At 45.5% G+C, this 143,777-nt stretch overlaps 1 protein-coding gene, 22 non-coding genes, 1 pseudogene and 1 gene segment (V, D, J or C); 23 read left to right on the top strand and 2 right to left on the bottom strand.

Annotated features, from left to right (window-relative positions):
• Positions 1–12,576: 12,576 nt before the first annotated feature.
• LOC119959866 lies at positions 12,577–13,215 on the top strand. The segment is given in 2 exon segments: positions 12,577–12,716; positions 12,817–13,215. Coding segments are annotated over 2 exon segments (420 nt in total).
• Positions 13,216–46,372: 33,157 nt separating this feature from the next.
• trnav-uac lies at positions 46,373–46,445 on the top strand. Its single transcript has one exon. It is a non-coding gene; the product is annotated as a tRNA-Val (tRNA).
• Positions 46,446–46,941: 496 nt separating this feature from the next.
• On the top strand, positions 46,942–47,014 carry trnav-aac. Its single transcript has one exon. It is a non-coding gene; the product is annotated as a tRNA-Val (tRNA).
• A 1,628-nt stretch (positions 47,015–48,642) lies between these two features.
• trnav-uac lies at positions 48,643–48,715 on the top strand. The gene has a single exon. It is a non-coding gene; the product is annotated as a tRNA-Val (tRNA).
• A 489-nt stretch (positions 48,716–49,204) lies between these two features.
• On the top strand, positions 49,205–49,277 carry trnav-aac. Its single transcript has one exon. It is a non-coding gene; the product is annotated as a tRNA-Val (tRNA).
• A 1,628-nt stretch (positions 49,278–50,905) lies between these two features.
• On the top strand, positions 50,906–50,978 carry trnav-uac. The gene has a single exon. It is a non-coding gene; the product is annotated as a tRNA-Val (tRNA).
• Positions 50,979–51,072: 94 nt separating this feature from the next.
• On the top strand, positions 51,073–51,145 carry trnar-acg. Its single transcript has one exon. It is a non-coding gene; the product is annotated as a tRNA-Arg (tRNA).
• Positions 51,146–51,631: 486 nt separating this feature from the next.
• trnav-aac lies at positions 51,632–51,704 on the top strand. The gene has a single exon. It is a non-coding gene; the product is annotated as a tRNA-Val (tRNA).
• Positions 51,705–53,751: 2,047 nt separating this feature from the next.
• trnav-uac lies at positions 53,752–53,824 on the top strand. Its single transcript has one exon. It is a non-coding gene; the product is annotated as a tRNA-Val (tRNA).
• Positions 53,825–54,320: 496 nt separating this feature from the next.
• Positions 54,321–54,393, top strand: trnav-aac. Its single transcript has one exon. It is a non-coding gene; the product is annotated as a tRNA-Val (tRNA).
• Positions 54,394–56,015: 1,622 nt separating this feature from the next.
• Positions 56,016–56,088, top strand: trnav-uac. Its single transcript has one exon. It is a non-coding gene; the product is annotated as a tRNA-Val (tRNA).
• Positions 56,089–56,182: 94 nt separating this feature from the next.
• On the top strand, positions 56,183–56,255 carry trnar-acg. The gene has a single exon. It is a non-coding gene; the product is annotated as a tRNA-Arg (tRNA).
• A 329-nt stretch (positions 56,256–56,584) lies between these two features.
• On the top strand, positions 56,585–56,657 carry trnav-aac. Its single transcript has one exon. It is a non-coding gene; the product is annotated as a tRNA-Val (tRNA).
• Positions 56,658–69,017: 12,360 nt separating this feature from the next.
• trnav-cac lies at positions 69,018–69,090 on the top strand. Its single transcript has one exon. It is a non-coding gene; the product is annotated as a tRNA-Val (tRNA).
• A 218-nt stretch (positions 69,091–69,308) lies between these two features.
• On the top strand, positions 69,309–69,381 carry trnav-cac. Its single transcript has one exon. It is a non-coding gene; the product is annotated as a tRNA-Val (tRNA).
• A 2,335-nt stretch (positions 69,382–71,716) lies between these two features.
• Positions 71,717–71,789, top strand: trnav-cac. The gene has a single exon. It is a non-coding gene; the product is annotated as a tRNA-Val (tRNA).
• Positions 71,790–72,007: 218 nt separating this feature from the next.
• On the top strand, positions 72,008–72,080 carry trnav-cac. Its single transcript has one exon. It is a non-coding gene; the product is annotated as a tRNA-Val (tRNA).
• Positions 72,081–73,493: 1,413 nt separating this feature from the next.
• trnan-guu lies at positions 73,494–73,567 on the top strand. The gene has a single exon. It is a non-coding gene; the product is annotated as a tRNA-Asn (tRNA).
• A 4,627-nt stretch (positions 73,568–78,194) lies between these two features.
• On the top strand, positions 78,195–78,267 carry trnav-cac. The gene has a single exon. It is a non-coding gene; the product is annotated as a tRNA-Val (tRNA).
• A 2,214-nt stretch (positions 78,268–80,481) lies between these two features.
• Positions 80,482–80,555, top strand: trnan-guu. The gene has a single exon. It is a non-coding gene; the product is annotated as a tRNA-Asn (tRNA).
• Positions 80,556–86,314: 5,759 nt separating this feature from the next.
• On the top strand, positions 86,315–86,387 carry trnav-cac. Its single transcript has one exon. It is a non-coding gene; the product is annotated as a tRNA-Val (tRNA).
• Positions 86,388–88,714: 2,327 nt separating this feature from the next.
• Positions 88,715–88,788, top strand: trnan-auu. Its single transcript has one exon. It is a non-coding gene; the product is annotated as a tRNA-Asn (tRNA).
• A 22,792-nt stretch (positions 88,789–111,580) lies between these two features.
• Positions 111,581–126,256, top strand: LOC119959868 (annotated as a pseudogene).
• An 11,351-nt stretch (positions 126,257–137,607) lies between these two features.
• Positions 137,608–138,513, bottom strand: LOC119959867 (probable G-protein coupled receptor 139). The gene has a single exon (XM_038787914.1). The coding sequence runs from the start codon at positions 138,511–138,513 to the stop codon at positions 137,608–137,610; it is 906 nt and encodes a 301-aa protein (XP_038643842.1).
• Positions 138,514–143,411: 4,898 nt separating this feature from the next.
• Positions 143,412–143,483, bottom strand: trnae-uuc. The gene has a single exon. It is a non-coding gene; the product is annotated as a tRNA-Glu (tRNA).
• Between the last annotated feature and the right edge of the window lie 294 nt (positions 143,484–143,777).

The following is a 143,777-nucleotide window of genomic DNA, read 5'->3' as shown; positions in this document are numbered from 1 at the left end:
CAGTGCCCTCAGTTCAAAGGTAATAATAAAATCTTTATTAGCTTTTACATTACATCAGCCTTTAAAGGCTTCCGTATCCTCTGGCATCCCAGTAATCTTCTCCACATTGCATCCTTTGCTTTTATGCTGTCCTTGACTTCCCTTGTCAACCATGGATGCCCTGTCCTCCCCTCAGCATGGTTTCTCCTCTTTGGGATTAATTTATGCAGTGCCTCGCGAATAATCCCCAAAACGTCCTGCCACTGCTGTTCCACTGTCTTCCCTGCTCAGCTCCCTGTCCAATCAAATCTGGCCAGCTCTTCCCGTGTATCTCGTCAGTATTTCACAAAATTCCTTTTCTTGGGATCTGCTACCAACCTGACTTTCCCTGTCCTCCTCCATATTGAAGTCCCCCATGATTATTATAATATTTCCTCTCTTATGTGCCTTTTCAATCTGCTGATTGATATTGTGCCCCACATTCTGACTACGGCTAGGGGGCTGTACGTACCTCTCATCAGGGTCTTTTTTCCTTTGAGATTCGTCAACTCTGCCCACAGGGATTCTACACTTTCGGACACTAAATTGCTTCTTGCTATCGAGTTAATTTCATTCCTTACTCGCAATGCAACCCCGCCCCCTTTGTCCACGCATGCCAATTTCAATATGTGCAATGAGTTCATTTACCTTGTTCCGTATACTGCCCACATTTAGGTACAACACCCTCAGTTCTGCGTTGACCATCCCTTCTCATCGTTGTCCCTTTTTCTGCTGTGCCTGAAGTTGCATACACACCTCTATCCATACTCCCTACTCTAGCATGTGTTCAGGAAACTTTACTAACCTCCCCTAAGCCCTCGGCCCGTTTCACTCGGTTAATGTCCTGATCACTAACCTACACTCTCACCTTCTCTTTTAACTTTGGTTTTCTAATTTTTCATACAACCGACCCCCCTCCCCCCAATATTTCGTTTTAAAGCATCACTTCTCAGCATTGAATTTTATCTGCCACCTATCTACCTGTGAACATGAAAAAGCCAGTGACCTGTTGCAGCCTAGGCTGGACGCATCCTTGTTACAACACCAGGGACGGTGGGACTGTCATATGAGGAGAGATTGACTACGTTAGGAATGTTCTCGATGGAGTTCAGAAGAATGAGTGGGAAGCTCATAGAGACTTATAAAACTCCCGCAGGACGAGACAGTGTAGATGCAGGGAAGATGTTCCCGATGATGGGTGTGTCCAGAACCAGGGGTCACTGCCTGAAGATTCAGGATTCATTTCGGACAAAGATAAGGAGACATTTCGTCACCCAAAGAGTGGTGAGCCTGTGGAATTTATTAGCACCGGAAATAGTTGATTCTAAAACATTGAATATGTTCAAGAGGCGGCTATATATAGCACTTGGGGCGAATGGGATCAAAGGCTGTGGGGAGAAAGCAGGATTAGGATATTGAGTTGGATGATCAGCCATGATCGTGACAAATGGCGGAGCAGGCTCGAAGGGCCAAAAGGCCTCCTCCTTCTCCGAACTTCTACATATCTATGTATGTAATCCTCTTCCCTGTTTACTACATTGTCAATTTGGGAGACAAATGAAACATTTCAATTGATATCATGTGAACCCGAGTCCCGGACCCTGTCTATTAATATATAACAGAAAAAGCAGTGCTGCTAATATTACCCACTGGAGAATAACACTGTACCCCACCCAATCTGAAACAATTGTTAAGAACTGTCCCTTAGTCACTGTTGTACACATTCTGCTCCTGCCCCTTTAATCACCTGAGCATCAATTTTCCCCACTTTTCATATATGACACAGACATTAAGATATTTGTCCCAGACCTTTCCATTCCTCGAGTCCCATCAGAATTCCAAGGACAGCTTCAGTAACGCTCTGCTTGTCTAAACTATTCCATCTAATTCTCGCAGGTCAGGTACAGTACGGGGTTGCATACAGAGCAAAGCTTCCTGCACACTGAACCAGCAAACACTCTCAGGCCAAATGCATCACAGGATCAGATAAAGACGAAAGCTTCCTGAAACCTGTCCCATTATACACTCCCAGGGCCCCAACAGTAAACATTTAGTTACTGAGTAAACTTCCCTTAACAATCTCCCCTCAAATACTCGAAGGACAGGTACAGTACAGAGCAAAGCCCCCTCCACAACATCCGCCAACTAACATGTGAAGGACAGGTAAAACACATGTGAGGAACAGAGTAAATTTACCGTACCATCAGATACTTGCAGAGCAGGAAAAACGCAGGGCATGTGGAGAGTTAAGTTCCTGATACTCCATCCCATTAATCGGTATGAAACAGGAATTATTTGTGCAGGGGTTTGGTGTGAAAATGTCCACACACACGCACAAACACTCAGAAAAAAACGGACATGTGTCTTAATGTATATAATCTCAACCGTGTAACGGTGAATCTTGGGCCGACCCTGCAATCGACCCTGTCACGTTTTGTACGAATGTATACCCTGAATCAGTAATCACTGCATTAGATGTTATCTCAGTTTTCGCTAATCTAGATCCTCCATCAATAATTACGGTACTAGAATCTGTCTCACTTTATATTAATCTCGACGCTCTATCAGCAATTAGTGCTCTTGAATCCTGTCTAAATTTATATTACTGAAGACACCCCCCATCAGAAATCACTGCACTCGGTCTTGTCTCAGTTTATATTAATCTAGACCCTGTATCAGGAACTACTGTACTAGACCCTGTTTCAGTTTATGTCTAACTTAGGCTTTGTTGCATTACATAGACACATAGAAGTATAGAAGCATAGACAATAGGTGAAGGAGTAGGCCGTTCGGCCCCTTGAACTTGCTCTTCCATTCATTGTGATCGTGGCTGATCATCCAGACTCTATAGACTCTTCTCGCTTTCCCTCCATATCCTATGATCCCTATAGCCACAAGAACCATATATAATTCCTTCCAGTAAACATACAAAGTTGTGGCCTCAACTGTTTTGTGTGGTAGAGAATTCCACAGATTCACCACTCTAGGTCAATACATTTCTCCACATCTATATCCTTAGACTGTGTCCCTGATTCTGGACTCCCCTCCATTAATCATTGCTGCACACCACCTTGTCTCCGTTATTATGAATATTTACCCTGTAACAGTAACCCCTGCATTAGAACCCTGCACCAGTTATTGTGAATACCGGTCTTTTCAAAGTATCATAGAATCCCGACAGTGCAGAAGGAGGCCAGTCGGCCCATCGAGTCTGCACCCGCCCTCCAAAAAGGCACCCCACTGAGGACCACTCCTCCACCCTATCCCCCTACCCTTTGCACACTCAGGGGAAATCTTTTAGAATGGCCAATCCACCTAACCTGCGCATCTTTGGACTGTGGGAGGAAATTCTCGGTTTCCACTGCACTGCACTGTCTCCACTTGTATTAATCGAGGCCCTGTTTTAGTCATTCCGGGACACCGCTGGCTCTGTTTATTTAATGTCAGTTTATGTACCTGTAAATGATGCGCTTCTCTCTGTTTTAGTTATTAATGTGCGGGACAATACCAATATTAATCGTGATGTGGAGCTGCCTGTTGTTGGACAGGGGTGAGCTCAGGAAGAAGTCTTACAACAATAGGTTAAAGTCCAACAGGTTTGCTTCAAACACTAGCTTTCAGAGCACTGCTCCTTCCTCAGGTGAATGAAGAGGTATGTTCCAGAAAGATATATATCGGCAACTTCAAAGATGCAAACAATGCTTAGAATGCGAGCATTTGCAGGTAATTAAGTCTTTACAGGTCCAGAGTTAGGGGTAACCCCAGGTTAAAAAGGGGTGAATTGTCTTTAGCCAGGACACTTGGTAGGTTTTTGCAAGCCAAGCCAGATGGTGGGGGATGAATGTAATGCGACATGAATCCCAGGCCCCGGTTGAGGCTGTACTCATGTGTGCGGAACTTGGCTATAGGTTTCTGCTCGGTGATTCTGCCTTGTTGCGGGTCACCTCACAATGCTCCACTTCTCCACTTCCACCCTAAACACATTAAGGAAGCCATCCCCGATGGACAAGCCCTCCATATACACAGGATCTGCTCAGACAAGGAGGAGCGTAACAGACATCTACAGACGCTGTAAGATGCCCTCGTCCAAATGGGTATGGCGCTCGACTCATCAATCGACAGTTCCAACACGCCACAGCAAAGAAACGCACCGACCTCCTCAGAAGACAACTATGGGACTCAAACGACAGAGTACCCTTCGTCGTCCAGTACTTTCCCAGAGTGGAGAAACTACGACATCTTCTTCACAGCCTTCAACACGTCATCGATGAAGATGAGCATCTTGCCAAGGTCATCCCCACATCCCCACTACTTGCCCTCAAACAACTGCGCAACCTCAAACAGACCATTGTTTGCAGCAAACTACCCAGCCTTCAGGAGAACAGCGACCATGGCACCACACAACCAGGGCAATCTCTGCAAGATGTGCCAGATGATCGACATCGATACCACCACTACACGAGAGAACACCACCCACCATGTATGGGGTACATACTCGTGTGACTCGGCAAATGTCGTCTACCTCATACCCTGCTGGAAAGGATGTCCTGAAGCGTGGTACATTGGCGAGACCATGCAGACGCTGCAACAACGAATGAATGGACAGTGCACAACAATCACCAGGCAGGAATGTTCCCTACCAGTCGGGGAACACTTTAGCAGTCAAGGGTATTCAGCCTCTGATCCCCGGGTAAGCGTTCTTCAAGGAGACCTTCAGGACACGCGATAACGCAGAATCGCCGAGCTGAAACTTATAGACAAGTTCCGCACACATGGGTACGGCCGCAATCGGGACCTGGGATTCATGTTGCATTATATTCATCCCCCACCGTGTGGCCTGGGCTTGCGAAATCCTACCAACTGTCTGGGCTTGAGATAATTCACACCTCTTTATCCTGGGGCTACCCCTAACGCCGGATCTGTAAAGACTTAATTACCTGCAAATGCTCGCATTCTAAGCATTATCTTGCATCTTTGAATTTGTCTATACATATGTTTCTAGAACCTACCTCTTCATTCACCTGAGGAAGGAGCAGTTCTCCGAAAGCTAGTGTTTGAAACAAACCTGTTGGACTTTAACCTGGTGTTGTAAGATTTCTTACAATATTAATCGTGCAATGGGTTACATCTCATTTATTACCGCACTCCTCCACATCTCTGTTTAAAATAAAATAGGTCCTTTCTCAGTTCTCTCTCAATTAGACTCTCTCAGTGTTTATATCTTTCGATATTATTCCAGTTATTAATACATTAGATCATTCTTCTGTGGCATCTATAAGTTACTTTAGTTGAGTTTTTACTTGTAGTTAGACGATGTGTTTATTAATATTTTACTGCACATTGTGTTTCGTAGTATTACATTTATCCCTGCTTCAGTTATCACTGTTCTTAACCGTGTAACAAGTATTATTACCCTGGGACTTGTCTCTGGAATGATTGAACAGGACCATGTTCCGTTTTATCTTTCCCTCGGCATTGTATCTGTGTATATAATGCTCTCTGCATTTAGACATTTGAATAAGAAGGACCATGTTTCTATACATACCACAATTCACCCTTTCTCAGGTATGACTGCACGAGACTGTTTACTGTTTTAACAAATAGGTGCAGTCACATTCAGAAATGCACTGAGAATCACATCTCTCTACTGCAATAGGGGCTGGTTTAGCTCACTTGGCTAAATCGCTGGCTTTTAAAGCAGGCCAGCAGCCTCCCCAGACAGGCGCCGGAATGTGGCGACTAGGGGCTTTTCACAGTAACTTCATTGGAGCCTACTCGTGACAATAAGCGATTTTTATTTCATTTTTTCATTTCATTTCAATTGGCTCTTTTTTAATCATTGCATTAGACCTTATATCTGTTAATATTACATTATGTGCTGATTAATTAAGTGATGTATGAATGAAACTCTGTTTCATTCGCGGCTGAAGTCTTCCCCCACAGAATAATGCAACAGATGTATTTTCATTGATTACGGCACAATCAACATCCTGGGGGTTGTCATTGGCCGGAAACTGAACTGGACAAGCCAGACGAATGCTGTGGCTGCCAGAGCAGTTCAAAGGATAGAGATCCTGTGGCGAGTAACTCACAGCCCGATTGCCCAAAGCCTGTCCACCATCTTCCAGGCAAAAGTCTGAAGTGTAATGGAATACAAGCTCCACTTGTCTGGAGTGTAGCTTCAACAAATCTCAAGAAGCTTTACACCATCCAGGACAAATCAGTCGCTTGATTGTTGCCATCTGCAGGATTTACTGTTGGAACTAATGAAGGTTTTATATTCAGCACCTACCAGACCCACGGCTACAACCATCAACACGGACCAGAGCAGCAGATACTTTGGAACACCACCAACTGGAGATTCCTCTCCAAGTCACTCAACACTTTGACTTGGAAACATATCGCCGTTCCTTCACCGTGGCTGGGTGAAAATACTGGATTTCTCTCGCTAATACAGTATGGGTGTAACTGCATATCAGGGACTGCAGCGTTTCAAGGTGGCAGCTCACCACCACCTTCTGAATGCCAACTTGGAATGGGCCATAATTGCTGACCAATCAGTGGCGCCATATCGCGCAATTGAATGAAAAAAATAAAGGTTGTCTAAAAGATACACAGATAGATAGATAGATAGATAGATAGATAGATAGATTGATGGATAGATAGATAAATATATGAAAGATAGATAGATAGAGAAAGTAAGATAGATAGATAGAAGAAAGAAAGAAAGAAAGAAAGAAAGAAAGAAAGAAAGAAAGAAAGAAATGTGGAATTTTATTTTGAATATACTAACTGATTTTTGTTCGTTCATGGGATGTGGATGTCGCTGGCTGATCCTGCAGTTCTTAGCCATCCCTGAGGGCATTTAAGAGTCAATCACATTGCTGTGGAGTCATCTGGAGTCATATGTAGGCCAGACTAGTTAAGGGCGACAGGTGTCCTTCCCTGAAGGACGTCAGTGAACCAGATGGGTTTTGATTAGACAGAACAATGGTTTCATGGTCATCATTAAACTTTTAATTCCAGAGTTTTTTTGATTCAAATTTCACCACCTGCCGTGGTGGGAGCCCGGGTCCCCAGAACTTGACTCTGGGTCTCTGGATTACTAATCCAGCGACAATACCACTGCACCACTGCCTTGTGACACTCACTTGTGTTTGGAAGAATACATTTTGTCGTATCAATCAGTATTAGCTGTTATGGAAGTTCGTTGCAAAGGCAAATACATCTTTAAAACTCCTGCCGATCTGTTCTCATCTCTTTGTTTCAGACTACACATCGATTAATTAATATCTCTGTTCTCTCTCAGACTTAATTCACTTACAAAAGCATAATGAATAACTATTTGGTGTTGTGTGATTGGTCTGGTAATGGGTGTGTAATATTTTGCTGAAAGGTTGGAGCGAATCTTGAGATATTCACTTCATCACCAGGCTGAGGAACAGAAACACAGGAGCCATATTGAACTTCACATTGCACAACACTGTCACACACTCCATTGTGTTGGAGATGGCTAATTCAGCCTTGTGTTCATCTGTGGCAATTACCCGCTGTTTCCTTTCATGGTCCGAATTGTCTTTCACCCTTTTTGCTGAATGGATTTCTGTTTGCTTTTGGTGTGGCCACTGATTGTGAGAGACAGAGTCTGAAACTGTGTGTGTATGGAATGAAATGAAAACTGAAAATCGCTTATTGTCACGAGTAGGCTTCAATGAAGTTACTGTGAAAAGCCCCTAGTCGCCACATTCCGGCGCCTGTCTGGGGAGGCTGGTATGGGAATCGAACCGTGCTGCTGGCCTGCTGGAAAAGCCAGCGATTTAGCTCAGTGAGCTAAACCAGCCCCTATATGTCTGTACGTGTGTGTGTGTGTGTGTGCGTATCTGTGTGTGGATAGGTGTGTCTATGTACGCGCCTGTGTGTCTATATGGGCCGATTAGTCTGGAACACATCATTATTCATTGTTTGCAAAATGGCGTTGCCAATAATTGCAATTATGTTTCAGCACAGGACGACATTTTATTGAGATTACCTTCCACATCCTATGCTACACTCAATATGTACTTGTAATGTATTGTCCTGAGTTATCTAGACAGTAATATCAAGCTGTCCATTCAATTGAAAAGGCAAATATATCTTTCAAATTACTTACATATCGGTTCAGCTCGCTTTCTCTGTCTCAGGCTGCACCTAAATCAGTTGAACCCTCTTCTCTCTCTCAGACTTCACTCACTCACACAGGCACACAGCAGCCGAGTCTGGAACCTAGTGTTTAAATGGCACCTTGCGTTTAAATCTTTTTTGCTGAAGGCACTTCTGAAAATAATTAAGCACCAAAACGTCATCAGAGGAAAATTCCGTGCCAAAAAGGCAATGGATCATTCACTTAACTTCTCTCCCTTTCCCCCCTCTCACTCCCCCTCTCCCCCCCCCCCTCTCTCGCTCTGACACCAAGTGACTTCAAACTTTCTACATTAGTATAACCTCTGTTAACAGATTGTTGCTTTAATTTCCCTTCATCTCTCCAGATTATTATTTGTATTATGACCAGTGAAGATCATCTGTTCATCTCCCGATCGGTTACTGTGTTTCTAAACAAATAATATAACTTTTACAAGGGAACGGGAATGGATGTGAATGTAATGCTGAGAGCGGCAGCAATCTGTGTGGGTGTTCTTGATGCTGTCAGAGTGAGTTCACCCTCACAGGCAGGAAGACTGTTCACGGTGATAACATGAAACTGACGCCTGGTGTTTCATTCTCAGGAAACACAACTTCCTGTTTCTCTGCTGCTGGTTCCAAACCGCACATCTCACTTCTGAGCAGAAAATAAATCTAGGGACCACAATCTGGTGGGACCATCTGTCAGTGCGGCCTATATCTGCCCACAGAGTCAGGGCAGAGTCACACAGATCACATTGTGGTGACATTTACAAATGAACCTGTTGTGATCTGTTCAAAGATTCCATTCCAGGACATAACTGGATGGTCAGTGGATCAGTCACTGAGTTTCCCCGGTTCTCTGAAGCCAGGAAATGATATCTTGTTCCATTTCACTATTGTATCATTCTCCCGCTCTGGGTGTAATTTGTTTTTACTGTTTCTCAGTTGTGTCTCTCTTTCTAATTTCTTCGCTCAGTTTCACTTCCTCTCTCTGTATCTTTCTCAATCTTTATGTGTGTCTATTTAATTAAACTGCTAAAACAAAACCATCAAGGTTTAAATCTAGTAATTAAAGAGAGACTATTACAACTGGTAGGAGGGTCTGTAACCAGAGGACACAGATGTACCGTATTGAACAGGAGGATTGTTTTTACACAGCGAGTTGTTATAAACTGGAACACACATCGGGAAAGTATGATGGAATCAGATTTAACAGTAACTTTGGAAAATGATGGATAAATATTTGAAAGTATTAAGATCTGAAGGATGAGAGGGAAGGGAACAGTTAGATGGTTCATCTCTAATCATTGTCCCAGCACCTTTTCTGTATCTCCCTCTGTCATTCATTGAGGCCGAATAAAATACAATGATTGTACAGCTTTGCTCTTGTGCTAATCCTGTCTTTAGGCAGAACCTGGGTGTGTGCAGATAATTGCCACGAATCTTTCAGAGGTTCGTTGCTGTTTACAATCCACTACTTTGGACAAAGTAACAGTGGATAGGGGCTGGTTTAGCTCACTGGGCTAAATCGCTGGCTTACCAAGCAGTCCAGCAGCACGGTTCGATCCCCGGGCAGGCGCCGGAATGCGGCGACTAGGGGCTTTCCACAGTAACTTCATTGAAGCCTACTCGTGACAATAAGTGATTTTCATTTTTCATTTTCGAATAGCACTTGTTTCGAAAAAGAACAATTATCGTTAACATTTGTGGCACTAATTCTTCCTGTGATGAGGCTTTGGCTTTTAGTCTTTGTGTCCGAAACTGATGATTTAAACATATGTGTCCATAAGCTGGGACGGTAGGGTGGCGCAGTGGTTAGCACTGCTGCCTACGCCTCTGAAGACCCGAGTTCGATCCCGGTCCTGGGTCACTGTCCGTGAGAAGTTTGCACCTTCTTCCCGTGACTGTGTGGGTTTCACCCCCACAACCCAAATATGTGAAGGTTAGGTGGATTGGCCGTGCTAAATATAAATAAATGCATACTCTAAATTTACCAAAGAAATATTGGGTTCATAAGCTGCCGGAACCGGCTCTTGCGTGTCTGTGTAAATGGAGAACTGTTGGTAAGAATGAGAAGAAACAGATGCTTTTGTTGTCCCCGACAGATGCACCAGTATAGGTGCCATAATTGTCCTCCCATTGGCTATAAACGATCCTCGGTGGAGTCAATCACACGCGCCTCACTCAATGAAGTTTCCAATCCACTTTTCCCACACACATCCCTGTCACTCAGCATGATAATGAAGCCTGGGCTCGGGCCCAAAGAATCCTTGCTTTCTGATAGTTTCACTTCCTCTTAAAATCAACTGTTCATGTGATCCACTGCCTCCCTTAATCGAAGATTATCACCAGTCTCTGTTATTGATACACTGGAGCCGGTGTCTGTGATTATTATTATACCAGACCCCAGTCTGACCCCGGGCCCGGCAGTCTGTGTTATTGATACACTGGAGCCGGTGTCTGTGATTATTATTATACCAGACCCCAGTCTGACCCCGGGCCGGCAGTCTCTGTTATTGATACACTGGAGCCGGTCTCTGTGATTATTATTATCCCAGACCCCAGTCTGACCCCGGGCCCGGCAGGCTCTGTTATTGATACACTGGAGCCGGTCTCTGTGATTATTATTATACCTGACTCCAGTCTGACCCCAGGCCCGGCAGTCTCTGTTATTGATACACTGGAGCCGGTCCCTGTGATTATTATTAAAACAGACCCCAGTCTGACCCCGGGCCCGGCAGTCCCTGTTACTGATACACTGGAGCCGGTCTCTGTGATTATTATTATACCAGACCCTAGTCTGACCCCGGGCCCGGCAGCCTCTGTTATTGATACACTGGATCCGGTCTCTGTGACTATCATACCGGTGCGGCAGTTGTAAATCACTTCGCAAATCCAAGGAGAAAATATGCTTGTTCTTTTACAAGTGCGGAGTGGGGGGCGGCGGCGGGGGGGGGGGGGGGGGGGTGGAGGAAAGGACGTCAAAACATCATTGATGTGCCAATAACGAAAGGGAAAATGCTGGAAAATCTCAGCAAGTCTGGCAGCATCTGGCTGGAGAGAAAAGAGCTAACGTTTCGAGTCCGATGACTCTTTGTCAAAGCTTAACTGATGTCACTTCCTGCGGAACACATGACAGGAACATCGCCTCCAGAGCTGTGTCTGATTGGCCTGATATTATTTTTGTAAATCACAAGTTTGTGTTTATTGCAGAGGCTGAAAATCTAACCGTACATTTCGCTGATCACTAACAGAACGGTAAAAATCAGAACGGTAAATTTGATCTCTACTTGACCTCTGCGACTGTTTAATCAATAATTGTCCTGAAATCTGTTCCCTGGAAGAATAAAAAATGCTGGATGCAGATGAAGATGTTCTATTGATTTTAGTCTCTGTCATTAATGAAACTGAACTGGCTGCCGGGATGGGTATGGGGAGGGGGAGTTGTTAGGGGTGGTAGTGAAGGGAGTCGAGTTTGATTAAGATTCTACTGTGGCACTCAGGGAAATGGTCTCTGTGTTGTTCGTGGCATGTGCAGAGGACGGGGATATACGCTACTAGTTTGGTATCCGAAACTTGTAATTGAACATACATGCATTTAACATACATTAGACGTTTGCTGCCTTCATTTTATTCTGGCGTCTGAACTGTAGTTATCATCTTGTGTAATTTAAAGTTCCTCCCACCAAAGAGCTCCAGCATCATATTTGTCTGTTGACTGCGGCGGGAGCGGTTACGGGTTCCTTTTTATTACTATTATTAATTCAGGTTAATATACACAGGAATTAATTTTAAATTATGTTTAAATTGCAGTGAAGTAATTTATTTTGACGTGTTGTGTTATATTCAATTGATTATATCATTTTCTCAATTATTTAATATTTAAATAGATTATTATTTATGTCTGATTTTTCTTCCCATTTTGAATTCCTGCATCCACTTCATGCTTTTTTCTCACTATGTTCCTTTGTTTCTCTCTCTGTTTTTGTTGTTATCTGTTCGTTTGTCTCTCTTCGTTTCTCCGACCTTATTGTCTCCATATCACGGCACCGGGTCCCTTCACTGTACCTTGGTGGTTCGTGAATTGGTTGAAACGGGAATTTGAGATGAATTTGATTTTCTACCCTCTGAACTTGAATGCCACGTGAAGGAACGAAAACGAGACAGTGAAAGTGTCTCTGACAGAGAGAGAGAAAGAGAGGCAAGATACCGACAGAGAAGCCGAACAGCAGAGAGAGACAGACACGAAGAGAAAGCTGAGAGACACCAAGGCAGCGAAAATGCTGAAGGAGTTCATTAGCCCAGGAGCAAGAACGATTGGTGCCCGACTCTCACGAGAACTGAGGGACTGGCCAATCCTGACCTTGGGAAACGCCCATCAGAATCACATTGCGTGAAATCTGCAGCTGATTGGAGATTACTCTTTAATATCAGACTAGAACTGCAACTTATTTCAAGCATGATTTTATTTCTTTCCAACTTTAAACCGGGCACCATGTTCTCATATTGCTTTATGGTGATTCTCATCATCCTGCCCAGTGAGTCAATATTTACTATAATATTCAATATCACACATACACATGTTCCATATGTTATGTTCACTCCCAGACGTTTGAAACATTATGTGTCTTGTTACAGGAACAAATGGCGAAGACGCAGTGTTCCAGGATCGATCTGAATTAAAGGTTCTGGAAGGACAGAACGTAACACTGGATTGTAGATACTCGACAGCTGCTCTTCAAACTCTGTTCTGGTACATCCAGTATCCCGGGAAAGCTCCAAAATATTTAATGGCAATATATAGCTCTGGGGATGTAAATATTTCGCCAAATTTACCAGCGAGGTTCTTGGCGGTTTTGCATAAAGAAAACACAACGGTTCCTTTAACTATCACCGGGGCCCTTCTCTCCGACTGTGCCGTGTATTTCTGTGCCATGTTGCCCACACTGCACAGAGATATAGCAGATGCCGTACAATAACCCCACACTGAGAGTTCCAGTTAGTTCCCACCAGAGGGCGTTCTCTCGCCGATAAATATTCAACCTCCACAGTGAAAGCCAACGAGACTTTTCATAATTTCTGAGCAAGACGGGGCACTCAACAAAACCAGGCAAGGGCCACTTAGGGAATTAAAGTAGTCGCTTTCAGCTCACAGTTATAATAAAAATGAGAGTCACAAATAGATTTCTGGTGTCACCTCGTTTTTTCCTTTTGATGTTATTTCTGTGTCTGTCTGATTTATTGTGGACATTTTCCTCCGTCTTCCCGTTAGTATGCCGATCCTTTTGATCACGACCGCGCACAAACTCCATATGAACAGCGTGTTTTAGTTGTCCGGATTGTTTTAATGAAAAGATTAAAATTTTCAAATTAGGAACATCGAGTGTTAAAACACACCCCATGCATCAATCTCCCTCGATGTTCATGGCCTTTTGGAGTGTCTTTTTATATCTATCATATTTTCCACCATCTTTCATAACCCAGGGTTTCTGTCTTAAAGTGTCTAAAGAAAGTTTTTCTTCTCACCCATCTCCTCCAACAGAACCAGCCCCCGAAAAGGACACGGCACTGCAGCCGAGCCCGAGCCCGATATGTTTCTGTTCACTCGCAGTCACTTCACTATTCATCCGTTTCACAACCGCACAGCGAGCAAATGGCAGTGAGGCGATAGAATCCTAAGACCTTACAGCAGATTATTGATGGTAGGATCAGGATCGGTGTCTTCAAATACTCAACACTCCTTTGACAGAGCGGATAGCGAGCAGAATGTGACGTAGCATCAGGATATTGTGGGAATATTTCTGACAGGTAATTGTGGACTAAACACCTTCCGCATTTTCTCCAATTTCCAAAATAGGGTATGAATCAGAATATTAAACACCCGCCGGTCTGATAATTCCTTGTTTGAATATGCTTTTAGATCCAGGTCATGGAGGCTCTGTTTGTCAGTAGCTGTCCTTAGATCTAAAGACAGTTGTAGAAGGGAAAACTGAAAAAGGTATATGCAACATCAGCTTCATTATTTATTCTGGCACAAGAGCACCAGATACACAGCGCGCGAAGTTGCACTGCAGGAATTCTGGGTGGGTAAATGAAAGTTTTGCCAAACCATATTTCTCGGTAGAATTCGAGACCTCAACTCAATTCACCAGTTGAAGCTTCAAGGGGCGGCACCTGACTGTGCCGTCTATTACTGCTTTCTGTCTGTGGGAATTGTGATGGAAAGCAGTCTTACCCCTGTACGTTTACCTTGGACAGTAGCTCATTTCTCCTGTCTGTTTGGGGGTTCTACAGAATCTCGGGCAGATTAACCCGTAATATGAGCAGCGCTGTCAGCCTCTCAAACCAAATACTGCCAACAAACCAATGAAAACGTCAGGATACCGGTTCCAGAAGCGGCTGAAAAAATAAACAAAATAGAATCTTTAAAATGACAGGTAGATGCAGCTCGAAATAAACGTATCGGTTAATTAGTCTTTCCTACGCCTTTTCTTTGTTTATTCTTTTTAAAAACAGGGTTTAATGTTAGGATCAGCTCCATGGAACAGGGTAACTCTGACGTCACAAAGAATCGACAGACTGACGTCACAGATAGTACAGAGTGACGTCACAGAGACTGCAGTCTGACTTTCCTCAGACGGAAGCACTGACGCATGCGCACTCTCCTACTTGTGGTGGAACAGCAATGCTGAAGCTCCCTCATACCTTCACCCTGTTATCCACATTCCCAGGGACACATTTCTGGACGCTACAGTGTATCTGGTGCAGGACTCAGTTTTATGCTCAACAGCGTTGCCTTCTCAGGCAACGCCACTCAGTTTGGGTTCTGCTGACAGCTATTTTACAAATTGGGTTTGATCTGTGATATGAATCTGAGCTTCACTTTCGTGATCCGATTCAGTGAGAGGGGATTAGAGTGCCTTGCCGGTTTTTCTACGGACTGAATGCATCTAGGCTCACAGAGACACGCGGCAGAGTCAGGGACAGAAGCTTAACTAAGATGTAAAGGGACTGTTTCATTGTCCTGGTCGAAATCAGCAAAGAAAAAACCGCTCTTGTTATTCTGGAGAACTAGCCCGCTACCCCTTTCCATACCTCCTCATTAAGGATCCCGGAGCTTCTGTAGAATAGTGAATGTACCAAAGAGGGAGGGATAGCTATCCGATGTATAGTAATTGCAGTTTTGTGTTACGGTCTGTCCTTCCTGAATCATCTCTGGGACATTGAATCCATCCACTAATTCTAAAACAAAGACCAACCTTTGTCAGACATCACAGTAAATGCAAACAATGGAACATAGAAACGACTCAACAATCCACTCACCGGGCAACACGACCATGATTAGCGGGAAAGGACATAGGAGAAATATGGCAGGTGGTTTAGATTTCAGCTAACAAATCAGAATATTTTAAATATTCTGAATGTTATAGACTGACATTGAAGAGTGAACATAGAATTGGGCATGTTTCGCTTATTGTGAATCTAAGGGACAGCTGCCGAGGAAGAGGATTGGCTGCTCTCTCAGAAATGGGACTAACAGTGAACCAATCAGTGATGCTGGTGCCCTATTACTGCATGAACACTCAAAGCTCTTTCTGTGCTAATCCGCTTGAGGTTGGCCTTCCATCGATGCACTTACACACACACCAGACGCACATGCAAACACTTTCGTACAGACACCCAAGCAGAGGCTCACATTTACAGTTAACCAAATGTAATCGTTACCCAGTGAGGCTAAACCTATTTCAGTATCTTTCTCTTTCTTGACCTTCTGCTCAGAGTTTTGCTTCAAATCTTTCTCTCTCTCTCTCACACACTATCCCCCATATGCTCTCCTTCCATGTGCTTGTGATAATCCTGATTATTTTGCTGACAGTCTGGTCTCAATAAAACTCGAGAGGAATCTGTAGGTATAGTATTATTTATTTTTAATCAACTTGCAAGGCTGACCCGCTCTATAGAGATTCAGAACACATACAGTCTCCTGAAGCTCCCAGAACCGACTGAGGACCAAGACAAAGAAATCTCTGCACATATTCAAAAGGCATCACGTTTCACATACAAGATTCCCATAGGTCATCCTATACACCTCCTGACCTGGCCATATATCCTGAATGGTTCACTTCAGATTCCTCAACCATGGGCCTCTTGTTACCCAGCATCCTTTTCACCATCCTCTGCACGAGGCTCCCCTCCACCTTTCTGGCCATGCTTTGCTGAATTCCTTTGTTATTTGTCTGTGAACTCACTACCATCAGACCGGCTCTATCATCTACATTATTCGAACTAATAATCCTACTTTATATCACATTCGTTTGTTCAATTCCTATCCGATGCCACGAATGGGTCATGTGCAGCAATTTCCCCAACAGCACAATCGTTTCAGAATGGAAATGAGAACAGCAAACGGAGGCTGCGCCCCGGGACACCGCAGATTCTAAAGTAGTCAGATTGTGCGGCTGGTATCATCTGCAGGCGGGATTGCCGGAGCGGAAATAGCGACGGTTGAATCTCTGGAGACTTGTGAGCATCCTGCACCTGTTCACTGCTCATGTGAGTGAGAACAATTAGTGGGGGACTGGCATGAATCGCCCAGAAGTATCAAAAATTAGGGAACGGAATGAACATTCGGCACATGCCTATTTGAAAATGCTGTCCCAATCGTCTTTCGCACCCCACATTTTCCATATTGCTTTCCATTCTCAGATTATGACATGATGTGGAGATGCCGGCGTTGGACTGGGGTGAGCACAGTAAGAAGTCTTACAACACCAGGTTAAAGTCCAACAGGTTTGTTTCAAACACGAGCTTTCGGAGCACGGCTCACCTGAAGAAGGAGCCGTGCTCCGAAAGCTCGTGTTTGAAACAAACCTGTTGGACTTTAACCTGGTGTTGTAAGACTTCTTACAGATTATGACAGTCACCTTTTGGCAGTTCTTATTGAATCTTCTTTCATAATTTTCGCGTTGTGTTCTAGATGTTAACAAATCGGAATATTATGAATAAATACATCATTCTCTATCATATTTTTCTATCAAATCGGGATGATTTGTCATTGGATCTGCTGCTAATGGGAACAATTACAGCAAAACGATTTGAGTCTTCCTTCTTCCTCTATTCTTACAAGCAAATGAACCCAGAATTCTCTGGTCTTTGCATAAACGGCCCTCGCCCCTGTTAATATTTAAATATATAACATCTTTCTCCAACGTCCTAATACTACTCCTCATTTGTCGTGCACAGGATTTGGAAAGAAACGGGCAGCAAAGATTTCATCGATTTAATGTCCGTTTCTGACACAAACATCAACAGTAGTAAAAACTGTTTCCTAGCAGATCTAGTTTAGATTTCAGGGAGACATTCATGTCTTCTTGTGTATTTCAATGCACCCTCAATCCATTCAGTGGCTGCATTCAAATAGGAATGAAACTATTCCGGCACCAGAAGGCGCCAACTTCAAACATGGGGATGATGAAGTTCCGTGACGGCACCGTCAAAACCAATAGACGTCGTGGTCTGAGTGATGTCAGAATGGGCCTGGTCCCCTGCAGTGTGTGGGTGGATCAATGAGCTGAACAGAGCGCGGGTTCCCTCTCTCCTCTCAATCTCTGCCTCATCCCAGTCCCATTCACTCAGAGAGGTTCAGTCAGACATGTTTCTGTTCATACTGGCGGCCCTGTTGGACGGTAAATAATGGAAAATGGTCGTCAAGCCAGATTAGCAGTTTCTGAATGCAATTACATTGAATATAATTAACGATCAGAAATATCCACATAGTTGAGTTTCCACAAACTCACAGATATACAAACAAATTTAGGTGAATTCTTTTAACCTATCGATGTTTCATTTATTTCCCTTCGCAGGCGGACTAAGCGCAGATCCAGTAACTCAATCACCGGTGACAAAAACCGTGTCAGAAGGGGTTTCGGTGCGGCTGGATTGTGAATATGCAGACTCGAATATGCAGTACATGCAATGGTATCATAAGAAAGCGGCACAGCCACCAATCCGGATTATTAGCAAATTATTCGATCTGAAGGATGATGCAGTTTCAGGACGATATCTAGCGGCTGCTGACAAGTCTAAACAGAACGGTTACCTCAATATCAGCGATCTCAGTGTGGAGGACGGGGCGGTCTATTACTGTGCAGTGAGGCACAGCGTTAGATAACAGCTGGTGCCCCGTACAAAAACCTCGGCGAGTAGTCACAGCTTCACTAAATCTGCTTTGCTGCTCCTGTCTGTGGGAATTGTTTGATCCTGGATTCAGCAACACAGTCAGGTCTATTCATCATTCAGTTATATTGGTGTCTCTGCTCTTCTGCGGGTGAACAGATGAGCAGTTTGGGAAAATACGCGACTCATTTCCATGCAGCAATGTACATGGTAAATTAAAACTTGGAATACCGGGCTACCAGCAACGGTAATAACAGCTCTCAGATGTGGAGATAATGTAGCTGGAAGTTAAAGATTGTTCTTCCAGAACAGTTAACTCAGATGAGCCCAAGGCCGCTGAGTCTACCCCGTTAGTTCCTGTAACAAAAGAGTGTGTCAATCTCTGCTGTTGTATTTCACACATGGAATTCAGAATAAGAACTTTCACAGACTGACGGAGCAGCACTATTATTGTTATCATGCAGGACCATGGGGTCTGCATTAGGCTTCAGTATAAAATCGATTTTTCGATCGAAAACTCATCTCTTGCCTGTTGCTGGAGAGTCACTTAGATAAGGGACGTGCTTCAGAAGGGTGAGCCCCACGGTGAGGGCTATAAAACTGCCGGAGCTCGAATACATCCACAAGTCATGAAGACCCTGGAACGCTACAGCCTTGTATTTGTATCGTCCTTAGATTTTTTGCTGCACTGTCACGGGGGCCAATATTACTGACGTTGCCTTTCACCCGAGTTTCGCTGGTAATCAGGGGATTGGCCGTCTCTGCGGAAATGAAAAAAACGTCTGATCATCAGTTCCGCGCACCTGCTGCTGCGTTGAGTTGTTTACACTATTGTAGATCCTTCTTGTTCCTACAGTCACACAGCTCAACTGTGCTGTGCCTCGGTCGCTAACAATATCTGGTTGTATACAGTTATTTATCTGTATGTTAGTCACATTAAGATAATTTATACCTTTCTGCTGCAGATTCCCGCCAAACAGCCGAAACATGAACGGTGCAGGCTACCCGGATGCTGACTGTATCTGTCAGGATCTATTGTATCGACTGGCAACTGTCGTGTGACGTCACTGTCTCTTCAACCGGATTTCAGCCTCCCCGCTGTTCCCCAGGGTCCTGGTGGCTCCAGGCTGACATAAACAATCAAAACTAATCAAATAAAATTCAACACCAGCCTCATATTACCCAGCATAGGGGCTGGTTTAGCTCACTGGGCTAAATCGCTGGCTTTTAAAGAAGACCAAGCAGACCAGCAACACGGGTCGATTCCCGTACCAGCCTCCCCGGACAGGCGCCGGAATGTGGCGACTAGGGGCTTTCCACAGTCATTGAAGCCTACTCGTGACAATAAGTGATTTTCATTTCATAACGGCCAGCCCCACCATCATCATTGTTATTCAATTAACAATAATATCAGGTTCCACAATGCGGGGAGAATGGGGTTTCCTCCGTGAGGTGAGATGTTGAGGAGAGCTGAGTGGCGGTTCCCGTGATAGTTCCTGAATTAGTTGCTCTCAGGCAATTATCTGTCAGAGCAGAAATGCCGATTCAGGTCCACTGCTCAAACCAATGACAGGAATCGCCCAGTGACAACAATGTTTAGAATATCACCACGCTGTCAGAGCGGGATCAACAAACGGAAACTATGACCGGGGACACCGCAGACTCAAAGCTGATTAAAAATGTGCGGCGGTCGTCAGCTGCATTCGCAAGTGAGGGAGCGGAAATAGCGAGGGGTAACCTGCACCTGCTCATTGCTCGAGTCACTGAGAACAAAATAGAGGGAAGGCACTTCCATCCAGCGAGAAGGAACCAGATTGAACTGACCCTCCCTGCACCTATTTCATAGACTCATAGAATCCACAGTGTAGAAGCAGGCCACCGGCCCATCGAGTTCGCACCGGTCCCAGGAAAGAGCACTCTACCCAAGCACACACCTCTATCGCATTCCCGAAACGTAACACAACCTTTGTGGGCATTTAGCATGGCCAATGCACCGAACTTGCACATCTTTGGGCTGTGGGAGGAAACCGGAGCAGCCGGAGGAAACCCACGCAGATACGGGGAGAACGTGCAGACTCCGCACAAAAAGTAACCGAAGCCGGGATTCATACCTGGGACCTTAGATCTGTGAAGCAACAGTGCTAACCACTGTGCTACCGTGCTGCCCACATAAATACACGGCGCGGTCGGAAATTATCGTCTTACTTGTTTTTGAAAAACATTTTATTAAGGCATTTATGATTTCAGAACGACAATTACAACTGTAAACATAACTCAGTGAATACCACCCCCCCCCCCCCCCCCCCAACCAACAACTATTCCCAGCCAACATGGCGAACACACACACAGTTCCCCAGTCCATCCTCCTCCACTCGCTGGACTCGCCTGAACGAAATTAAACTGAACTATCTCCCCCAGCCCCCTCTAATTCAGTAACCCTCTCTTATTGTATCTGCTAACAGTTTAATTTTAATCATTGTGCTCCTGATTGTTAGCTCGGTCGTCTTGTCCTTTTAACATTTGACATACCCAGGATTCAGACAGAAGATTCCAGCGATGGTTTAAGACCATAAGACCATAAGACATAGGAGCGGAAGTAAGGCCATTCGGCCCATCGAGTCCACTCCACCATTCAATCATGGTTGATTTCAACTCCATTTACCCGCTCTCTCCCCATAGCCCTTAATTCCTCGAGAAATCAAAAATTTATCCATTTCTGTCTTAAAGACACTCAACGTCCCGGCCTCCACCGCCCTCTGTGGCAATGAATTCCACAGACCTACCACTCTCTGGCTGAAGAAATTTCTCCTCATCTCTGTTCTAAAGTGACTCCCTTTTATTCTAAGGCTGTGCCCCCGCGTCCTAGTCTCCCCTGCTAATGGAAACAACTTCCCTACGTCCATCCTATCCAAGCCATTCATTATCTTGTACGTTTCTATTAGATCTCCCCTCAACCTCCTAAACTCCAATGAATATAATCCCACGATCCTCAGACGTTCATCGTATGTTAGGCCTACCATTCCTGGGATCATCCGTATGAATCTCCGCTGGACCCGCTCCAGTGCCAGTATGTCCTTCCTGAGGTGTGGGGCCCAAAATTGCTCACAGTATTCTAAATGGGGCCTAACTAGTGCTTTATAAAGCCTCAGAAGTACATCCCTGCTTTTATATTCCAAGCCTCTTGAGATAAATGACAACATTACATTTGCTTTCTTAATTACGGACTCAACCTGCAAGTTTACCTTTCGAGAATCCTGGACTAGGACTCCCAAGTCCCTTTGCACTTTAGCATTATGAATTTTGTCACCTTTTAGAAAATAGTCCATGCCTCTATTCTTTTTTCCAAAGTGCAAGACCTCGCACTTGCCCACGTTGAATTTCATCAGCCACTTCTTGGACCATTCTCCTAAACTGTCTAAATCTTTCTGCAGCCTCCCCACCTCCTCAATACTACCTGCCCCTCCACCTATCTTTGTATCATCGGCAAACTTGGCCAGAATGCCCCCAGTCCCGTCATCTAGATCGTTAATATATAAAGAGAACAGCTGTGGCCCCAACACTGAACCCTGTGGGACACCACTTGTCACCGGTTGCCATTCCGAAAAAGAACCTTTTATCCCAACTCTCTGCCTTCTGTCTGACAGCCAATCGTCAATCCATGTTAGTACCTTGCCTCGAATACCATGGGCCCTTATTTTACTCAGCAGTCTCCCGTGAGGCACCTTGTCAAAGGCCTTTTGGAAGTCAAGATAGATAACATCCATTGGCTCTCCTTGGTCTAACCTATTTGTTAACTCTTCAAAGAACTCTAACAGGTTTGTCAGGCACGACCTCCCCTTACTAAATCCATGCTGACTTGTCCTAATCCGACCCTGCACTTCCAAGAATTTAGAAATCTCATCCTTAACGATGGATTCTAGAATTTTGCCAACAACCGAGGTTAGGCTAATTGGCCTATAATTTTCCATCTTTTTTCTTGTTCCCTTCTTGAACAGGGGGGTTACAACAGCGATTTTCCAATCCTCTGGGACTTTCCCTGATTCCAGTGACTTTTGAAAGATCATAACTAACGCCTCCACTATTTCTTCAGCTATCTCCTTTAGAACTCTAGGATGTAGCCCATCTGGGCCCGGAGATTTATCAATTTTCAGACCTTTTAGTTTCTCTAGCACCTTCTCCTTTGTGATGGCAACCATATTCAACTCTGCCCCCTGACTTTCCTGAATTGTTGGGATATTACTCATGTCTTCTACTGTGAAGACTGACGCAAAGTACTTATTAAGTTCCTCAGCTATTTCCTTGTCTCCCATCACTAGATTACCAGCATCATTTTGGAGCGGCCCAATGTCTACTTTTGCCTCCCGTTTGTTTTTAATGTATTTAAAGAAACTTTCACTATCATTCCTAATGTTACTGGCTAGCCTACCTTCATATTTGATCCTCTCCTTCCTTATTTCTCTCTTTGTTATCCTCTGTTTGTTTTTGTAGCCTTCCCAATCTTCTGACTTCCCACTACTCTTTGCCACATTATAGGCTCTCTCTTTTGCCTTGATGCATTCCCTGACTTCCTTTGTCAGCCATGGCTGCCTAATCCTCCCTCTGATAACCTTTCTTTTCATTGGGATGAACCTCTGCACTGTGTCCTCAATTACTCCCAGAAACTCCTGCCATTGCTGTTCTACTGTCTTTCCCACTAGGCTCTGCTTCCAGTCGATTTTCGTCAGTTCCTCCCTCATGCGCCTGTAATTACCTTTATTGAACTGTAAAACCTTTACATCTGATTCTACCTTCCTTCTTTCAAATTGCAGACTGAATTCTACCATATTATGATCACTGCTTCCTAAGTGTTCCCTTACTTTAAGATCTTTTATCAATTCTGGCTCATTACATAACACTAAGTCCAGAATAGCCTGTTCCCTCGTGGGCTCCATCACAAGCTGTTCCAAAAAGCCATCCTGTAAACATTCAATGAATTCCCTTTCTTTGGGTCCACTGGCAACATTATTTACCCAGTCCACCTGCATATTGAAGTCCCCCATGATCACTGTGACCTTGCCTTTCTGACATGCCCTTTCTATTTCGTGGTGCATTTTGTGCCCCTGGTCCTGACCACTGTCAGGAGGCCTGTACATAACTCCCATTATGGTTTTTTTTGCCTTTGTGGTTCCTCAACTCTACCCACACAGACTCCACATCGTCTGACCCTATGTCGTTTAGTGCTATTGATTTAATTTCATTTCTAATTAACAAGGCAACCCCGCCCCCTCTACCCACCTCTCTGTCTTTTCGATAGGTTGTAAATCCCTGGATGTTTAACTGCCAGTCCTGAACCCCCTGCAACCACGTCTCTGTGATGCCTACCACATCATACCTGCCAGTCACAATCTGGGCCACAAGCTCATCTACCTTGTTCCGTACACTGCGGGCATTTAAGTATAGCACCTTTAATTCCCTATTGACTGTCCCTTTTTGTTTTCTTAGTGTGGTGGACCTTGGTTTACTGAGCCTTTCCATACACTGTGTCATATTTTGTGAGATGGGGACTATCGTAACCTCTCCTGAGCTCTGTCTTTTCATGATTTTTTGTAATCCTAAACAGCTACGCTTCCCACTGATTCCTTCACCTCTTGGTTCCCTGACTCCCCCCCCCCCCCCCCAATCTCTAGTTTAAAGTCCTATTGACCACCCTATTTACTCTTTTCGCCAGAACACTGGTCCCAGCTCGGTTCAGGTGGAGACGATCCCAACGGTATAGGTCCCCCCTGTCCCAAAACTGATGCCAGTGTCCCATGAAAAGGAACCCCTCTTTCCCACACCACTCTTTCAGCCACGTGTTAACTTCCCTTGTTCTTGCCTCCCTATGCCAATTTGCACGTGGCTCGGGCAGTAATCCGGAGATTATGACCCTTCAGGACCAGTTTTTTAATTTGAATCCTAGCTCTTTATAATCTCTAAACAGGTCCTCTTTCCTAGACTTGCCTATGTTGTTGGTACCGACATGGACCACAACAACTGGATCCTCCCCCTCCCTCTCCAATATCCTTTCAAGCCGGTCAGAGATGTCCCGCACCCTAGCACCGGGCAGGCAACATACCATGCGGGACCCTCTATCCTGCTCACAAAGGATGCTATCTATCCCTCTGATAATAGAATCCCCTACAACTACAACTTGCCTATTTACTTCCTCCCCTTGAATGGCCTGCTGAACCATGGTTTCCACAGATTTAGCTTAATTTTCTGGCATAAACATTAACAGTAACAAAGACAGTATCTAAATAGCTCCAATTTCTATTGCTGGGTAGCATTTGAATCTTGGTATGTTTTGCAGCAAACCCTGAACCCACTCAACAGGAAAATTCGATTCAACAGAATTTTCCAGCAGAAGGCGTCGAATTCAAGCACGGGCGTCACAAACCACGTAATGTTTTCTCTAAACATGTATGGCTGGGAGACCAGTGAGGTCACAATAACCCCCACCCCTCCCCCGCCTCCCAAACCCCTCCCCCTTGCAATGAGCTGAGCAGAGCCCGGGCTCCCTCTCTCCACAGTCTCTAAGAGAGATTCAGTCTGGCATGTTTCTGATAATACAGTAAGAAGTCTTACAACACCAGGTTAAAGTCCAACAGGTTTGTTTCAAACACGAGCTCTCGGAGCACGGCTCCTTCTTCAGGTGAGCCGTGCTCCGAAAGCTCGTGTTTGAAACAAACCTGTTGGACTTTAACCTGGTGTTGTAAGACTTCTTACTGTGCTCACCCCAGTCCAACGCCGGCATCTCCACATCATCTGATAATACTGGCGGCGCTGTGGCACGGTAAGTACTGGATAATAAACATCGATGCAGATTAACATGTTAATATACAGCGATGGCAATATAATTATGATCGAAAATATCTATATGAAGTGCAATTGGGAGGTTTCACAATCTCACTCAGATACAAGCAAATTTACAGCAGCTCTTGATATTTAATCCTTTCCCTTCACAGGCGGACTGTGCGCAGATCCAGTAACTCAGTTACCGGTGACAATAACCGCATCAGAAGGGGATTCTGCGCAGTTGAATTGTGAATATACAGACAAGGATATGTACTTCATGCTATGGTATCAGCAGAAACCGATACAACAACCGATGTGGATCATCGCTAACAACTTAGCGTCGAAGAAAGTTGAGCTTTCAGGACGATATCTGGCGGTTGCTGACAAGTCTAAACAGAAAGATTCCCTCAATATAAGCGCCCTCAGTGTGGATGACGGGGCGGTCTATTACTGTGCAGTGAGGCACAGCGTTAGAGAGCAGCTGGAGCACCGTACAAAAACCTCAGGGAGTATTTACAGCTCTACTAAGGTCCCTTCTGCGCGAAGAATTTGATTTTCACTTTTCAAACGCTGTCAGGTGGATTTAGCAGGACGTTCTTTTGGTGCTTCCGCCCTTGTGCCGATAAACAATAGAGAAGTTTGGAGAATGTTGAGGCTTCTCATGCTGAGATATTTACAGTAACCTTAATCCCGGAATATCCACCAAGCAGCAGAGGGACGATCTCAGATGTGGAGTTAGTATAACCAGAAAGTACGGACTGTTCTTCCAGAAGCCTTAACTCAGCTGAGCCCAGGGACACCGACTCCTCGGCACCCGGTGAGTAATGAAATGCAGAATAGAGCAGAGGGAGGTGGTGGCAAAGTGGCATTGTCACTAAACTAGAAATCCAGAGACCCAGAGTAATTCTCTGCGGTTGACGCATAACTGCCCCCTCAAGAGCGATTGGCGATAAACCAAAAGAACAAAGAATTCCTGCGCTACTTACACGTGAAATGTAGAATAGCAGAGACTCATCTAACAACACTGCCAGCATTATCAGTCCGTGACATGGGGAGCACAGGATGCCGGGTTTAGGTTTGAATAAAAATCGATCTGTCGATCGATAATGTAAATAAAAGTAAATTATTGCTGGAATCTCAAAAACTGGACAATTTCAGCAGGTCTGGCAGCATCTGTGGAGAGAGAAGGGAGCGAACGTTTCGAATCTCGGTGGCTCTTTGTCAATACGGATGTTGAGTTGATTGTGGGTTTACCGAAATACAGACCAAGCCACAAATGAGTCCCAGAAATCTAAATTGCAGCTATTTAGACACTGCCTTCCTTATTGTTAATGTTTATGTCTGAAAATAATGAGGGGCGTTGATTGGGTCGATAGGAACGAACTTTTCCACTTAGTAGAAGGGTGAATAACCAGGGGGAATAGATTAACGTTAAGATGCAGGATTGAGAGGATATTTGAGGAAACCATTTTGACCCAGAGGGTGATGGGAATCTGGGGCTCAATGCGTGAAAGGATCATCGAGGCAGAAAACCTCACAACATTGAAGAAGCATTTAGATGAGCACTTCGAACGCCATAGCAGGCAAGGCTATTGACCAACTGCTGGAATATTAAATTAGAGTAGAAAGGTGTTTGATGGCCAGCGCATGCACACTGCGCAAAGGGCCTAATTTTGCGCTGTAAAGCTCTTTGGCTCTATGACTCAAAGTGGAAGGGTGGAGAGGTCCAGGGAGGAAATTCCAGAGCTTTGTGTCCAGGCAGGTGAAGGCACGGCCAGCGATGGCGGAGTGATTAAAATCGGAGATGAAGGCTGTGAGTTCCAGATTCCCACCACCGTCTGGGTGAAAACGTTCTCCCACAAATCCTCTCGAAATCTCCAACTCCTTACCTTTAATCTGTGCCAACTGGTTATTGACACCATTACTACGGGGGAAAGTTTCTTCCCATCTACTCTATCCATGTCTCTCATAATTATGTACACTCTGGATGAGCAATCAGTGTTCCTTTAAGACTCTCCTTCTAACCAATCTCTTTGACCAAGCTTTTGATCATATGACTGAATATGTCCATCGTTCCTGTAAAATCCCTCGGGACAGTTTATTGTGCGAAAAGTTCGACATGAATAGAAGTTGCTGTATTTATTGTAGTTCAGTGACACCTGATAGTTTACTGAGAGAGTGAGTTTGCACACCAAGATATGAACAAGAAGCAGGAGTTAAGGTATCGAAGATCCATTCATTATTCTTACATATGTTATGCCTCATGGCGCCGAGGTCCCAGGTTTGATCCCGGCCCTGGGTCACTGACCGTGTGGAGTTTGCACATTCTCCCCATGTTTGCGTGGGTTTCGCCCCCACAACACAAAGATGTACAGGGTAGGTGGATTGACCATGCTAAATTGCCCATTAATTAGAAAAATTGATTGCGTACTTTAATTTTTTTTTAATGTTCTGAATGCGAGTTGCAATCGTAAACTTGTATAACTGTGCAGGTGGGCCTCACTACTGATGCTTTTTAGTGTTGTGCGTTGTTACAATTTGTGTCACTGTCACTATGGAAACGGAACTATCGATGAGGACGCGCCCCCTGCTGAGCAGTGGGTGTAACTGCCAGTGTGGGGTTTTTGTACGGGTTCCAACATATCTCGGCAGCAGTGTGGGCTTCATGGCACAGAAATACACGGCGCTGTCGGAGATCATTGTGTTACTGATCGTTAGCTCGGTAGTCTTGTTCCTTTTATCAAACGTAGAAGAAAACCGATCACTGAGGTCGGTGTTCCTTTGCACAGTCTGTCCAATAATTCGAAACATGTACATTGGAGCTTTCCCGGGTTGCTGACTGTACCAGTACACAAAAGGGTTAGGATCACTTGTTTCCAAGGTGCAGGTTAATGTGACTTCACTTTCCTCTGTAACCGTTATTTCAGGTTCCTTTTGTTCCACGGAGTCTTGGTGGCTCCATTCTAACAGAAGTAACAGCGAGAATGACAATCAGAGTCAGCTTCATATTAAGCAATGAAATAATCAGCGAAATAATCTCTGCCATTTTACCAACAATAACACCTGGGTTACAACACTCAGGAAGGGAATGGAGTGTTACTGGGATGGAAATACTTACTGAGAAGTGAGATAAAGATGAGGAGCGAAGCGAGACGGTTGCCCATAATACTTTGAGTTTGTAATTCTACAATGAGAGAAACCCTCTGTCAGAGACAGAAATACAGACCCCGTCACACTGCACTGCTGGTCCGACCAATGAGAGGAATGAACCAGCAACAGCAATCTCTCCAGTAACACAATTGGGTCAGAATGAGAGCAGCAACCGGAAGCAGTGGGCGGGGATACCGCAGTCTGAATATTGAGTGAAGTGTGCGGTGACTCTCAGCTGCACTCGGAATTGATGGAGCGGAAATAGCGACGGTTGAATCTTCCCTACACCGTAACCATCCTGCTCATCGTGCAAGTCCATGAGAAGAAATAGATCGGGAGAGAGATGAATGGACTAGAATTTAGAATGTTCTAGTCAGCGATGAGTCCACACGATCTATATTGCCCGATACACTTTGAAATCATTATTTTATTCTTCTTTCAAAAACAGCATTTTCTACATACCCCAGTTATTCCCGTTACATTTGTGTAGTTACTTCTTAAAGTTATTGTTGAATATTCTTCTGCCTTTATTTAGATCCGCCCTCTATAGTTTAACAAATCGCAGTGTAATAGACGGAATTGTCCTCGTCTTTATTTCTCATCAATGGTTGTATTATCTAAGGATCTGCTCGAGGAAACAGCTCCGTGTGATCTTCATTAACAATCCACTTACATTTCAGCAGCTCCGTTCAGTCTCTCCTCCACTTTCTTTGGGCCGTGTGGCGCCATCATCAGTTTCCCTGCCTCAGGCCCCTTAGTCGTCGAGTTTTACAGCAAAGAACAGGCCCTTTGGCCCATTGTGTTTGCCCCGGCCATCAAGTACCGATATAGTCTAAAGCAATTTCCTCGCACTTGGTCCGTAGCCTTCTATGTTATAGCGTTCCAAGTCCTCATCTCAACGCTTCTTAAGAGTGTGTTCCAGGTTCTCACTACGCTTAAATTCCTTCCAAATTCCTACCCCTTACCTTAAATCTATGCCCCCTGGTTGTTGCCCGCTCTACTGAGGGGAAAAGTTTCTTCCTATCTGTGTTCCTCAGAATTTTGAACACCTCGATCAGTTCCTCCGCAACATTCTCTGCTTTAAGGGCAATAATCCCAGCCTCTTCAGCCTCTCTCACAACTGAAACACTCCAGTCCAGAAAGCTTCCTGATTAATCTCCTCTGCACCCTCTCTGGTGCAATTATATTCTTCCCATAATGTGGTGACCAGATGTGCAGACAATACTCCAGCGGCGGGTTAACCAGCCTTCTATACAGCTCCATAATAACCTCCCTACTCTTATGTTCCACGCCTCAGGGCTGGCAGGGGAGTTCTATAGCAGATCGTATGTGTGAGCACCTCACCTGGACAACAAGGGGTTGTGATGCTGGGTGCCAGTGAGTTCTGAGGAGCAAGCACAACGACTAGTGGGTGCAAGGTGTCAGCCAGCCATGTGTTGAGGGGTGGAAGGCGGACCTGATGCCAAGAGAGAGGTGGTAACTTACCCTTGCAGGTCACTGAAGGTCATTGGTCTTTTTCCTACATTGGACGACGGTCCCCCTTGTCATGCTGTCCCACTGACAGTCGTTGTCACTGCCTCCCAGGTGGTATTGGTGCCCCTGCTGCTGGCCCTCTGACCCCCCCCCCCCCCCGCGGAACACGATGTCCCATCTCCTGTATCCACAGCATCGAGAAGCTTGGCCAGGTAGGCATCGCCAAAGCGAGGTGCAGCTCTACATATTGCCATGCTTGCGTGTTGACTGCAGTGAATGGTGAGGGAGCATTTAAGAGCAGCCCTCCCCCCACCCCCCTCCTTAGATGAGGTGCGGATCCAGCGAATCTGACGACGTGGCAGCCAGTAATGGTGAGAAGCTGATGGGGGCTACTTTCCAACACCAAGTGCCCTTAAATATGGGCTGCGATCTCGCCAATGCGGCCATTGAGAAACATCCTGCCAATCGCGCCCCAAACGACACCCCCCCCCATTAAATCAGGCTATAGGTTGATTTATTTTATCATGGCATTGCTAAAATAACACTAATAGAACAGAAAAAAATTATATTGATATATCATGACCTTCTCGCATCTCTCATATTCCCCTCCAAGAACTTAGTCCATATGTAATGAGTTTCTTAAATATACGCTGTCTCATTAATCTCCTCTGCACCCTCTCTGGTGCAATGACATCTTTCCCATAATGTGGCGACCAGATGTGCACAAAATACGCCAGCTGCGGTCTAACCAGCGTTTTATACAGCTCCATAATAACCTCCCGACTCTTATGTTCCATGCGTCGGCTAATAAAGACAAGCATCCCATATGTCATCTTCTCCACCTTAAGTACTTGTCCTGTTGCCTTCGGGGATCTACGGACATGAACCCCAAGGTCCTCTTGCTTCTATACTTCTTGGCGTCCTGCCGTTCATTCTGTATTTTCTTGCATTGTTAGTCCTCCCAAAATGCATCACCTCATCCTTTTCAGGGTTAAACTCCACTTGCCACTGTCCTGCCCATCTGGCCCGTCCGCTTATATCATCCTGAAATCTAAACCTTTCCTCCTCGCTATTTAGAACACCACCCATTTTCATGTTGTCTGCGAACGACGGTTGGGGTTGTCTCAGGGGACTGGAAAGCCAGAATACACTGGATTCCTATTCGAGCTCTGGGATAGGTGCGACCGGCCGGACTCTCAGTGTTGGACCTGGGTCAGAGAAAGAAATAATGAGCAGGATCCAGATTTAAATAGTCAATTCTCATTCCTGACATTGATGTTTTGACAAACAAATCAATAATTACAGTGTTAATGTAAGCCTACTTGTGACAATAAAGATTACTATATTATAAACCTTGGGTCCATCCAGTAACCCCCATTCGGAACCAGATTGGACAGAATCCACCAGCAGAGGGCGCAAAGCCCAAGCATGATGATTAGAAGGTCACATGAGACCAACAACAGAGGTATCCTCAGTGATGTCACAATGGGCCTGACCCCCTGCTGTGTGTGGGTGGAACAATGAACTGAACAGAATCCGGGCTCTCTCTCCTTCCAAAAATCTGACTCATTTCATTCCCATTCACTGAGCGATTCAATCACTCAAAATGCTGGCAGTGCTCTTGCACAGTAAGTACTAGATTATACTCATCAGTACAGTTTAACAGATTGATGAGAATTGACGCACACTCATACAGTTAATAGAGGTTTACCTCCATCAGCCGGGTTAATTTCATCCCAGGCCCACGGAGAACAAATTTTGGCAGATTTGTTTATCCTTCTGCTCTTTTGATGCTTTACATTGACAGGCAGACTATTTGCAGATCCAGTGACACAGTGTCTAGTGTCAGAAGCCGTGTTAAATGGGCCTCAGTTGCTTTATGGCCCTCCCGCTCGATTTCTTCTCAGTGGCTTGAACAGTGAGCAGGTGCAGGATGGTCACAGTCTTCTGCAGATTCATCCCTTCCTATTTCCGCTCCGAGTGCAGCTGAGAGTCAGCACACACGTCACTCTGAGACTGCGGTATCCCCGCCCACAGCTTGCGGTTGCTGCTCTCGCTCTGACCCAATTGTGTCAGTGGAGAAGTTGTTGTCGCTGCCATTGTTCGGATGAGTAATGCAGTGTGACGGGGATCTGTATTTCTGCCTCTGCCATTGGTCGGATGAGCAATGCAGTGTGACGGGGATCTGTATTTCTGCCTCTGCCATTGGCTGGATCAGCAATGCAGTGTGACGGAGGTCTGCATTTCTGCCTCTGCCATTGGCTGGATGAGCAATGCAGTGTGACGGGAATCGGTATTTCTGTCTCTGACAGAGGATTCCTCTCACTGCAGAGTTCCAGACTCAGGAAGGATGATGGGGAACCGGCTCGCTCAGATGCTCATCATTATCTCACTTCTCAGTAAGTATTTCCTTCCCAGTAAAATTCCATTCTCCTCCTGGCTGCTGTAACCCTGACGTTATTGTTGTTATTTATCGGGACGGGAGCTCGCAGCGTTACCGCGAGTCCTTTGTCGATAGTTTGACGTTGATAACAGGAAATACTTTGGGACCACCTCGCCCTCTGGCCGGGTTCCCAGTGGGAGGGATTTACATGGGCAGAACGGTGGAAAGGGTGTAAATTAATTTATAGAGCAATATCCAATGGCACTTCTTCAGAAGCCGCTTTTCAAACCATAAAATGTCGAAATATCAAGGAAGATTGAATGCTGTTAAGGCCGTTTTACATTATTTCTGAGTCACTTCATTTATGCTTTTAACTGATCGTTAACTCTGCATCACACTCGTTATTTTTCACTTTTTTCCACTTCTCTTTTCATTGTTACAGAATGTTCTGTGCTGTTCTTTCACTCATTCCGGTAATATGTTAACACTTTCTCTTTCTTCGACTATATTTCCAACTCTCTTCATATTTCTCCCTCTTTCACTCTTCTGCTTCTATATACGTGTTGTTCTCATTCCCCCTTCCCATGGAATACAACACCCCGCTTCATGAAACGCCGATATTGCAGCCACAGTGAAGCGGCTTTGTAAGGCGGTGCAGGTTTTTGTATGGGGTCTCCCTCTGTAAGTTACACTGTGCCTCACAGCGCAGAGATAGGTGGCAGCGTCCGTAACATGCGCCTCTCTCACAGTCAGGATACTGAGCTTGTTGTCTCCACCGATTGAAGCTGTAATCCTCCCGTGTTGATCGGTTCCTCTTGTGGCCATCAGCAGATGCTGGGGTGCCTGGTTCGGGTACTGTCTGTACCAGAATACGATGTTAAATGCAACACTGCTGGTGCAGTTCATGGACACATTACCCGCTTCACTAACAACCATCCACCCAGGGAGCTGCTGCACCTCATCTTCTCCGGTCACCTCCGTGCAGATCAGAGTGAAACACAGCAAAATGAATGTGTGAACCCGAAGCATTATCAGTTCACACGCAATACCGAGCTCGGCTCAGAACCGGGAGATGAATACTATATTCTGAAAAATTAACCGGGAACCAAACACTAACTTCGGGTTCACCTAGTCACGTGTTGCTGTTGATCTAAGCTGAGTACTTAAGGTTTAACCACCTTTCACATTGACACCAGCTCGCACTGAGAGCACACACTGACCATCACCTTAAATACTTTTCATACATCACACTGCCCTCTGGCGGTGTGAACTGGTAAGTGCATGGTGCAATTATTCACGAACTGCCAACAAGTTGCAGTTCACGATATAGTCACGAATGAGAACAGGTTCCCTCCTTCCTGTTATAGCTATTTTTTTGAGGGAGAGACTAAATCTCACTTTCCTGTCTGCTGTCCAACGATTGCGGTGCCTTTTGCTCACTCACTCTTCCTGCAAGTCCGTTTGTCAAGACAAATATCCTTATATCATTTTAGAACATAGAACAGTACAGGCCCTTCGGCCCTCGACGTTGTGCCGAGCAATGATCACCCTACTCAAACCCACGTATCCACCCTATACCCGTAACCCAACAACTCCCCCTTAACCTTACTTTTTAAGACACTACGGGCAATTTAGCATGGCTAATCCACCTAACCCGCACATCTTTGGACTGTGGGAGGAAACCAGAGCACCCGGAGAGAGCGTACAGACTCCGCACAGACAGTGATTCCAGCCGGGAATCGAACCTGGGACCCTGGAGCTGTGAAGCATTTATGCTAACCACCATGCTACCGTGCGGCCCCGCGTGAACCCGTCAAATGCGAACTCGTCTATCTATCGGACATTTGTAACATTCCAACAGTAACAGCAGTGAAAACACATGATAATAAATAACTTTTTAAAAAATTCAATTTACATATGAGCGTTAAAATAATGTTTCTGTTTCCGCATTGGCTCCCTCCATAACATTGTCTTCACTAAATATCACTGCCCCCTGGCGGCAGCGACAATCACTGCAATGTGCGCTTATAAATACCTGTCCAATTTCTGGAACATAAGCCCATAAGACATAGGAGCAGAATGTGGCCATTTGGCCCATCACGATTGCTCCGCCGGTCAATCACGGCGGATGTGCTTCTCATCCCCATTTCCCTGCATTCGTCATAACCCTGATCCCCTTATTAATCAAGAAGATATCTATCTTTGTCCAGCGTGGGGCAGCTGAGGCTCAGTGAGGTAAGAAGCCCTCATTTTTGCGGCACGAGCTGCCGGAAGGGGAGTGTTTAAAGGGACAATTAAAAAGGTAAGTGGGACAGACAAGGTGGGGTATCGGATGTACGGGGGGGGGGCACACTGGGGATGGGGGGCGGGGCGCGGTGATTGAACAGCAAGGGAGGGGGTCTGCTCAGACCGGAGGAGTATCGGGTCACAAGGTGGGGTCGCTTCACACTATAGGGCCTCTTCTGGAACAGGGAATGCGGGTTCGAATGGGAGCTGCAGGAGTCGAGTGGGATCGGAGGGAGAACGGTCAGGCTGGACTGTAGTGTGTGGGGGGGGGGGGGTCAGGCTGGACCGGATTCGGAGAGATAGGCTGGACTGGAGGGGTACAGAACGCACCATAGTTAGTAAGGTGGGGTTGGACTGAGTGGGGTATCTGGCTGGCCTGGAATGGGAGGGTAGGGTTGGCCTGGAATGGGAGGGTCGGGTTGGCCTGGAATGGGAGGGTCGGGCTGGACTGGAATGGGAGGGAAGGGCTGGACTGGAATGGGAGGCTCGGGCTGGACTGGAATGGGAGGGTCGGGCTGGACTGGAATGGGAGGGTCAGGCTGGACATGAGGTGGGGGGGGGGGGGGGGTCAGGCTGACAGTAGTGGCGGCTTCAGGCATTTTGCCCATCCAGTCTGCACCGACCTCTGAAAGAGCACCCTACCTCGGCCACTCCCCAGCCCTAACCCGGCAACCCCACTTAACCTGCACATCTTTGGACACTGAGGGACAATTTTCGCATGGCTAATCCCCTTATCCTGCACATTAATGCTGCTGACGGCTTAGTATAGCATTATATTCGCAAGGCCTAATGTTCATGCAAAATACAGAATTCTCATCCAAACGCCCATTGTTTACAACAATGGCCACCAAATTCATTCGCATTTCATTTGTTCTAGTTCTGGGCGAAACAACTGCTCATCTCACATTATCAATAACCCTATTCTTTGTCAACCTATTTAAGGATCAGCATGGAGATGTACAAATTCACTTCGTTGCTTTCGATCTGCGCCAACAGGATGAATTGGAGATCCAATGAGCTGTGAGAACATTGATTGAATTGAAGAGAAAAGGAACTTACAGGCAATTGGATGTGACCCGATGACGTTGTGAGCAATGTACCAATCAGCAGGCTCATGATTATGACTCATCCTCTTCTCAACTCTTGATGAAAACAATTTCAGCCTCAACCATTTCTGTTCAAAGCTGCCACGATCTCTCTGCAAACATGTCGCCTGTTACTGTGTATTTATTCCTCACAGCGGCCGCTCTTTTAACCGGTAAGTTCACAAGTTGCTCAACTCTTTATGTCACAGATTTTCCAACATGACATTCTGTCAGGCAGGTCGCTGAATACAAGGGTGTGGGTGGTCGGAGGTACAGACTGTCCCAACTTGAAAAGGTAATCCGGATCTTGCTAGTCTAAACAGGAAACACTGTTTGCTGGAAGTCGGCACATTTCCCGAGGGAATGAGAGCGGGAGAGTTGGGCTGAGATTGAAGCTTCTCTGCTGCTAGTGAATGACATTGACAAACAGCTGACTGTCAAACCCACAGACCGTTAGTACTTTCCGCTTCCAGTTACAGTGACTGAAGCTGAGGACCGGACATCGTTAGAAAGACCGGAATCTTTATGATAGAAGATTTATTTAATCCGTCCAAACACTTTCCCGTTGCAACCACTAAGCTGTGGAAAATATATTTCTATTGTCTTGGCTGATCACTCTCTGAGGCTATTGTTCAGGATGACGGGATGGTTCTGCGGTATAGACTCAGTGAATTCGCATTATTTAATTTAAAATCACTCTGGGTTCTTACAGGACATTGTCGAGGAGATTCCGTTTCTCAGACACCGGCTGCTGTCACAGTGAGTGAAGGAGAAGATGTTAAGTTATTCTGCAATTATACAGCTACAAGCACGAACAATTATTACCTATTTTGGTACCGTCAGTACCCTAGCGGATCCATGGAGTACCTGCTCCAGATTAGTAAATACATCGGGAACACAGAGAGATCCCCAGGGGACCGTTTTTCCGCGGAGCTCAATGACACAATCCGCACCGTCCTGCTGAATGTGTCTAAAACAGAGCTGACAGACTCCGCGGTGTATTACTGCGCACTGAGACCCACAGAGACACAGAGCTGGGCTGAACCTGTACAAAAACTGTCAAAGTGCCACTCAGCATAACAAAGCGTTAGGCAAACATTGTGATCAGCGGCGAGTCTGAAATGGCGCCTGAAATCGAGGTGATATCTCAACTTTTCAATTCTAACATACATTTTTAACACGAATAAATTTATTGCCAAAATAAAGCAATGGAAGAGGGCAGTTTCGAGAATGAAAATTAGAATATTTATCGAGCTTCAGGTTCCAAAGTGTTTCACCGTCACTGTTATAATAAAATGTGGAAAACCTTGCAGCCAATTGGACCCAGCATATCACTCCACACAGTAATGTTTAATAGCCTCGCTGTAACAGTAATTGTGATTGGTGGATGGATATTGGACAGGGCATTTCTCCTGTTCTTTTTTTTGGAAATGGTGGCCATGCGATGTAAATACCTCCATTGTTATATGTCTCACTGTGTCTGCTTCGCACAGAGATACATTCCGGAGGAAGGCAGTGTCCACAATTTAACATATTATTCAGAGGCCAGGAACTGACAGTGCAGCATTCCCTGAGGGATGCACCGTCTCCTCGGTAAATTCCCGGTTGTTGTTTCTGACGGGCTCCCGGTGTCCTGTTGAGAGGAAAGAACCTCTCAACAGACTGGAGACAGAATCCTGGAAAATCCCAGGAGGTGGTGACCACTCATTAATCCAATCCGGGAAAAGGAGACTGGAATAAAGAAAAGGGAATTAATAACAAATTAATGATCTCCATGGAAAAAGGAGGACAATTAATTTAACCCTGGAGTAAATTATTCCTCGGTAAGCGAAATATTTTTACTGATGTCGCGCCTTTTACTGACTCCGGATGCCCCAAAGCACTTTTCAACCTCAGGACGTTCATTTCATTCCAGGTAGGGCAGCACGGTAGCACAGTGATTAGCACAAATGCTTCACAGCTCTAGGGTCCCAGGTTCGATTCCCGGCTGGGTCACTGTCTGTGTGGAGTCTGCACATCCTCCCCGTGTGTGCGTGGTTTACTCCGGGTGCTCTGGTTTCCTCCCACAGTCTAAAGGCGTGCAGGTTAGGTGGATTGGCCATGCTAAATTGCCCTTAATGTCCAAAATTGCCCTTAGTGTTGGTTGAGTGGGGTTACTGGGTTATGGGGATAGGGTGGTGTGGGCTTGGTTAGAGTGCTCTTTCCAAGAGCCGGTGCAGACTCGATAGCCCGAATGGCCTCCTTCTGCACTGTAAACTCTATGATCTATGATTTCCACTACAGTCGGTGTTGTGATGTCGGAGATATTATTAACACAGACGTCATTGGGAATGTTTAATTCTCCGACAGAAAGTGTTGTCATCCTAATGCTTGAGCAAAGGGATTTGAGAGCCTAGGTATTTTCCTGGTACTTTGACCTTGTTGCAAATAGTAACCAGAACATTCTGCAACGAATTGGTGCACATCCCTTTCTCTCTCTCTTTCTCTATGATATATTGAGGAACCACATTGATTTGAAACCTGTTAAATCTCTTAGTCAGACCACCCAGTGATATTGGAATAAAACAATTTATTCTGTTCACTGTCTAAGTCACCACCGTCATCCTCCTCATCCTCCAGGTACCATCACCTCAGGTGGCGCTGGTTGGCCATTGGCTTCCATTACATTGGCCCATGATTATGTTTGACTGCAGTGCTTTCAATTGTCTCCTGCAGTTTGGTTGACCAGAAAACTCTCCAGCTCTTACGAACTGTCAATGCGCATCTTGGAAGAATTTACAAGCTGATCATCAATCGGTTTAAACAGACTGCGAACCAGAAAGTCCTGAAGTGGGGCTGGATTCCAGAGCCTCATGCCCAGAAACGTGCTCTGTGCCAGAGCTTCTGTAATTCATACATAGGCTCTTGCCCTAAATACATATCGTTTACCTGGAAATGACACGAAACATACACATTTCCTGTATTCCTCAGCTGTCAGCTGTTACGGCGGTGAACTGACGCCTCTGTAAATTTTGGACACAGATAATGTCCTAACGCGCCATCTAGTGGAATATTCTCTGTGAAATAGCGATTCTCAATTTCATAGAATTTTATAAAATTTACAGTGCAGAAAGAGGCCATTCGGCCCATCGAGTCTGCACCGGCTCTTGGAAAGAGCACCCTACCCAAGATCAACACCCCCACCCTATCCCCATAACCCAATAACCCCACCCAACACTAAGGGCAATTTTGGACACTAAGGGCAATTTATCAAGGCCAATCCACCTAACCTGCACATATTTATCCTTGAATATTGAGGAGATTTTATTGTGGCAACTTATTACGGGGTTTATTACTTTGATGTTTTTATTACCGCATCTGAGGCATTTTCCATTACATTGCTTTTGCTACACTTGCCATTTCGGATTGATGCCAGTTCCTTTGCCTCAATCTTCGGACGTGCCTACGCCATTTGTAAAGTACTTGTTATTTGCATAAATAGCTTAACGAAATAAACTGATATATCCACAACTGATACATTTGGAATGTTAATTTCGGTAGAATGGAAGGCTTGAAGGTTCCCTAAACATCAAACAATGACGGGAACCAAATTGCAGTAAGCCAATGTATCATCCAATGATTTACGTGTTTCTACTACGGATTATCTGCAAATTAGATTATTAGAATGAATAAAGTATATGTTTTAAATCCATAAGCAAGAACCTTTTAATTGATTTTGCTTGTATCACACTCCCTTCTAAAGCCCATTCGCTACATGTCTCTGCAGTCCCCATATCGAGTGAGCAGGGTACAGGGTTCTCATCTCTTTGTTTCACAGTGTCTCACTGCATTGTAATACACCGCACAGTCTGTCAGCTCAACCGTGTTAACACTGAGAGTGGTGGAGCCTTTCTCAAGGTCCAGGGATACTTTAAAACTTCCCTGAACTCTTTAACCTCCATGTGGAGATGCCGGCGTTGGACTGGGGTGAGCACAGTAAGAAGTCTTACAACACCAGGTTAAAGTCCAACAGGTTTGTTTCAAACACGAGCTTTCGGAGCACGGCTCCTTCTTCAGGTGAATCCATTCACCTGAAGAAGGAGCCGTGCTCCGAAAGCTCGTGTTTGAAACAAACCTGTTGGACTTTAACCTGGTGTTGTAAGACTTCTTACTGTCTTTAACCTCCGAGTGTGGAGACCAGATACTCGGGAGCTTGATTGGAGAACTGCTGGCACCAGTCATTTGTAGTGAAAGTAGCGTTGTGATGAAGCGAGATAGTCTGACATTGTGTTACCCGAGATATCGATATCTGAAATGTCCCTGAATGACAATTAACAGCTGTTAAAACAGAAATAAAATTAACATCACGATATGTCCAAGGAGAAATAGATAAAGTGCTTGAGTATATAGGCTGAATAAGCTAATCTAACAGTCTATCTATCATGATGTGAAGATGCCGGACTGGGATGGGAGAGTAAGAAGTTTTACCACAGGAGGTTGAAGTCCAACAGCTTTGTTTCGGAACTTCTTACTGAATTTATCTACCATTCTATTTGTCTGTCTGCGTTCCCATGACTATCTAACCATCTATATACCGACTATCAATTTTTCTATCTATCTGCATAATTCATTATCTATCTTTCTCTTGCACGTCAAGCTAAGTATTTGAAAGAGAAAGAAGAGTCAGATTTTCTGCCTGTGTCTTAACTTTTTAGTTTGGGACAATTAAATAGAGAACTTTACTTAACCTGCCCTGTTCCTCTATATCTCCTATAACAGCTATAACAGACGTTATTCCTAAGCCCCGAGTTCCCAACCTTGTCCCTCGACAGACGATGTGGTGATCATCCGGTTAAATCACCACCAGTCAGCATTCCACTCAAAGTGCTGATTTGGGTCTATGGCGGCTTTACTTTACTAGTAACAGCTATAATGTTTTATCATAGAATTTACAGTGCAGAAGGAGGCCATTCGGCCCATCGAGTCTGCACCGGCTCTTGGAAAGAGCACACTACCCAAGGTCAACACCTCCCAATAACCCAGTAACCCCACCCAACACTAAGTGCAATTTTGGACACTAAGGGCAATTTATCATGGCCAATCCACCTGACCTGCACACACGGGGAGGATGTGCAGACTCCGTACAGACAGTGACCCAAGCCGGAATCAAACCTGGGACCCTGAAGCTGTGAAGCCATTGTGCTATCCACAATCCTACCGTGCTGCCCTTGTGTTGGAAGATTGTCCAGATAGAAGTTTGAACATGGGAAAGTAACATTTATGACCATCACCGGCATCTCTAAAGGTTCTGGTTTGGGGAAAGGTTAACGGGGCAGCGGAGACCCGACAGAGAACAAGATATTGTACAGCCGGATCCGCTCTGTGTGTCACTGTGGCTGCTTCGCACAGAGATACATTCCGGAGTCCTGGACCGTGCTCTCATCTATACAGATGGAAATGGACTTCTTTGTTCTCTCCAAGGACAGGGTGGAGCGTCCTTTGGTCTCAGTCCCCCGGCAAATGGAGGCGATAAATGTGGGAGCCTCTGTCAGTGTCTGTCTACCAGGCTACGAAATAGCCAGAACCAATGGAGAGCCAGCAGTTCAGTTCAGCCCGATCCCCTTCCCGAGACACCGCCTGTTCAGGGTGGGAGCTCTGATCCTCACACTGAACAGCTGGGAACAAAATAAAATCCACATAACCACACGGTGTTATGTGATTGTTAAAACAATGCATCAGATAAGAAAATAAACTCACCCAATATCAGCAGCTTCATAGTTCCAGCTGGAAACAGCTCTTTCCTGGGATTCCTGGGCACGATGATGAAAGTGGACAAAAGGCGGATCAATCCGGTTCTGATTTCCAGACTGGGACTTGCTCCCCCTCAATGTGAGACTGAGGGGCCACATTGTCACCGATTGGACTATTATGGAATGTCGTTACCTGGCGTTACTCACGGTGCCACTGAGCGATTGGCTGTTTCTCAATCCATAGACCACTTGAACCGTCACTGATTCCAAACCTCTCTACTTCCTGTGTGTAACACCAGGTTACAATGATTCAGATAGTCAGTGCTCTGTTTCCTGCCTGACTGAGCAGAGCCATTGATTATCTTACAATCATAGTGGTTTACAGCCCAAAGAGAGGAAATTCGGTCCATTATTTTGTATTGTCTCGCTTAAGGAGTTATCCACTGATTAATTATCTGCTTGTTCCATAGATTTCATCATTTTTAAATTTCTAGTTACTAGTCCGATATTTATCCACTTCTTCCTTAAACTGATTGATGGATTCTGTTCCCGGCAACGTTTCTCGTGCACTTGCTCCAGTTGCTAAAGTCTCTGCTCAGGATTATTGTATTTCATCCCTGCTTCATCTTTCCCAATCCCTCCCACACTCTGTCTGTGAGGTTAATACCAAATGAAAGAAGAGTAACGGAACCATCCATGTGTTTGAACAGCATTCCCAACAGCGATATGTACATATTTACACTTGCTGTATCTTTTATAATGCCTGCGTCGTTGTTGATAAATCCTGGATCCTTTAACTCTGTAACATCATCGGCATCGTGTTCCCAAATTTTCGCATTCGATCCCTGAGATCTTTGTCCTCTTTGACTCATGTAAATTATATTTACTTCTGAGTTCCTGCCTCATTCCATCTACTTTATATGTTTATATGATAGAATCAGACACAGCATTTGTGGTTGCACTTTAGATCAACAACTAATGTTCTTCCGTGTTTATTCAATGCAGGAAATGATCTGCTGACGCAGCCATACAGATTCCTGCACCACTGCATTGTTTACAGAAGTAGTGATAGGAAGGGGCCAGAGGCAGCGATGTATCCACCAGCACAATCGGTTCATATCGAGAGCAGCAAACGGAAGCTGTGGTCGTGGACACCGCAGACTCTAAACTGATCAAACTGTGCGGCGGATCAACTGCTGGAGCGGAAATAGCGACGGTTCAATCTCCAGAGGCCTGTGACCATCCTGCACCTGCTCACTGCTCAAGTGACTGAGAACAAACAGTGAGGGAGTGACATGAACGCTCATGAATCATAGAGATTTAGGGAACGGAATGAGGATTCAATTTTCCTGTGTCTATTTGAAAACGCTGTCCCAATCGCCTTTCATACCTCACATTAGCCATGATGCTTCCCTTCACAATTCTCCTTTGAAAGGTTCCGTTGAATCTTGGTGGAAGTACGGATGTAAACATATCGCAACACAGTAAATAAAATTCATCATAATAAATAAAATTCATCTCTCACTGTCTAATTTTTCATGTAATCGGGAAGATTTTGTTTGCTGCTTTTAGAAACAATTACTAGTGATATATACCACCAAAATCAATATTTTTTAGCACATCAATTGAGTGTCCCTTCTAATCATTCTCTGATTCGATGCTAACCTCACTCTGTGGCCAGGGAAGCCAAGGCCTTTTCCCATTTAATCTCTCCTGACTTGCCCCCTGTTAGAGCCCTTTCCTGTTGTTCTGTTTCCTCCCTCCGGGAGTTCACTTGGTTAAGACGTACTACATTTCTAACCTGTCCCGGTTTTAATGAAAGGTGATGGTGAAAGACGAACTTTGTTGTCCTGTCGAGAAATGCCGCCTGACTCCCTGAGTTGTTCCAGTATTTTCCGCTTTCTCCTCAGATGTTAGATCGACTTTCGATGGCAATGACAGTATGCTGCGTTTACTTTCGAGGGGTTCGTTGGTCTACGGGTATGATTCTCGCTTTGGGTGTCTCGCTGTAGGAATTTGCGAGAGGTCTCGGGTTCAAATCACGGGTGAGCCCTTCGATGAGGTTTTCCGATGGTCATACCGCATGTTTTCTTCATTTCTTTGCGGCGTAGACGGCGGGATTCATTCACATTGGGTTTGCTTTAAGAAGCTGAGCTCAAACTGCAGGGAACCAATACATTCCCGAGAAAATCGAAACATTTTCGAAACGCTTGTCTATGAGTGGACATTCACTTATCTCTATTCTGGTGGATTCCGGCAGCTCTCTGTCTGTTCCATTTCATTCATTCGGGGATGTGAACACCCCTGGCTGCTCCAGCATTTATTGCCCACAGCTATTTGCTATTGGGACGGTGATGGTGAATTGCCTTCTTGAATCGCTAGTCTATTTTTACCCAATATTTATTTTGACAGTGAAACATTCCCAATTCCCCATTTACATTCACGTATTTATTTATTATGTATGTCTTCATTTCGACCCTGGCCTGCTGCAATGTTCCACAGAAACCCAGCAGAAACTGGGGGAATAGCTCCTCATCCTCTGATTAGGCATGTCCCGACATTAGGCCTTCCCGACTTAACATTCGGTTCAACAACCTTAGACTCTGAACTCTCTCTACCCCCTTAACCACCTGTTTATTTCCATCAACTTATTTTCATTAATTCCAACGATATGTTTTGCCCTCACCATTGCCCCTCCATCCAGCCCATCCGATCCCACTTGAGCAATCTGATCTCTATTGCAGGGGCTGGATTAGCACAGTGCGAAATCGCTGGCTTTGAAAGCGGACCACGATAGGCCAGTACCAGCCTCCCCCAACAGGCGCCGGAATGTGGCGACAGCAACTTTATTTGAAGCCCACTAGTGACAATAAGCGATTTTAATCTCATTTTCCTCTGCCTCGCTGCTTACTTTTGTTCTACCATGAACACATTCTGACCTCTTAATGCGCCTCTATCAGCACCTTGCTTAGCCTTGATTAGCCTCATTTACATTCCCTTTTCCTTTCTGTCCAACACATTTTTGTCATTTGCCACCAGTCGCTGACACTCTACTGAGGACCAATGCGTCACGTCAGCCCCGCCCCAGCCACAATAGCCTGAATCTGACCCTATTGCCCGTTCTCCAGCTTTGACAAAGAGTCACCCAGACTCGAAACGTCAGCTGCCATCTCTCTCCACAGGGACTGCCAGACCAGCTGAGACTGTCCTGAATTTTTTGTTTTTGTTTCCCATCGACGCATCCGCAGTAAGTTGCTTTTATCGTACATTTAGACATGTGTGAAATGGTGATTAAATATGTTCATCTGCATCTGTCAACACAATAGATTCTGTGGTGGATGAACAAACTGCTAATATCCGAATTGTGGCAAATTAGGAAAGGCTTTGCTTCCCCTGGCGTCTGGAAAATTCAGCATTTCTGACTTTGTTGCAGGAATTGCAATACCTTATGCGAGACCAAATCTCATGTTCCTCGAACGTGCGAGATTGAGGAACAAACGTATTTTGTAAAACCATTCGTCACACGAAATGAAAAGCGCGGGATGCTTCCTAACCACCGGGGACCTTTCGCGTGTTAGGCGAATGTGATAACCACTACACTACAGAAACCGGTGGGAGCTTCGCCATCAGTGGACGTGTGTAATGTTCAACCTCAATGTGTTGCTGCAGCTTCTAATGGTTCCGCGGAGTGGCCATGTAACTTATTGCAAGAAGCCGTTTCTTTAAAACTGATGTCTCAACTTATGAAAGCATCAGGTATTGAACTTTGCTGAACTGAAGATAAGTTATGTTTTGCTTGAAGTTACAGAGAGAGGGCAGGGCTTTTATGAGTAACCACAGCTGATACGAGAATTGATGATGTCCTGCTGAATTTGCTCTGCATCAAGAACCAGCTGTCCAACCCACTGAACTAAAGAGGACGCTAAAACTCAGAACTGCAAGCCAGCCATGAGTCGAACCCAGAATCACCTGATTCGTAACCAGACGCATTATCCATTGCGCCACTGGCCCACCGAAGTTCCAAGCTTTTGCTATTCCTCGATGATGAAGACCAGTTACGAGACTGAGGTAATATTTAGCAACATATAGACTAAACTGGAAGGACCAGATGTTTCTGCCCAGTTTCGAACCGGCGACCATTCGCGTGTAAAGAAAATGTGATAACCACTACACTACAGAAACAGCTGGCAGCACAGAAGCCAACGGACCTGTGTCACCTTCAAGTCAGCTGCCTTGTTGCAGCTTCGCATAGTTCGGCTGAGAGGCCATGTCGCTTCTTAAGAATTGACAATTATGTGTTTCTTATATTTGACCTCTTTGTGTTTTGGTGTGTAACATGCTGCAGCCTAAATACCGTTCATGTAGAAGAAAGGAAGGGTAATTGCAAATCAACATTGAGCCTGGATTCCCACACTGGCTTTTCCTGTTTCTCCATCAGGAAGACAGTTTTTACTTTCCAAAAGGTGGATCAGTTAACTCTCTGGCATTTCCTCTAAGTCAGTTACAGTATCGTTTGTGTCTGTCCTTTTGAGTACACATTACTACAAGACATCCTTCAATCTGGCCTGTTGCATTTGCTGATCCCAATGCCATCTACTCTGCATTGGAGAGACTAAATACCGACTCGGTTACCGCTGTGCAAAACACCTTCGCTCCATCGACAAGCTGGTGGAAGACTCTCCTGTCGCTTGCTATTTCAACTCCTTTCTGCGACATGGACGGTATTTAGGCTGCAGCATTTTACACACCAAAACACAAAGAGGTCAAATATAAGAAACACATAATTGTCAATTCTTAAACTCAACTCAAGCATTGAATAACGGAACAAATATTGTGTAAAGTCGGTTGCTTTTTTCTGTAGGATTTCAGAATGCTGCATTAATAATAGAAGAGAGCATTTCGCCGTTAGAGATTTGCTGAACAAATTCTTCAGTTCAATATAGGTTCTTCTACTGGCTTGTAAGTTTAGACATCTGTTTTAAAGAAATAGACGTGTTCTTGTCAGAAGTGACATGGCCTCTCAGCCGAACCATGCGAAGCTGCAACAAGGCAGTTGAGTTGAAGGTGACACAGGTCGGTTGGAGTGTGAGCTGCCAGCTGTTTCTGTAGTGTAGTGGTTATCACATTCGCTTTACACGCGAATGGTCCCCGGTTCGAAACCGGGCAGAAACATCTGGTGTTTCCAGTTTAGTCTGTCGCAAAATATTACCTCAATCTCGTAACTGGTCTTCATCATCGAGGAATAACAAAAGCCTATAACTGCTGTGGGCCAGTGGCGCAATGGATAACGCGTCTGACTCCAAATCAGGAGATTCCAAGTTCGACTCATGGCTGGCTCGCAGTTCCTAGTTTTGGCGTCCCCTTTAGTTCAGTGGGTTGGACAGCTGGTTCCCGATGCAGAGCAAAGAGAGCAGGGCATCATCAATTCTCGTTTCAGCTGTGGTTACTTATGAAAGCCCTGCCCTCTCAATTTAACTTCAAGCAAAACATAACTTATCTCCAGTTCAGCAAAGTTCAATATATGATCCTTTGATAAGTTGAGACATCAGTTTTAAAGAAACGGCTTCTTCCAATAAGTTACATGGCCTCTCAGCGGAACCGTTAGAAGCTGCAACAATACATTGAAGTTCAACATTGCACAGGACCACTGATTGTGATACTCCCAGCAGTTTCTGTAGTGTAGTGGTTATCACATTCGCCTAACACGCGAAAGGTCCCCGGGTCGAAACCGGGCAGAAACATGTCGTGCTTCTGATTTTATGTGACCAATGTTTGCACTAAATACGTTTCTTCCTCAATCTTGCACGTTCGAGGAACATGAGATTTGGTCTCGCGTGAGATATTAAAATTCCTGCAACAAAGTCAGAAATACTGAATATTCAAGACGCCGGCGGCAGAAAAGCCACATTTTGCCACAATTCGGATATCAGCAGTTTGTTCATCCACCACAGAATCTATCGGATGCAGATCAAAATATTTAATCACCATTTCAAACATGTCTAAATGAACGATAAAAGCAACTTACTGCGTATGCGTCAATGGTGAACAAAAACAGAAAACACAGGACAGTCTCAGCAGGTCTGACAGCCTCTGTGGAGAGAGATGGCAAGTGTCGTTTCGAGTCTGGGTGACTCTTTGTCGGAGCCGGACAACTGGATCTTTGGTTAGGTTTAGATTGGCGTTGCGTGGGGGGAGAGCGACAGACGGCCAGCGATGGGTGGAGAATAACAAGAATGTGTTGTGCTGAAAGAAAAAGGGAATGTAAATGTTTCTAATCAGTGTTAAGAACGGTGCTGATAGAGGCGATTAGAAGATTAGAATGTGTTAATGGCAGAGGACAATGAGGAACAAGGGGCGGGTTTCCCAAGACGGATGCGATTGGCTAGGGGAATGGGGAGGGGGAGACAATGGGAAAGGAAGACATATCAATGGAAGCAATGAAAATAGGTTGATGGAAATAAACATGTGGTGAAGTGGGAAGAGTGATTTCACGGTGCGAAGTTTTTGACCGTACTGTAAAATCCGCAAGGCTGTACCGTGCCTATTCGGAGGATGGGGTGCTGCTCCTCGGCGTTGTGCTGAGCTACATGGGAACATAGCAGCAGGCCATGATCGGACATGTGGACATGAGAGCAGGACAGTGAGTTCAAATAGCAAGCGACAGGAGAGTCTACCACCACTTTGTCGATGGAGCGAAGGTGTTTTGCAAAGCGGTCACCCAGTCGGCATTTAGTCTCTCCAATGCAGAGTAGATGGCATTGGGATCAGCAAATGCAACAGGCCAGATTGAAGGATGTCTGAAAGTAATGTGTACTCAAAAGGACAGACACAAACGATACTGTAACTGACTTAGAGGAAATGCCAGAGACTTAACTGAACCAACTTTGGGAAAGAAAAAACGGTCTTCCTGATGGAGAAATAGGAAAAGCTAGTGTGGGAATCCAGGCTCAAAGTTGATTTACAATTACCCCTCCTTTCTTCTACATGAACGGTATTTAGGCTGCAGCATTTTACACACCAAAACACAAAGAGGTCAAATATAAGAAACACATAATTGTCAATTCTTAAACTCAACTCAAGCATTGAATAACGGAACAAATATTGTGTAAAGTCGGTTGCTTTTTTCTGTAGGATTTCAGAATGCTGCATTAATAATAGAAGAGAGCATTTCGCCGTTAGAGATTTGCTGAACAAATTCTTCAGTTCAATATAGGTTCTTCTACTGGCTTGTAAGTTTAGACATCTGTTTTAAAGAAATAGACGTGTTCTTGTAAGAAGTGACATGGCCTCTCAGCCGAACCATGCGAAGCTGCAACAAGGCAGTTGAGTTGAAGGTGACACAGGTCGGTTGGAGTGTGAGCTGCCAGCTGTTTCTGTAGTGTAGTGGTTATCACATCCGCTTTACACGCGAATGGTTCCCGGTTCGAAACCGGGCAGAAACATCTGGTGTTTCCAGTTTAGTGTGTCGCAAAATATTACCTCAATCTCGTAACTGGTCTTCATCATCGAGGAATAACAAAAGCCTATTATTGCTGTGGGCCAGTGGCGCAATGGATAACGCGTCTGACTACAAATCAGGCGATTCTAGGTTCGACGCCTGGCTGGCTCGCAGTTTTGGCGTCCCCTTTAGTTCAGTGATTTGGACAGCTGGTTCCCGATGCAGAGCAAAGTGAGCAGGGCATCATCAATTCTCGTTTCAGCTGTGGTTACTTATGAAAGCCCTGCCCTCTCAATTTAACTTCAAGCAAAACATAACTTATCTCCAGTTCAGCAAAGTTCAATATATGATCCTTTGATAAGTTGAGACATCAGTTTTAAAGAAACGGCTTCTTCCAATAAGTTACATGGCCTCTCAGCGGAACCGTTAGAAGCTGCAACAATACATTGAAGTTCAACATTGCACAGGGCCACTGATTGTGATACTCCCAGCGGTTTCTGTAGTGTAGTGGTTATCACATTCGCCTAACACGCGAAAGGTCCCCGGTTCGAAACCGGGCAGAAACATGTCGTGCTTCTGATTTTATGTGACCAATGTTTGCACTAAATACGTTTCTTCCTCAATCTTGCACGTTCGAGGAACATGAGATTTGGTCTCGCGTGAGATATTAAAATTCCTGCAACAAAGTCAGAAATACTGAATATTCAAGACGCCGGCGGCAGAAAAGCCACATTTTGCCACAATTCGGATATCAGCAGTTTGTTCATCCACCACAGAATCTATCGGATGCAGATCAAAATATTTAATCACCATTTCAAACATGTCTAAATGTACGATAAAAGCAACTTACTGCGTATGCGTCAATGGGGAACAAAAACAGAAAACACAGGACAGTCTCAGCAGGTCTGACAGCCTCTGTGGAGAGAGATGGCAAGTGTCGTTTCGAGTCTGGGTGACTCTTTGTCGAAGCCGGACAACTGGATCTTTGGTTAGGTTTAGATTGGCGGTGCGTGGGGGGAGAGCGACAGACGGCCAGCGATGGGTGGAGCATAACAAGAATGTGTTGGGCTGAAAGAAAAAGGGAATGTAAATGTTTCTAATCAGTGTTAAGAATGGTGCTGATAGAGGCGATTAGAAGATTAGAATGTGTTAATGGCAGAGGACAATGAGGAACAAGGGGCGGATTTCCCAAGACGGATGCGATTGGCTAGGGGAATGGGGAGGGGGAGACAATGGGAGAGGAAGACATATCAATGGAAGCAATGAAAATAGGTTGATGGAAATAAACATGTGGTGAAGTGGGAAGAGTGATTTCACGGTGCGAAGTTGTTGACCGTACTGTAAAATCCGCAAGGCTGTACCGTGCCTATTCGGAGGATGGGGTGCTGCTCCTCGGCGTTGTGCTGAGCTGCATGGGAACATTGCAGCAGGCCAAGATCGGACATGTGGACATGAGAGCAGGACAGTGAGTTCAAATAGCAAGCGACAGGAGAGTCTACCACCACTTTGTCGATGGAGCGAAGGTGTTTTGCAAAGCGGTCACCCAGTCGGCATTTAGTCTCTCCAATGCAGAGTAGATGGCATTGGGATCAGCAAATGCAGCGGGCCAGATTGAAGGATGTCTGAAAGTAATGTGTACTCAAAAGGACAGACACAAACGATACTGTAACTGACTTAGAGGAAATGCCAGAGACTTAACTGAACCAGCTTTGTGAAAGAAAAAACGGTCTTCCTGATGGAGAAATAGGAAAAGCTAGTGTGGGAATCCAGGCTCAAAGTTGATTTACAATTACCCCTCCTTTCTTCTACATGAACGGTATTTAGGCTGCAGCATTTTACACACCAGAACACAAAGAGGTCAAATATAAGAAACACATAATTGTCAATTCTTAAACTCAACTCAAGCATTGAATAACGGAACAAATATTGTGTAAAGTCGGTTGCTTTTTTCTGTAGGATTTCAGAATGCTGCATTAATAATAGAAGAGAGCATTTCGCCGTTAGAGATTTTCTGAACAAATTCTTCAGTTCAATATAGGTTCTTCTACTGGCTTGTAAGTTTAGACATCTGTTTTAAAGAAATAGACGTGTTCTTGTAAGAAGTGACATGGCCTCTCAGCCGAACCATGCGAAGCTGCAACAAGGCAGTTGAGTTGAAGGTGACACAGGTCCGTTGGAGTCTGCGCTGCCAGCTGTTTCTGTAGTGTAGTGGTTATCACATTCGCTTTACACGCGAATGGTCCCCGGTTCGAAACCGGGCAGAAACATCTGGTGTTTCCAGTTTAGTCTGTCGCAAAATATTACCTCAATCTCGTAACTGGTCTTCATCATCGAGGAATAACAAAAGCCTGTAACTGCTGTGGGCCAGTGGCGCAATGGATACCGCGTCTGACTACGAATCAGGAGATTCCAGGTTCGACTCCTGGCTGGCTCGCAGTTCCTAGTTTTGGAGTCCCCTTTAGTTCAGTGATTTGGACAGCTGGTTCCCGATGCAGAGCAAAGTGAGCAGGGCATCATCAATTCTCGTTTCAGCTGTGGTTACTTATGAAAGCCCTGCTCTCTCAATTTAACCATGATGTGGAGATGCCGGCGTTGGACTGGGGTGAGCACAGTAAGAAGTCTTACAACACCAGGTTAAAGTCCAACAGGTTTGTTTCAAACACGAGCTTTCGGAGCACGGCTCCTTCTTCAGGTGAAATGTATACTGCTATACTGCTCTCAATTTAACTTCAAGCAAAACATAACTTATCTCCAGTTCAGCAAAGTTCAATATATGATCCTTTGATAAGTTGAGACATCAGTTTTAAAGAAACGGCTTCTTCCAATAAGTTACATGGCCTCTCAGCGGAACCATCAGAAGCTGCAACAATACATTGAAGTTCAACATTGCACAGGGCCACTGATTGTGATACTCTCAGCGGTTTCTGTAGTGTAGTGGTTATCACATTCGCCTAACACGCGAAAGGTCCCCGGGTCGAAACCGGGCAGAAACATGGCGTGCTTCTGTTTTTATGTGACCAATGTTTGCACTAAATACGTTTCTTCCTCAATCTTGCACGTTCGAGGAACATGAGATTTGGTCTCGCGTGAGATATTAAAATTCCTGCAACAAAGTCAGAAATACTGAATATTCAAGACGCCGGCGGCAGAAAAGCCACATTTTGCCACAATTCGGATATCAGCAGTTTGTTCATCCACCACAGAATCTATCGGATGCAGATCAAAATATTTAATCACCATTTCAAACATGTCTAAATGTACGATAAAAGCAACTTACTGCGTATGCGTCAATGGGGAACAAAAACAGAAAACACAGGACAGTCTCAGCAGGTCTGACAGCCTCTGTGGAGAGAGATGGCAAGTGTCGTTTCGAGTCTGGGTGACTCTTTGTCGAAGCCGGACAACTGGATCTTTGGTTAGGTTCAGATTGGCGGTGCGTGGGGGGAGAGCGACAGACGGCCAGCGATGGGTGGAGAATAACAAGAATGTGTTGGGCTGAAAGAAAAAGGGAATGTAAATGTTTCTAATCAGTGTTAAGAATGGTGCTGATAGAGGCGATTAGAAGATTAGAATGTGTTAATGGCAGAGGACAATGAGGAACAAGGGGCGGATTTCCCAAGAGGGATGCGATTGTCTAGGGGAATGGGGAGGGGAAGACAATGGGAGAGGAAAACATATCAATGGAAGCAATGAAAATAGGTTGATGGAAATAAACATGTGGTGAAGTGGGAAGAGTGATTTCACGGTGCGAAGTTGTTGACCGTACTGTAAAATCCGCAAGGATTTCACCTGTTGCACTTGTAAACCAACCTTCTGTGACTCATGCACTAGCACACCCAAGTCTCTCTGAACAGCGGCATGCTTTAATATTTTATCGTTTAAATAATAATCCCGTTTGCTGTTATTCCTACCAAAATGGATAACCTCACATTCGTCAACATTGTATCCATCTGCCAGACCCGAGCCCATTCACGTAACCTATCCAAATCCCTCTGCAGACTTCCAGTATCCTCTGCACTTTTCGCTTTACCACTCATCTTAGTGTCATCTGCAAACTTGGACACATTGCCCTTGGTCCCCAACTCCAAATCATCAATGTAAATTGTGAACAATTGTGGGCCCAACACGGATCCCTGAGGGACACCACTAGCTACTAATTGCCAACCAGAGAAACACCCATTTATCCCAACTCTTTGCTTTCTATTAATTAACCAATCCTCTATCCATGCTACTACTTTACCCTTAATGCCATGCATCTTTATCTTATGCAGCAACCTTTTGTGTGGCACCTTGTCAAAGGCTTTCTGGAAATCCAGATATACCACATCCATCGGCTCCCCGTTATCCACTGCACTGGTAGTGTCCTCAAAAAATTCCACTAAATTAGTTAGGCATGACCTGCCTTTAACGAACCCATGCTGCGTCTGCCCAATGGGACAATTTCTATCCAGATGCCTCGCAATTTCTTCCTTGATGATAGATTCCAGCATCTTCCCTATTACCGAAGTTAAACTCACTGGCCTATAATTTCCTGCTTTCTGCCTACCTCCTTTTTTAAACAGTGGCGTCACGTTTGCTAATTTCCAATCCACCGGGACCACCCCAGAGTCTAGCGAATTTCGGTAAATTATCACTAGTGCATCTGCAATTTCCCTAGCCATCTCTTTTAGCACTCTGGGATGCATTCCATCAGGGCCAGGAGACTTGTCTACCTTTAGCCCCATTAGCTTGCCCATCACTCCCTCCTTAGTGATAACAATCCTCTCAAGGTCCTCACCTGTCATAGCCTCATTTCTATCAGTCGCTGGCATGTTATTTGTGTCTTCCACTGTGAAGACCGACCCAAAAAACCTGTTCAGTTCCTCAGCCATTTCCTCAATATAGGTTCTTCTACTGGCTTGTAAGTTTAGACATCTGTTTTAAAGAAATAGACGTGTTCTTGTCAGAAGTGACATGGCCTCTCAGCCGAACCATGCGAAGCTGCAACAAGGCAGTTGAGTTGAAGGTGACACAGGTCCGTTGGAGTCTGCGCTGCCAGCTGTTTCTGTAGTGTAGTGGTTATCACATTCGCTTTACACGCGAATGGTCCCCGGTTCGAAACCGGGCAGAAACATCTGGTGTTTCCAGTTTAGTCTGTGGCAAAATATTACCTCAATCTCGTAACTGGTCTTCATCATCGAGGAATAACAAAAGCATATAACTGCTGTGGGCCAGTGGCGCAATGGATTACGCGTTTAACTACGAATCAGGAGATTCCAGGTTCGACTCCTGGCTGGCTCGCAGTTTCTAGTTTTGGCGTCCCCTTTCGTTCGGTGGGTTGGACAGCTGGTTCCCGATGCAGAGCAAAGTGAGCAGGGCATCATCAATTCTCGTTTCAGCTGTGGTTACTTATGAAAGCCCTGCCCTCTCAATTTAACTTCAAGCAAAACATAACTTATCTCCAGTTCAGCAAAGTTCAATATATGATCCTTTGATGAGTTGAGACATCAGTTTTAAAGAAACGGCTTCTTCCAATAAGTTACATGGCCTCTCAGCGGAACCATCAGAAGCTGCAACAATATATTGAAGTTCAACATTGCACAGGGCCACTGATTGTGATGCTCCCAGCGGTTTCTGTAGTGTAGTGGTTATCACATTCGCCTAACACGCGAAAGGTCCCTGGTTCGAAACCGGGCAGAAACATGGCGTGCTTCTGATTTTGTGTGACGAATGTTTGCACTAAATACATTTCTTCCTGAATCTCGCACGTTCGAGGAACATAAGATTTGGTCTCGCATGAGATATTAAAATTCCTGCAACAAAGTCAGAAATACTGAATTTTCAAGACGCCGGGGGAAGAAAAGCCTTTACTATTTTGCCACAATTCGGATATCAGCAGTTTGTTCATCCACCACAGAATCTATCGGATGCAGATGAACATATTTAATCACCATTTCAAACATGTCTAAATGTACGATAAAAGCAACTTACTGCGTATGCGTCAATGGGGAACAAAAACAGAACACAGGACAGTCTCAGCAGGTCTGACAGCCTCTGTGGAGAGAGATGGCAAGTGTCGTTTCGAGTCTGGGTGACTCTTTGTCGAAGCCGGACAACTGGATCTTTGGTTAGGTTTAGATTGGCGGTGCGTGGGGGGAGGGCGACAGACGGCCAGCGATGGGTGGAGAATAACAAGAATGTGTTGTGCTGAAAGAAAAAGGGAATGTAAATGTTTCTAATCAGTGTTAACAACGGTGCTGATAGAGGCGATTAGAATGTGTTAATGGCAGAGGACAATGAGGAACAAGGGGCGGATTTCCCAAGACGGATGCGATTGGTTTGGGGAATGGGGAGGGGGAGACAATGGGAGAGGAAGACATATCAATGGAAGCAATGAAAATAGGTTGATGGAAATAAACATGTGGTGAAGTGGGAAGAGTGATTTCACGGTGCAAAGTTGTTGACCGTACTGTAAAATCAGCAAAGCTGTCCCGTGCCTATTCGGAGGATGGAGTGCTGCTCCTCGGCGTTGTGCTGAGCTACATGGGAACATAGCAGCAGGCCATGATCGGACATGTGGACATGAGAGCAGGACAGTGAGTTCAAATAGCAAGCGACAGGAGAGTCTACCACCACTTTGTCGATGGAGCGAAGGTGTTTTGCAAAGCGGTCACCCAGTCGGCATTTAGTCTCTCCAATGCAGAGTAGATGGCATTGGGATCAGCAAATGCAGCGGGCCAGATTGAAGGATGTCTGAAAGTAATGTGTACTCAAAAGGACAGACACAAACGATACTGTAACTGACTTAGAGGAAATGCCAGAGACTTAACTGAACCAGCTTTGGGAAAGAAAAAACGGTCTTCCTGATGGAGAAACGGGAAAAGCCAGTGTGGGAATCCAGGCTCAAAGGTGACTTGCAATTACCCCTCCTTTCTTCTCCGTGAACGGTATTTAGACTGCAGCATTTTACACACCAAAACACAAAGAGGTCAAATATAAGAAACACATAATTGTCAATTCTTAAACTCAACTCAAGCATTGAATAACGGAACAAATATTGTGTAAAGTCGGTTGCTTTTTTCTGTAGGATTTCAGAATGCTGCATTAATAATAGAAGAGAGCATTTCGCCTTTAGAGATTTTCTGAACAAATTCTTCAGTTCAATATAGGTTCTTCTACTGGCTTGTAAGTTTAGACATCTGTTTTAAAGAAATAGACGTGTTCTTGTAAGAAGTGACATGGCCTCTCAGCCGAACCATGCGAAGCTGCAACAAGGCAGTTGAGTTGAAGGTGACAAAGGTCCGTTGGAATCTGCGCTGCCAGCTGTTTCTGTAGTGTAGTGGTTATCACATTCGCTTTACACGCGAATGGTCCCCGGTTCAAAACCTGGCAGAAACATCTGGTGTTTCCAGTTTAGTCTGTCGCAAAATGTGACCTCAATCTCGTAACTGGTCTTCATCATCGACGAATAGCAAAAGCTTATAACTGCTGTGGGCCAGTGGCGCAATGGATAACGCGTCTTACTACGAATCAGGAGATTCCAGGTTCGACTCCTGGCTGGCTCGCAGTTCCTAGTTTTGGCGTCCCCTTTAGTTCAGTGGGTTGGACAGCTGGTTCCCGATGCAGAGCAAAGTGAGCAGGGCATCATCAATTCTCGTTTCTGCTGTGGTTACTTATGAAAGCCCTGCCCTCTCAATTTAACTTCAAGCAAAACATAACTTATCTCCAGTTCAGCAAAGTTCCAGATATGATCCTTTGATGAGTTGAGACATCAGTTTTAAAGAAACGGCTTCTTCCAATAAGTTACATGGCCTCTCAGCGTAACCGTTAGAAGCTGCAACAATACATTGAAGTTCAACATTGCACACGGCCACTGACTGCGGTGCTTCCAGCGGTTTCTGTAGTGTAGTGGTTATCACATTCGCCTAACATGCGAAAAGTCCCCGGTTCGAAACCGGGCAGAAACATGGCGTGCTTCTGAATTTGTGTGACGAATGTTTGAACTAAATACATTTCTTCCTGAATCTCGCACGTTCGAGGAACATGAGATTTGGTCTCGCATGAGATATTAAAATTCCTGCAACAAAGTCAGAAATACTGAATTTTCAAGACGCCGGGGGAAGAAAATTGTTTTGCCACAATTCGGATATCAGCAGTTTGTTCATCCACCACAGAATCTATCGGATGCAGATGAACATATTTAATCACCATTTCAAACATGTCTAAATGTACGATAAAAGCAACTTACTGCGTATGCGTCAATGGGGAACAAAAACAGAAAACACAGGACAGTCTCAGCAGGTCTGACAGCCTCTGTGGATGAGATGGCAAGTGTCGTTTCGAGTCTGGGTGACTCTTTGTCGAAGCCGGACAACTGGATCTTTGGTTAGGTTTAGATTGGCGGTGCGTGGGGGGAGAGCGACAGACGGCCAGCGATGGGTGGAGAATAACAAGAATGTGTTGTGCTGAAAGAAAAAGGGAATATAAATGTTTCTAATCAGTGTTAAGAACGGTGCTGATAGAGGCGATTAGAATGTGTTAATGGCAGAGGACAATGAGGAACAAGGGGCGGATTTCCCAAGACGGATGCGATTGGCTTGGGGAATGGGGAGGGGAGATAATGGGAGAGGAAGACATATCAATGGAAGCAATGAAAATAGGTTGATGGAAATAAACATGTGGTGAAGTGGGAAGAGTGATTTCACGGTGCGAAGTTGTTGACCGTACTGTAAAATCCGCAAGGCTGTACCGTGCCTATTCGGAGGATGGGGTGCTGCTCCTCGGCATTGTGCTGAGCTACATGGGAACATAGCAGCAGGCCATGATCGGACATGTGGACATGAGAGTAGGACAGTGAGTTCAAATAGCAAGCGACAGGAGAGTCTACCACCAGTTCGTCGATGGAGCGAAGGTGTTTTGCAAAGCGGTCACCCAGTCGGCATTTAGTCCCTCCAATGCAGAGTAGATGGCATTGGGATCAGCAAATGCAGCGGGCCAGATTGAAGGATGTCTGAAAGTAATGTGTACTCAAAAGGACAGACACAAACGATACTGTAACTGACTTAGAGGAAATGCCAGTGACTTAACTGAACCAGCTTTGGGAAAGAAAAAACGGTCTTCCTGATGGAGAAACAGGAAAAGCCAGTGTGGGAATCCAGGCTCAAAGTTGATTTACAATTACCCCTCCTTTCTTCTACATGAACGGTATTTAGGCTGCAGCATTTTACACACCAAAACACAAAGTGGTTGTCACATTCGCCTAACACGCGAAAAGTCCCCGGTTCGAAACCGTGCAGAAACATCGTGTTCTTCTCATTTTGTGTGACGAATGTTTGCACAAAATACCTTTCTTCCTCAATCTCGCACGTTCGAGGAACATCAGATTTGGTCTCGCATGAGACATTAAAATTCCTGCAACAAAGTCAGAAATGCGGAATATTCAAGACGCCAGGGGAAGAAAGTCGATCTAACATCTGGATTGGATTGGATTGGATTTGTTTATTGTGACATGTACCGAGGTACAGTGTAAAGTATTTTTCTGCAAGCAGCTCAACAGATCATTCAGTACATGGGAAGAAAAGGGAATTAAACAGAATTCAAGAAAATACATGAGAATACATAATAGGGCAACACAAGGTACACAATGTAACTACATAAGCACCGGCATCGGATGAAGCATACAGGGTGTAGTGTTAATGAGGTCAGTCAATAAGAGGGTCATTTAGGAGTCTGGTGACAGTGGGGAAGAAGCTGTTTTTGAGTCTGTTCGTGCGTGTTCTCAGACTTCTGAATCTCCTGCCTGATGGATGAAGTTGAAAAAGTGAGTAAGCCGGGTGGGAGGGATCCTTGATTATGCTGCCCGCTTTCCCCCGGCAGCGGGAAGTGTAGATGGAGTCCATGGATTGGAGGTAGGTTTGTGTGATGGACTGGGCGGTATTCACGACTCTCTGAAGTTCCTTGCGGTCCTGGGCCGAGCAGTTGCCATACCAGGCTGTGATGCAGCCCGATAGGATGCTCTCTATAGTCCATCTGTAAAAGTTGGTAAGGGTTAATGTGGACATGCCGAATTTCTTTAGTTTCCTGAGGAAGTATAGGCGCTGTTGTGCTTTCTTGGTGATAGCGTCGACGTGAGTGGACCAGGATAGATTTTTGGTGATGTGCACCCCTAGGAATTTGAAACTGCTCACCATCTCCACCTCGGCTCCGTTGATGCTGACTGGGGTTTGTACAGTACTTTGCTTCCTGAAGTCGATGACCAGCTCTTTAGTTTTGCTGGTATTGAGGGAGAGATTGTTGGCGTCACACCACTCCACTAGGTTCTCTATCTCCCTCATGTATTCGGATTCGTCGTTATTCGAGATCCGGCCCACTATGGTCGTATCGTCATCAAACTTGGAGATGGAGTTGGAACCAAGTTTTGCCACGCAGTCGTGTGTGTACAGGGAGTAGAGTAGGGGGCTAAGCACGCAGCCTTGCGGGGCACTGGTATTGAGGACTATTGTGGAGGAGGTGTTGGTGTTCATTCTTACTGACTGTGGTCTGTTGGTGAGAAAGTCAGGGATCAGAGTGGAGAGCCAAGTCCTAGGTTTTGGAGCTTTGATATGAGCTTGGCTGGGATTATGGTGTTGAAGGCGGAGCTGTAGTCAATAAATAGGAGTCTGATGTAGGAGTCTAAACTGAATTATTTTGTGCCCAATAATTGTGCAAACTTTTCTCACACGAAATGCTCAATATTTCTGGCCGGTTTCGAACCGGGAATCTTCACTCGCACACACAGAGGGGAAGATGTCATTTTAACCTGCACTTTCGCGTGTGAGGCGAATGTGATAACCGCTACACTACAGAAACCGCTGACAATCAATGGACGTGCGGAATGTACAACCTCACTGTGTTGCTGCAGAGTCTGATGGTCTGTTTGAGAGGCCAGGTCCCTTGTTGCAGACGACAGCTGTTTCTTAAATTAACAGATGTTCAACATATAAAGCCGTGAGATGTAGAAATTATATCGAAATTAACATAAGTTATATTTTGCTTAATGTCGGTCTTAAATTTGTGCTCTTTGGTCTCGTTTAGGGATTTTCAATCAATGCCTATGGGAGTGGTCGTGGGTTTAAATCCAGGACAGGCTCTTTACTCAAGGTCAGGGATTATGAATTGTTTGCGATGCTGACAGCGGGGTTGATTTACATTGGCCCACTCTGAAAAAGATTTCTCAGGACTCGGGATGTTTAAGTCGTTTCTCTCCCCACAGATGATGCTCGAGAAAGACAGTGTCTGAGCCGGAGTGCGTTTGGATAAAATTGATGCTCCAGATCTGTGTTAACCACAGGGGCGTGACCCATCTAATCCACAGAGCCAAAGTGGAGAATTGAATTGACTGAAATAAGTACAATACATCGTCGGTATAAGTGCAGGTTAAAATGACATCTTCCCCTCTGTGTGTGCGAGTGAGGATTCCCGCTGAGTAACAGAATCTCCATTGCTTAGAGCTGGAACACACGGGTATTGAAAGCGGAAATCATTGCTTTAAAATTCAACTGAACTGACAGTAAAAACTCGCAGACTGTGTTCTATAAAATGAAATGGAATTTATACCCCTGAAAAGAACATCTGACTCAGTACCTAGATGCTCACACTTTCTACCAATATCCTCTAACCAGCTTCATCCAACTCGAGCATATCCTTCCAACCCCTCCTGCCTCCTTGGCCCCTTGAATGCATCAATTCGCCTCTGTCACTACCTGTAATGGACATTTCCATATTCTAACCTCTACTAGGTGAAGACATTTCTCGTGAATTCCCGGATCTGCAATTGATCCGAGAGGCAGCTTGATTTCTATTTGAGTGTCTCAGAGTTCCGGGGAGTATATTTTGTCTGATACTTCTACTCCCTCCTTCCTGGAACACATTGTTTGGTGAAGTTGTTGACATGGCAGACTGGGAGAAAATGAATGTTCCACATTCTGCACTTTCCTTTGTTTTAATAAATTTAAAGTACACAATTCATTTTGATTTCAATCCAGGGGAAAATTAACGTGGCCAATCCACCTACCCTGTACATCTTTGTACTCGTGGGGGTGAGATCCACACAGACACGGGGAGAACGCTGAAACTGAACATGGACAGTGACCCGAGACCGAGGATCAAACGCGGCTCCTCAGCACCGTGAGGTAGCAGTGCTAACCACTGCGCCACCGTGACGCTCCCATTCTGCGCTTTCCTGACACGGGGTAGAAGGAGAGAGAGGTTCCGAGATACAGAGGAAAGAGATTGGCACACAGACATACTTAACGATTGAAAGAGCCAGACAAACATCGAGAAGAACAAAGGACGCAGAAAAAGACAGACAGTGCGATATAGAGAAAGAGTTAGTCACTGAGCTGACACTAATACTGAGTGTTAGCCAATTGCTGACAGGGAGCACATGTGTTCACTTGCGTGATCAGCAGCACTGAGTAGCCAGCCAATCCTACCATTGGGCCACGCCCCTTAGTTACCCAATAAATGAAATCTGCCTTTGAATTTCCTTTTTCATGTCAGACTATAAGAGTTAACATGTTTTAACAATTCTGTGACTTCTGTGAAATTCTAAAGCAGCAACCATGTTGTCTCGATGTTCTTTTCTAATACTGTTGGTCTTGCTGCCCGGTGAGTCTATGTTCAAATGGTCATTGTCTGTTCCCAGCGTTCGCTCCCAGATATTTAATAGATTCTGTAATTTGTTGCAGGAACAAATGGCAAAGATGAAGTGTTCCAGGATCCCGCTGAATTAACAGTTCTGGAAGGACGGGCAATAACACTGGGCTGCAGCTACTCGACAACTGGTGCTCCAACTCTGTTCTGGTACATCCATTCTCCCGGAGAAGCTCCGAAATATTTATTCAAGATATATAGCTCAGGAGCTACGTCTCAAGATTTGCCAACCAGGTTCTCGGCTATTTTAAACAAAGAAAACAAAACGGTTCCTTTAAATATCGCCGCGGCGCTTCTCTCCGACACCGCCGTGTATTTCTGTGCCTTGCAGCCCACACTGATGCAGAGAAATAGCGGAGCCTGTACAAAAACCCCAGCGTGAGAGTTCCAGTTATTGTCAGCAGAGGGCGCGCTCGCACTGAAAACATAAACAATAACTGAGCCTGTGAGGGTCATGATTAAGATATGAGAACAAAACACAACACCCAACAATAACGTAAGCAGCAGCTGAGGAATGTTATTAGTTCGATTTTTAACTTGCAGCTATACTGTAAATTAATTTCAAAAATTAATTTGTGGTGCGTTCACACACTTTCTGCCTTTTTCTGATCTTGTCCTGTCTTTCGGAATCAATGTGAAATCCTTTCCCCATTCACGCTCTCAGTTTCTGGGTCTCTTCGACCACAGCCGGCACATAGTGTCTATTTGGCTCGAGTAATTTGCTGGTAACAAGCCAAAAGCTCAGAATTACCTCAATGTTTATTTACAAATGTTTATTTGAATGTTTCCTAACACAATTCACAGCCTAATTCTTCCGCCTGACAATAACCAGATGACCGGGGCCATTCCTACCCCGTGCCTAACAGTGAAACCTGTATTCTTATAAGGATACTGACTAGATCTCTATTCGGGTTGTTTAGATTCACTGACAGCCAGTTCCCCAAGTCCAGATGCTAAAGCACCATTGGGCTGCGGTGGAACACCGGTCAGCTCTGCAAAAAGCTACAGTTTGTAACACAGTCGCTGGAAACGTCCCTTAGTCGCCAGATAAGTGAAATCTGTTTCTGATCTGCGTTTAATAACAAGGATTCTTTTTCCGCTGAAGTCTACATTAGACACCGTGTACTCTCCAGGGCCGTTTCTGATAATGGCCGTGCTGCTTGGTAAGACTATGTTCAAAGGGACATTGTTTATTCCATGTGTTAGAATCCACCCCAGACTCTGACACAGCCTGTGTTCCTTTGCCGCAACAAGTAACACAGACTCACTACTCCTGGGTCGCCTCTGTTGGAACATCAATATTCAGGGTAAGCTCCGAAATTGCTGTGGTGATATAACTCGGATCATGGAGATAAGTCTCAGGGTTTCCTAGACCGGCTTTCTGTTCAGGTGGACAATGATAAAGACATCAATGCAAATGTGTCTTACATAAACCTGTCAGTTTTGTTCACTGCGAGCACGGAAATAGACTTTCGCAGTTAGAGGCGTCAAAAACACTCAGCCGAGAAGAAAGGAGGTCTTTGTACGACTTCTTGTCTTGTATCAGACACTGTGCCTCTCTGAACAGTAATAAACCGCTCCGTCTCCACATTCAGGGCGCCTATGTTCAGGTAACCAGACTTTGTAGACTAATCATCAGTCGCCAGATATCGTCCTGAGATTTTATCTTTCTTCAGTACTGCTACTTTGTAAATTATGCAAATTGGAGGATGTGCCTGTTTCTGCCGATACCACTGCATGGTGTTTATACCCTGATCTGTATACTCGCAAATTAACTGCGCCGAACGCTCTTCTAACACAGTTAATGTCACTGGAGACTGAGTCAATGCACATAATCCCCCTGTGAAAGTCGATGAACAAAAGAGCCCGAGATTAAATAGAGTCAAGCGAAACGTGTGTCTATCGAGACGTAAGTGTGTAAACTCTCATTTGCCAAGCTACACATAACATGTATATATCTTATCGTTAACGATATTAATGTTGAGTGCAAACTATTTGCGATCAATATGCTAAACTGTCACGATGAACCTAATCGTATACTGACCGTCCCAGAGCGTCGCCAGTATTATTAGAAACATGTCTCATTAAATTTCTCAGTGAATGGGAATGAAATGAGTCAGAGAATGAGAAAGAGCGAGGGATCCCGGGCTCTGTTCAACTCATTGTTCCAGCCACACACCGCAGGGGGCCAGGCCTATTGTGACATCACTCAGGATACCATCATGATTCGACTTTAACCAGGTTGTTGTCAGACTTCTTACTGCTCGCCCAGTCCGACGCCAGCATCTCACGTCACTATTGGCTTTGGCATTGATCTCACGTGACTTTCTAATTAGCATACTGCTGCCTGCCTCCCTCTGCTGACGGATTCTCTTCAATCCAATGTATAACTACTGAGTGGGTTTATTGAAATACACATCAAAACACAAATGTCAAATATTGTCGAGAAACCTAAATAGAAGGTCACTAAACGCAATCTTCATTTTTCTGCACAAAGAATCAGCTGTCCCACCCACTGATTAAAGCGCACACCAAAACTCTGAATTCCGAGCCAGCCAGAAGTGGAACCTGGAATTCGTAGTCAGACGCGTTATCCTTTGCGACACTGGGCCACAGCGGTGCACGTCATTGGCTATTCCTCGTTGATGGAGACCAGTTATGAGATTGAGGTAATATTCAGAAAAATACAAAATTGGAAGCACGAGATGTTTCTGCCTGGTTTTGAAAAGGGGACATTTCGCGTGTGAGGCGAATGTGATAACCACTACACTACAGAAACCGCTGACCAGTAATGGACGTGAACAATGTACAACGTCACTGTGTTGCTGCATATTGTAATAGTGAGGCTGAGAGGCCACCTCACTTATTCCAAGACGACAGCTGTTTCTTTAAAAAACAGATGTTTCAACATAATACCATGAGTTGCAGAAATTATATCGAATTTAACATGAGTTATATTTTACTGAACCTCCGTCGGAAACTTGTGCTCTTTGGTCCCGAGGTGTGGTTCTCGTTTAGGGATTTTCAATCAATGCCCAAGGGAGCGGTCTTGGGTTAAATCCGGGGCAAGCCCTTTACTCCAGGTCAGACATTATGAATTGTTTGCGATGCTGACGACGGGGTTGATTTACATTGGCCCACTCTGAAAAAGATTTCTCAGCACTCGCGATGTTTACGTCGTTTCTCTCCCCACAGATGATGCTCGAGAGAGAGAGACAGTGTCTGAGCTGGAATGCGCTTGGATAAAATTGATGCTTCAGATCTGTGACGGCAGGGACGTGACCCATCTAATCCACAGAGCCAAAGTGGAGAATTGAACTGACTGGGGAGCTGGATCTTAACGCTGACCTCCCGGACCTCGGTGTCGTGAAATGTTCCAAAGAAGCTCAACAGATACTCGAGGAACAGCAGCGCATCTTTCAAACATGTCTAAATGTACGATAAAAGCAACTTACTGCGGATGCGTCAATGGGATAGAAAAACAGAAAACACAGGACAGTCTCAGCAGATCTGACAGGCTCCGTGGAGAGAGATGGCAAGTGTCGTTTCGAGTCTGGGTAACTCTTTGTCGAAGCTGGACAACTGGATCTTTGGTTAGGTTTAGATTGGCGGTGGGGGTGGAGGGGAGCGTGAAGCATTGGGCCTCGACAGACGGCCAGCGATGGGTGGAGAATAACAAAAATGTGTTGGGTCGAAAGAAAAAGGGAATGTAAATGCTTCTAATCAAAGTTAAGAACTGTGCTGACAGAGGCGATTAGAAGATTAGAATGTGTTAATGGCAGAGGACAGTGAGGAACAAGGGGCGGATTTCCCAAGAGGGATGGGATTGGCTTGGGGAATGGGGAGGGGGAGACAATGGGAGAGGAAGACATATTAATGGAAGCAATGAAAATACGTTGATGGAAATAAACATGTGGTGAAGTGGGAAGAGTGATTTCACGGTACGAAGTTGTTGAGCCTACTGTAAAATCCGCAAGGCTGTACCGTGCCTATTCGGAGGTTGGGGTGCTGTTCCTCGGCTTTGTGCTGAGCTACATGGAAACATTGCAGCAGGCCAAGATCGGACATGTGGACATGAGAGCAGGACAGTGAGTTGAAATGGCAAGCGACAGGAGAGTCTGCCACCAGCTTGTCGATGGAGCTTAGGTGTTTTCCAAAGCGGTCACCGAGTCGGTATTTAGTCTCTGCAATGCAGAGCAGATGCCGTTGGGATCAACAAATACAACAGGCCAGATTGAAGGATGTCTTATAGTAATGTGTACTCAAAACACATAATTATCAATTCTTAAACTCAACTCACGCATTGAATAAGGACACGAATATTGTTTAAAGTCGGTTGCTTTTTTCTGTAGGATTTAAGAATGCTGCATTAATAATAGAAGAGAGCATTTCGCCGTTAGAGATTTGCTGAACAAATGCTTCAGTTCAATATAGGTCCTTCTTCTGGCTTGTAAGTTTAGACATCTGGTTTGAAGAAACAGACATATTCTTATAAGAAGCGATATGGCCTCTCAGCCGAACCATGCGAAGCTGCAACAAGGTTGCTGAGTGAAGGTGACACAGGTCCGTTGGAGTCTGCGTTGCCAGCTGTTTCTGTAGTGTAGTGGTTAATTCATTCGCTTTGCACGCGCATGGTCCCAGGTTCGAAACCGGGCAGAAACATCTGGTGCTTCCAGTTTAGTCTGTTGCTAAATATTACCTCAACCTCGTAACTGGTCTGCATCATCGAGGAATAGCAAATGCTTGGACTGCAGTGGCGCAATGGATAAAGCGTCTGAGGATGAATCAGAAGATTCCAAGTTCGTCGGCTGGCTCGCAGTTCCGAGTTTTGGCGTCCCCTTTAGTTCGATGGGTTGGACAGCAATGAATCCCGCCGTCTTCGCCGCAAAGAAATGAAGAAAACATGTTGCTTGACCAACGGAAAACCTCATCAAAGGGCTCATCCGGCATTTGAACCCGGGACCTCTCGCAAATTCCGACAGCGAGACACCCAAACCGAGAATCATACCCCCTAGACCAACGAGCCCCGCAAAAGGAGCCAAAGCATACTGTCATTGCCATCGAAAATCGATCAAACATCTGCGGAGAACGGTAAAAGTACTGCAACATCTCAGGGAGTCAGGCGGCATTTGTCGACAGGACAACAAGTTCGTCTTTCACCGTCACCTTTCATTAAAACCGGGACAGGTTAGAAATGTGGTACGTCTTAACCAAGTGAACTCCCGCAGGGAGGAAACAGAACAACAGGAAAGGGCTCTAATAGGGGGGAAGTCTGGAGAGATGAAATGAGAAGAGGCCTTGGGACCCTGGCCACAGAGTTAGGTTAGCATCAAGTCAGAGAATAATGACACCACAGTATGAGGCCATTCCGGCCGCCGTGTCTGTGCCAGCTCTCTGAATTGAACATGAAGGACCAAGCACTGAATTCCGGGTAGGCAATGAGAGGTGAAGAATTTTCAGATCTTGGCACACCTCGGATATTAGCAGCTAGTTCATCCACAACAGAGTTTCAGCGATTTACAAATGAACATATTTAATCACCATCTCAAACATGCCTAAATGTATGACAAATGCAACTTACTGCGGATGCTTCAAACGGAAACAAAAACAGAAAATACTGGATAATCTCAGCAGGTCTGACAGCCTCTGGGGAGCGAAATGGCAGCTGTCGTTTCCAGTCAAGTGGACTCTTTGTCAAAGCTGGAGAACTGGAACTGGAGATTCAGACGATTGTGGGTGGGGGTGGGGGTGGGGGTGGTGGAGTGCTGTATTGGGTCTCGATAGAGGGCTAGCAATAGGTGGGAAATGACGAAAATGTCTCGGGCAGAAAGAAAAAGGGAATGTAAATGAGGCTAATCAAGGCTATGAACGGTGCTGATGGCGCATCAAGCGGTCAGAATGTGTTAATGGCAGAACAAAGGTAAGCAGTGCGTCAGAGAACAATTACAAACAGGGATCAGATTGCTGAAGTAGGATGGTATGGTCTGGTGGGAGGTGGGCGATGCTGAGGGTAAAACATATCAATGGAAGGGATGATAAGTTGATGGAAAAAACATGTGGTGAAGGGGGAAGTGAGAGTTCACAGTCTGAAGTTGTTGAACTGATAAAATGAAAGGGACAAAGCTGTCTGAGTCCACCAGAATGAGTCAATAGAAATGTGAATGCCCACACATCGACAAGCTTCTCGGGAACGTATTGGTTCCATGCAGTTTGAGCTCAGCTTCTCAAAGCAAACACAATGTGAATGAATACCGCCGTCGACGCTGCAAAGAAATGAAGAAAACATGCGGTTTGACCAACGGGAAAGCCTCATCGAAGGGCTCGTCCGAGATTTGAACCCGGGACCTCTCGCAAATTCCGACAGCGACACACCCATTGCGAGAATCATACCCCTAGACCAACGAGCCCCGCAAAAAGAGTCAAAGCATACTGTTATTGCCATCGAAAATCAATCTAACATCTGCGGAGAACGCCAAAAGTACTGCAACATCTCAGGTAGTCAGGCGGCATTTGTCGACAGGACAACAAAGTTCGTCTTTCACCATCACCTTTCATTAAAACCGGGACAGGTTAGAAATGTGGTACGTCTTAACCAAGTGAATTACCGGGGAGGAAACAGAACAACAGGAAAGGGCTCTAATCGGGGGCAAATCAGGAGAGATTAAATGAGAAGAGGCCTTGGGTCCCTGGCCACAGAGTTAGGTTAGCATCGAATCAGAGAATAATGGCACCACAGTATGAGGCCATTCCGGCCGCCGTGTCTGTGCCAGCTCTCTGTTAGCGCAATGGAAGAAACAAAGAAACAAAAGATATGTCTGGAGGAGCTATCGATGGCATGTTGATCAACAACTACCGCCCGGACACAAAGAACAAGTGGAAACAAGATTCAAACCCAAATCTGCGATGTAAGGGCACACAAAATGGGTGCAGCATTTACAGTGTGAAACTGCTGAACACACACTGAGTGTGAAAATGGATTGAGCCCAGTGGAATGATGAGCTGCTGTTCCTCGAGTGTCTGTTGAGCTTCTTTGGAACATTTCACGACGCCGAGGTCCGGGAGGTCAGCGTTAAGATCCAGATCTCCAGTCAGCTCAATTCTCCACTTTGGCTCTGTGGATTAGATGGGTCATGTCCCTGTGGTTAACGGAGATCTGGAGCATCAATTTTATCCAAACGCACTCCAGCTCAGACACTGTCTCTCTCTCGAGCATCATCTGTTGGGAGTGAAACGACGTAAACATTCCGAGTCCTGAGAAATCTTTTTCAGAGTGGGCCAATGTAAATCAACCCCGCCGTCAGCATCGCAAACAATTCATAATCCCTGACCTGGAGTAAAGAGCCTGTACTGGATTTAAACCCACGACCACTCCCATAGGCATTGATTGAAAATCCCTAAACGAGGACCAGACCTCGAGGCCAAAGAGCTCAAATTTAAGACCGACATTAAGCAAAATATAACTTATGTTAATTTCGATATAATTTCTACATCTCACGGCTTTATATGTTGAGACATCTGTTAATTTAAGAAACAGCTGTCGTCTGTGACAAGGGACCTGGCCTCTCAAACAGACCATCAGCATCTGCAGCAACACAGTGAGGTTGTACATTCCGCACGTCCATTGGTTGCCAGCTGTTTCTGTAGTGTAGTGGTTATCACATTCGCCTCACACGCGAAAGTTCCCCGGTCCGAAACCGGGCAGAAACATCGAGCATTTCGTGTGAGAAATATTTGCACAATTATTGGGCACAAAATAATTCTGTTCCTGAATTTTGCCGGAATCTCGTGTGTCCCAGGACTATGAGATTTCGTTTCACATGAGCCACTAAACTGAATTGAACATTAAGGTCCAAGCACTGGATTTTCGGCAGGCAATGAGAGGTGAAGAATTTTCGTATCTTGGCACAGCTCAGATATTCGCAGCGGTTTCTGTAGTGTAGTGGTTATCACATTCATCTCACACGCGAAAGGTCCCTGGATCGAAACCGGGCAGGAACATCGAAAATTTAGCATTTTGTGTGAGAAAAGTTTGAACAATTATTTGTCACAAAATAATTCTGTTCCTGAATGTTGCCGGAATCTCGTGTGTTCCAGGACTATGAGATTTCGCCTCACATGAGCCACTACATTGAATTGAACATTAAGGCCCAAGCACTGAATTCGGCAGGCAATGAGAGGTGAAGAATTTTCATATCTTGGCACAGCTCGGATATTAGCAGCTAGTTCATCCACAACAGAGTTTCAGCGATTTACAAATGAACATATTTAATCACCATCTCAAACATTTCTAAATGTATGACAAATGCAACTTACTGTGGATGCTAAAAACGGAAACAAAACAAAAAATACTGGATAATCTCAGCAGGTCTGACAGCCTCTGGGGAGCGAAATGGCAGCTGTCGTTTCCAGTCAAGTGGACTCTTTGTCAAAGCTGGAGAACTGGAACTGGAGATTCAGACGATTGTGGGTGGGGGGTGGGGGTGGCGGCGTGCTGTATTGGGCCTCGATAGAAAATGTCTCGGGCAGAAAGAAAAGGGGAATGTAAATGAGGCTAATCAAGGCTATGAAATGTGCTGGTGGCGCATCAAGCGGTCAGAATGTGTTAATGGCAGAACAAAGGTAAGCAGTGCGTCAGAGAACAATTACAAACAGGGATCTGATTGATCAAGTAGGATGGTATGGGCTGGGGGGAGGTGGGCAATGCTGAGGGTAAAACATATCAATGGAAGGAATGAAAAGTTGATGGAAAAAACATGTAGTGGAGGGGGAAGTGAGAGTTCACAGTCTGAAGTTGTTGAACTGATAAAATGAAAGGGACAAAGCTGTCTGAGTCCACCAGAATGAGTCAATAGAAATGTGAATGCCCACACATCGACAAGCTTCTCGGGAACGTATTGGTTCCATGCAGTTTGAGCTCAGCTTCTCAAAGCAAACACAATGTGAATGAATACCGCCGTCGACGCTGCAAAGAAATGAAGAAATCATGCGGTTTGACCAACGGGAAAGCCTCATCGAAGGGCTCGTCCGAGATTTGAACCCGGGACCTCTCGCAAATTCCGACAGCGACACACCCATTGCGAGAATCATACCCCTAGACCAACGAGCCCCGCAAAAAGAGTCAAAGCATACTGTTATTGCCATCGAAAATCAATCTAACATCTGCGGAGAACGCCAAAAGTACTGCAACATCTCAGGTAGTCAGGCGGCATTTGTCGACAGGACAACAAAGTTCGTCTTTCACCATCACCTTTCATTAAAACCGGGACAGGTTAGAAATGTGGTACGTCTTAACCAAGTGAATTACCGGGGAGGAAACAGAACAACAGGAAAGGGCTCTAATCGGGGGCAAATCAGGAGAGATTAAATGAGAAGAGGCCTTGGGTCCCTGGCCACAGAGTTAGGTTAGCATCGAATCAGAGAATAATGGCACCACAGTATGAGGCCATTCCGGCCGCCGTGTCTGTGCCAGCTCTCTGTTAGCGCAATGGAAGAAACAAAGAAACAAAAGATATGTCTGGAGGAGCTATCGATGGCATGTTGATCAACAACTACCGCCCGGACACAAAGAACAAGTGGAAACAAGATTCAAACCCAAATCTGCGATGTAAGGGCACACAAAATGGGTGCAGCATTTACAGTGTGAAACTGCTGAACACACACTGAGTGTGAAAATGGATTGAGCCCAGTGGAATGATGAGCTGCTGTTCCTCGAGTGTCTGTTGAGCTTCTTTGGAACATTTCACGACGCCGAGGTCCGGGAGGTCAGCGTTAAGATCCAGATCTCCAGTCAGCTCCATTCTCCACTTTGGCTCTGTGGATTAGATGGGTCATGTCCCTGTGGTTAACGGAGATCTGGAGCATCAATTTTATCCAAACGCACTCCAGCTCAGACACTGTCTCTCTCTCGAGCATCATCTGTTGGGAGTGAAACGACGTAAACATTCCGAGTCCTGAGAAATCTTTTTCAGAGTGGGCCAATGTAAATCAACCCCGCCGTCAGCATCGCAAACAATTCATAATCCCTGACCTGGAGTAAAGAGCCTGTACTGGATTTAAACCCACGACCACTCCCATAGGCATTGATTGAAAATCCCTAAACGAGGACCAGACCTCGAGGCCAAAGAGCTCAAATTTAAGACCGACATTAAGCAAAATATAACTTATGTTAATTTCGATATAATTTCTACATCTCATGGCTTTATATGTTGAGACATCTGTTAATTTAAGAAACAGCTGTCGTCTGTGACAAGGGACCTGGCCTCTCAAACAGACCATCAGCATCTGCAGCAACACAGTGAGGTTGTACATTCCGTACGTCCATTGGTTGCCAGCGGTTTCTGTAGTGTAGTGGTTATCACATTCGCCTCACACGCGAAAGTTCCCCGGTCCGAAACCGGGCAGAAACATCGAGCATTTCGTGTGAGAAATATTTGCACAATTATTGGGCACAAAATAATTCTGTTCCTGAATTTTGCCGGAATCTCGTGTGTCCCAGGACTATGAGATTTCGTTTCACATGAGCCACTAAACTGAATTGAACATTAAGGTCCAAGCACTGGATTTTCGGCAGGCAATGAGAGGTGAAGAATTTTCGTATCTTGGCACAGCTCAGATATTCGCAGCGGTTTCTGTAGTGTAGTGGTTATCACATTCGTCTCACACGCGGAAGGTCCCCGGGTCGAAACCGGGCAGGAACATCGAAAATTTAGCATTTTGTGTGAGAAAAGTTTGAACAATTATTTGTCACAAAATAATTCTGTTCCTGAATGTTGCCGGAATCTCGTGTGTTCCAGGACTATGAGATTTCGCCTCACATGAGCCACTACACTGAATTGAACATTAAGGCCCAAGCACTGAATTCGGCAGGCAATGAGAGGTGAAGAATTTTCATATCTTGGCACAGCTCGGATATTAGCAGCTAGTTCATCCACAACAGAGTTTCAGCGATTTACAAATGAACATATTTAATCACCATCTCAAACATGTCTAAATGTATGACAAATGCAACTTACTGTGGATGCTAAAAACGGAAACAAAAACAAAAAATACTGGATAATCTCAGCAGGTCTGACAGCCTCTGGGGAGCGAAATGGCAGCTGTCGTTTCCAGTCAAGTGGACTCTTTGTCAAAGCTGGAGAACTGGAACTGGAGATTCAGACGATTGTGGGTGGGGGGTGGGGGTGGCGGCGTGCTGTATTGGGCCTCGATAGAAAATGTCTCGGGCAGAAAGAAAAGGGGAATGTAAATGAGGCTAATCAAGGCTATGAAATGTGCTGGTGGCGCATCAAGCGGTCAGAATGTGTTAATGGCAGAACAAAGGTAAGCAGTGCGTCAGAGAACAATTACAAACAGGGATCTGATTGATCAAGTAGGATGGTATGGGCTGGGTGGAGGGGGGCAATGTTGAGGGTAAAACATATCAATGGAAGGAATGAAAAGTTGATGGAAAAAACATGTAGTGGAGGGGGAAGTGAGAGTTCACAGTCTGAAGTTGTTGAACTGATAAAATGAAAGGGACAAAAAGCTGTCTGAGTCCACCAGAATTAGTCAACAGAAATGTGAATGCCCACACATAGACAAGCTTCTCGGGAACGTGTTGGATCCATGCAGTTTGAGCTCAGCTTCTCAAAGCAAACCCAATGTGAATGAATCCCGCCGTCTACGCCGCAAAGAAATGAAGAAAACATGTTACTTGACCAAAGGAAAACCTCATCGAAGGGCTCGTCCGGGATTTGAACCCGGGAACTCTCACAAATTCCGACAGCGAGACACCCAAAGCGAGAATCATATCCCTAGACCAACGAGCCCCCGCGAAAAAAGCTAATGTCATTGCCATCGAAAATCAATCTAACATCTGCGGAGAACGCCAAAAGTACTGCAACATCTCAGGGAGTCAGGCGGCATTTGTCGACAGGACAACAAAATTCGTCTTTCACCATCACCTTTCATTAAAAACCGTTTTTTATGCCCGCGGGACCATGTGTACTCTCCTTCCAGGTATTTTCCGCACTGCCTCACAGGACCAATATTACCAGCATTCTCATTCGGTCCCTGGCAATCAGAGGATTGGCCGTGACTGTTGAAATACACAGAGTTGTGGTCCTGTTGTCGTCTCCGTGGCGCAATCGGTTAGCGCGTTCGGCTGTTAACCGAAAGGTTGGTGGTTCGATCCCACCCAGAGACGAATTGATGTTCCACTCCTGGATGATATGTTTTTTGGGGCTGTTTAGGACAGGGCTAAATCGCTGCCTTTTCACCCTGCATTTAAATCCCGCGGGGTTTTCCGTTCTCAAGTTCTGACAATACCTTTTGAAATGTTCTATTGATTCTTCTTCTCTCGCCAATTGTTGCGCCAGACTCCAAATGATAACAACTCACAGTGCAATCAACATGCTTGGCTTGCATAAGGTGAGGTGGCCAAGAGAAAAGGCGTTGGTCTTGTAAACCAAAAATCGCGTGTTCAGATCCCGCCCGTGCCTCGGTGGTCCATTTAAAGTCCTCTGTAACGTTTCATTATCTCACAAACACTTATTGCATGAAATATCATCCACCTATCTTCTTCAGAGGACATTTAAACTTCATGAATTTTAACCTAATGAAAATTATTCCAGACAATCTGGCCTCTGAAAAAAGCGATGTTCAGAACCAAAATAAAGAAAACTAGTCTGTTGAGCCCTGCTATCATTCTGAGTTCAAACGTCCGCATGTCCTCCAAAGTCTTGGCATTCTTTCGATTTCGTCGCATCCATGATGTGAACCGAGAACTCCAGGGATGATTTGCACAGATTAAGCATCATTTTTTGATTAGAAACACCTATAGTGACAAAGATAGTGTATAAACAGCTGAAATTTAGATTTCTGTCTAGGTTTCCCGTCCTGATATGCATTGCAGTCAACACTGAATCCACTCAACAGCCGAATTCTAACACGGAGTAAACCGAATCCGGCAGCAGAGGGCGCCAAATTCAAGCACGGGCGTCACAAACTCACCTGATGGTGTCGGCCAAGCCGATAGGATGGGAGGCGAGTGATGTCACAATAGACCCTCTCCCTGCACTGCACGAAGTTCCCTCTCTCCTACACAATCCCTAACTCAGTCCAGTTCAGTTCACTGGGAGAGATTCAGTCAGACATGGTTGTGATAATACTGGCGGCGCTTTGGCACAGTAAGTAGTTATAGTGTTAATTAAACCAGATTAGCATATTAATACACATAGGCTAGAGTATAATTAACGATCGGGAATGTCTATGAAGTGCCTGCATCAGAGGTCCCAGAAAATGCCGCAGATACAAGTAGATTTATATCAACTCTGTTTAAACTCAGGGCGGCACGTTGGCGCAATGGTTGGCACTGCTGCCTCATTGCACTGAGGACACGGGTCCGGTCCCAGATCACTGTCCGTGAACATTCTCACTCCCACAACCTAGATGTACAGGCTAAGTGGAGTGGACACGCTAAAAAGCACCTCTTAGTTGAGCAAACTCTAACTTTATAAAGGAACAACAATCTGTTCATTTCAGTCCTTCACTTTCGCAGGCCGGCAATGTGCAATCCAGTAGCTCAGTCACCAGTGACAATCACAGTCTCAAAAGGGGCTTCGGTGAAGTTAAATTGCCAATATAAAGGCCCCAACATGTACAAAATGCAATGATATTAGGAGAAACCGACACAGCCACCGAGATGGATTATCACCAACAACTCAGCAATGAAGAAAGATGTGGGTTCAGGACGATATCTGGCGTTTGCTGACAAATCTAAACAGAACGGTTACCTCAGTATAAGCGCATTCGATGTGGAGGATGGGGAGGTTTATTATTGCGCACTGAGAAACAGCGTTCGAGTAAACCTAAAGCCCCGTACACAACGCTGAGTGAGTGTTTACAGCATCACTGAGGTTCCTTTCCGAGAAGGAATTGATCCCAGGCTCAGGCAAGCAATCATGTCTATTTACCGGACATGTCTCTGTCCTTGAGTAGATCAAGAGAGGAATAGTTTGGGAAATCTTGAGAGCTATGGTTGAAAATATCAGCCATGATTGAATGGCAGAACGGACTCGATGGGTCAAGTGACCTAATTCTGCTCCTATGTCTAATAGTCTTATGGTCTTATTATGGTCTATCATACTGCAAATTGTATTGTAACTTTAAAACCAGAATATCTACCTACCGGCAGAGGGTGGCACTCAACTGAGGAGATGGACGAAACTCATGGCCTGCTCTTGCAAAAAGTCCAAGGACAAAGAATCCTCGTTACCTGTTCTTTTAACGCAAAGCAGAATGGATCAATACGTGCTGCGGTACAAAATGTACAAGGTACTTAATGGGCGGTACTGTGGCTCAGTGCGTTGCTCTGCTGCCTCATGCTCCTAGGACCCGCGTTCGATTCCCGGCTTGGTTCTCTATCTGTGCGGACATCTGTGTGACACTATAACTACTTACTGTATAATGTACGTTCTCCCCGTGTCTACGTGGGTTTTCTCCGGGTGCTCCGGTTTCCTCCCTCAAGTCCCGAAAAGACGTGCTGTTAGGTGAATTGGACATTCTGAATTCTCCCTCTGTGTACCTGAACAGAGGCCAGAGTGTGGCGACTCGGGAATTTTCACTGTAACTTCATTGCAGTATTAATGTAAGCCTACTTATGACACTAGTGAAGATTATTATTATGACAATGTACGCTTAATGTATAATATCCGCCGAGCAACATGAGAATTACTATCAGTTGGGACATGGGAAGCACGTGGTGCCAGGTTTAGACTTTAATAGAAATCAATTTTTCGATCGAAAATACCTGAAATTTCTGTTGACACGACATGTCTTCTGTTCGATTCCCACGCAGATCAGGGACATACTTCGCCATTTATGTTATAAAGAGACGTTGCATAGTTTTGGGTGTACAGGATTATGAGGGGCATGGCAGGGTGGATAGGGAGCAGTTGCCCTTAGTTTAAGGGTCAGTTACGGGGGGACACAAGTTCAAGGTGAGGGGCAGGAGGTTATGGTGAATTTGAGGAAAATCGTATTTAGCCAGAGGATGGTGACTGTCTGGAGTAAACTACGTGGGAGGATGGTAGAGGCAGTGTGCTTCACATCCATTAAATAGTACCTGGCTGAACACATGGCGCGTCTTCACATTCAAGGCTATGGAACACGTGCTGACAAATGAGGTCCTGTAGTTAGTCCTGTATTTTTCACATGCTGGTGCAGACTCGATTGACCGGAAGGCCTCATCTGAATTGCTTGGTTCTGTGCATCTGTGATTCTGAGTGCTATAACATTCCTGGCGCTATAATAATTCCGCGAGTGACAAACTTCCAGGATTTCTACGTACATATTTATGTCCAGGTATTGGCTGCCCAATTTTACTGGCCTTGTCTTTCACTGGCGTGTCACTGGCAATCAGAGGAATGCATTTCTCTGCTGCAATAAAGCAAGATGTGATAATGTTGTGATAACAAGTGCCGTGAGCCGGCTGCGGTATTGGGATCGCCACACCATTGAAGGATACGGCCTGCTGGACCTCTCGCAAATTCCGACAGCGAGACACCCAAAGCGAGAATCATACCCCTAGACCAACGCGTCCCGCGAAAAGAGCCAAACCATACTGTCATTGCCATCGAAAATCAATCTAACATCTGCGGAGAACGCCAAAAGTACTGCAACATCTCAGGTAGTCAGGCGGCATTTGTCGACAGGACAACAAAGTTCGTCTTTCACCGTCACCTTTCATTAAAACCGGGACAGGTTAGAAATGTAGTACATCTTAACCAAGTGAACTCCCGGAGGGAGGAAACAGAACAACAGGAAAGGGCTCTAACAGGGGGCAAGTCAGGAGAGATTAAACGAGAAGAGGCCTTGGGACCTGGCCACAGAGTTAGGTTAGCATCAAATCAGAGAATAATGACACCACAGTATGAGGCCATTCCGGCCGCCGGGTCTGTGCCAGCTCTCTGTTTGCGCAATGGAAGAAACAAAGAAACAAAAGATATGTCTCGAGGAGTTATCGATTGCAGATTGATCAACAACTACCGCCCGGACACAAAGAACAAGTGGAAACAAGAATGAAATCCAAATCTGCGATGTAAGGACACACAAAATGGGTGCAGCATTTACAGTGTGAAACTGCTGAACACACACTGAGTGTGAAAGCTGTATTGAGCCCAGGGGAAAGATGCGCTGCTGTTCCTCGAGTGTCTGTTGAGCTTCTTTGGAACATTTCACGACGCCGAGGTCCGGGAGGTCAGCCTTAAGATCCACCTCTCCAGTCAGTTCAATTCTCCACTTTTGCTCTGTGGATTAGATGGGTCACGTCCCTGTGGTTAACACAGATCTGGAGCATCAATTCTTTCCCAAACGCACTCCAGCTCAGACACTGTCTCTCTCTCTCGAGCATCATCTGTGGGGAGAGGAACGACGTAAACATTCCGAGTCCTAAGAAATCTTTTTCAGAGTGGGCCAATGTAAATCAACCCCGCCGTCAGCATCGCAAACAATTCATAATCCCTGACCTGGAGTAAAGAGGCTGTCCTGGATTTAAACCCACGACTACTCCCATAGGCATTGATTGAAAATCCCTAAACGAGAACCAGACCTCGAGACCAAAGAGCACAAATTTAAGACCGACATTAAGCAAAATATAATTTATGTTAATTTCGATATAATTTCTACATCTCACGGCTTTATATGTTGAGACATCTGTTAATTTAAGAAACAGCTGTCGCTTGCAACAAGGGACCTGGCCTCTCAAACAGACCATCAGAATCTGCAGCAACACAGTGAGGTTGTACATTCCGCACGTCCATTGATTGCCAGCGGCTTCTGTAGTGTAGTGGTTATCACATTCGCCTCACACACGAAAGGTCCCCGGTTCGAAACCGGGCAGAAGCATCGAACGTTCAGCATTTTGTGTGAGAAAAGTTTGCACAATTATTGGGCACAAAATAATTCTGTTTCCTGAATGTTGCCGGAATCTCGTGTGTTCCAGGACTATGAGATTTCGTCTCATATGAACCACTAAACTGAATTGAACATTAAGGCCCAAGCACTGAATTTTCGGCAGGCAATGAGAGGTGAAGAATTTTCATATCTTGGCACAGCTCGGATATTAGCAGCTAGTTCATCCACAACAGAATTTCAGCGCTTTAATCACCATCTCAAACATGTCTAAATGTATGACAAATGCAACTTACTGCGGATGTTTCAAACGGAAACAAAAACAGAAAATACTGGACAACCTCAGCAGGTCTGACAGCCTCTGGGGAGCGAAATGGCAGCTGTCGTTTCCAGTCAAGTGGACACTTTGTCAAAGCTGGAGAACTGGAACAGGAGATTCAGACGATTGTGGGTGGGGGGTGGGGGTGGTGGCGTGCTGTATTGGGCCTCGATAGAGGGCTAGCAATAGGTGGGAAATGACGAAATTGTCTCGGACAGAAAGAAAATGGGAATGTAAATGAGGCTAATCAAGGCTATGAAAGGTGCTGATGGCGCATCAAGCGGTCAGAATGTGTTAATGGCAGAACAAAGATAAGCAGTGTGTCAGAGAACAATGACAAACAGGGATCAGATTGCTGACGTAGGATGGTATGGGCTGGGGGGAGGGGGGCAATGCTGGCGGTAAAACATATCAATGGAAGGAATGATAAGTTGATGGAAAAAACATGTGGTGGAGGGGGAAGTGAGAGTTCACAGTCTGAAGTTGTTGAACTGATAAAATGAAAGGGACAAAGAGCTGTCTGAGTCCACCAGAATTAGTCAATAGAAATGTGAATGCCCACACATAGACAAACTTCTCGGAAACGTATTGGATCCATGCAGTTTGAGCTCAGCTTCTCAAAGCAAACGCAATGTGAATGAATCCCGCCGTCTACGCTGCAAAGAAGTGAAGGAAACATGCGGCTTGAGCAACAGAAAACCTCATTGAGGCACTTATACCGGGATTTGAACCCGGGACCTCTCGCAAATTCCGACAGTGACAAACCCAAAGCGAGAATCATACCCCTAGACCAACGAGCCCCACGGAAAAAGCAAAACCATACTGTCATTGCCATCGAAAATCAATCTAACATCTGCGGAGAACGCCAAAAGTACTGCAACATTTCAGGTAGTCAGGCGGCATTTGTCGACAGGATAACAAAGTTCGTCTTTCACCATCACCTTTCATTAAAACCGGGACAGGTTAGAAATCAGAAGGGGGTTCAGTGCAGTTAGATTGCGAATATACAGACCGGACGATGTACCACATGCTATGGTATCAGCAAAAGCCGGCACAGCCGCCGAGATTGGTCATCATTAACATATTGACGATGAAGAAAGAGGCGATCTCAGGACGATATCTGGCGGCTGCCAACAAGTCTAAAAAGAATGGTGACCTCAATATAAACGCGCTCAGGGTGGAGGACGGGGCGGGCTATTACTGTGCAGTGAGCACAGTGTCACAAAGCAGCTACAACCACGTACGAAAGCCTCAGAGAGTATTTTCAATTCCAGTAAATTTGCGTCCCTGCCCTTGTACCGGAGGATGGTTTGATCTGGATTCAGAAAAATACTCAGGTCTATTTCTCCACAATTGCATTGCCGTCTCTGTCCTTGTATAGGTCAATAGAGGAGCCGTTTCGGATTCGTGAGATTATTCAGCATGTCGCGATGCACAGTAAATTTAAGCTTGGAATATCCACTTCCGAGCAGCAGTAATGAAAGTTCTCAGATGTGGGGATAATAAAATCTTCCAGGACCGTTAACTTAGGTCGACCTTATGCCAACGAGTCTGAGCCCCTAGTAGTCTTCTGTAGAACATCGACTTTCCGATCGAAAATACATCAAATCTATGTTGACATTTCCTGCTTTCTGTTATGGAGGTTCCCAGATAAGGGACGTGTTTCAAAGAAAGTGTGGTGCTGTCCAAGTGAGTTCTGTAAAATCCCCGGGCCTGTGATGATTCCACGTCTCACAAATGTCCATGCCCGCGGGACCATGTGTTCGCTCCTTCCAGATATTTCCCGCACTGCCTCAGGGGACCAATATTGCCAGCATTCTCATTCGGACCCTGGCAATCAGAGGATTGGCCGTCACTGTTGAAATGCACAGAGTTGCGATCCAGCTGTCGTCTCTGTGGCGCAATCGGTTAGCGCGTTCGGCTGTTAACCGAAAAGTTGGTGGTTCGATCCCACCCAGAGACGGATTGTTGTTCCACTCCTGAATGATATGTTTTTAGGGGCTGTTTTGGACAGGGCTAAGTCGCTGGCTTTGAAAGCAGACCAAGCAGGCCAGCAGCATGGTTCGATTCCCGTAACAGCCTCCCCGAGAAGGCGCCGGAATGTGACGACTCGGGGATTTTCAGAGTAACTGAATTTGAAGCCGACTCGTGACAATAAGCGATTTTCCTGTTCTGATAACAGTTACCGTGCACCGGCTGCGGCATGGAGTTGCCTCTATCGCTGTAATATCCTTCATGGCGCCGAGCTGGGGAATAGCTCAACGATGCTGTGTCTCCCTCGATAACTCAGGAGATTGTGACACCTCGTCACAGACCTGCTAACAGACGAATGTTGAGCAGGAGTTGGCTATTCATTCCCTTGAGCCTTCTCCAACATTCAATAAGTTTGTGACAGATGCGAACGTGACCTCAGATTCACATTTCACCTACACCGGATAACCTTTGATTACCTTTTCAGTTGAGAATCCAACCACATCTGTCTTAAAATCTTCAATGGGCCTATCTCAGCGGTCTCTGGAGAAGAATCCCTCAGAAAAGAAGCCCAAAGATCTACATTACCGGGCCGGGTCGAGCAGTATCTCTGGCCATGATGTGGAGATGCCGGCGCTGGACTGGGGTGAGCACAGTAAGAGGTCTTACAACACCAGGTTAAATGATTCTGTTTTGTGATTCACCTGAGGAAGGAGCTGTGCTCCGAAAGCTCGTGTTTGAAACAAACCTGTTGGACTTTAACCTGGTGTTGTAAGACGTCTTACTGTATCTCTGGCAGCAGCGCATCCCTTCCCGATGAACTTAATGCATTCTATGCTCGGTTTGAGCAGGTAACAAACAATCCGTTGTCGAGTGCCCCAGCGGCCCTTTATTCACCCATACCCACCATGACAGTTTCCGAAGTCAGATCGGCCTTCCTGAAAGTGAACCCACGGAAGGCGACGGCCCGGATGGGATCCCTGGTCGTGCACTCAGAGCCTGCGCATACCAGCTGGCAGAGATATTCACAGACATCTTTAACCTATCCCTACTCCACTCCGAGGTCCCCACCTGCTTCAAGAAGACTACCATCATACCGGTACCAAAGAAGAACGAGGCAACATGCCTCAATGACTACCCTCCGGCGGCCTTGACATCAGTTGTAATGAAGTGCTTCCAGAGGCTGATCATGAAGCGCATCACCTCCATACTCCGAGAGCGCCTTGACCCACTTCAATTCGCATACCGTCACAACCGGTCAACATTAGACGGCATTTCCCTGGCCCTACACTCATCCCTAGAGCATCTCGAAAACAAGGACACCTACATCAGACTCCTATTTATTGACTACAGCTCCGCCTTCAACACCATAATCCCAAAAATCGCGGGTTCGGATCCCGCCCGTGCCTCGGTGCTGATCCATTCAAAGTCCTCTGTAACGTTTCATTGTCTCGCAAACACTTGCAGCATTAAATATCATTCACCTATTTTCTTCATAGGACATTTCACCTTCAGCTAATGAAAATAATTCCAGACAATTTGGTCTCTGAAAAAAGCGATGTTCAGAGCAGTTCCCCTTTTGTACCTTCTTCGTCAGAACCAAAATAAAGAAAACTAGTCTGTTGAGCCCTGCTATTATTCTGAGTTCGAACCTCCGCATGTCCACCAAAGTCTTGGCATTCTTTCGACTTCGTCCTAAGGTGTGAACCGAGAACTCCAGGGATGATTTGCACAGATTAAGCATAGTTTTTTGATTAGAAACACCTATAGTGACAAAGATAGTGTATAAACAGTTGAAATTTAGATTTCTGTCTAGGTTTCCCGCCCTGATATGCATTGCAGTCCACACTGAATCCACTGAACAGCCGAATTCTAACACGGAGTAAACCGAATCCGGCAGCAGAGGGCGCCAAATTCAAGCACGGGCGTCAGAAACTCACCTGATGGTGTCGGCCAAGCCGATAGGATGGGAGGCGAGTGATGTCACAATAGACCCTCTCCCTGCACTGCACTAAGTTCCCTCTCTCCTACACAATCCCTGACTCAGTCCAGTCCAGTTCACTGAGAGAGATTCAGTCAGACATGGTTGTGATAATACTGGCGGCGCTTTGGCACAGTAAGTAGTTATAGTGTTAATTAAACCAGATTAGCATATTAATACACATAGGCTAGAGTATAATTCACGATCGGGAATGTCTATGAAGTGCCTGCATCAGAGGTCCCAGAAAATGCCGCAGATACAAGCAAATTTGTATCAACTCTGTTTAAACTCAGGGCGGCACGGTGGCGCAATGGTTGGCACTGCTGCCTCATTGCACTGAGGACACGGGTTCGATCCCGGTCCCAGATCACTGTCCGTGTGGTGTTTGAACATTCTCACTCCCACAACCTAGATGTACAGGCTCAGTGGAGTGGCCACGCTAAAAAGCACCTCTTAATTGAACAAACTCTAACTTTGTAAAGGAACAACAATCTGTTAATTTCAGTCCTTCGCTTTCGCAGGCCGGCAATGTTCAATCCAGTAGCTCAGTCACCAGTGACAATAACAGTCTCAGAAGGGGCTTCGGTGAAGTTAAATTGCCAATATAAAGGCCCCAACATGTACAAAATGCAATGATATCAGGAGAAACCGGCACAGCCACCGAGATGGATTATCACCAACAACTCAGCAATGAAGAAAGATGTGGGTTCAGGACGATATCTGGCGTTTGCTGACAAATCTAAACAGAACGGTTACCTCAGTATAAGCGCATTCGATGTGGAGGATGGGGAGGCCTATTACTGCGCACTGTGAAACAGCGTTCGAGAAAACCTAAAGCCCCGTACACAACGCTGAGTGAGTGTTTACAGCATCACTGAGGTTCCTTTCCGAGAAAGAATTGATCCCAGGCTCAGGCAAGCAATCATGTCTATTTACCGGACATGTCTCTGTCCTTGTGTAGATCAAGAGAGGAATAGTTTGGGAAATCTTGAGAGCTATGGTTGAAAATATCAGCCATGATTGAATGGCAGAGCGGACTCGATGGGCCAAGTGACCTAATTCTGCTCCTATGTCTAATAGTCTTAAGGTCTTATTATGGTCTATCATACCGCAAATTGTATTGTAACTTTAAAACCAGAATATCTACCTACCGGCAGAGGGTGGCACTCAACTGAGGAGATGGACGAAAATCATGGCCTGCTCTTGCAGAAAGTCCAAGGACAAAGACTCCTCGTTACCTGTTCTTTTAACGCAAAGCAGAATGGATCAATACGTGCTGCGGTACAAAATGTACAAGGTACTTAATGAGCGGCACTGTGGCTCAGTGGGTTGCTCTGCTGCCTCATGCTCCTAGGACCCGCGTTCGATTCCCGGCTTGGTTCTCTATCTGTGCGGAGTCTGCACGTCCTCCCCGTGTCTACGTGGGTTTCCCCCGGGTGCTCCGGTTTCCTCACTCAAGTCCCGAAAAGAAGTGCTGTTAGGTGAATTGGACATTCTGAATTCTCCCTCTGTGTACCTGAACAGGGGCCGGAGTGTGGTGACTCGGGAATTTTCACAGTAACGTAATTGCAGTGTTAATGTAAGCCTACTTATGACACTAGCAAAGATTATTATTACGACAATGTACGCTTAATGTATAATAACCGCCGAGCAACATGAGAATTACTGTCAGTTGGGACATGGGAAGCACATGGTGCCAGGTTTAGACTTTAATAGAAATCAATTTTTCGATCGAAAATACCTGAAATTTCTGTTGACACGACATGTCTTCTGTTCGATTCCCACGCAGATCAGGGACATACTTCGCCCATTTATGTTATCAAGAGATGTTGCATAGTTTTGGGTGTACAAGATTATGAGGGGAATGGCAGGGTGGATAGGGAGCAGTTGTTCCCCTTAGTTGAAGGGTCAGTTACGGGGGGACACAAGTTCAAGGTGAGGGGCAGGAGGTTATGGTGAATTTGAGGAAAATCTTATTTAGCCAGAGGATGGTGACTGTCTGGAGTAAACTACGTGGGAGGGTGGTAGAGGCAGTGTGCTTCACATCCATTAAATAGTACCTGGCTGAACACATGGCACGTCTTCACATTCAAGGCTATGGAACACGTGCTGACAAATGAGGTCCTGTAGTTAGTCCTGTATTTTTCACATGTTGGTGCAGACTCGATTGACCGGAAGGCCTCATCTGAATTGCTTGGTTCTGTGCATCTGTGATTCTGAGTGCTATTACATTCCTGGCGCTATAATAATTCCGCGAGTGACAAACTTCCAGGATTTCTACGTACATATTTATGTTCAGGTATTGGCTGCCCAATTTTACTGGCCTTGTCTTTCACTGGAGTGTCACTGGCAATCAGAGGAATGCATTTCTCTGCTGCAATAAAGCAAGATGTGATAATGTTGTGATAACAAGTGCCGTGAGCCGGCTGCGGTATTGGGATCGCCACACCATTGAAGGATACGGCCTGCTGGACCTCTCGCAAATTCCGACAGCGAGACACCCAAAGCGAGAATCATACCCCTAGACCAACGCGTCCCGCGAAAAGAGCCAAACCATACTCTCATTGCCATCGATAATCAATCTAACATCTGCGGAGAACGCCAAAAGTACTGCAACATCTCAGGTAGTCAGGCGGCATTTGTCGACAGGACAACAAAGTTCGTCTTTCACCGTCACCTTTCATTAAAACCGGGACAGGTTAGAAATGTAGTACGTCTTAACCAAGTGAACTCCCGGAGGGAGGAAACAGAACAACAGGAAAGGGCTCTAACAGGGGGCAAGTCAGGAGAGATTAAACGAGAAGAGGCCTTGGGACCTGGCCACAGAGTTAGGTTAGCATCAAATCAGAGAATAATGACACCACAGTATGAGGCCATTCCGGCCGCGGGGTCTGTGCCAGCTCTTTGTTTGCGCAATGGAAGAAACAAAGAAACAAAAGATATGTCTCGAGGAGGTATCGATGGCAGATTGATCAACAACTACCGCCCGGACACAAAGAACAAGTGGAAACAAGATTGAAATCCAAATCTGCGATGTAAGGACACACAAAATGGGTGCAGCATTTACAGTGTGAAACTGCTGAACACACACTGAGTGTGAAAGCTGTATTGAGCCCAGGGGAAAGATGCGCTGCTGTTCCTCGAGTGTCTGTTGAGCTTCTTTGGATCATTTCACGACGCCGAGGTCCGGGAGGTCAGCCTTAAGATCCACCTCTCCAGTCAGTTCAATTCTCCACTTTTGCTCTGTGGATTAGATGGGTCACGTCCCTGTGGTTAACACAGATCTGGAGCATCAATTCTTTCCCAAACGCACTCCAGCTCAGACACTGTCTCTCTCTCTCTCGAGCATCATCTGTGGGGAGAGGAACGACGTAAACATTCCGAGTCCTAAGAAATCTTTTTCAGAGTGGGCCAATGTAAATCAACCCCGCCGTCAGCATCGCAAACAATTCGTAATCCCTGACCTGGAGTAAAGAGCCTGTCCTGGATTTAAACCCACGACTACTCCCATAGGCATTGATTGAAAATCCCTAAACGAGAACCAGACCTCGAGACCAAAGAGCACAAATTTAAGACCGACATTAAGCAAAATATAATTTATGTTAATTTCGATATAATTTCTACATCTCACGGCTTTATATGTTGAGACATCTGTTAATTTAAGAAACAGCTGTCGCTTGCAACAAGGGACCTGGCCTCTCAAACAGACCATCAGAATCTGCAGCAACACAGTGCGGTTGTACATTCCGCACGTCCGTTGATTGCCAGCGGTTTCTGTAGTGTAGTGGTTATCACATTCGCCTCACACGCGAAAGGTCCCCGGTTCGAAACCTGGCAGAAGCATCGAACATTTAGCATTTCGTGTGAGAAAAGTTTGCACAATTATCGGGCACAAAATAATTCTGTTTCCTGAATCTCGTGTGTTCCAGGACTATGAAATTTTGTCTCACATGAGCCACGACACTGAATTGAACATTCAGGCCCAAGCACTGAATTTTCGGCAGGCAATGAGAGGTGAAGAATTTTCATATCTTGGCACAGCTCGGATATTAGCAGCTAGTTCATCCACAACAGAGTTTCAGCGATTTACAAATGAACATATTTAATCACCATCTCAAACATGTCGAAAGGAATGACAAATGCAACTTACTGCGGATGCTTCAAACAGAAACAAAAACAGAAAATACTGGACAATCTCAGCAGGTCTGACAGCCTCTGGGGAGCGAAATGGCAGCTGTCGTTTCCAGTCAAGTGGACTCTTTGTCAAAGCTGGAGAACTGGAACTGGAGATTCAGACGATTGTGGGTGGGGGGTGGGGATGGTGGAGTGCTGTATTGGGCCTCGATAGAGGGCTAGCAAATGGTGGGAAATGACGAAAGTGTCTCAGGCAGAAAGAAAAAGGGAATGTAAATGAGGCTAATCAAGGCTATGAAGTAGCCTTGAAGAACCTTAACTGAAGTAGGATGGTGCTGATGGCGCATCAAGCGGTCAGAATGTGTTAATGGCAGAACAAAGGTAAGCAGTGCGTCAGAGAACAATTCCAAACAGGGATCAGATTGCTGAAGTAGGATGGTATGGGCTGGTGGGAGGTGGGCGATGCTGAGGGTAAAACATATCAATGGAAGGGATGATAAGTTGATGGAAAAAACGTGGTGGAGGGGGAAGTGAGAGTTCACAGTCTGAAGTTGTTGAACTGATAAAATGAAAGGGACAAAGAGCTGTCTGAGTCATAGAACATAGAACAGTACAGCACAGAACAGGCCCTTCGGCCCTCAATGTTGTGCCGAGCCATGATCACCAGAATTTGTCAATAGAAATGTGAATGCCCACACATAGACAAGCTTATCGGGAACGTATTGGTTCCATGCAGTTTGAGCTCAGCTTCTCAAAGCAAACACAATGTGAATGAAATCCCGCCGTCTCCGCCGCAAAGAAATGAAGAAAACATGTGGCTTGACCAACGGAAAACCTCATCGAAGGGCTCGTCCGGGATTTGAACCCTGGACTTGAACCCGGGACCTCTCGCAAATTCCGACAGCGATGCACCCAAAACGAGAATCATACCCCTAGACCAACGAGCCCCACGAAAAGAGCCAGAGCATACTGTCATTGCCATCGAAAATCAATCTAACATCTGCGGAGAACGCCAAAAGTACTGCAACATCTCTGGGAGTCAGGCGGCATTTGTCCACAGGACAACAAAGTTCGTCTTTCACCATCACCTTTCATTAAAACCGGGACAGGTTAGAAATCAGAAGGGGGTTCAGTGCAGTTAGATTGCGAATATACAGACCGGACGATGTACCACATGCTATGGAATCAGCAAAAGCCGGCACAGCCGCCGAGATTGGTCATCATTAACATATTGAGGATGAAGATAGAGGAGATCTCAGGACGATATCTGGCGGCTGCCAACAAGTCTAAAAAGAATGGTTACCTCAATATAAACGCGCTCAGTGTGGAGGACGGGGCGGTCTATTACTGTGCAGTGAGCACAGTGTCACAAAGCAGCTACAACCACGTACGAAAGCCTCAGAGAGTATTTTCAATTCCAGTAAATTTGCGTTCCTGCCCTTGTACCGGAGGATGGTTTGATCTGGATTCAGAAAAATACTCAGGTCTATTTCTCCACAATTGCATTGCCGTCGCTGTCCTTGTATAGGTCAATAGAGGAGCCGTTTCGGATTCGTGAGATTCATCAGCATGTCGCGATGCACAGTAAATTTAAGCTTGGAATATCCACTTCCGAGCAGCAGAAATGAAAGTTCTCAGATGTGGGGATAATAAAATCTTCCAGGGCCGTTAACTTAGGTCGACCTTATGCCAACGAGTCTGGCCCCCCAGTAGTCTTCAGTAGAACATCGACTTTCCGATCGAAAATACATCAAATCTATGTTGACACTTCCTGCTTTCTGTTGTGGAGGTTCCCAGATAAGGGACGTGTTTCAAAGAAAGTGTGGTGCTGTCCAAGTGAGTTCTGTAAAATCCACGGGCCTGTGATGATTCCACGTCTCACAAATGTCCATGCCCGCGGGACCATGTGTACGCTCCTTCCAGATATTTTCTTCACTGCCTCAGGGGACCAATATTACCAGCATTCTCATTCAATCCCTGGCAATCAGAGGATTGGCCGTCACTGTTGAAATGCACAGAGTTGCGATCCTGTTGTCGTCTCCGTGGCGCAATCGGTTAGCGCGTTCGGCTATTAACCGAAAGGTTGGTGGTTCTCTCCCACCCAGAGACGAAATGTTGTTCCACTCCTGGATGATATGTTTTTAGGGGCTGTTTCGGACAGGGCTAAATCGCTGGCTTTGAAAGCAGACCAAGCAGACCAGCAGCACGGTTCGATTCCCGTAACAGCCTCCCCGAACAGGCGCCGGAATGTGACGACTAGGGGATTTTCAGAGGAACTTCATTTGAAGCCGACTCGTGACAATAAGCGATTTTCCTGTTCTGACAACACGTACCGTGCACCGGCTGCGGCATGGAGTTGCCTCTCTCGCTGCAATATCCTTCATGGCACCGAGCTGGGGAATAGCTCAACGATGCTGTGTCTCCCCCGATAACTCAGGAGATTGTGACACTTCCTCACGGACCTGCTAACAGACGAATGTTGAGCAGGAGTTGGCTATTCATCCCCTTGAGCCTTCTCCAACATTCAATAAGTTCGTGACAGATGCGAACATGACCTCAGATTCACATTTCACCTACCCCGGATAACCTTTGATTACCTTTTCAGTTGAGAATCCAACCACATCTGTCTTAAAATCTTCAATGGGCCTATCTCAGCCGTCTCTGGAGAAGAATCCCTCAGAAAGAAAGCCCATAGATCTACATAACCGGGCCTGGTCGAGCAGTATCTCTGGCCATGATGTGGAGATGCCGGCGTTGGACTGGGGTGAGCACAGTAAGAAGTCTTACAACACCAGGTTAAATTATTCTGTTTGGTGATTCACCTGTGGAAGGAGCTGCGCTCCGAAAGCTCGTGTTTGAAACAAACCTGTTGGACTTTAACCTGGTGTTGTAAGACGTCTTACTGTATCTCTGGCAGCAGCACATCCCTTCCCGATGAACTTAATGCATTCTATGTTCGGTTTGAGCAGGTAACCAACAAGCCGCTGTCGAGTGCCCCAGCAGCCCTTAATTCACCCATACCCACCATCACAGTTTCTGAAGTCAGATCGGCCTTCCGGAAAGTGAACCCACGGAAGGCGACGGGCCCGGATGGGATTCCTGGTCGTGCACTCAGAGCCTGCGCATACCAGTTGGCAGAGGTATTCACAGACATCTTTAACCTATTCCTACTCCACTCCGAGGTCCCCACCTGCTTCAAGAAGACCACCATCATACCGGTACCAAAGAAGAACGAGGCAACATGCCTCAATGACTGTCCTCCGGCGGCCCTGACGTCAGTTGTAATGAAGTGCTTCGAGAGGCTGATCATGAAGCGCATCACCTCCATACTCCCGGAACGCCTTGACCCACTTCAATTCGCATACCGTCGTAACCAGTGCACATCAGACGCCATTTCCCTGGCCCTACACTCATCCCTAGAGCATCTCGAAAACAAGGACTCCTACATCAGACTCCTATTTATTGACTACAGCTCCGCCTTCAACACCATAATCCCAAAAATCGCGGGTTCGAATCCCGCCTGTGCCTCGGTGCTGATCCATTCAAAGTCCTCTGTAACGTTTCATTGTCTCGCAAACACTTGCAGCATGAAATATCATTCACCTATTTTCCTCATTGGACATTTCACCTTCAGCTAATGAAAATAATTCCAGACAATTTGACTCTGAAAAAAGCGATGTTCAGAGCAGTTCCCCTTTTGTACCTTCTTCGTCAGAACCAAAATAAAGAAAACTAGTCTGTTGAGACCTGCTATTATTCTGAGTTCTAACCTCCGCATGTCCACCAAAGTCTTGGCATTCTTTCGACTTCGTCACATCCATGGTGTGAACCGAGAACTCCAGGGATGATTTGCACAGATTAAGCATCATTTTTTGATTAGAAACACCTATAGTGACAAAGATAGTGTATAAACAGCTGAAATTTAGATTTCTGTCTAGGTTTCCCGCCCTGATATGCATTGCAGTCAACACTGAATCCACTCAACAGCCGAATTCTAACACGGAGTAAACCGAATCCGGCAGCAGAGGGCGCCAAATTCAAGCACGGGCGTCAGAAACTCACCTGATAGGATGGGAGGCGAGCGATGTCACAATAGACCCTCTCCCTGCACTGCACGAAGTTCCCTCTCTCCTACACAATCCCTGACTCAGTCCAGTCCAGTTCACTGTGAGAGATTCAGTCAGACATGTTAGTGATAATACTGGCGGCGCTTTGGCACAGTAAATAGTAATAGTGTTAATTAAACCAGATTAGCATATTAATACACATAGGCTAGAGTATAATTCACGATCGGGAATGTCTATGAAGTGCCTGCATCAGAGGTCCCAGAAAATGCCGCAGATACAAGCAAATTTGTATCAACTCTGTTTAAACTCAGGGCGGCACGGTGGCGCAATGGTTGGCACTGCTGCCTCATTGCACTGAGGACACGGGTTCGATCCCGGTCCCAGATCACTGTCCGTGTGGTGTTTGAACATTCTCACTCCCACAACCTAGATGTACAGACTCAGTGGACTAGCCACGCTCAAAAGCACCTCTTAATTGAACAAACTCTAACTTTATAAAGGAACAACAATCTGTTCATTTCAGTCCTTCACTTTCGCAGGCCGGCAATGTTCAATCCAGTAGCTCAGTCACCAGTGACAATAACAGTCCCAGAAGGGGCTTCGGTGAAGTTAAATTGCCAATATAAAGGCCCCAACATGTACAAAATGCAATGATATCAGGAGAACCCGGCACAGCCACAGAGATGGATTATCACCAACAACTCAGCAATGAAGAAAGATGTGGGTTCAGGACGATATCTGGCGTTTGCTGACAAATCTGAACAGAACGGTTACCTCAGTATAAGCGCATTCGATGTGGAGGATGGGGAGGATTATTACTGCGCACTGAGAAACAGCGTTCGAGAAAACCTAAAGCCCCGTACACAACGCTGAGTGAGTGTTTACAGCATCACTGAGGTTCCTTTCCGAGAAGGAATTGATCCCAGGCTCAGGCAAGCAATCATGTCTATTTACCGGACATGTCTCTGTCCTTGTGTAGATCAAGAGAGGAATAGTTTGGGAAATCTTGAGAGCTATGGTTGAAAATATCAGCCATGATTGAATGGCAGAGCGGACTCGATGGGCCAAGTGACCTAATTCTGCTCCTATGTCTAATAGTCTTATGGTCTTATTATGGTCTATCATACCGCAAATTGTATTGTAACTTTAAAACCAGAATATCTACCTACCGGCAGAGGGTGGCACTCAACTGAGGAGATGGACGAAAATCATGGCCTGCTCTTGCAGAAAGTCCAAGGACAAAGACTCCTCGTTACCTGTTCTGTTAACGCAAAGCAGAATGGATCAATACGTGCTGCGGTACAAAATGTACAAGGTACTTAATGGGCGGCACTCTGGTTCAGTGGGTTGCACTGCTGCCTCATGCTCCGAGGACCCGCGTTCGATTCCCGGCATGGTTCTCTATCTGTGCGGAGTCTGTACGTCCTCCCCGTGTCTGCGTGGGTTTCCTCCGGGTGCTCCGGTTTCCTCCCACAAGTCCCGAAAAGACGTGCTGTTAGGTGAATTGGACATTCTGAATTCTCCCTCTGTGTACCTGAACAGGGGTCGGAGTGTGGTGACTCGGGAATTTGCACAGTAACTTCATTGCAGTGTTAATGTAAGCCTACTTATGACACTAGTGAAGATTATTAGTACGACAATGTACGCTTAATGTATAATAACCGCCGAGCAACATGAGAATTACTATCAGTTGGGACATGGGAAGGCCGGAAGGCCTCATCTGAACTGGTGGTTCTGTGCCTCTGTGATTCTGAGTGCTATAACATTCCTGGCGCTATAATAATTCCGCGAGTGACAAACGTCCAGGATTTCTACGTACATATTTATGTCCAGGTATTGGCTGCCCAATTTTACTGGCCTTGTCTTTCACTGGCGTGTCGCTGGCAATCAGAGGAATGCATTTCTCTGCTGCAATAAAGCAAGATGTGATAATGTTGGGACAGCAAGTACCGTGAGCCGGCTGCGGTATTGGGATCGCCGCACCATTGAAGGATACGGCCTGCTGATGTGGTGGGTCAGCTCAACAATACTGTGTCTCCCTCAGTAACAAACACTGACTCGGGTAAATGCAGGGCCGTTGCATTGCCATATGAACATCCGACTGGGGAGCAGGGAGTTGGCCAATCGGCCACTCCAGTCTACTCCACAATTCAATGAGATCATGACTAAGGTGACCATGGCCTCAGCTCCACATTCCGTGAAACCCAAGGGCGCTGGCAAGAGGCATGATCAGTAAGTTCACAGATTCCGAGAAAACCTTTGTGGTAAATAATGGAGAGGAAAACCTTAAAACAGCGGCAAATGGACTCTGGAAAGTGTGAGGCGATGGATTTTGGGAAGACTAAAAGGGCAAGGGAATATACAATGAAAGGTAGGACGCTCGGAATTACAGTAACCAGAGGGACCTGGGGTGCGAATCCACAGACCACTGAAGGTAGCAGGACAGGTAAATAAGGTGGTTAAAAAGGCTTATGAAAGTCTTGCGTTTATTTGCCGTTGACTATAAGAGCGGGGGGTGGGGGCGGTTATGATGGAGCTGTAGAAATGCTTGTTAGACCACGGCTGGAGGACTATGTGCAGTTCAGGTCGCCACACTATAGCAAGGATTTGATTGCACGAGGGAGGGTGCAGTGGACATTCACCAAGATGTTGCCTGGGCTGGAGTTTTTCAGCTATGAAGACAGGCTGATTAGGTTGGGTGGTTTTCCTTAGAGCACAGAAGGCTAAAGGGCGACCTGATTGAGATACATTAAATCCACCTGATCCACCCATTCTGCATATTTTTGGATTGTGGGAGGAAACCAGAGCACCCGGAGGAAACCATCGCAGATACGGGGAGAACGTGCAAAAGCCATGAACTCGCCCAAGGCGAGGATTGAATCCGGGTCCCTGGCGCTGTGAGCCAATAGTGCCAGCCACTGTGTGACCCCAAATAACCGAACTGTTTGACCAAGCTTTTGACCATTCGACCTAAATGTTCCTCTGAAACTCCTTGGGACAAGTAATGATTTGAAAAGCTCGACATGTGCATAAATTGCAGCTTTTGTTGTAGTTTAATGAGACTTGATAGTTTACTGAGTGAGTGAGTCTGCACACCAAGATATGAACTCGAAGCAGGAGTTAAGGAATGGCAGATCGATTCATCAACCTTATATCTATTAAGAAGCGAGCTGCAATTGTCAACTGGAATAACTGTGTAAGTGGACCTCACTATTGATGTTTTTGTGTGTTGTGGTTTGTTACAATATTTCTCATTCTCACTATGGAAACTGAACTCTCAATGAAGGCGCTGTGCAGAAGCTGGAACTGCCAGTGTGGGTTTTTTGTACGGGGTCCACCATATCTCTGTAGCAGTGTGGGCTGCATGGCACAGAAATACACGGCGCTGTCAGAGATCATTGTGTTACTGATCGTTAGCTCGGTAGTCTTGTTCGTTTTATCAAACGTAGGAGAAAACCGATCATCGAGGTCGGTGCTTCTTTGTACATTCAGCCCAATAAGACGAAACATGTACATTGGAGCTTTCCCGGTCTGCTGACTGTACCAGTACACATAAGTGTTGGAATCGTTTCTTCTCAAGGTGCAGGCTATTGTGACATGACTTTCCTCTTGAACCATTATTTCAGGGTGCTTTTGCTCCACGGTATCTTGGTGGCTCCATTCTAACAGAAATAACAGCGATAATGACAATCAGAGTCAGCTTCATATTGAGTAATACAACTATCAGCAAATTTATCACTGTCATTTTACCAACAATAACCTCTGGGTTACAGCAGTCAGGAAGAGAATGGAGTGTTACTGGGAAGGAAATACTGACTGAGAAGTGAGATAACGATGAGGAGCGAAGCGAGATAGTTCATCATGATCCTTCTTGAGTTTGTAACTCTACAATGAGATCAATCCTCTGTCTGAGACAGAAATAGAGATCCCCGTCACACTGCACTGCTGAACCGGCCGATGAGAGGAATGAACCACCAGCAGCAACCTCTCCAGTAACACAATTGGGTCAGAGCGGGAGCAGCAACCAGAAGCTGTGGGCGGGGATACCGCAGTCTGAATATTGAGTGAAGTGTGCGGTGACTCTCGGAACTGGTGGAGCGGAAATAGCGACGGTTGAATCTTCACTACACCGTAACCACCCTGCACCTGCTGCTCACTGTGCAAGGCACTGAGAAGAAATAGATCGGGAGGGAGATGACGGACTAGAATCTAGAAACTTTGAGTCAAGGATGAGGTCACATGATCTATACTGCCGAGACACTTTGAAAGAGTTACTTATTCTTCTTTCAAAAACAGCATTCTCTACATGCTCCGGTAAATCCCTCTACATTTACGTCTAAAGTTATTGTTGAATCTTCTTGCTTTATTTACACACCTCTTCTACAGCTTAGCAGATCGCAGTGTAGATAATGAATGGACTTTTCCTCAGCTTTATTTCTCCTCGATATTTGTATTATCCAAGTATCTGATCGTGGAAACAGCTCCAAGCGATCTTCATTAACAGACCGTTTACATTTCAGCAACTTAGTTCAGTCTCTCCTTTACCTTCTTTGACCTAAAGAGAGGCGGCCTCATGGCGCCATCGGCAGTTTCCCTGCCTTAGGCTCCTTTGTCGTAGAGCTTTACGGCAAATAAATGCTCTTTGGCCGCATCGTGTTTGCCCCGGCCATCAAGCACCTATCTAGTCTACAGCAATTTCCTAACACTTGGTCCGTAGCCTTGCATGCTATTGTGTTTCAAGTCCTCATCTGAACGCTCCTTAACTATTGTGAATGTTCCCGCCTCGACCACCCTGTGACAGGAAATGAGTTCCAGGATCTCACCACACTCAAATTCCCTCTAAATCGTCTGCCCCTTGCCTTAAATCTATGCCCCCTGGTTGTTGACGCCTCTACTGAGGGGAAAGGTTTCTTCCTTTCTATGTTCCTCAAAATTTTGAACACCTCGATCAGGTCTTCCTCGGCCTTCTCTGTTTTCAGGACAATAATCCCAGCCTATCCAGCCTCTCTTCATAGCTGAAACACACCTGCCCAGAAAACCTCCTGATTAATCTCCTCTGCAGCCTCTCTGGTGAAATCACACCATTCCCATAATGTGACAACCAGAACGGCACACTCCAGCTGCGGGCTAACCAGCGTTTTATGCAGCTCCATAATAACCGACCTACTATTATATTCCATGCCTCAGCTAATGAAGGCAGGTATCCCGTATGTCTTCTTAATCACTCTACTTGTCCTGTTACCTTTGGGGATCTATGGACATAAACACCAATGTTGCCCTTGCCTCTGTACGTCGTAGCGTCCTGCCGTTCATTTTGTATTTTCTTGCACTGTTGATCCTCCGAAAATGCATCACCTCACCCTTTTCAGGGTTAAATTGCATTTGCCACTGTTCTGCCCATCTGGCCAGTCTGTATATCTCAACCTGCAATCTGCACCTTTCCTCCTCTCTATTTAGCACACCGCCGATTTTCATGTCACCAGCGAACGACAGTTGGAGATAGCTCAGGGAACTGGAAAGCCAGAACGGTCTGGATTCCTGCTCCAGCTCTGGGGTGGTTGCGACCTGCCTCCCAAAGGCCAAGCATGATGATTAGAAAAACACGTGAGACCAAAATCAGAGGTATCCTCAGTGATGTCATAATGGGCCTGGCTCCCTGCAGTGTGTGGGTGGAACATTGAGCTGAACAGAGCCCAAGTTCCCGCTCTCCTCTCAATCTCTAACTCATTCCATTCCCATTCACTGAGAGATTCAATTAATATGTGTCTAATATAACTGGGTTCTTGCACATTAAGTACTGGACGACGCTCATCAAGCCAGTTTAACAGATTGATGGAATTTACACAGCCTCATAACGTTAGATAGAGGTTTACCTCCATCCTGTTTATGCTTCTGCTCCTTTGATGCTCTACATTTACAGTCGGACTATTTGACGGTCCAATGACACTGTCCCCGGTGACAGTAGTTGTGTTTGAAGGGGCGTCAGTGAAGTTAGATTGGAATATGTTACAATTATATAGAACGTTGGTTCGGCTATATTTCGAATACTGTGTCCAATTCTGGTCACCGCACTACCAGAGGAACGTGGAGGCTTTGGAGAGAGTACAGGAAAAAGTTTACCAGGACGTTGCCTGGAATGGAGGGTATTAGCTATGAGGAGAGGTTGAATACACTGGGATTGTTCTCCCTTGAGAGACGGATGCTGAGGGGCGATCTGATAGAAGTTTATAAAATTATTAGGGATATAAATGGGGTGAACAATTAGAGGATTTTTCCCAGGGCGGAAATTTCAATTACAAGGGGGCACAAGTTCAAGGTGAGGGGCGGGGGGGGGGGGGGGGGGGGGGGGGGGGGAGTGATTCAGTGGGGATGTGCGGGGGAAATTTGTTTTACACAGAGGGTGGTGGTAGCCTGGAATGAACTGCCAAGTGAGGTGGTTGAGGCAGATACGTTAGCGACCTTTAAGGCTTATCTGGATAGGGACCTGAACAGACGGGGTATAGAAGGGTACAGGCGGTTGGTCTAGATCGGACATGTGGTCGGCGCAGGTTTGGAGGGCCGAAGGGCCTGTTCCTGTGCTGTATTGTTCTTTGTTCTTTAATATACAACCCAGGTATAGCGAACATCCACTGATAAGGACATAAGCCGGCACAATCTCCAAACTGAATTACTAATGATGTAGTAAGATTGTAAAAAGATGGATTCTGAAGACAATGCTTGACTGTTGCTCGTAATGTAAGCAAACTGACTGTGGAGGTCTCTTACTGTGCAGTGAAACGCAGCATAACATAAAAACCAAGAAACCACTCAAAACTCCTCTGCGAGTATTTGTGTCGTCTTCTTTAGCGCCTTGATCAGCCTGATTAATTTCATCCCAGGTCCACAGAGAACAAACATTGTCAGGTTTGTGTAACGAACAGTTCCGTTGTTTTATTTGCCCTTCTTCAAATCAACTGATCTGAGAAATCTTGCGACGCAGCTCAATGTGTCGGCCGATACCTCCTCAGTAAATATCTCGCAGCTTATCCGGAATACTGACCTGCCTACATAGGCAGAGAAAGCTTTTGCACATGGAGTGATTATAACTGAACATTACTGACTGTTTTTCCAGGGCTTTCAACTCGGCCGGATCCCGGGAGAAGTACTGTGCATCACTCGTCCCTGTAACAAAACGTAGAATGTGTCTCTATTGGAAGTTGATTTAACACAAGAAATAGATAACGACCTTTGAATAGTAACTCACCAAAGGGCAGAATGATTATTATCGTAAAGCACCATGGCATCCGTGCTCTCTGGCTAATACTTCTGCAGGCAAAAACAGCATTTAAATGGATTCTGGCCCTTCTTTTCTTATATGAAAATGTAAACGCAAATTATGAACAGGCCTCGCTCATTGCGGCATATCCAGGGAAGAGTGTTACTAAAATCCCTGCTCTCTGATAACTGCACAGGCTACATACTTTCTGAATCACCACGGCAGGTTTTTGTACGGCGCTGAATGGTCTTCCGTTCACTGTGCCTCACTGCGCAGAGATAGGTGGCGGTGTCTGTCACGCGAGCGTCACTAACATTAAGAACACCGTGTTTCTCTGTAAAACTGAACCGAGATGTTATCCTGCCCTGATCGCTGGTACCGCTCGCCAGGTGCAGCATGGTGCCATCCGGGGATTGTCTGTACCATTGTGGGATCTGTGCTGCTACTGTGATGGAACAGTCCAAGGATGCAACATCTCCCTCGGTAATCACCATTGACTCGGGGGACTGTGATACCTCTTCGCTGCCAGCGACATCTGAGAAACATGCACATGTACAATAATTGTGATTAATTTAATATCACACAGACCGCGAGAATATGATATAGCACAATCAAATACAACATTGCATAACAATATATACAATAAAACAAACTGTATGTTACTACAACGTGACATATCTGATGTGTGAAATATTCCTGACAGACATCGTGATCACACTCACACGGAGAGAAGAGTAAGAAATTCAGGGAGATAATCACTAAAGTGAAGCTCAGCTTCATGTTGGATCCTATCGATCTATGTTAAGTAGCTCTCGGTAGTTTTCAGGACCAGAGACAATACTGCGAAGGCAGCGCTGTTGTATATCAAACTGAGTCTAACACCAACTGCACCGTGCCCGCCCGAGCCGGGTCTCTGGGGCTTGTGATCACAAAGTGAAGCTGTGAGGGAGCTTCAGCATTGGGTGGGGTGTGGGTCGGAGAATGCGCATGCGGCAGAGCATCGCCTCTGTGGGGTCAGACTGAGGACACGTGTGACGTCACCCTGCAGATTTAGTGACGTCAGTCTGTAAACTGAGTGACGTCAGTGGTACTGGTTGAAGGGTCAGAAACATCTTTGCCGGAGCTGATCTGAACATCCAGCCCTGAGTTTCAGAGAATTAACAGCTGATCAGAAAGAGCAAGGACGGGTTACCCTGGAGACTGGTTTGATGATCGATCAGATTCTGACGTTTATTTCTACTGCCGCTGCTGGAAACAGGTGGGTGACAGTTTGATTCGAGATTAATGCGGTTTCCACCAGGTGTGGGTTTGAGCGGCTGACATCGCCATTGCTCAATGTGGCTGCATCTGCCCGAGATTCTGTCGAAATCCCAACAGACTGAGCGTTAAGGAACAGTGCCAAGTACGGGAGTGGGACTGTTGTCCACCATAAACTCAGTCTGTGAGTCCTGGTCCTGATCAACTCTTCAAAGCCACTTTCTCCACCCAGAGATAGAGAGAAGTTTGGCTGCCTGAGAGGTGCTGTTGCTGTTTTTCTTTTTTGCCTCACTGCTTGTCTGCTAACATGAGTAACACAGCACAGGTGAAATCCAGGAACTCCCTCCCTAACACCACATGGACTGCAGCAGTTTAAGAAGGCAGCATCAAAGGTGAAAGTAAACATAGCAACTTCTTCTTTTGTCTCAACATCTGAGGACAGTAGCCGAGAAACATTTCCATCACTCAGATCAGAAATACATGTTCAAACAGGAATTATTCATGTGTTTAAAATTCCGATTGAAACCATTATTTGCAAATGCGATGAAATGTGTTTGTTCCACAATTACTTTCCGAAATGCCCCGCCCGCACCAGCCCCATACAACCCAGATACTGCGTGGCCGCAATGTCGCTGTCTTATCGGTAAAAGTTGAAATTCGAAGCAACAACTTTTATTCCGCACCATCAAGAAACGGTTGTCTTCCTCAGGATTTTCTCACTTCACTTTCTTGCGTCTCCAATTGTAGTTTAACACCTCTTGTTGGGGAACTGTCTGTCAATGAATGAATGGGATACAGTCAGTGCCTTCGAAGAAGAATCGCTGCACAGATCCAGACGGGGTTAGGAATGGGTTTGCTGGTTATTGTAGGACGTAAACGCAGGTTTGTGAGTTGTGTCAGAAAACATTAAACAGACATTCGAAAGGAGAATGAACATTGGGAGGGGGGGACTCAATTCTTGGGTTTGTTATAAAGTGAGCAACCACTACCTTGTGAAATGTGCTCATTAATCTACAATTGTCTGTCAACCATAAAATAAACCAGCCATATAGACCCTGTGTACCGACTTTGATCAAACAGACATAGAAGGGGAGAACGAATATGGAAAAAGTTCACACAATAATTCAGACAGAAATAGAAAGATCATAAAAAGACTAATGGTGAGTTAACAACCCGTAAATTAGTTGTGAAATTCATTTTAGTAGAAACGCTTGTTCATATTAGTGTTGTGTTTGTTTTTGATGGTTTGGCAATGACACTGTGTACCTCACAGGCTGAGTAGTTGTGTCTGTCTATCAATGTGAGAGCGCCCTCTACAGAGAAATGACTGGAACTCCCAGTGTGAGTGTTTGGACGGGACCCGCTGTATCTCTGCAGCAGTGTGGGCTCCATGGCGCAGAAATACACGGCACTGTCGGAGAGATCAGCCACGGCGATATTTAAAGGTACCGTTTGGTTTTTTTTGTGCAAAGCAGCCGAAAACCTGGCTGGAAAATCTGGAGACTGATCTGAACTGCCCGAACTATAGATTCTCATTACATTCCTCGGAGGATTCCCGGGATACTGAGTGTACCAGAATAGAGTTTCCAAAACAGCTATGGAATATCTACAGTCCAGTTTAATGCTCTGTCCTTCCAGAACCGTTATCTCAGATCGATCCTGGGACACTGGGTCTTCACCATTTGTTCCTGGAACAAAACACAAAACGTATTCCATGTCTGGGAGTAAAGATAGCACACGGAACACACGGTGAACATTAGAACATCGACTCACCGGGCAACATGACCATTATTATCAGTAACCAACATGGGGAACACATGGTGTCTGATTTAGAGTTCAACTGAAATAAATCAGATTTTGAATATGTTCTGGTATTAAAGCGGAAATTCAGATGAATGAATGCTGCACTTGCTGGGAAAAGGAGGAGCGTTTCCGACAGACATGATTGGCTAAACTGTCGAAACTGATTACAGTTGGGCACCAATCAGCGTTCGTTCTGGAATAATGATATCTTCTAACTTCCTCTTTCTCCAGACTTTCTCTGTCCCCCACCTCTGTCTTTCTCCCCATCACACGAACCTGCCTCTCACCATTGACTCCATTTACACCTCCCGCTGCCTGGGGAAAGCGGGCAGCATAATCAAAGACCCCTCCCACCCAGATTACTCACTTTTCCAACTTCTTCCATCAGGCAGGAGATATAAAAGTCTGAGAACACGCACGAGCAGACTCAAAAACAGCTTCCTCCCCGCTGTTACCAGACTCCTAAATGACCCTCTTATGGACTGACCTAATTAACACTACACCCCTGTATGATTCACCCGATGCCGGTGCTTATGTAGTTACATTGTGTAACTTGTGTTGCCCTATTATGTATTTTCCTTTCTTCCCTTTTCTTCCCATGTGCTGAATGATCTGTTGAGCTGCTTGCAGAAAAATACTTTTCACTGTACCTCGGTACACGTGACCAATAAACAATCAATCCAATCCAATCTAAGGTCTGCTCGCTCTGTCGCTCGGTCTTTATGCCTGTTTCCCCTTTCTCTGTTTTTGACCCTCACTCTCACACCTTTCTCCGCGTGTTTCTCTTTCTCTCGTTTCCCTGAAGTTCAGACCACAGAATATCCAATTCGTCCAACTTTGCACGGAAATCACCAAAATGTTCAATTAATAGGAGCAGCTACAACAGGTAAAATATAATATCCACAGCTGATGGGTAGGATTAAAATGGAAACACTTACATGTAGATCAGAACATTGATATTTGTGTGAGTCAGGCTTCATAGTGACATCTTTTACGTGTTGGTATTTTCGTGCCGGATCGCATCGTGACCTTTGTGGGTTCCATATTGTTTAAAACTAGTTTGTTCAACCAATGTGCCTGATATATTACACTAAAAAATGGGAATCGCCAGGATTTAAAGTACAGTTTGAATTATCTCCGTGTATAAGTTTATCTTCATTGAAATAAATCGGAATAATAGCAATATAAACCAAAAGTAATGCCACATCACCACGCAACTGGCAGTACGGTAGCACAAGTGGATAGCACTGTGGCTTCACAGCGCCAGGAACACAGGTTTGATTCCCCGCTGTGTCACTGTCTGTGTGGAGTCTGTACCTTCTTTCCGTGTGTGCGTGAGTTTCCGCCAGGTGCTCCGGTTTCCTCCCACAGTCCAAAGACGTGCAGGTTAGCTGGATTGGCCATGATAAATTGCCCTTAGTGACCAAAAAAAGGTTAGGAGGGGATATTGGGTTACGGGGATAGAGTGGAAGTGAGGGCTTAAGTTGGTTAAGTGGGTCGGTGCAGACTCGATGGGCCGAATGGCCTCCTTCTGCATTGTATGTTCTGTGTTCTATGCAGTAACATCTATCAGTAATTTGAGAATTCGATGATTTTCCAGGAAAGGTCCACATACCTCAGATGGCCACCAGATGGAGCTCGCCTACGGTGTTTTTCTGTTTAGTCCACTGGGTACATGACTGGCATTATGGTGGTTGTGATACTGCTCTAGTAATCCAGGGCGTCCAATGGCTCTTCGAAATGGCCCTTTCCTTATTGCACTTCTCAAAGATTTACCTGAATATTTCCCATTCTATCTCCCTCTGACTGAGGGTCATAATGCACTCCCAGTGTACCACAGCCCCTGTGTTGGCTCTAAACTCAATCGTTTTGCCGTGAATTGATTATCTCCAAGATATCATTCCTTTTCATGTCTGTATTTGATGATCAAACCAATAGAGTTACCCCACCCTTTTAATCCCCCTGTCTATATCTGTCTGAAAACCCTGTCAGGAGGAATCTTGAGCCGCCATTCCTGTCCCCCATTAACCTTTTCTATATTAACTATTATTTCAAACTAATATGTTCCTATTGCGGCTCTCAGCTGGACTGTTTTGTTTGCTGTGTTCGTGAGAGTGAATTATATACAATGACCAATGCCGAAACCTCCGGTTACAGGGCGACATGGTCTATTTTCTTCGCAGCGCCAGGGCCCAGGCTCGATTCCCATATCAAGTCCACTCTCAGTGTGGAGTCTGCACTTTCCTCCCCGTGACTGCGTGGGTTTCCTCCGGATGATCTGGTTTCCCTCCCAGAAATCCGAAAGACGTGCTTTCTTCGACAAATTGGACATTCTGAATACTGCGTCAGTGTACCCGAACAGGCTCCGTAGTGTGGTGTCCTCGGAGCTTTTCACAGTACCTTCATTGGAGCGTTCATATAAACCTACTTGTGACAATAATAAAGGTTATTATGATTTTGTTTCTATCGTTGGATTATTTTGATGATCAGACTGATCCAATGATTTTTTCCTTCCATGACTATTTTCGATTGTTCCCGCATCTGAATGTACCCTCCAGTTCCCACCCTTCTGCAAATCAGTTGATCCCTTCCCAGCAGCCCTCGCCAAACTCCCAACTGGAAGCCTACTTTCCCGCCCGCCTCTGAGTCAGTTGCGCCAGTCGGATTGTCAGGAATGTTTGATGGAGGAGTCTGCAAAATGAGTGGTGTGGTTCAGTGAAAATTGTTACTGAAATTAAAATGAAAAATCGGCTTATTGCCACGAGCTGGCTTCAATGAAGTTACTGTGAAAAGCCCCTAGTCGCCACATTCCGGTGCCTGTCCGGGAATCAAACCGTGCTGCTGGCCTGCGATTTTGTTCAGTGAGCTAAACCAGCCCTGGGTCAATGGTCAATAGTTTGGGTCAATGGGGAGATTGTGACCTAGTGGTATTATCACTGGGAAAGTAAATCAGAAATCCCGTTAGAATCTCACCAGGGCGGGTGGTGGAATTTAAATTAATCAAGATGGTTGTTGTGAAAACCAATTCTATATGAGACTGCAGTTCCACAGCAATGTGATTGCCTCTTTTTTTGACAAATATTTCATTGGCATTGTTAACATTTATTAACAAGATTTATACTCAACATGAGGCAGAGCCATTGGCAAAAACACAAAAGAAGTAACCATGCAACAAAAAAATCGTAAACATCTGTGCAACTAAGTCTGGGACAGGGCAAGAAAATGTGGGTGTGGTTTTCCAGGCCACCCGTGACACCGCTTGCACTTATCCTCCACCTCTGGGAAGAAAAAAAAACAGTTTCACAGGTGGTGTTAGTAAGGTAAACTCTGTTCACCAGCTTGAGCTGCATTAGGCTTAACCCACCGCAGGAGAAGGTGGAGTTGATCCTGTGCAGCGCCTTGTTCCAGAGTCCGCCCTCTATCTCCATGGCCAGCTCCCCCGCAGCCCCCCCCCCCCCCCCCCCCCCCCGTCTGGTCTCGACCAGAGGGGTCCTGACCTTTCTTACGAGTAGTCCGTAAATGTCATCATATTGTCACCTAACCAGTCCAGCCCTGCCATTGTGCACAAAAGTGTGTGTCTGGGTCCTCTGCGAGAACGTTTTGTTTCCCTTGCAGTATTCCTTCGCCGCTGCAGCTCTGAGCTCGCTCTCTTTCGGGGAGTTGAAGCTTATCCAAGAGTCCCCCCAGGGTCTGCAGTCTACCATCCATGTACATGTCCTTCATTCTGCCCTCCCATCCCCCATCATAAACGTGACGTCTATCTTCGTGGTGGGATCCTATGGTTGATGCAGATGGGGGCCTCCACAGACAACACCAAGCCTGGAGTGGAGGCTGAACTGATTACAGGTCTTTAGTGTGGCCATTACCACCGGGCCCCTGGCGTGTGTGTGCGGGGGATGGGTTTGGGGTTGGGGTTGGGGTTGGAGGGGGGGGGGGGGGCGCTCTGGGAGTGGTGCGGCAGCTAGTGCTCGGAGGCTTCCTCCATTCGGACGCAGTCGGCCTCTGGTTCCCTCATCCTCTCTGCATTTTCCGCCCAGTGGTAGAATGATAGGTACGGTAGGCCCGGCCTCCCACGGGTCGCCCTCGCTGCCAGATGGTCTTAAGTACCCTCGGGGCAACATGGTAGCATAGTGGGCAGCACGGTAGCATAGTGGTTAGCACAAATGCTTCACAGCTCCAGGGTCCCAGGTTCGAATCCCGGCTGGGTCACTGTCTGTGTGGAGTCTGCAACGTTCCCCCGTGTGTTTCCTCTCCGGGTGCTCCGGTTTCCTCCCACAGTCCAAAGATGTGCAGTTAGGTGAATTGGCCAGGCTAAATTGCCCTCAGGGTCCAAATTGCCCGTAGTGGTTAGGTGGGGTTACTGGGTTATGGGGAGAGGGTGGAGGTATGGGCTTGGAATAGGGTGCTCTTCCAAGAGCCGGTGCAGACTCGATGGGCCGAATGGCCTCCTTCTGCACTGTTAATTCTATAATTCTATGCATCTCGCCCCACATCCCCTCAGAACAATGGCCATGATTAGATTGTCGACCTTGGAGAACAAAGATTTGGGTGGAAAGATCGGCAGTGATAGGTATACGAAAGAGGAACATGAGCAGCACATACATTTTGACTGTCTGTAACCTTCCCCAGTTGCGATAGAGGGAGTGAGTCCCATCCCTGTAGGTCCCTCTTCACCTCTACCACCCGGCTGGAGAGGTTCCATATGTGGAGCCTCTTCCAGGTGTGGGACACTTGGATGTCCAGGACCCTGAATTTCGTTTGGGTCACTTTAAACAGTAGTTCTTCCACCTCCACTCCTCCCTCTTGGGGATTGACCGAATTCCCTCAGGAGTCTTGTTACCTTTCCCTATCGGCTTTGATATGAAGAGGAGAATGTAATCTGTATGCAGTGAGACTCTGTGCTCTCTGCCCCCTCTCCGAATGCCCGTGCACCACCCAGCTGATCTAAGCACTCGCTTTCCAGCGCGAACAGGAGCGGGGATAACGGGTACCTCGGCCTAGTTCCCCTGCTCAGCCTAGATTATTCGGACTTGGTGGTGTTCGTATATACCATCCCCGTGGGAGCGCTTTACATGGGCGTCCCCACGCGTTGAACCCAGCTCCAAAACCAAACCATTCAAGCACTTCAATGAGATACCTCCATTCTACTCGATCAAACGCTTTCTTAGCATCCAGGGAGACAATCATCTCTGTTGTCCTCTCCCAGGATGGGGTCATTATTACATTCAGGAGGCGTCTAACGTTCGCAGTTAGTTGTCTGATCTTCCTCAATCACTTCTGGCAGGCAGCTTCCCTGGAGCCTCGCCAATGCTTTTGACAGGACTTTTGCAATCGGTGTTTAAGACAGAGATGGGTCTGTATGTTCCAGACGCTGTTGGGGTCATTGTCCTTTTGGGGATAAATAAGATTGAGGCCTTTGCCAATGTGAGCCGCAGGGCCCATTTGACAGTAAGTCGCTGAACACACGTTCAAGGCCAGCGCTGCTGCAAATGTTTTGTGAAAGTCAACCGGGAAGGCATCTGGTCCCAGCCCCTTCCCTGACTGCATGGAACCGTGTATTCCACGGTTTCGCCCAACCCAAGTGGCGTCCCCAGTCCTTGGTTCCTGCCGTCTCCAGCGCCGGTATATCCAGGCTGTCGAGGAACTGTTCCATCCCCGAGTCCGCCTCCGGAGGTTCGGAGGTGTATACCCCTCAGTAAAAGTCTGCAAAACCTCATTAACCTCTTTGGGTCTGCTACCATCCTTCCATTTCTGTTGCTAACTTGCGCTATTCCTTTCGCGGCTGCTTGTTTTTTCAGCGAGTGCTCCAGCATGCGGCTGGCCTTGTTTCCATGTTCATAGAAGGCGCCGGCGCCTGGCCCTCCTTGTGGAAAGCAGATAAAATTATATCCGCGGCTTTTTCCTCCCCACCAGCAGTTCCACGGTTGGGGCAATGGAGTATCGCCGATTCATCTCCATTGTAGAGTCGATCAGCCGCTGCTTGACCTCCCTGTTTTTCCTGTCCCTAAGGGCCCTATGGGCTATAATATTGCCCATGATCAGTGCCTCTCAGAAGGTGAAGGGTGAGGCCTCCCCATTCTCGTTGCAGGTTACATAACCGTCGATGGTTTGGGTTATCTTTTTACAGAATTCCTTATCAGCGAGGGAAGCTGCATCCCGCATTCATGGTGGGCGTTGGGTCCGGCTCTTCTCCAACCTCACGTCCATGTAATGTGGCGTATGGTCGAAGATCACAATCGCAGAATATTTCCAATTTGTTACCACTGGAAGAAACCTTTTCCCGAAGACAAAAAAAAGTCTCTGGGTCTGTAGGTCTTATTCACATGGGAGAAGAAGGAGAAGTATTTTTCTCTCGGGTGATTGAACGTCCTCCCCCCAACCCTTGGCACACCAGCCTGTCCCCTCGTGGAGCGGCTGCCCCAAGAGTCGGGTTCCTCTGCTTAACCCCCGTGTGTCTCTCTCTCCTCTCCCTCTCTCCGCGCCTCTGTCTCTGTTTGCCCCTGCCTCTCTCCCCTCCTCCCTCTCTCCGTGCCTCGGTCTCTGTTTGCCCCTGCCTCTCTTCCCTGCGGCCTCTCTCCGCGCCTCTCTCTCTGTTTGCCCCTGCCTTTCTCCCCTCCTCCCTCTCTCTGCGCCTCTGTTTCTGTTTGCGCCTGCCTCTCGCCTCTCTCCGTGCCTCTGTCGCTGTTTGCCCCTGCCTCTCTCCCCTCTCCCTCTCTCCGCGCCTCTGTCTCTGTTTGCCCCTGCCTCTCTCCCCTCCGCCCTCTCTCCATGCCTCTGTCTCTGTTTGCCCCTGCCTCTTTCCCTTTCTCCCTCTCTCCGCGCCTCTGTCTCTGTTTGCCCCTGCCTCTCTCCCCTCCGCCCTCTCTCCGCGCCTCTGTCTCTGTTTGCCCCTGTCTCTCTCCCTCTCCCTCTCTCCGCGTCCCTGTCTCTGTTTGCCCCTGCCTCTCTCCCCTCTCCCTCTCTCCACGCCTCTGTCTCTGTTTGCCCCTGCCTCTCTCCCCTCTTTCTCTCTCCGCGCCTCTGTCTCTGTTTGCCCCTGCCTCTTTCCCCTCCGCCCTCTCTCCACGCCTCTGTCTCTGTTTGCCCCTGCCTCTCTCCCCTCCGCCCTCTCTCCACGCCTCTGTATCTGTTTGCCCCTGCCTCTTTCCCTTTCCCCCTATCTCCGCGCCTTTGTCTCTGTTTGCCCCTGCCTCTCCCCCCTCCGGCCTCTCTCCGCGCCTCTGTCTCTGTTTGCCCCTGCCTCTCTCCCCTCCGCCCTCTCTCCACTTCAGTGGCATGAATATTACTTGCCACTTATCAGCACAATATTGAATGTTGTCCGGGAGTTGCTGCATATGAACATAGACGGCTTTAGTATTTGAGGAATCGAATGCAATTCACAATATTGTGCAATCATCAGCGAACATTCCCACTTCTGACATGACGATGAAGGGCGAAGCTTGATCCTATTCCTCTGTCCGGAGGAACTCCTGCAACAATGTCCTATGACTGAGACTGACCTTAAACACCTACAACCATCTTCCATTGTGCAAGGTAGAACTCCAACCAGTGGAGAGTTCTCCCCCTGATTCCCATTGGCTGCAGTTTTGCAGGGTTCCTTGATGCCACAATAAGTCAAATGCTGCCTTGATGTCAACGACTGTCACTCTCCCCTCAACGCTTTACATCAACCATTTTCCCGCTATTTGGACTGAACATAAATCATTTCTGGAACCGAGTGTTCTTGGTGAACCCCAAACGGAACAAATTGAGAAAGTTGTTGCTGGGTAAATGCCACGTGACAGGATTATCCTTGATATTTTCCATCATAATAATAATCTTTTTTGTCACAAGTAGACTTACATTAACACTACAATGCTGAAGAGCTTGTCGTATGAGGAACGGTTGAGGACTGTGGGTCTGTTCACGTTGGAGTTTAGAAGGATGAGAGATCTTATTGAAACTTACAGGATGCTCCGAGGCCTGGATAGAGTGGACGTGGAGAGGATGTTTCCACTAGTAGGAAAAACTAGAACCAGAGAACACAATCTCAGACTAAAGGATCAATCCTTTAAAACAGAGATGAGGAGGAATTTATTCAGCCAGAGGGTGTCCAACCTGTGGAACTCTGCCGCAGAAGGCTGTGGAGGCCAAATCACCGTGTGTCTTTAAGACAGAGATAGATAGGTTCTTGATTAATAAGGGGATCAGAGGTTATGGGGAGAAGGCAGGAGAAGGCAGGAGAAGGAAGGATGAGAAAATAACAGCCATGATTGAATGTCGGAGCAGATTCGATGGGCCGAGTGGCCTAATTCTGCTCCTGTGTCTTATGGTCTTATGGTGTTATGATTCTGTCTGCACCTCCCACCGTCTGGGAAAGCAGGTATCTTAATCAAAGACCGCTCCCACTCGGATTATTCTCTCTTCCAACATCTTCCATTGGGCAGAAGATACAAAATCTGAGAACACGCACTAACAGATTCAAAAACAGCTTCTTGTCGGCTGGTACCAAACTCCTGAACGGCCGTCTTCTGGACGGAACTGATGCCTCTCTGCATCGTCTACTGTTGCAGCACTACCCTCCGTATGTTTCACCCGATTTCTATGTCTACGTATTTATATTGTGCATTTATCGTACATCCTATGTTTTTTTATGGATAGAACGATATGTCTGGACTGCAAGGAGTACAATACTTTTCACTGTACCTCGGTATAGGTGACAACAATCAAAATTTATGGTCAGTACCACAGTAAAGTGGCTCAATTTCTGGTGGCACATTTTTGTTCACTTTTGTGAAATGGAGAAATGTTTACCGAGGCGCTGTATGGAGTCCATGGGAAATTTGATATTCACATCAACAACCATGGTGCTGGGGAGGGTTGATTGGTTTATTATACCACCTGTAACATGTTTGGGGTTATTGTCTCTGAGGTCCCCCAGGAAATCAAGATGGGATCTTCAGTTGAAGGGGAAAATTTGAGTGTATGAGTGTTTGTTCGAGAGGGAGGGAGAGAGAATGTTTGTGTGAGAGATTGTGTGTGCATAGGCGTGTGTCTGTGTTTATGTGCGTGTCTGAGTTTATGTGCGTGTGTGTATGCGAGAGAGCATTTATGTGTGTGCGTTTGTTTGAAAGACATCATGTTGTGTACAACTGAATTTCACAAAGATCACAAGCAATCTTTTATTTACAATAGATTCACAGTAAACACATCCACTTCATACTGTTTTTTTTTCATATGGCATCTTTGCTGAGAACGGAGGAAGCCAGGTTTTGACAGTTAGGTTTTGCCATGAGTTCTGTATATGAAGCTACCAATTGTCATTATGGGTTGTTATTTTCAATGTTTGTGTCGACTGCAAAGCCTCTAAACCCACTGGTCGTGGCCGTTCACACCAGCCCATTGGACTTTTGGAATAAAGTGACGTCATTTTTATCAGCTGGTGACACCCAAGTGCTTGGGGCCTTCATGTGACACTTGGAAGAACCCTTGAAGCGGAATATTGACCTTCCCACTCGATGCGTGGGTCTGACTACTTCACCATACGGAAATGCTTTGGGAATGTAACGATCTTCTATCCTTTGGTCATACCAGAGCCGTGCAAACCACCTCTGTTTTGTTTGATTTTGAGAGTCTTTGAAGATCTGTCGTTGAGAATACTCTCGCATTCTGATTTTGCCCTGCCGGTACATGAAATTATCGCATGATCCAAATATTACAACCATCCCTCCTCAATGTAATCATGTTCCAGTTTTCTGTCTTTGACATGAAGATTCACCACTAGCAGTGAAGAATCACCAGCACCGGATTAAGATCGTCAGCTTCCTCTTACTGACATCCCGCTCGTTAGTTCCTGATCGCCTGCGGATGTAATTCATCCAGAATAGTTCGAAGGACTGAATGTATCGGTCTGACACACATTGCAAAGGACCTGCTTCAATTTACGAAGTAGTGAAGCAAAAAAATGAGAATGTTGAACAGCATCTTTCAGGCCCATCTATAGCTCCATCCATCAATCTCATTCACTGATTCCTCAATCAAAATATTCAACTATTACTAATCCCTGCATCAAAGTTACCCTTGTATATTTTGAGCAGATGGTGGGTGCAGTATTAATGTCATTGTACCAGTAATCGTGAGGCCCAGGCTAATTCTGTGAGGACCCCAGTACAAACCCCGCCATGGCTGGAATTTGAATTCAATTAATAAATCTGGAATATATACTAAAGATGACCATGAAATCCTCTCCTTTTCACCCATGAAGGAAATCTGACATCACTCCCTGGTCTCACGTACATGTGGCTTCAGTCGGACAGCAACATGTCTGACCCTTCAGTTCCTTCTGAGCTGGCCCACTCAGTTCAACAGCAATTAGGGACAGGGAACACATGGTGGTCTTGCCAGTGAGTCCCACATTCCATGGAAGAATAAAGGGAGAGGCACATAAATCTACATGTTTATCTATTACACAATCTACCCTCTGTCTAATACTCTGTCTGATAGCCTACTTGTATTTCTGTCCATCATCACAATTTTATGGGATGTGGAAGAGATCCTCCTGTCGGTTATATGAACAAAGACCAAAGGAAAGTACAGCAGAGGAAGAGGTCTTTCGGCCCTCCAAGCCGGTGCCGACTATGCTGCCCCTCTGATCTAAAATCTTCTACACTTCCTGGGTCCGTATCCCTCTTTTCCTATCCTATTCATGTATTTATCAAGATGCCCCTTAAACGTCACTAACGTCCCTGCTTCCACCACCACGAGTTCCAGGCACCCAATACCCTCTATGTAAAAAAATGTTGCTAAGAGGGGCCAGAGAGGCTGGCTAACTCTCCTTTCCTTAGAGATTAGAATAGTTCAAATAGTTTCACAATTTAAAACATAAAATTATCACCAGTGCTGTTGCTGGGTAGATTTGTTTACAAACAGTCCTCATTGACAGTGTTAAGAGTTTCAAGTTGGCTTGCAGCCAAGCGGTCAGCACTGAGGAAACTGATCTCTGAAAAAAAATCCAGATGCTTCCTGTAAACAACATTGAACATTCGAGCCTCCCTGACTGCAAACGGCTGGATTGCTGCCAAATACTGTGTGGTGCAGATTAACCTGAATATGAATGGACACAATGGGATTTATCCATTCAAACAATAAATGTTTCAGTCTCACATGAAGTAAACGTTTTAAATCTTATTTCATCGACGGTATTAAATTGAGTGAATGTTCTGTTCACTCTGAGGTTAAACATGATCGGAAAATAGTAACCTGACCAGATGCTATTTAATTTATATTAGTTCCGCGTAAAGGTCACTCTAGTTATCAAAGTCTGTTTGTTAATAACCTAATGAAGTGGGAGTGAATGGTGTTGATGGACCGAATCCACAAGCCCAATAAGTTTAGGGAAAAAGTTAAATTTAAAAAAAGTCATAAAACTGTCATGAACTCTCCGGAATTCCTGGAATATTCTCCGAGTTGTTGACTTCATTTAAACGGACGCGTCTCTTATACTTGATTAACACCGTGTTCTGTACAGTTTAATTTGTACTGATTTCCATTATTTAACAGTCCCTCTCATTGCTGCCATTGAGTGGAGAAATCACCAGTTCATAACCTGCTTTAATGGAAAATAAACATTTATTCCTATGGTATTGTATAATATTCCACAAAGTCCTGATATCCTGTGCTCCCAACACCAGTGAATGTTAGACAGCCGGTGACCAATAAAATTAGCGGCAATGATTTGGATGCTGAAGGATAACTTTGCTGATCGCCCTGTCCGATCCGATTCTTTAACCTCTCTGTCAACTGTTAATGTAGATTTTATGTTTGTCTGTCAACTGACAAGCGGCTTCTTTTACCGCTAATGTTCACAGGACTGTCTGAGGCTCAGGGGCAGTTCGTAATGTAAGTAGTGACATTGTATAATGTGAGTGATTCTTCTTTTCCACAGACCCAGATTGCACAGTGGTAGCCACCCCCCCCCCCCCCCGTAAATAGAATCACTTTGGACAAGCCCCGCGTTTAGTTACATAAATCGATAAGAATTCCTCTGATACATGATACTTTATTGCTTTCACGGGATAGAGACTCAGAGTTTTGTAAATCAGGCAAACAATCAACTTATTCCCTGTTAATATAATTTGCCCTGTTTATGTTCATTCTCTTATGTTGAAGTGCAGAAACAAAGCGAATTAATTTGCAATGGCATTAGTTTTTATGAACAGATTTTCACAAGTAATTTCGTAATTAGAACCAATGGAGACATTACAGAGAATCCATTCAGACAAAATACTATCCCGAAACAGAGGAAAGTCAATTTTACTGATAACCTATTGTAAATCTCTGGGTCCATTCTGTTGGGGGTGTGGAAGGTGGGACGTGGATTCAGCCGCCGCCTCCACCAGGGAATCAACAGGCGGCGCCTGGAAACTCGCCCCCTTCTGCCGGGTATTTAAATGCCGCTCACTGGGACCCGAATCCAACAGTCCGGGAGCTGGTTTGTTCACTGAGTTCCTGACACAACCATTTTCCCCAAATGGCCAGAAGGATGAGGTGGGCCATTTCTCTCAGTTTGTTGCTGACTTTCTTATCCCGTGAGTAGTTTTTATTGTCCAAGTCTCTCACTGTTACTGTCTCAGTGTTAGTCTCTCTCTGGAATGTTCCAGAGTCACCAATCATTTCACCAGCATTAATCCTCGGGCTTTTTGATATAATTTTACAGGTATCCAGTCGGATATTGAGGATATTGACGACATTATGTTAACTCAGCCAGAGGCAGAGACCGGGAATCCCGGAGGCTCCCTGAGGCTGACATGTAAAATCAGCGGCTTCAATCTTGACGATACCTGGATGAGCTGGATCCGACAGGTTCCTGGACAGGGGCTGGATTCGCTGATTTGGTACGAAAGTTCTTCAATCAGCTACCATGCCCCAGAGATTCAGAATCGATTTTCTGCGTCCAAAAACCTTGCAAACAACATCTTCTCTTTAACCATGACGAGTCTGAAGACCGAAGACACCGCCATCTATTACTGTGCAAGCTCCGGGGGTCTGGACTACTGGGGACAAGGGACAATGGTGACGGTGACTGCAGGTAAAAAACATTGAATTATTTACTGGCTGCTTTATTGCAGTCGTTGTTTAGTATTTTTGTCTACTTTAACAAATCATTTGTTCACTAAAATGTGGGGTTGGTGGATACTATATTGAGATTTTGTTGCAGTGTTTCATGTGATTCTGGTGTAAAATGTTATATAATTACTTTGCCTCTTGACAAAAGGTTCTGCTGAGTGATTCAGTCCCTGGTTGTTGTGATTTAATGTTTATTTGCTGAGGATACTGTGTGGTCTGGTTACTTTAAATACCTAACGTCTGTTAAACAGTTTGGCGGTTGTACAATGTATAATCTCGGTGACATCTGGAGGCTGCAAGTTTTACCACGTCCTGCACAAGTGTTGGAAACGAATCCAATATTAACAAAATATGCTAAGTTTGATGTGTTCTCCGTATTCACAATACTGATGATATTGTTTCATATTTCTCTTTGGTTTAATTATTAATTCATTTGGTAACAGACTGAGTTGGTGGGTTCGAGATTGAAGTTTTCTTGAAAAATTATGTTTGATTCTGTTGCAAGTGTTTTTTGAACTGAGCTGCTTCTCCACGCAGCGAGCTTTAGCCCCTTGGTGATGAGATTCGGTGTTTTCCTGGAGAGGAGATTGTGTGTCTGGGTGACTTGAAATAAGTTATATTTGTGAAACGGTTTGGCGTTTCTACATTTTTTAAGCTCGGTGACATTGAGATGTTTCCTGGTTTAATGCAAACAATGTACATGTTTGAAACTGTTTGAAACACGACTCTAAGGAGAAAACAGGCAGGTGTTGGAGATGAAGAAATTAATTAACTATATATTCGGCCTATTTTATTTTAACTGATGATTACAGATTAAAATCAAACGTTTGGCTTCATTCAGAACACAATTCGTTGCTGCAGTCTCAAACTACTTAATGAAAACGTTTTCATATTGGAAAGTAAAATTAATATAATTTAAACAATTATATCGCGGTTATATAACTCCATATTAACCATAGATGTTTTCATAATAAATATCATTCATCATCAATTGCCTTTCACAATTCTGCTGTGCTCTGCACAGCATTAGCATGATCGGAAACGTTTATCGGCTTTAAATATTTTGTGATTTTGCCTGAGCTGTTTTAATAATAACATACTGAATCTACAGCTTTGTTCAGATACACAAGAGATTTTAAATATGTTTTCATACTCCTGATTACGTTTGCAGTTACTTAAATCGGATTTTAACATTGCAGTTTGGCAATTTGTGTGTACAGTTATTATATTTCCTCTGTGCAGCTGCAGCAATATGATTCCTTCAATGTCATTTGTAGTTGGAGAGCGAGTCGATTGTCATTAATTTAATCCTAACGTTTTCTGAGAGGTCGAGGTCTCAGGCAGTGAAGGAGATGTTCGTATGGTTTATTTGAATTGTAGGAATGTTCAAACTGCACAAGGCTGGAGATTGACAAGTAAAACCTTGAAATTCAAAGAGATTAATTACAAAAGCCGAACATTAGCTTAGCAATAAATAATAACATCCTATCTCCCATAGCTGTGCTGCACACAGAACAGAATTGTGGGAAAACGAATGATAGAATAGAAGAAGAGATTACATCTGAACCTCTTGTTTATTTCTTCTGAAACGTTAAAGTGAACAAAAAAAATCTACTCCATTTGCTCATTGTGATTTAGTGTTGTGATTAAGGATCTGAACTATTTGTCTTCACTATGTTTACACTGATTAATTTGGATCTGCTTCCATTAAGTAATATCTTTGAGGACTAAATTACTGGGATTTTCTGAGTTTTTAAATCTAGGAAGCTATTTTATTGATGACAGACTGCCAGGGACTTTATTTATGTTTATATGTGTAGTATCGAATTACGACGGGTTCAAAACTCGGAAGTCCAGCTTTAACCATAATATGATCTAACCCCCTCGTCCATCCACCACACCCCCCACTGCTACACTGACACATATGGAGAAACACATACACAAACGCACGCGCAGGCGTAGGCAGTTCTAACGCTGTCAGCAAGGTTGAAAATATCTGCTATATTTCACTCATTGATTTATCACCTGAATTACAGTCTGAGAATAGATGGAATTCAGGATTTATCACCGCCTTCAGAAATGTGCAAATTTAACATTTTTGGTAGGTTAAAAAAGGGCAGTTAGAGTAAATGCAAAAAGGTAAGTACTAAAATTTGATTAAATTCATATAAAAGTATTATACTGTCTGAATGTTTCCATCCGGTTATGTGAAGTTTATTGATTAACATTTCTTACTTTTTAATAAAACTCAGATTATTTAACAATGTTTCATGCAGGAATAAATTTAAATGATAGAAACTATTTTTTACTATTTATATTATAGAGTGCAGGTCATCTAACAAGACAACTAATTGACAATTAACAATAGCTTGCAATGTAATATTAATACTGACTTATTAAACATAAATGACCCCCTACAATTCAGTTGCAGACTCGGCACGCACAATATAAAAGTTTTTAATGAATTTTAAATTGCATCGAAAATGAATTTAAAAAACAAAGAATTTCTTTACTCGGGTATTTTAGGTCGATTATCTTGTTGATTACATTTTTTAATGCTAATAATCTTCATTATTGTCACAAGTAGGCTGACATTAGCAACCGAGTTATTGTGAAAAGCCCCTAGTCGCCACATTCTGGCGCCTGTTCGGGTACGCAGAGGGAGAATTCAGAATTTCAAAATTACTGAACAGCACGTCTTTCGGGATTAGTGGGAGGAAACCGGAGCACCCGGAGCAAACACACGCAGACACGGTGCAGACTCCGCACAGATAGAGACCAAAGCCGGGAATCGAACCGGGGTCCCTGGTGCTGTGAAACAACCGTGCTAACCACTGTGTCACCGTGCCCCCCCCCCCCCCCACATTCAATTAAGCAATTAAATAAAACAGTCAATCGTTTTTTAATGAGAATATTTCCTGGTTTCTTTAATTCTTACTTTGTCACCGGTCTCTGTTACAGACATGAAACTCTTTAATCTGTTATATTTAATATGCTCATTGTCAGCGAAATTATATTTTAGGTAACATGACTCAGAGAGGGAGAAATCGTCGGAGAGAGTATGGAAATGGATGTCAGTTCATTTCAAATCAGCTATTGAATTATTGTTGTCAGAAGTTGATCATTGATCAGTTCGAATCAGTTTGAATGAAATTGACAGATTGAACAGACCTATCTGCTGGGAACTCGATTGTTGTACGGTTTGTGTCTTTTCGATTTCTGTCCACGTGGTCACTGTGCAGGGACCAGGAATTTTCAAGACCGGTTCTAAACCTTCTGGTTTCTTCTCCTGTATTTCAGAGAGTAAAATTTGATTGATTTATTTTAAAGACATGCATCTGGAAGAAATGTGAAAATTTGACTTGATATTTGACAAGTGCATCAGAAATTTCTCTCACACGCCCACACGCAAACACATTCTGAAACACACACCGTCTCTCTGTCTGTCTCTGTTTCACACATAAGCACACACACAAAAACACACTCTTTCTCAAAATATTTCCCTGTCTCACACTCTCTCTTGCACACATAACTTCTCTCTCAAACACACGGAACCTCTCCCACACTATCTCTCTCACACACCCAGACAAAACCACTCACCTGTACACACTCTCTCATACACTCTCTCTTACACACATACGCACTTGCTCACACATGCACAAACACACTCACACACATCATCTCCCTCACATATCTGTCAAGCTGTTGCACTCTTTCTGACAAGCTCGTTCTCTCTCTCTCTCTCTCTCTCTCTCTCTCTTTCTCTCACTCTCTCATACACACACATGCACGCTATTTCTATTTATCTTTCGCTCACTCTCACATACACTCTCTCATACACATTCACTCACACACACATACTCTCACACACTTTTTCTTCACTCACCTGAAGATGGAGCGGTGCTCCGAAAGCTCGTGATTCCAAATAAACCTGTTGGACTTTAACCTGGCGTTAAAAGACTTCTTAGTGTGCTCACCCCAGTCCAACGTCACACTTTCTCTCATCACACGTACTTGCTTACACACACTCTCGCTCACACATATACTCTGTGGATTCACAGCACCAAGGTCCCAGAGTCGATGCCCGGCTTGGGTCACTGTCTGTGCAGAGTCTGCATGTTCTCCATGTGTCTGCGTGGGTTTCCTCCGGGTGCTCCGGTTTCCTCCCACTAGTCCCGAAAGACGTTCGGTTCGGTCATTTGGAAATTCTGAATTCTCCCTCTGTGTGGTCGGTGCCGGAATGTGGCGAGTAGGGACTTTTTACATGAACTTCATTACAATGTAAGGCAACTTGTGACAACAAAGATTATTATTACATACTTTGAACTCTCTCGCACAAAGATACATTCTTCTACACGTTCGCTCTCGTCCATACTCTCACTCACACACACACTATCTCCCTCTCACAAATGCACTCTCCCTTTCACAATGTCTCACACACATTGCCTCTCTCACACACAATCTCTCACATACACACACAGACACCCTCATGCACACACTGCTTTTCTCTCTCACACACCTCTCGCACGCACGCAAACTCACTCTTACACAAGGATACACACACCCTCTCTCACACATAGACACTGTCCCGTTCACACTTGTTCCTCACAAGCATTGCATCTCTCACTCACTCACTCACACAGACACACACAATCTATCTCACACACACAGACTTACAGTCTCACGCAGATAGTCTCATGCACAAACTCTTTTCTTCTCACATCTTTTATCACACACACTTTAACTCGTTAACATTCACTCAGCCACCCTCACTCATTCCACCCTATCTCCCAACACTCAATCACCCGCAATTGCGTACCCTGGATCACTCACACTCACTTTCACTCATACGTGCTTACTCATACACCCACACTCAAGCACGCACTGTAATTTACACACCTTCACTCAATCCACCACCCTCGTACACATCCCCACCAACCAACCCTCCTTCAGTCAGTCATTCACTCTGACCCATTCACTCACACTCATCCATGCCCCCCTTCCTCACTCACTCAGACTCACTCATTCATCTTCACTCACCCACAATAACCCACCCTCACTCACCCAACGACACTCACCCACCCTCACTCACTCGCATTGACACACTGTTTCTCACTCTCCGTCATTAATCCACCTTCATTCAAAGAACAACAAAGAACAAAGAAACGTACAGCACAGGAACAGGCCCTTCGGTCCTCCAAGCCTGCGCTGACCATGGTGGCCGTCAAAACTAAAATCTTCTACACTTCCGGGGTCCGTATCCCTCTATTCCCATCCTATTCCGTATTTGTCAAGATGCTCCTTCAACGTCACTATCATCCCTGATTCCACCATCTCCTCTGGCAGCGAGTTCCAAGTACCTACTACCCTCTGGGTAAAAACCTTGCCTCATACCTCATACATGCCCCATACATCTCCTCTAATCCTTCGCCCTCGCACCTTAAACCTATACCCCTTGACCCCTCTACCCTGGGAAAAAGTCTCTGACTATCCACACTGTCTATGATTCTCATAATTTTGTAGACCTCTATCAGGTCACCCCTCAACCTCCTTCGTTCCAGTGAGAACAAACCAAGCTTCTTCAACCTCTCCTCATAGCTAATGCCCCCCATACCAAGCAAATCCTGGTACATCTCTTTTGCACCCTCGCTAAAGCCTCCACATCCTTCTGGTAGTTTGGCGACCAGAATTGAACACTATACTCTATGTGTGGCCTAACTAAGGTTACAACATGACCTGCCAATTTTTATATTCAATTCTCCGGCCGATGAAGCCAAGCCTGCCGTATGCCTTCTTGACTACCTTCTCCACCTGTGTTGCCCCTTTCAGTGACCTGTGGGCCTGTAACCATGATCTCTCTGACTGACAATACTCTTGAGGGTTCTACCATTCACTATATTTCCCTACCTGTTTTAGACCTTCCACAATGCATTACTCATATTTGTCCGGATTAAACTCCATCTACCATCACGCCGCCCAAATCTCCAAACGATCTAATTCCTGCTGTATCCTCTGAGAGTCCACATCGCTATCCGAAATTCCACCAACCTTTGTGTCGTCTGCAAACTTACTAATGAGACCAGTTACATTACCTCCAAATCATTTATATATACTACGAACAGCAAAGGTCCAAGCACTGATTCCAGCGAAACACCACTAGTCACAGCCCTCCAATCAGAAAAGCACCCTTCCATTGCTACTCTCTGCCTTCTATGACTTAGCCGGTTCTGTATCCATTCATGCAACCATCCTCACTCGCCAAGCCTTACTCACTCAGCCACACTCGGACACCTCGCACACATCCACCCTCAGTCAGCGCCAAGCTAATCACTCACTCAAACTTAATCATGCACGGTCACCTGGATACCCTCAGTCACCTACCTTCAGTCGCCTCACTCACCGGCCGATCTTCCCTCATCCAACTCAGACTCGACCACCCATCCTCACGCACCCACCTTTTTCTCATCCACCTTCATTCACACCTTCTGCTCACTCACCCTCACCCATTGACTCACTTGTCCTCTCTCACTCTCGCTCACGAATTGAGCGGGAGAGTATATTGGAGGGGAAAGGAAGAAATAACTAGTGCCATGCCTCAGAACGACTGGCACCCGAGCGTGGGTGGCTGACAATGGAATATCGAGAACCGGAAGAAAGCACAGAGCGCTGGGGGAAATGCAGAGAGCCCGATAGAAAGGCAGAGAGTTGGGGGAAAGTGCCAGGGGTGAGGGTTGTGGAAAACGGGAAAGAGGCGTGGGAACGTTTAATAAAATGAGAGAGAGCGTGGAATAGGAAAAAAAGCTTGGGGGATAGTGCAGCGAGCCTGGTGCAGCATAACCAGCTAGGAAAGAGCAGTTGAGCAGGTATATCGGCAGAAAGCCAATCGCAGAGAGTGGAGAGAAGGTGCAGGGAGATGGGGGAAAGTGTGGATTTTTGGGACAAGCGCCAAGAATCGGGGTAAAGGGCCAAGTGCTGGGTAAAGAGTAAAGGGCCAATGGAAAGTTCTGGAAACTGAGGCAAGCAGCAAATAACCGGGAATAGTGCAGAACAGCTGGGAAAAGTGCATGGAGCCAGGGAAAGGACAGTGGTCTGGGTGGGGGGCAAAAGGCTGGTTGTCAGGATAGGTGGAATGTGGAGTTAACCCCACAATCAGCTCAGCCATAATTTTATTGAATGGCCAAGGGGACCTGGGGACCTACTGGCCGACTCTTGCTGTTAATGTGCTTGATCCAATGATTAGATAGTTTTGGTGTTATTTGATCTTTTACTCAAATGTAGAGTTTTGTGGTCATTCCCTAAGTATGTCTTTGGAAGGTGTGAAGGTTTGAAAGTCACAATTCATTATTGAGTTGAGAGAGGAGGAGGTAACGGTCACTTTGAACAACAGCAATTTCCAAAACTACAATGATATAAAGGAAGAGACAACTTCATTGCCACAATGAGCTGTTGATTGAGAAATAAAAGCTGGCAGAAATAATGAGGACGACTCTTTGCTCTTCTATTTTATTCCAATTAAAGTGCGTCATTAAGATGGCATCAAATGTTAATTTTCTGCAATGTGTTAAAGATGAAGAAGGGATCTGAGTTTCTAAAGTGCGAATAACGAGACAGTGATTCCTAAATGATGGAACAAATAGAAGCTCACATATGGATGCAGGTTTTAATGGGAAAATATTATGCTAAGTTTGTAACTGTGTCCATAAAGATGTGAAATACCTTAAGCACAAATAACAGAGCCTAACTTGTTGAATGGGCCATTCTCTCCCAGCGACACCGTCTCCGCCCACTCTCTACATCCTGATCTCCTCCTGTCAGCAACACAAAACCAATGGCTCCGTGACCTACGGCTGTTTGGCGATGAACTACTCCCCAGAAATCACCAGCCTTACCTGGAAGAAAGATGGGCAGCCGATCACCACAGGAGTTAAGAAATACCCGTCAGTGAGAAACAAGAAGGGAACCTACACCCTGAGCAGCCAGTTAACCATCACCGAGTCAGAAGGGGGATGCAGCAAAATCAGCTGTGAGGTTCGACACAGCGGCTCAGACAAGAGCATTGGAATGACATGTAAGTGTTGTGGAAATTGTGAGAAACAGCAAGCCTATGATTACATTGTATAGGGTCTTGGTTGTAACCCATTTACACTAAACTTCATTGTCCTGATCCATGGAAATACCAGCTTAGTGTATATTGGTCGCAAAATTACTGTTAAAGTATGAGGCCATTTTATTTATTCTCATTGTTTTTCTGTAAGAAATGTCTAACACGTGTTTCTTGAAGGCCGCCTGCCTGACAACCATCCAACTGTTATCCTCACCATGAGTAACAGTGAAGAAATCACAAGACAGAAATTTACAACCATCGTCTGTTCAATCAACGATTTTCGTCCAAAGGCAATGACGGTAAAGTGGCTGAAGAATGGACAACCACTGGGTTCAGGAATTGTCCCCTCTCCCGCCTGTGAAGTGAACGGGACCTTCTCGGCGAGCAGTCGGCTGACAGTCTCCGCTGGGCAATGGTTCAGCAAAGCGGTATATACCTGTCAGGTCACTCATCAAGAGGTCACCCAAAGTCACAACATCACCGCGTCTGGTAAGAGACACAAACAGAGGAAACAATAAATCAGCCTGCACTCTGATGTTAATCCAAATCAGGAATTTACTAAAGTTACAAAACACAGAACAACTTCAAATTTACTGCCATGTAGTTTGTGTTTCATTCTGATGTCAGAGCTCCATTAGGATTGCTCACCATTCAGAATTTTATCAGAACAGTAAAGAATGTTTTCTCTACCTTCAAATAATTTAGTGAGTGAAGTGGACTTGATATCAGCTTTATCCTGAGACAACTGATTGTATTTGAGAGGCAGGGGGTGCAAGGAACCCTTTACTGATAACAGCTCCGGAGAAAGTTCATCCAATCTATTTATGGATCGGCGTTCATTACTGCGTTCCATCGATCAGCAATGGTGTTCTCGAATTGGGAATATTGAAATGCTTTTTCGTTGGAATGATACCAGGGTTGAACGACTTTAACAATGAGAATAGTTTTCATACACAAGCTTGTTTTCCTTTGTGTATCCAAAATATGAAAATGAAAAAATGAAAATCGCTTATTGTCACGAGTAGGCTTCAATGAAGTTACTGTGAAAAGCCCCTAGTCGCCACATTCCGGCGCCTGTCCGGGGAGGCTGGTACGGGAATTGAACCGTGCTGCTGGCCTGCTTTAAAAGCCAGCGATTTAGCTGCGTGAGCTAAACCAGCCCCTTATAAAGGCAATCGTTAGGGTTGATATTTCGAAGTTGATTTATTCCCATTGAGTGAGTGAAGGCTGAATCCTGCTGTCCTGTTTCTTGAGATGGAACTTGGGTTGATTTCATTTTTTCATTCATAGATCCGTCCCTTTGCACTGATGCCTCAGTAACATTACTGCCACCGCCAATAGAACAGGTCTTACTGGAGGCGACTGTAACCTTAACATGCATTGTTTCGAATGCTCCATATAGAGTCAACGTGTCCTGGAGTGAAGCAAAGAAGCCGCTGAAATCAGAGATTACCGACCAGCCTTGGGCAGATACTGAGAGCGTGGTCAGCAGATTAAACATCTCGACACAAGACTGGTTGAGTGGGGCTGTCTTTGACTGTGTGGCGACCCATCAAGACCTGCCAACTCCTTTAAGAAATTCCATCCATAAGAATATAGGTGAGCTGTGTCATTGAAGCAATAAGTGAGTCATTGCGTCTATCTCTAGCGTCAGTAGAACGGTCAATATTTAGTGTTCAGTACATCTTCGGTCTACTCTGATGGGTAATTCCGCTAACTAAATAATCTGCGCCTGTAGAATTTATGGGGAAATCGATATGAATGATGAATGAATTGAAGGCGGTGATATTTAGTTCAGATGGAGCAAGAACATTGACCATAAGTGATAAGAGCTGGCCTAGGCAAGGGGGCCCATGAAGACTGACCGGCATTCATCGAAATCATGATTGATCTGATATCAATCTCAATTCCACTTTCCCGCCATAATCCCATATCCCTTGATTTTTTTTACTGATTAAAAATCTGTTCATCGCAGCCTTGAATATACTTCACGACCAAGTCCCTATATCTATCTGTGTTAAACAATTCCACAAATTCTCTGCCTTCTGAGAGAAGAAATTCCTGCTCATGTCTATCTGAAATAGGGGTTCCCTTACTTTGAAATTATGCCCCTGTCCAAGACCCTTCGACAAGGGAAAGCAACCTCTCAGTATCTACCCTGTAAACCCCTCTGAGAATCTTTTTGTCTCAATCAGATCGTCTTCATTCTAATCTCCAGTGAGTACAGGCCCAACCAGCTCAACCACTCACAAAAATCCCCCCATACCCGGGATGAACCTCGTGCACATTCTCTGGACAGCTTTTAAAAATAATATGTCTTCCTGAGATAAGGGCGCCAAAATTATTCAAGTACATAAGATGTGGTGTAGCTAGTGCACTGTAGAGTTATAGCAAGGCCTCCCTATTTTGATATTCCATTCCACTTAAAATGAAGGTCAACATTCCCTATTAGTTGCATGTTCGCGTTCTGTAATTCCCCAAATCCCTCGTTTCTGCAGTCCTTATCCATCTTTATCCTAATTAAAGTTCATTTCCTTTATTTCTCCTACCACGGTACATATTCTTACATTTTCTGACATGAAGTTCCACCTGCCTATTCTCATTTAACTTGCCTTCCTCCCTATTTATGTATCTTCTGCCAGCTTGGTAATAGTACATTCACTTATTCATCGCTGTTTAGAAATTCACGTGGATTACATAGAATCATAGAATCTACAGTAGAGAAGGAGGCCATTCGACCCATTGTGTTTGCACCGGTCCTTGGAAAGAGCACCCTACTTAAGACAACACCTCCACCCTATCTCTGTAACCCCATCTGACCTTTTTGGACACTAAGGATTAATTTATCATGGCTAATCCACCAAACCTGAACATCTTTGGACTGTGGGAGGAAACCCACGCAGACATGGAGAGAACGTGCAGACCCATGCCAGGAATCGGACCTGGGACCCTGGAGCTGCGAAGCAACAGTTGTAACCACTGTGCTACGATGCCGCCAACATCTACTGGTTCACTTTTTGGCCTGTTTGTTACTTCCTCAAATAGTTGCAATAAATTTGTGAAGCATGATTTTCCCTCCAGGAAGCCGCGCTGACTCTGCGAGATTATGTTATGTATTTCTAAATGCTCTGTTATTACATCCGTTATAATGGACACTAACTGTCTCCCACTGACAGGTGTTAAGGTCACTGGCCCTTTTTTGTTTCTCTCCCTGTTTTGAATTTCGGCAGTTTTCCAATCCTCTGGGAGTAAGGTGGGGATAGCCGGGTGTGAAGCTTATACACCAACACGCAACAGTTGGATCAATGGCCTGTTTCCCTGCTGTCCACTTTCTGAAACTTTCTGGTGCAACCCCGTGAATTCTCAGCCAAACCTCTGCTACGAGCTGGGAAACCCGTCAGATCCCAAAGTGGAAAATGTAGACCTTTAAAATCCAACACAAAGCACATTTCTCTCACATCTAACCGGCGGTTCCATTGTCTCCGGAATTCCCCATTTTATTGACATTTATTGTGCATTTTCTGCAGATCCCAATCCGCGGGAACCGTCCGTCTCTGTCCTCCTGCCCTCGGCTGAAGACGTCTCCGCTCAGAGATTCGTCTCCCTCAGCTGCTTAGTGAGAGGTTTCTCCCCCTGAGAGATCTTCGTCAAGTGGACCGTCAATGACAAGCCGGTGAATCCCGGGAACTACAAGAACACCGAGGTGATGGCGGAGAACGGCAATAGCTCCTTCTTCATGTACAGCCTGTTATCCATTGCAGCGGAGGAGTGGGCCAGCGGCGCTTCTTACTCCTGTGTGGTGGGACATGAAGCCATCCCCTTGAAGATCATCAACAGAACGGTTGATAAATCCAGCGGTAAACCCAGTTTTGTGAACATTTCCCTCGCTCTGATGGACACCGTTAATTCATGTCAGTGAGAATTTAGCACTTTCATTTCGAACTGCAAAAAATAATAAATGTTTTTACTTCTCCTTGTGATTTAAATACACATCCGCTCAAATACTGTTTCCATTTGTCCTAATGCCAGATCTGTTTGGTAAAGATCGGATCTTTACAGGACTCAAAGTTTTCCGGAAGCAATGCGCGCAGCTCTATTATGCGCTAGAAACTAAGTAAATCTCATTCATTATAGCCTTCCGCAAAATAAATAAATCAGCTTTCCTCCCGCTGTGGATAAGTAGGGCAATTTCCCATTTCAGATAAACAAACGCATCACATTTACATCTCGGTGTACCTGCTTTTCCCATTGTCCATTCATTGAAAGATGATGTCAGCTGTAAGTTGCTGCCTCACACCCTCTGCAAACTGAATTGCGGGTCACACAGAAACATGGGCCAACTATCCCAAGAGACGAGAAAGGTACATTGTTAATCTACTGAACCCCAATTCACAACAAAGCGTGGGGCGACTGTATCTAATTCACTGTACCTTCACTTCCCAACAATGAGCGGAGAAGGGGCATTAGTCAATCCATTATCACACCACTTCACAAACAAAGAGAGGGACAGAGGCATTTTTTAATCCACTGTGCCCCCGTATTCTCAACAAAGAAAGGGGGAAGCATTAGGCAATCCACTGTACTTCCACTTCCAACACAGAGTGGGACAGGGGCATTATTCAATCCACTGTACCCCCACTTCCCCAACACAGAGTTGGAGAGGGGAATTAGTCAATCCACTATACCCCCGCTTCCCAACAGAGAGTTGGAGAGGGAAATTAGTCAATCCACTGTACCCCCACTTCGCCAACACAGAGTGGGAGAGGGCAATTAGTCAATCCATTGTACCCCCACTTCCCCAACACAGAGTGGGAGAGGTGAATTAGTCAATCCACTATACCCCCACTTCCCCAACACAGAGTGGGAGAAGTGAATTAGTCAATCCACTATACCCCCACTTCCCCAACACAGAGTGGGAGAGGAGAATTAGTCAATCCATTGTACCCCCACTTCCCCAACACAGAGTGGGAGAGGGCAATTAGTCAATCCATTGTACCCCCACTTCCCCAACACAGAGTGGCAGAGGTGAATTAGTCAATCCACTATACCCCCACTTCCCCAACACAGAGTGGGACACGGGCATTAGTCAATCCATTGTACCCCCAGTTCCCCAACACAGAGTGGGAGATGGGAATTAGTCAATCCACTGTACCCCCAGTTCCCCAACACAGAGTGGGAGAGGTGAATTAGTCAATCCACTATACCCTCACTTCCCCAACACAGAGTTGGAGAGGGAAATTAGTCAATCCATTGTACCCCCACTTCCCCAACACAGAGTTGGAGAGGGGAATTAGTCAATCCATTGTACCCCCACTTCCCCAAAAGAGAGTGGGAGAGAGGAATTAGTCAATCCATTGTACCCCCACTTCCCCAACACAGAGTGGGGGAGGGGAATTGGTCAATCCACTATACCCCCTATTCCCCAACACTGAGTGGGAGAGGGGTATTAATCAATCTATTGTACACCCACTTCCCCAACACAGAGTGGGAGAGGGGAATTAGTCAATCCATTGTACCCCCACTTCCCCAACACAGAGTGGGAGAGGGGAATTAGTCAATCCATTGTACCCCCACTTCCCCAACACAGAGTTGGAGAGGGGAATTAGTCAACCCATTGTACCCCCACTTCCCCAACACAGAGTTGGAGAGGGGAATTAGTCAATCCATTGTACCCCACTTCCCCAACACAGAGTGGGAGAGAGGGGAATTAGTCAATCCATTGTACCCCCACTTCCCCAACACAGAGTGGGAGAGGGGAATTAGTCAATCCACTATACCTCCACTTCCCCAACACAGAGCGGGAGAGGGGAATTAGTCAATCCATTGTACCCCCACTTCCCCAACACAGAGTGGGAGAGGGGAATTAGTTAATCCATTGTACCCCCACTTCCCCAACACAGAATGGGAGAGGGGAATTAGTCAATCCATTGTACCCCCACTTCCCCAACACAGAGTGGGAGAGGGGAATTAGTCAATCCCTTGTACCCCCACTTCCCCAACACAGAGTGGGAGAGGGGAATTAGTCAATCAATTGTACCCCCACTTCCCCAACACAGAGTGGGAGAGGGAAATTAGGCAATCCATTGTACCCCCACTTCCCCAACACAGAGTGGGAGAGGGGAATTAATCAATCCATTGTACCCCCACTTCCCCAACACAGAGTAGGAGAGGGATATAATCAATCTGTTGTACCCCCACTTCCCCAACACAGAGTGGGAGAGGGGAATTAGTCAATTCATTGTACCCCCACTTCCCCAACACAGAGTGGGAGAGGGGAATTAGTCAATCCACTGTACCCCCACTTCCCCAACACAGAGTGGGAGAGGGGAATTAGTCAATCCATTGTACCCCCACTTCCCCAACACAGAGTGGGAGAGGGGAATGAGTCAATCCATTGTACCCCCACTTCCCCAACACAGAGTGGGGGTATTGGTTAATCCACTCTACCCCCATTGCCCAAAAGAGAGTGGGGGTGGGTATTAGTCAATCCACTTTATCCCCACTGCCCAACAAAGAGTGGGGGTATTAGTTAATCCACTCTTCCCCCACCGGCCAGGAAAGAGCGGGGTCGGGGGGGGGGGGAATTGGTTAATCCACTCTACCCCAACTGCCCAGCAAAGAGCGGGGATGTTAGTTAATCCACGCTACCCCAACTGCCCAGCAAAGAGCGGGGGTATTAGTTAATCCACTCTACCCCCATTGCCCAACAAAGAGGGGTGTATTAGTCAATCCACTCTATACCCGTTCACCAACAACGAGCGGGGGTATTAGTTAATCCACTCTACCCCCACTACCCAACAAAGAAAGAGGAGGGAACTGGTGCAGCCACTGTCCCCTAACCTCCCCAACAACGAGTGGTTTAGGGCTATTAATAATAATAACCTTTATTAGTGTCACAAGTAGGTTTACATTAAAATTGCAATGAATTACTGTGAACATCCCCTGTTGTTAATCCACTGTAGCCCCACTTTCCCAACGAAGAGGGGGGGGAGCGGCATTAGTCAACCCACTGTGCCCCTCACATGCCCAAGCAAGAGGCAGGGGCATTAGTTAATGCACTGTTCCCCCACTAGCCCATCAAAGAGAGGGGAGGGACATTAGTTAATACATTGTGCCCCCACCTCCCCAACATTGAGAGGGGGAGGAGCATTAGTTAATTCACTGTCCCTCTTATTTCCCTAACGTAGAGAGGTGAAGGGGCGGTGGGGAAGGCCCCCACCAACAAAGACACCTGCATTTTTTAATTCACTCTAACCCACTTCCCCCAACAAACTGAAGAGGAGAGACATTATTTGACCCAATGCATCCATATATCCCCAACAAAGAGCGGGAGAGGTTCATTATTCAACCCATTGTATTTTCACTACCCAACATAGAAAACTGACGAAGAAATCGTTAACAGATTTTGTTTCTAAGTCACCAAGAAAAATAATAATAATTAAATGTATTATTGTCATAGGTGGACTCATATTAACACTGCAATGAAGTTACTGTGAAAAAACCCCAGGCGCCACATTCCGGCGCCTGTTCTGGTAAACAGAGAGAGAATTCAGAATGTCCAATTCACCAAACAGCGCGTCTTTCAGGACTTGTGGGAGGAAACCGGAGCACCCAGAGGAAACGCACTCAGACACAGGGAGAACGTGCAGACTCTGCTCAGACAGTGACCCAAGCGCAATCGAACATGGGACTCCAGCGCTGTGAAGCAACAGTGCTACCCACTGTGCTGCCATGCCGCCCATAGGAGAAAAGCATTAGATAACGCATTGCACCACCATATTCTTAACACACTGAATGGAAAGGAAAATTCCTTTCGAGGGGGCGAAACAATGAACTCACTGTCCTCCCACTCCCCCAGCCGAAGAGTTCGGAAGGCCGGAAGAACACAGCTTTCAACAATGCATGTCATTTCTAACTTCGTGGTCGTGTTTTCTTCTTCCATCAGGCCAATCCTAGTGTGTAAAATATATCTTAAAACAGGACAATTTCTAAATCAAATAATGCTCCATTTCCTGTTAGTCGTGTGCTGACACATGCAGACACGCACAAAATACACACGCACACACAGAAATGCACACATACGCATGCACATGCAGATACACACAAATACAAACGCAGATATGTTAAACAAGACAAGCAGACTCACACAAGGACATAAAACACAGTTGGAACCATCATCATAATCAGCAGCACATATTGAGAAGACAGTAACACAGACATGAAGATATACACTGCCGCCCACATTAGCACACATATATGGGCACACGGAGAAGCACATTAACAGCTTACACACGGATAAAGAAAGACATACATGAATACAGCAGAGCATTCGGATGCACACAGTTAAATGCAAACATTAGCGTGCTCATACACGAGAGGACACAAAAACACACATTAGTACACAGGGGACGTATACATTTCAAAACATAGTCATATAAATCTATCAATGCATACATACACGTATTAACACATCAACACAGACGTATATACGCGGGCACAGACACACACACTCGCATAAACATTCGTATATTGATAGATATGTGGTGCAGAAGGAAACATATCACTACATATATACCAGGCCAGAACACATAAGCGCGCATTAACACAACTCTGAATAAATAAACATAGACTTCAATACAAAATATCTCATTCATACAGAAACATAGACAGAAGCACGAAATGCACAGACAATAACACAGGTTAAAACTCATGGTACATGAACAATGAAATGAACGCTCATAAACACATTGGGACAGGCAAACCGTTCAAGGCAAATCACGAGTTAGTTCAGCATTAAAGACAAACGACAAGATGAGAGTATATTACTAATATAACATTTAATGGGCATATTCACCAAAATCTATCCCCATTTAATAATGATCCCACTAACGCATAAGTGTTTCCATTACCATAAACAACTAAGACAGGAACTGACGTCCGAATCCTTAACATAAATATTACAGTTTTCAAATAAGAAGCTCAGTGAACTTCCCTCAATATCAATCGTATTAATCTCACATTGTAACAAATTGTTCAAAAATAAACTGAAACTAAATAAAAGCTGCCATGTTTTCGACCCTGACAGTTTGAGGAAGGTAAAGGAAGAAGAGCTGTGTAGACAGTGACAGAGATAGGTTTCTAAGTGGCACGAACTCAGCAGAGTGGGGATAAAGGGATCTTTTTCATGATGGCAGGCGGTGACTAGTGGTGTGCCTCAGGGGCCTGTGCTTGGACCACACATTTTCACAATATACATTAATGATTTGGAAGGAGGAATTGAAGGCACTGTTGCTAAGTTTGCAGATGATACAAAGACATGTAGAGGGGCAGATAGCATTGAGGAAGCAGGTGGGTGGTGCAGAAGGACTTGGACAGGCTAGGAGTGGGCAAAGAAGTGGCAGATGGAATACAATGTGGGAAAGTGTGAGATTATGCTCTTTGGAAGCAGAAATTGAGGCATAGACTATTTTCTAAATGGGAAGATGCTTAAGAAATCAGAAGCACAAAGGGACTTGGGACTCCTTGTTCACGATTCTCTTCAGGTTAACGTGTAGGTTCAGTCGGCAGTAGGAAGGCAAATGCAATGTTAGCATTCATGTCGGAAGGGCTAGAATACAAACCACGGGTGGACTTCTGAGGCTATATTCCCGTACCAGCCTCCCCGAACAGGCGCCGAAATGTGGCGACTAGGGGCTTTTCACATTAACTTCATTTTGAAGCCGACTTGTGACAATAAGCGATTTTCATTTCTTAAGGCTCTGGTCAGATCCCATTTGGAGTATTGTGAGCAGTTTTGGGCACCCTATCTAAGAAAGGATGTGCTGGCCTTGAAAAGGGTCCAGAGGAGGCTCACAAGAATGATCCCTGGAATGAAGAACTTGTATGAGGAACGGTTGAGGACTCTGGGTCTGTACTCGTCGGAGTTTAGAAGGATGAGGGGTGATGTTATTGAAACTTACGGGATATTGCGAGGCCTGGATAGAGTGGACGTGGAGAGGATATTTCCACTTGGAGAAAACTAGAAGCAGAGAACACACTCTCAGACTAAAGAGACGATCCTTTAAAACAGAGATGAGGAGGAATTTCTTCAGGCAGAGGGTGGTGAATCTGTGGAACTATTTGCCGCAGAAGGCTGTGGAGGCCAAATCACTGAGTGTCTTTAAGACAGAGATAGATAGGTTTTTGATCAATTAGTGGATCAGGGGTCATGGGGCGAAAGCAGGAGAATGGGGATGCGAAAAATATCGGCCATGATTGAATGGCGGAGCAGACTCGATGGGACGAGTGGCCTAATTCTGCTCCTATGTCTTATGGTCTTATAGAAGATATACAATGATTATTAAATTCGAGAATATATTACTCACTTAAGAAAGATAAAAGATAATATGTATAATAACACAAGATATCCTGGAAGGAAACACAATTTAACTACATTTCCTCGGCTCCACCTTCGTAGATAACACAGACCACACCTGGACGGAAGACTATGAGGATGATAACGGCAACATCTGGAGAACCACTTCCACATTCATCAGCCTGTTCTTCCTGATTGGCTAGCTGAAAGAAGACAGAGGGTGGTGGTTGATGGCAAATGTTCATCCTGGAGTTCAGTGACTAGTGGTGTACCGCAAGGATCTGTTTTGGGGCCACTGCTGTTTGTCATTTTTATAAATGACCTGGAAGAGGGTGTAGAAGGATGGGTTAGTAAATTTGCAGATGACACGAAGGTCGGTGGAGTTGTGGATAGTGCTGAAGGATGTTATAGGATACAGAGGGACATAGATAAGCTGCAGAGCTGGGCTGAGAGGTGGCAGATGGAGTTTAATGCGGAAAAGTGTGAGGTGGTTCACTTTGGAAGGAGTAACAGGAATGCAGAGTACTGGGCTAATGGCAAGATTCTTGGTAGTGTAGATGAACAGAGAGATCTCGGCATCCAGGTACATAAATCCTTGAAAGTTGCCACCCAGGTTAATAGGGCTGTTAAGAAGGCATATGGTGTGCTAGCCTTATAAGCAGGGGGATTGAGTTTCGGAACCACAGGGTCATGCTGCAGCTGTACATAACTCTGGTGCGGCCACACCTGGAGTACTGCGTGCAGTTCTGGTCACCACATTATAGGAAGGATGTGGAAGCTTTGGAAAGGGTTCAGAGGAGATTTACTAGGATGTTGCCTGGTATGGAGGGAAGGTCTTACGAGGAAAGGCTCAGGGAATTGAGGTTGTTTTCGTTAGAGAGGAGAAGGCTGAGAGGTGACTTAATAGAGACATATAAGATAGTCAGAGGGTTAGATAGGGTGGACAGTGAGAGTCTTTTTCCTCGGATGGTGATGACCAACACGAGGGGACATAGCTTTAAATTGAGGGGTGAGAGATATAGGACAGATGTCAGAGGCAGTTTCTTTACTCAGAGAGTAGTAGGGGTGTGGAACGCCCTGCCTGCAACAGTAGTAGACTCGCCAACTTTAAGGGCATTTAAGTGGTCACTGGATAGACATATGGATGAAAATGGAATAGTGTAGGTCAGATAGGCTTCAGATGGTTTCACAGGTCGGCGCAACATCGAGGGCCGAAGGGCCCGTACTGCGCTGTAGTGTTCTATGTAGTGTTCTATGTTCTATTTCGTACAGCACAGCAGTCACTCTGGCGAAGGTGAGAAGATTCAATTCACTCACACTTAAAACTGACAGCAGCAGTTTGAAAACTCATTGCAGTTTTCATTGATTACAAAATCTAACACTAATGCCCTAGATCACAAACATCTGCTTTGTTATTTAATCTTCTTTTACAGATTAAGTGACCGGTTGAATTTTGGAGATCGTAGATTTTCATCAGCTCTTCATCAATATCTCTATTACGAATTCATAATATGTCCCTGGTGATCTTAAAATGTTTCTCAGTTTGCAATATAAGTAATAATATAGATGTATTGTAATTTTAGCTTATAATTGTTCTGTAGTTTGATTTCCATTTGTAAATAAGTAACATTTTTTCACTCCTTATTCGCAATTATTGCCTTCCTTTTATGAGTTCCTGTTCTCTCTTTCTACTGCATGTTGCAGATGTATTTGACAGCTCAGAGCGGATGCGTTCTGCTCGTAGTGCGACGCTCAATTGTTATATTTTCTTTTGTTAATTTGAAAATGAACTTTTCTGCAATTATTTCTCAGAATCTTTGAAATAAATCCTAAATAAACAATAAACTGATTGTGACTTTGCTGAACTCCTGTCTCCAAAGCCCCTTTGTGCCGATCCATTTTCTCATTGCACTCATTTCACTTATACTCTGGTCAGTCACAGTTCCACGTCAGGTAATTCTGCACAGCGGGTTCTCTGCTTCATCAGAGACCGATACAGGGTAATGAATGGGAGAAGAAAGGTGTCCTTCACAGTGACAATCAAGACACGACCAGATTCGCTGCAGCACGAGTTTACACTCTCCATGTTGGCCAAATAAATAACTCCCAGGCTATATTCAATGCAGACAGAACGTAGGTACATATCAAGGAGTGAACCCTAGACGCTGGGACGTATATCACACAACAAATAATTGAGTACTAATTCCCAAATTATTACCAGAATTTCGGGCCAAGACAGACACCAGGGAACAAAAACGGTGGAAATTCCGAGTTGGATTCCCTACAGTGCAGAAGGAGGCCATTTGGCCCATTGAGCCTACATCGACCCTCAGAAGGAGCACCCAACCTCGGCCCATTTTCCCACCCCTGTAACCCATAACCTCACCTAACCTTTGGACACTAAGCGGCAATTTAGCATAGCCAATGCACATAACCGCATATCTTTGGACGGCGGGAGGAAACAGGAAGTCCCAGAGGAAAACCACGCAGACTCGGGAGAACATGCAAACTCCACACAGATAGTTACCCAAGGTCGGAATTGAACCCGGGGTCCTTGGCGCTGTCAGGCAGCAATGCTGACTGTGCCACTGTGCGGCCCATGACACTCGTTAATCAGACACAATAAAGAAGCAGGAAACATGGGAATTGTTACTAGCGAATAATACCTATCTAATCCAGAGCCTGAAGCTTGCATTTTCTTGGAAACATACACATAGACGCTTTGTCACCCTGTTCTGGTACATACGTCAACTGAATTTTAAGGTAAATACACTATCTGACGGCTGCAAGCTTTACATTTTGTACCCATTAAAACTGACTCTGCCTGAATTAGCGGGGATGCATTTATCTATAATAAACTGCATTCCCTCTGATACCTAGCCCTGAACGCGTGAAATACCAGCCAGGCATATCCCTGCTGAACTCTGTGATACCACCTCGCAGAACTCACTGAACATCACCCCAGGGATACTATTCCGGTCCCTCTTACACCATCCCCCTGAACTCACTGAACATCATCCCAGGGATCTTCTCACCTTGCTCCAATTCCCCTGACACCATCCCGTGAACTCACTGAACGTCATCCCAGGGATCCTCTCTCCCGGCTCCATTCCCTCTGATACCATCCCCCTGAACTCACTGAACATCATCCCAGGGATCCTCTCTCCCTGCTCCATTCTCTCTGATACCATCCCCCTGAACTAGGGGAACATCGCCGTAGAGATCCTGTCGCCGTGCTCTCTGCCGTCTGAATACATCCCCCTGCACTCATTTCAGGGAATCTATCTTCCTCAGATCAAAAGAAATAAAAGTCCCCGAGGACCATAGGCTGCTTTGCCTTTTTGCGAGAGAGGTGAATTGTGGTGATTTTATCTGAGAATCACTGCACCTCAGCCGAGGGGCAAGGCTGAGAAGGCGTTGCTTTGATTTATCACATCAGCCTGGGCACTAATTGAACTCAGGTTGTCTGCTTCACAACCAGCCAGCCATCCAACATAACTAGCGACTCCCTCACTCTGATACTATCTCTGTAAACTTACTGGGCGCCATTCCAGGGATGCTCTCTGCCTGCTCAATTCCCTCTGATACAATCTCCCGAAATTAACTGAACATCCCTGTGATCTGTCTTGTTTTGATCCGCTCACTGACGGTCTGGGACATCTACACAGAGGACAGGCTAGCGACCTTAGAGGAACGAGGCAGAGACTGCAGCTGCCCAGCGTGGACGAACTTTTTCACCTACAGGTTATGAACCTTCTCTGCAAGGAGGCTACAGCATACCCACGGACCCCGAGAAGCACAATGTTAGAGGGAATACTGTACTTGTGTAACCTGAGAGCGGGGACTCCGGGGACCTGTATCGACAACTATTAGAAAGGATACACTCCCCACTGGACGAAACACGTGAAAAATGTTACAAAGAACATTGGATGAAAATAGGGTGGGGACTCTGGGGCGAAGCCCTGAACAGGGCCAACTCCACCTCTGCTTGCATAAGGCTACGACTCATGCAAATTAACGTGGTGCATAGGGCGCACCTGACAAGGACCCGAAAGAACAGTTTCTTCCTGGAGGTGGAGGACAGATGTGAACGGTGCCAGAAAGGCCCTATCAACCACACCCACATGTTCTGGGCCTTTCCCAGACTTCACGGGTTTTGGACAGCCTTAATCGAGGCAATGTCCAACGTTATGGGGGTGAGGGTGGATTGGTGCCTGGGGAATGGCAACCTTCCGGCTTTCGGACCAGCCAGAACTATTTCAGGACCGTTACGAAGTCAACAGCCAAAAGAGCGAGGAGAAGTGTGTGGTTGGGGGGGGGGGGGGGGGGAAGCAAACGCGACACCAGGGAACAGATTGGGAGGAGAGTTGGGGGAGGCAGGCGAGGGAGGCTGGGGCATGGATAATAGGGGGCCTAGAGTAAGAGCACAAAGAACAGAACTCCCAAAGAAACACCGAAAATGGGTCGGTGGGGTGTGGGGTGGGAGCGGGGCCAATTGGCAAAGTGAGGGAAGGGAAGGCGAAGGGGAAAGAGCTGAATATATTTAAATAGGTGACATTCACCTATCTGTAAGATATGCAATCGAATAAATCATATCAAGACAACAAAAACGTGGGGGTGGTCAAGGAGTGGGGGGGGGGGGAGGGTGGAATGTTCTTGTATATTGTACCCGATACACACACCCTTGTCTATTGTATAGTGTGTGAAATCAAAAGCAACAACTGCAATAAAACTATTTTTAAAAATCGTTTACATCTGCTATTGAACGTGCAATGTGGTTTGTTCGACCACTCTTTCCCTGCTATTTCATGTTAATTCTGAATGCTGGAATACAAGATTTGTGTTCAAATAGTTTAATGTTTCTGTATCTATTATAAAGTTTATTTTGTTCAGGGTCGTGAATTATTGTGGCTTTATCATCTTAGTAAGCAAGTGTGATTTCATACTTTATCTACTTTGAAACATATTAATAGTCCTTAACTTGATCATGAAACATCGTTTAACTTAAAGCAACTGGTGAAAATGGCGAAAGGAAACATGAGCAACTTCTTCAGCTCATTTCGGAACTTGGTCTGGGCTACTGCATAGATGAAGGTGTTGTTGCAGGAACTGAGTAACTGAAGCATGTTGGTCGTTTCTTGAAATATGAAGTGTGGGTCATTGAAATCCAGACCGGTGAAGTAGGCCTCACCTGTAACCCGAACGTATAGGAAATGTCCAACATATGTGACCCACAGGAGGAGGAAGCTGAGCGAGATGGCCAAGAGCAGGACAATCGACTTCTTGCGGTTGGCTATCTCTGGATCTCCGTCACTCTCTGAGCCCTTCAGCCTCATGCGGGCTCTGCTGGCCTCTACAATGTGCCTTACAGTCAGGGCGTTGAGCATCAGAATAAAGAAGAACGGAAGAAAAGGGGTTAATATGTGGTCGAGCCAGTCATAAGCTTGCCACGATGGGATCGTGTAATAGCTGGACTTAATATCACAGAACCAGGGAATCTCGTCCAATATGTACAAGGGCTGGTAGGTGAAGTACAAAGGGATGTTCTTGGCGTAGCTCAAGGTAATGACCATTCCTATGACCAGCAGTGCCGTTTTCTCGGTGCAGTATCGGCTCTTCAGTCTCTGACAGCAGATGGATACAAAACGGTCGAAGGTGAAGGCCACGGTCAGCCATACTGAACCATCACGGGTCGCATAAACGAGCACGGTGCTGACAGCGCATCCGGGGGTGATCGATAGGACGCTGTATCTAAAGTAAATGCCACCAACCCGGTTGAGGATAACAGCGGTGACCATGACAAGGAAATCAGTCACTGCTATCGCTGCCAGGTAGTAGGTGATACACCGAGAGAGTCCGCACCGTCCTCGGGATAGGATGATGATCGCCATCAAGTTGGCTGTAAGAGAGAAAAGAGAATGGCGTCACTGAGCAGACTCCAAAAACCAGCGACTCCCTGATCCATTCCGCTACCGAAACCCTCCTGACCTGTCCATTTCGCACCTCCAGATTTCAATTATTCCAAAACCATTACTACTTGATGCAAATCCAATGCTGGATTAAACGTTTGTCAATTCATAAAATATCACAATCAGTCCCTGCAACAAACTCCGCTCTCTGGCCACTGGGTCGATTCCCGTGGCTGGCCATCCTCTAAAGTTAGAGACCATTTACAATATTCAAGTCTTGTTTGACCGTGGGCTGAACTTCCAAACGCCCACATTCCCAAACCCGTCGGTCATAAGCACCAACACTGCATACTTCGACATTTCTCCACAGCCCTATGGTATCGTCGGTCTGAAAGTCTGCCTTAGCTTAAGAGCTATTCAAACCCTTATTTACCACTTTCATATGTCTATCCTTCCAATTTGCATCGCCAGTGAACTCAACTGAAAGGGGCGGTACGGTAGCATAGTGGTTAGCACAGTTGCTTCACAGCTCCAAAGTCTGAGGTTCCATTCCCGGCTTGGGTCACTGTCTGTGCAGAGTCTTCACATCTCCCCGTGTCTGCGTGGGTCTCCTCCGGGTGCTCCGGTTTCCTCCTACATTCCAAAGATGTGCAGGTTAAGTGGATTGGCCATGCGAAATTGCCTTTACGTGTCCAGGAAGTTTGGGTGGGGTTACTGGGTAACGGGGATACGGTGGAGGTGTGGGCTTGGGTGGGGTGCTCTTTCCAAGGACCGGTGTCGACTCGATGGGCCGAGTGGCCTCCTTGTGCACTGTAAATGCTATGATTCAATGATCCAAAACTGTTGTTCCTAATGAATAACTCATACCACATCCCGTTCAGCCATTGTAAATGTACTGCCTTCGATCACAGCGCCAGGGCCCTGGGTTCAATTCTGACCTTGGGTTACTGTCTGTGGAGTTTTTACTTTCTCACTGTGTCTGTGTGGTTTCCTCTGGGTGCCTCTCACAGCCCAACGATGTGCAGTTTAGCTGGATTGGCTATTCTAAATTGCCCCTCAGTGTCTAAAGCAGATGTGTAGGTTAGGTGAGGCTAAGGGGTTATTGGGAAAGCGGAGGGGACTGAGCCTGTGCGCAGTACTCTTTTCAGAGTTTGGTACATGTTCGAATCGCCTCCATTTGAACTGATTCTATGATTGCCTAACAAAGCCTCTATTTCAGCATTCTCTTGATTGTTTCACTTACCTCATGCGGCTTATTAGACTAGTCCCTCCCCATTCCTGTGCCATCCTGCAGCTCAATAACGATTTGTAGCAAATGTGTTGCACTGTTTAACAATATAACGTCCGCACAATGCTAAACATTATAACTCATATTTCTGCAGTCTAATAAACAATTGTTCTATAAGTGTGAAGGGTAATTTATTGACCATTTATTGTCCTGCTCTGTAATACAAAATTAAATGATGCACTCTAATATATCGTAATGCAGAAACTTTTCAGCACGATCCTTAAAGGGAAGAGATAAGAATTCTGGAGATTCAGAAGAAAAATAAATATTGCAGTTGAGATTCTGCTCTTACCTGGGAAACCAATAATAGCGAGTGCCGGGTAATAAATGGCAGAAAATGGTCCATTCGCTGGTCCATGCATCGTCTTTCAGGAACCAATTAAATTCTGCAAGGTGCACATATTAGATCTGCAAGACTTCCAAAGGGTCCCTCATTTATACCAGTGAGAGTCTCCAGAGGGGCAATTAAATTCCAACATGCACTTTAGTTACAGATCAGTGAATAAACAAATTAAGAGACGAGTCCATGCCTTTCATTTGTTCCCTGGGGTGAACTGCTGACTGCAACTTTTGCAGTCCCTCCCAGCCCCAAGATAATTCTCTGCGCCTCCATCAATCAAAACACCTCTTGTTAACTCTGAGCTGAAGTCTGATCTCTGATAAAAATCTGTCTCTTTCAATATCTGTCATATTGTGCTTTTCGTTGACGGATACGTTGACGTGGTTTGCGTATATGTAAGTGTTCTGGTGTTTAGTGCTGCATTGATACACAAATATTGAAATATATTTGCGAGGAAAGAACTTGAAATAACTAATCGCAAACATGGGAGGGCGTATGAGGTCGAGCGGAGCGCAGGCAAATGCTGCGCCATGTGCACACAGCAGACCCCTTTGTTTATCCTCGGAAACCATCCATTCTGAAAGTGCCTTCAGATGTTCCAGTATGAGTTTAAAGTTTCTAGTGAATAAACAATTGATAGGTGGCTGGTGGAATATCAATTCCGATAACATTGGGCAAGTAATTACCGAGACATGACTCAGAAGCAATAACAAGAAGTGCAGTGAAAATGGAGGCACGATCCATAAAATCTAAAAATGAACATTTTTCGGACAGTGGGCTGTGCAGGCAATATTACTGAATATATTTAAGAAGGAAATAGAACACTAAATGTGTCAAAGTGTGTGGAAAATGTGCTGGGGTACAGTGTTGATAGAGAACCCATTGTGATCACGTTGGATGGAGGAACCGGCTCGAAGGGCCGAAGGGCCGAATGGCCTTCTACTACTACTATCTAAAATGTTTTCCTATTTCGATGATGCATGGTGCTGTGTGGTATTACCTGAGATTGCACCTCGTAAACTACAGAGGCATTGTCTAGCTTAGTGTATCATTTCATTATAATATGAAAACAAATTACTGCGGATGCTGCAATCTGAAACACAAGAGATAATGCTGGAAAATCTCAGCAGGTCTGGCAGCATCTATAGGGAGAGAAAAGAGCTAAAGTTTCGAGTCGAAAGACTCTTTGTCAAAGTAGTCATTGGACTCGAAACGTTAGCTCTTTTTTCTCCATAGAGATGATGTCAGACCTGCTGAGATTTTCCAGCATTTTCTCTTTTATTTCATTATAGTAGGTGCAGTATCAGTTTCTGCTGTAACACACCATGCCACTGCTCATATCGCACTTGATTTGGCCACTGTTTATACTACACTGTGTTATGTTGTTATTAATACTCCACGAGGGAGGCATGGTGGTGACAAGATCTAATGCAATATAAAAATACATATGGTCTTTATTTATAATTTTTCAGATCAAGTGATAATTTAGCATGGCCAATATACCTATCCTGCACATGTTTGGGTTGGGGTGAGGTCCACGCAGACACGCGGAGAATGTGCAAGCTCTATACGGCAGTGGCCCCAGCGGTTCGAACCCAGGTCCTCGGCGCCGTGAGGTAGCAATGCTAACCACTGCGCCAGCATATCGCCCTCGTGGAGTATCAATAACAACTGTCCCACCAGGACACCCAGGTCTTGTTGCACTTCCCAGTTTCCTAAACTGCCATCATTCAAAGACTAATCTGCCTTCTTCTCTTTGCCACCAAGGAGGGTAACCTCACATGTACAGTCGTTGAAGGTTGGCATGCAGGTACAGCAGGCGACGAGGAAAGCCTATGGTATTCTGGCCTTCAGATAGAGAAGGTTTGAGCATAGGAGGTGGGATTGCTTTCAACAGTTATATGGAGCCTTGGTGAGGCCGCACCTTGAGTATTGTGTGTAGTTTTAGTTTGAGGAAAGACATTCTTGCTTTTGAGCATGTCCAGCGAAAGTTCACCAGACTAATTTCCGGGATGGCAGAACTGACATATGAAGAAAGATTGGATCGACTGGGTTTGGACTCACTGGAGTTTAGAAGAAATGAAATGAAATGAAATGAAAATCGCTTATTGTCACAAGTAGACTTCAAATGAAGTTACTGTGAAAAGCTCCTAGTCGCCACATTCCGGCGCCTGTTCAGAATGAGAGGGGATCTCATAGAAACATATACAACATATAGAATCCTGGATACATATACAATCCTGATGGGACTGCACGGGTTAGATGCGGGATGAATGTTCCCGATGTTGGGACTAGGGGTCACAGCCGATGAATAAAGAATGCGCCATTCAGGTCTGAGATGAGGCAGAACTTCTTCTCTTACAGAGTTGTCGACTTATTGAAGTCTCTGCCACAGAAAGCAGTGAGGGCCAGTTTGTTCGATATATTCAAGAGGGAGCTGGAAGTGGCCCTTGCGACTAAAGGGAGCGAGGGGAATGGAAAGAAAGTCGTAGTGTGAGATGGGATTTGCATTATCAGCCATGAACATTTGAGTGGTGGTGCAGGCTCGAAGAATGGTCTGCTCCTGCACCAGTTTTCTGTGTTGATATATATGAGTAACCGAACAGAGGCAGATATGAAGTAGAAGAAATTTAAATACAGGATTGTGAGAAGATGGAACCTGTTGCCACATGGAGCTTGGAGCAGAGAGTATTGATACATTTATGGGAAGACTTGGAAATACTGGAAAGAGAACAGACTAGACGGACACAGGGAGCTGGATGGAAATGGTCAATTAGATATCGGACGGGAGGGGACAGTCTGGTCTGGAGTACATGCGCAGACACAATTTAGTTGGGCCGAACGGTCTATTCCTCTCCCCCAATTTCTATACTATGTAAACCACAGAGAATACTGCACAGAGAGAACCACGGAGAGAATCAGTCATGGGCGGAAAGAATTGAAAGTGTCAGAAGTAAATATTATTTCATTCTGCAATTGAGGCTATGATTTTATCAGAACACCATTAGTTTCCATGCCTGGGCTGTACCATTGGCTCACTGGTTAAGGTGATAGATCCGAAAACTGATTCGAACCTCCAGGAAAGTTCTAATCCTGTACATTAATCGTAATTTACGATGAATGTCTGGAAAATGAATTCTCGGTTAAATGGAATAAAAACAAAATTCCAGATCTGATTCCTAATCTTGACCTCACATGAAATGCCGATGGAACACATCATTGTGACAGTTCACATAGCAGCAACAAGAACAATTCCCTGACCGGGAATCGAACCCGGGCCACGGCGGTGAAAGCACCGAATCCTAACCACTAGACCACCAGGGAAGCCGCTGAGTCAAGCTCCAGAATCACTGACCATGATCAATTCACTCATTCGCTCTGTTCACTGGAACTGGCTTGTCCATCAGGGTATGTTTGGTTAAACTTTTCTCAGGGTCATAAACAGCCAAATAGAGGATAAATACCAAATCAGCGTGGGAGGCAGAGTGAAGACACAAGGCAATATGGCAAGGCTGGATTGCATTTGCTTTTATGCGAGGAGTCTTAACGACGAGGCAAATGAACTGAGGGCGCAGATTAACATAATCGAGAAAATATCCTGGGACCTCTCTGTGGAAA

The sequence above is a fragment of the Scyliorhinus canicula genome, unplaced genomic scaffold (assembly GCF_902713615.1).
Source record: "Scyliorhinus canicula unplaced genomic scaffold, sScyCan1.1, whole genome shotgun sequence".
In the NCBI taxonomy this organism is placed as follows: domain Eukaryota; kingdom Metazoa; phylum Chordata; class Chondrichthyes; order Carcharhiniformes; family Scyliorhinidae; genus Scyliorhinus; species Scyliorhinus canicula.
The sequence above is the reverse complement of the archived record's forward strand: the minus strand, read 5'-3'. Positions and strand labels throughout refer to the sequence as shown.

Coding starts and splice junctions, on each gene's coding strand:
- LOC119959867 (XM_038787914.1), bottom strand. CDS start 138,513: ATGGCGATCATCATCCTATCCCGAGGACGGTGCGGACTCTCTCGGTGT.